This window comes from Alosa alosa, chromosome 20 (assembly GCF_017589495.1).
Source record: "Alosa alosa isolate M-15738 ecotype Scorff River chromosome 20, AALO_Geno_1.1, whole genome shotgun sequence".
NCBI lineage: Eukaryota > Metazoa > Chordata > Actinopteri > Clupeiformes > Clupeidae > Alosa > Alosa alosa.
Genome location: NC_063208.1, coordinates 12,848,344 through 12,992,522, shown reverse-complemented (window position 1 = coordinate 12,992,522; position 144,179 = coordinate 12,848,344). Strand labels below are relative to the sequence as shown.

Here is a 144,179-nt window from a genome sequence, read left to right as displayed (position 1 = left end):
TTTTAATGCTCAATGCCAAATATCCTGAGAGACATCCAGTTTCCATCTTGTTTATTCTCTGTTACACTGCAGAATGAATAAGCAATGTCATCATGTTCACAAAACATATTTCCAATCTAGTCTGCTACCCAATAAAATATTTTTTATTGAATACTTCAGATAGCATTTTGGTGTTTATAATCTTCCAATATATAGTATTTATGTTCTTTTATACCATGTGCATATTTTATCAGTTTGGAATGCAGAGGAGATCATATGTTTCATCAGGAACAAGGAAGTCATAACAGTAATGTATCAGCTCGTGCTCACTGTCCACTGAAATTATGTTGAGATTGGCCTTCAAATTGATGCTATTTCATCAATGCAACATACATTTATTTGCCTTAATTATTTTTGTTTTACTTACATTCTCATTGATTGTGCTGCAAATCCTCCACCACTAGCACCTGTGAAGTTAGCAACAGATATTAGGCCAGTGTCTTCACCTCTGCATGACCGGGATGGGCGTGTTCAGCATGATCATGTCAAACTCTTGCCGTGGCCCCGGGGCTGATGAAATGAACTCAGCAGGCAGAGAGACTCACTTTTGCCATCTCCCGCTCAGCTGCGCAGTCCGACAGCTTGCGGAGACAGCCATGCCCTTTCCTGCTGGAGGTGTCTGGGCGGAGAGGGGAGAGGACGTCCCCCATCGGTGGCTCACCAGCAGGGGAAGAGACTGGCTGGCATTAGCCCTGCAGCGCCAGGCGTCACCAAGCTGAAATGAATTCCAGCAGAGTGGCCTATCATGTCTGGAGCAATCTAGCCATCTGACGGCTTTATCGGGAAGAGCCTGTGTCTATCTCGACATTCAGCTGTGTGTGTGTGTGTGTGTGTGTGTGTGTGTGTGTGTGTGTGAGTGCGCACGCACATTCTACAGTAAATGTAGACACATCTCATTTTATGGCCCTGTTCAAAACTCATCAAAATGCCCTTGCTGTGGCAAAGATGTTTCCCATGTAGAGGAGGATTTGTTTTGGAACTCAAATCTTTTTATTTTAAACTATGGCCACTTGTATCCGATTTGTTTCTTTATGAGTTTAACCTATTAATTATCAATTATATATATGATACACAGTGACATCAAATAGTACACATTTTGTTGTCTTCTGGTTAGGTGACTTCTTCCACCTCATGGTCCTGTGTCCCTTATCACATAATTGATGTGTGTTTTGAGCTGCCTGCTAACATGCTGGTTGTTCCCTTAATCAAAGACCTGTGGTGGGAGATAACGCCGCGAGTGTCTGAGAGTTGATTCTTATCCTGGCGCACACCGCACCCGTCGCTGTGATATTCCGATAAACCAAATCCTCTTCAGCCGAGACGGGGCCACCGTGTAGGCTGTGGAAATAGAGTTATAGGTGTCATAACATCACAGTGAAACGGGCTGTCATCTTCCTTCTCCCGAATTGCGTGCCCAAATGGCTAGGCTAGTGCTAAGGTGACACAGAAGATGAGACACGGCTTCATGGTTATCGCTCTCCCTCTCAATTCCCCCTATCAGTCTTGGTCTGTACCTTTCCCACCCTGTTAGAGCTGAGGAGATTATGCCTATACTTCTTCAGCTGTGCTACTCGGCTCGGCACAAAATATTAATGTGATATATAACCCTTCCACGACTGTGTGTTATCCCCAGAGCCGGACAGTAACGGAGTACAGTACTTGAGTACAATTTTTAGGGATCTGTACTTTACTCGAGTATCATTTTTGGGGAGTACTCATGACTTTACTCAAGTACATTTGAGTGGCAAATATTGTACTCTTTACTCCACTACATTTCTATCCATAACCGTGAGTACCCGTTACTACTTATAAAAAAGAAGGAAAAAAGAAAAATCTGAGAAACCCTCAATTTCTTGTTTCCCTCTCAAACTTGATTGGATTGTGCAGGTGCCACTGATTGGGACAGCCTATCAGCAAACACCTTCAGCTTTCCGCCAAAGTCAACTCCATGGTCATATTTAGATAAGAGACGAAACCATGGACGAAACAATGGATGAAGACGAAACGAGCAAGTTAATGATAGTTTTCGCTTCAAGTGTTTTAATTGCAAAATAGTATTTTGTATTTGAAATACGTATTTTAAATACAAGTATTAGAAATAGGCTACTGCCCATCCCTGGCAACATGGTAAAAAGATGAAAATGACTTGATTTTACTTCCAATTCATTTTACATTCTCCAAGGTATTAACATTAACATTTTTCATAACTACATGTAGGATGTTTCTGTACATAAATATAAGCACTGTGGCAGTAGTAATGCAATATTTTGAAAATGTAGGCTACTCTTGTACTCTTGATACTCAAGTACTTTTAAAAACAAGTACTTCAGTACTTTTACTTAAGTAGACATCTGACTGTTGTACTTTTACTTGTACTTGAGTAAAATTTAGCAAAGGGTATCTGTACTTTTACTCAAGTAATGAAGCTGTGTACTCTGTCCGCCTCTGATTATCCCCCATAATGCATTGTGTCCTCTCCTGTCCAACCCAACAGAGCAGGCCATCCAGCTAAAGGAGGCTGCTGGGACGCTTGGGCAGCTGTACGGGCAGGTTATCAAGATTGATGCGGGTTCATGCAGTGGCCTCTGTGGATATTATGGGGGGAAATTGGTTTAGATAACCCACTTACATGAATGGATGTCAGTAGTATATGACACAAGTGTTGGATAGTTTGGATGAAAAGTGTAACACTTATGAAATCTCCTTTTGAATGAAATGCAGTTAACAAAGATTCATGGCATATTAACGTAAAGCCTCTTGAAAGGAAACGTCGTTATAGGATGGTCAATATTTCTGTAAAGGGTCGATATGCCAAATATCATCAGCCAATTTGAACAGTATAAGCTTCTCATATTTGCTGGTGGTCATTGTATTTTTTTCGCCACAGTATTACCAGCATGGAAGCAGTATTTGTTTTTTGTTCACAACTGGCCTCTGGTCCTTACTTTAATTCCACTCAAGTCACTCTTTGAGCTACAGAATGTGTCTCATTTGTGATAATCTCTCTCTCTCTCTCTCTCTCTCTCTCTCTCTCTCTCTCTCCACAGCTAGTCCTTCAGGACAACCAAAGGACCCCTTCAGGCTTGGCCTCATTGCCCCATTGTTGTTCACCTGGATCTCTCTCTCTCCCTGCGCTTCATGACGCGACACTTCCAGAGTGAGTGCTGTAAATGCACAGAGGTCGTTCCTTTTGAGGAGCCCCTTTCTGTCCCAAGGGTTTTTCACCATCAAATGGTATATATATCTGGTATAGATCCTTTACCTTTATTTGCCCATTCAAAAAAAAATCTGTTTGAAGTGGAGTATTTTTTTCCCTTTTGTGCCCTCTCTGGTCTCAGTGATGACCCTGATACTGGTAGCATCATGGTCTTCTATTTACAGGAGTTAGACGTTGCAGGAGCATGTGGGTTTGAAGACTCTCTCTCTCTCTGTCTCTCTCTCTTCTTTCTCTGTCTGTTTGTCCTTCTCTCTCTCCTGTTTTCTATCTATAAATCAGACCATTCTTTGTGTATGGGGCTGACTGGCTAGGGAATCAGACTTGTGACCGAAGGGTGTCAGTAGGAAAAGTGTGGACAGGGACAGTGGTTGAACATTGCTCTTCCATGTCCACATATACTGTACGGCTGAGGTGCTATTGAGCAAGGTGCCTAACCCCCCAGTTACTTCCCAGGAGCTGCAGCAGAGTGTGTGTGTGTGCGTGCGTGCGTGCGTGCGTGCGTGTGTGTGTATGTGTGTATGTGTTCACTAACCACGGATGGGTGAAACGCAGCGACAGCATTTCCCAAGGGGTCAATTATAGATGTTATCTCTGTACATAACTGAAATCCCACTATGAAGGAACTCATCTTCTGAGTGTACCGCTTCATTTGCCTAATGTACACAAGACCCCCTCCGTTATTGCCACACAGGCCCTATTGGCCAATCATGTGGCGCAGCACAAAACCACATTTACTGTGTCCTATGATTTGAGAGTGAAGAAGCAGAACCCAAGAGGGAGAGATGGGGGTGGGCACTCTAGTGGAAGGACTGACACTTGTCCACGTTTACCGCTTGATTGCTCTCAGCAGGGATCGGGGTGGGAGGCTTTTTGTTTCACATCGCTCAGTTTAGCATCTGGCTTTGATGGTGTCATGGAGGGCCCAAACACCCACTGCAGCACACAAGGAGTGATCAGTGGATCTAAATCTCAGCTAACGGCACTGTAACCTTATCTAAACAAAGTCATTATACAGTAAGATGTTGGTATGCACAGGCGATGCTTTAGAAATGTCAAGCAGAGCAAATGCAAATGTAAATGTCTCAAGGCTCTTTCGGGGAAATGTGTCGCGCTGATTTTTTGCTGAATGATCTCAGTAAAAAAAAAAAGGTTCTACTTAAATGTTTTGATTAATAATAGTGGTCTTACATGACTGCACATGACCTTAGAGTAGCCCATTATTGACATTTGTGGATGCCTTCTCATTTACCCTCAAAGTAGGCTCTTACTAAGGTCATCCAGTTCTACTCCCAAATTCAATTTCAAGTAAGAACCACATCTTGTATTTGTACAGTAGCAGGTATTTTCTCCGTGCCTCATGATAAGTCCTGGCCCTATACTGTTTGTAAATGACTGACAGTGAGATTGCTGTGAGATATTGACCTTGTGAGGGCTTGAGTGAGGACAATAAAGTCTCTTGCAAGAAGGTGGACTTAGTGTGTCCTTGGCTTTGTGCAAGCTGGGCATGAATTTGAATATTGTACAAGAAAGGAAAATTATGTTGTTAACTCCACATGGCTCTGTTAGTTCTGATGATGGCCCTGTGTTATCAGAGTTTCTTTTCTATAGTTCTGATACTGTATCCAGGTAGATTCATAGAACTTTAGCTGATGCTGCATTTTGTTTGTGCACAAATAATGTTTTTGGAGGAAACTTGTGACCACAACAAGAAGCCAATAACTGTAGTCTGTGTATTTATGTCTAAAGAATCCATCACTGCCGTATGTGTGTGTGTTTATTTGCAGAGGCAACCACTTTCATTGTGGTTGAAAGAAAGAAAGTGCATACTGAAAGCATAACATGATACCCCTGTGTGTGTGTGTGTGTGTGTGTGTGTGTGTGTGTGTGTGTGTGTGTGTGTGTGTGTGTGTGTGTGTGTGTGTGTGAAAGTGTAAGAGAGATGGTGAGTGTTGGAAGAAGAGTGAATGTAAGCAAAAGAAAAGAGAAAAGATTGCTGGGAGGAAGTGGACCTGAAGGGAGACTATAGCACCATGTGTCCTCACTCTTTAACAGAAGCCATAGGAAAGGAATAGCACGTCCCTTTCCATGTTACTTTAAATTCATAGTAATATGAACATATGAACAGGTGGTATTGATTTGCATATGTGTGTGTGTGTGTGTGTGTGTGTGTGTGTGTGTGTGTGTGTGTGTGTGTGTGTGTGTGTATGTACATAAACCATAAACTTTACACACGTCTGCTTACACAACTTGCCCAAGACAGCTGCTTTCATCTTTCACTTTCAATCTTTCATCTTTCAATCAAACCACAGCCTGACAGTGTAACGTAACACCTCTAAACCAATATCGCTCTCTCGTTTGGGTGCATGTGTGTGAGAGAGGGTTGCCTTAAAAGTTGATAGAAGATCTTTATGCTCCCCAAAAAGAGACTGCATGGTAAGCCTCAAACCTTTTTCACTTGTGTTGTATCAGTTTGTCTGGCTGAAGCATAACTGCTGGTAGGTATTACAGTTACTGGTCTCACTACATCAGAGCAGAACTTTCCATTAGGAAAACAATTCTCTATGTACAGAAAAGACAAGTGCAGACTAGAAACTGAACGCGATGCTAGAACAATTAGATAGAAAGATAAAAATAGAAAATATACACAGTCGTCTATTTAAAAAGGATTAATTATGATTAATAGTATAGGTAACAGACAGTATATTACAGTACGTGCCATAAAGCCATGTATCATATAATGCAGACATAACACGTTCAAGTGAAGAATTCGCTCCATATGTTAGCCGCTGCACTGGTGAGACAGACTCATCAGTCTTTGCATGAGTTCCCTCAGTGGTACCAACCCTTTCCTCATCACTCTTTAGTCCTTCTCCAACTCATTCTCCTCCACTCCTGGCCCTAATTAGCAGACCTGGCGCTTTCTGTGTCTGCTGCATACCATACAGCAAAGCTGAGTTGCTGTCAAGATCCTGGGGACAGAAAAGAAGAGCGTTTGAGTGTGTGTGTGTGTGTGTGCGTGTGCGTGTGTGTGTGTGGGTGTGCTGCAGGATGTGACATCATGCAGAGTCTCGTTGTAGCTGTGTTCATTATTTAGGCTCAAACCCCCGCTGTCTGTTTGAGTGCTCCTCACCAAGTCTCTTGTCTCTCTCTCTCCCCTCCCTGCTCTAACCCTTGTCTGCATGACATCTCTAGACCCCCTCCTCCTCTTCCATCTCTCTCTCTCTCTTCCTCTTTCTTGTGTCTATATTCAGCATGGATGCTCTAGGCATCATTTCTTCCTCCCTATCCTCTCCTGTCATCCTACCTTCCTTTATTTTTTTCCTCATGTTTTTCACTCCCTCCGTTTGTTCCAGGAGAAGCTGGCCCAGGAGTCCACCCCCCTGCTTCACTCTCCCCACCTGCCCCCTGCCCCGGCTCCTGTGGTCAGTCACTGTGATGGGCTGCACTAGTGGGCTTCGCTTTGAAGTCTTCTGGAGAGCCGTGGAGGTGCCGTCGCCGGCAGGCCGGCTCTGGAGCTACGGAGGACAGAGAGGCTGGGAGTTAATGACAGGATGTTCAATTTAGCTGAGCTAATGCACCACAAATACAGACAGACGCACAGAGATCCCAGTCAGTGGCCACGGCTTTCAGCTGGAGAGTTCCTGAAAAATGTCACTCTGAACCTCTCAATGAAGGGTGTTATATGATTATCTCTTTGGACGTACAGTACATAAGTCTTATTCACCCAAGTGGATAGATATAGATAGATATTATATAGAAGAGGTGTAAAGGAAAATATTCATAGGTTTGCCAAACAGCCATAAAACAACTTTGTAAATATTTATGAAACTGCTCATAAACTATTCAGGACAGTAAGATTCAATTGTTCTAACAATTGTTTAAAAATTCTTAAAAATGCCCAATTTCCAAATTTGCTGACGTATTCAGAATGTATTTATTCCACATTATGTTATTAATTTCCACTGACAGAAACAAAATATTTCAGCTTACCAAAACAATTGCTTTTCTGCATTTTGTTTGTGCTTGTGTGTGTGTGTTTGTGGTAAGGATAAGCAAAATGGGGATGTGTTTCATTGTCAACTTACCTCTAAGAAGAGCAATTTGTTATTGCTGTTTTTTTTATGAAATTGGAAATATTGTTATACACTGTTTTATGAAACAAGTCATGCATTCTCAATTCTTAACCGATAAAGTGTCTGAAAGAGCATATAGTTTATTCAGGATACTTACAACAGCAATGGCAGTGATACACCCAAACCACCACCCATTTCCTTTGATGTATTCTATAACACAAATGTTTCACAACCTTATGAATTTTCATTTAAATATGGTTTGGTCTTTATGTTATTAGTTTCAGTTTTTACATCACTGTGTTTCCCTGGCTTAGAAGCAAATTTAAAGTCAGATTTTCATTGGTTCTGTGGAGGTTAGCACAAGTGAATGAGTGCTATTCCTTTGCCCCTACACTCAACCGGAGACAGAAGGATAAAATATGGATCAATTTGGCCCTGATCACACAGAGGCCCAGTCAATTCAGATGGAGTTGGGAACTGCCCTCTGCCGCACCAGTGAAGTTAGATGATGTGAAGGAACTCATTATGACTAATCATTACATGGGTCATTGCTAACCATTTCAAATGTGCAATTTATAATATCGGCAAAAAACTGCTGACCGCTGTACATGCTTCTTTGACCGCCTCAGTTGGACAAGCTGTTGCTGAAGGGCATGTTCTCACTGTGAGTTTGCCATTATGTTCTTGTTCCACCCAACTCATCTATCTTTCCAGTGGCTGTGCGGGAAGAGGCGACACCTTCTCACTCCATTGTTCTACTTTTCCTCATCTCTTTATCACACCCTCCACTCCTCCCCTCCACTCCTTTCCTCCATCCTCCTCCTCTCCTCCTCTCCTCTCCTCCTCTCCCCCTCCTCTCCTCCTCCTCCTCTCCTCCTCCCTCCTCCTCCCTCCTCCCCTCTCCTCCTCATCCTCCCTCCTCCCTCCTCTCCCTCCACTCCTCCTCCTCCACATCACTCCTCCCTCCCTCTCCTCCCTCCTCCTCTCCTCCATCCTCTCCTCTCCTCCTTCTCCTCCCTCCACTCCTCCTCCACTCTCCTCTCCTCCTCCACCTCTCCTCCACCTCTCTCCACCCTCTCCTCTCCTCTCCTCCCTCCTCCTCTCCTCCCTCTCCTCCACTCTCTCTCCTCCACTCCTCTCCTCCACTCCACTCCTCTCCTCCACTCCTCTCCTCTCCTCCTCCCTCCTCCTCTCCTCCACTCCTCTCCTCCACTTCTCTCTCCACTCCACCTCTCCTCCACCTCTCCTCTCCTCCACCCACCTCTCCTCCACCTCCTCTCCTCCCTCCTCCTCTCCTCCCTCCCTCTCTCCCCTCCCTCCCTCCTCCTCCCTCCTCTCTCCTCTCTCCTCCCTCCTCTCCTCCTTCTCTCCTCCCTCCTCCCTCCTCTCCCTCTCCCTCCTCCTCTCCTCCACTCCTCTCCCTCTCCTCCTCCTCCTCCTCCACTCCTCCTCTCCTCCTCCTCTCCTCTCTCCTCCCTCCCTCCTCTCCTCCCCTCCTCCCTCCTCTCCTCTCCTCCACTCCTCTCCTCTCCTCCACCTCTTCTCCCTCCACTCCTCTCCTCCACTCCTCTCCTCCCTCCACTCCTCTCCTCCACTCTCTCCTCCACTCCACTCCTCTCCTCCACCTCCTCTCCTCCTCCACTCCTCCCCTCCCACTCCTCTCCTCCACTCCTCTCCTCCCTCCTCTCCTCTCCTCCACTTCTCTCCTCCTCCTCTCCTCCACTCCTCCTCCTCCCTCCCTCCCCTCTCCTCAACTCCTCTCCTCCTCCTCCTCTCCTCTCCTCCGCTCCTCTCCTCAACTCCTCTCCTCAACTCCCTCTCCTCCCACTCCTCTCCTCTCCTCCGCTCCTCTCCTCAACTCCTCTCCTCCACTCCTCTCCTCAACTCCTCTCCTCCACTCCTCTCCTCTCCTCTCTCCTCCTCTCCACTTCTCTCAGTCCCCACATATAATGGATGCCAGCGCTCATAAAAGAGGCCCAGTCCCAGTCAACGTTATGAAGGTGACATTTCATTTGAAAATAAAAAAATGGCAGGTGGCATAGAAGAAGCCACTGGGCACTGTTATTCAGAGGTGATACATCACACAGAAATGTTGAAATAAGCACACTGGATAAGATGGAAGGGATGATTATAATACAATTATGTCTTAATAACTGAGTTTTGTGTGGCCATATTGAACACCTCATCTTTGTGATGACCATAGTCATATATTTTGTATGAATTAAGGGTTGTTTGGAAACGGAAATGGTCATGACAGGAAAAAGTGCATTAATTGTATAGAGAATTCAGAGAAAGATCATGATTGTTTTGCATTAGAGGGACCAGCTCTCAGTAGTTTCATAATTTCCTCTCAATGGTTCCAAATGTGTAGACGTTACTAATGGCTCCAGACAATGCGCACTCTGTGAAAAACTATCATCCAACTTATGAGCAGCTTTGCATATAAGAGTTGTTATTAAAGTTGATTTTGTGCACATCTTGTGCACATTTATTGTGTAATATACAAGTGTTTGCACATGTGTGTGAATGCGGATGTTACATAATATTGTAATATTGTTTACAGTGTTGTTTTGTTTGTTTACACTAAGGCAAATTACGCATTCCTCTAGCAGGCTCCTTACACTTCAGACGCTGGGATCAAAGGGATGGGCTTGGGCCTTATTATCATCTGGTGCCTTTTATATTTGGGTCATCAGCAGCACCGATAATTGAACGCACGTCAAAAGATCACTGCCTTTTACTGTAGTTTGAAACGTTATATTCATATTAATGCATCCTTTTTCCGTTTCAACGACACACGTGTTTAGTTCAATGATTTCCTGTGGCATTGGAACTGTAACAGCATGTGTCTTGGAATTGTATTTATATTTGGTAAATGTCATCCATTACTGTGAGTGTGTGTGTGTGTGTGTGTGTGTGCATCTGAACTCTGACTGTCATGACAGAAACATGATAGAGAAACCTTGTTAAAGCCAGCATGATGCCTTACAATTGTGGCCAAGCCATGATGAAACCCTTAGCAGGGTAATGTCATATTACTGCTCCCCAGATGGTGGTGGAAGTCCCCTGGACAAATAACTCAATAAGAACTGATAGACCATATCCTCAATGGAGGAAAAACAGCAGAGATGTCTGCCAATGCCTCAGGGTTTGGAAACAGTCAATGTCTCATAGTCATTTGCATGAGAAACAATGATTTTCTTTGTCCACCTTCCAATTCGGGGCAGCCGTGGCCCACTGGTTAGCACTCTGGACTTGTAACCGGAGGGTTGCCGGCTCGAGCCCCGACCAGTGGGCCGCGGCTGAAGTGCCCTTGAGCAAGGCACCTAACCCCTCACTGCTCCCCCCGAGCCCGTTGAAGCAGGCAGCTCACTGCGCCGGGATTAGTGTGTGCTTCACCTCACTGTGTGTTCACTGTGTGCTGTTTGTGTTTCACTAATTCACCGATTGGGTTAAATGCAGAGACCAAATTTCCCTCACGGGATCAAAAAAGTATATATACTTATATTCAAAATGTTCCTTTACAGTAATTGAACTTTCATGAGAATCCAATATGCCTTCTTTCTTTTGAAGAATCATGTCACCATCATCTAGGTCTACTTTGTGACTATCTTTTGTCTGACACCCTAATCTGATATTGCTTAATTGAATGGAAATTTGCTTTACCAAGATCTTGTATGCAATGTAATTTAATAATCTGCAGTTGTGCAGACATGACTGTATTAATCCACTTTGCTAACTCGCTTTTCAAAGCAGCGTCTCGGGCTGTAACAGGATTTTCCGTGGATAGGCATTTGATCGCTCTTAATCAGGGGCCAGCAATCATCAGGCAGATCCGCGCAGCCGCGCTACTTTTCAAGCTCCCTGTTTGGCTCATTAACCCGTGATGTAAACCCAGAGAGAGAAAAGTAGATCAGAAGGTTGTAGACGACACGTCACAAATGCAAGCCCAAAGCAAAGGCAAAGATCCGGAAGCTGATGAATGGACTCTGATATGGATGGGGTTCCGCAGGCTGTCCATTCATTTGCTCGCTGTTTGTTTGTTAAGACTAAAAGGATGTCCGCTTGTGTGGAATTGATCCTGTGGAATCAATAGATCCTGTGGGTTGCAAACATCATTAGCTAGGTGAGAGCATTGGCCTGGCAGCCCTCAAGTGATTGGACACCCGCATTTGCTTAATTATTTTATACTTAAACGGTACAAACCTCTTTCATTTCTGTTTTCATGCGTCCAGTAATTATGTTTAGAGCAAAAAGAATACACAAATGAAACGGTCACATTAATGGGGATCGATGATATACATTTGCTCAGTATCCATCAGTTTTTTTGAGATACTTTCTGTTTGCTGTGTTTGCAAACATTTTCACTGTGTGGAGTCGAGAGAAAAGGAAGGTTCTGGAATTCTCTCTCTCACTCTCCCTACCTTAGTGTGTGTGTGTGTGTGTGTGTGTTTGTAGAGTAGTCAGACTTCCTAATGCTCCCGAGGGAGCACAGTGCAGCACAGTGGGTGCTCTGTAATTCTTCTTTGTCGGCAGCTTCGTTCTACTCTAGATTGTAACTCTTGTCAAGCTCTTGACACTTTTATTCATTCTTTCTGCCACAAAATATGAACCAGAGTCAGTATTTTGTGTGTGCTGACTTGTTTTCATATCAAACTTGTTCACGGTTATAACAGTTTCAAAATGCTACACAGACTCAGTTACTCTGTAAATTATAAAATGTGCTGACAAGAAAACCTATTTAGCATGTGTAGGAAACATTGCTTTGTACCAAGCCATGATGAATGAGAGCTAACGGAATGGAGACTCAAGTTCACTCAAGGCACTTTGTTACTGTTTTTTAGCAATATGCAGAAAATGGGTTTTCCAATTGCTTTTACACCTAGAACAGTGTGGGTGTGTTTCTCAATTAGAGGATATGAAAGGAGGATTAATAGAATGTATCAAAGATCTGTAACACAATGTTGATCCTACACTAGGCTGCTAACACTGTGCTCTGCCACCTGTTTCCTTCAATATGATGGGGGCAGGTGGGCAGAGGGGGTGGGGGTAAAAAAGAATGTCAATGAGATTTGCGAAGCGACTGTACAGGGAAGTTGACATTTAAGATTCAGTGTGTGTTCACTGAGAGACAGGAGGATAAGTCACAGCTGTGTGTGTGTGTGTGTGTGTGTGTGTGTGTGTGTGTGTGTGTGAGTGAGTGCGTGAGTGAGAGGGTGAGTGAGTGAGTGTGTGTGTATGTGACGGATGTGACTGAGCTGTTAAAGTATTCAGCTGTTATTATGCTGCATGTTCATAATTCTTTTCTCAGCTTTATGCACACACACACAGACACACATACATACACACACACACACACACACACACACACACACACACACACCCACACACACACACACACACACACACAGCGGTGTGATATCACACACACAATATGAATGACATCTCAGAGAGATGAGTCAGCCATGACTCTGTCACACAGCCATGCACACAAACGTGTGAACACACACACACACACACACACACACACACACACACACACACACCAGTCTGGGACAACAACAGAGCATTTTGCTCAGCAACTGAGCATGTATGTGTATGTGTGTGTGTATCTTTCCAGTGGCGCCCCAGCACCTCCCTCTAATACGTCTCTCTTGTCTGACACCAGTTCACCACTCAGCTCACGCTGGCTGTCAATCAACCCCACCCCTTCACGCTGGCAGCCAATAAACTACCCCTCTGAGTGTCTGACACTCACCATGTCACCACTCCCTTCCATCCATCCATGTTGTCTTCCCAGTTCAGCATGTCAAAGTGTGGATACAAATCTGTGCAGTGGCTACTGTTACATACATTACTGTTAAATACGTTTTTTCATAGAATTATGCAGCTGTGTGTGTGTGTCTCTCTCTCTCTCTCTCTCTCTTGCTCTCTCTCTCTCTCTCTCTCTCTGTGTGTGTGTGTGTGTGTGTATTTTGAAAGCATAAAATATGTGTGTGTGTGAGTGTGAAAATGTGACTGAATTTCACGCACCATGCCTTGTGTTCTGCTGTGTAATTGTTGTCGTTGGCATGTGGTACACAGCGTGTCCCAGCCTACATCACTCACTGAAAAAGGGGAAAAAACATAGACACACACACTCACACACACGCGCACGCACGCACGCACGAACGCACGCACGCACACACACACACACACACAGCTTTCCCATATACACATACGTACACACCTTTCCCTGTAGCTACATGCAGCTACATCTACGTCTGACTGTATCTCTCTGCAGGTCTGTGACACTCATCACACATGCAGAGCTCAAGACAAATAGCTCCCAGTAGCTCCTCATTCATATGGCCAGCGCTGTTTGTCTCACAGACACAGGCGCATCAATATGAGTGCTCCTTCCCTAAAGATTGTGTCTGCTTGGCCTGATTAATTGCATCTCCTCTCTCTAGTGTGCTATAAATGACTTTATCAATAGCCTGCCCAGGACCTCCTGCCCTGGACCACACCAGGCAGTCTGCTGGACAGAGGAACCTCTCCGATGTCTATATCTCATGGTGCGTCCAGAACAGTCTCATATTACATGTGAATGTAAGTTGTCTTCATCTCATTATATCCACACAACATGTATTTTTTGCTGTCCTTTGCTGTCCAATCTTTAAATTGTACTAATTTATATTAATCTTACATATTTTACGCAATCCCATATGATTCATGCCACCCCATGTGGTTCATGCCACGCCATGTAGTTCAAGGGAGATGCTTCGCTGTCTTGTTGTTTTATACAATGACAACAAAGATACCTTTACATGATCTCATGGTGTGCCCAGGAAGATCTCAGACCACATGCATCACTTAAGGATGTAAGCTAATGTTTAGTTTTGTGTCTGTTGCCATTTTGCTGTTCTTCGTCTTAAAAACTCCAATGCAGATATTTTAAATTACAAATATCCTCCGTCTAGAGAATGGATTCAGGCAATCTCCCTCATCTCAATTATAAACAAGGTCAAAGATCCCCTTTATGACAGTATGTGATATGAAAATGTAATCCCACTGTGTTAACTGTTATGAGCTTCAACACAATTTTATTCCACAGCCACAAATAACGGTAATCTTACCATACTTTTTTTGTCGCGTATACTTTCCATTTTGTTTATCGGAGGGGTAACAGCTGCCACATTTATAATTTCCTCCTAGGTCTACAGTAGCTTATTTGGTGTTTTTTTTTTTTTAATTATTATTTTAAGCCAAAACTTGGTGGAATGGAATCTAATGGAAACACTGACTTCAGTAAAAAAAAAAATTGTGCCCTGATAGATAACTAAAGCCCTACAGATGTAGGACAGTTGTTATAGGCCTATCCTTTAAGTAAACGGCAAAACTGATATGGCTAGTGACATCAAATATATAGAATTCTCGCCCAACAAATCAGTTGTGTCTCGTCCTGGAAAGCCTGAGATTTTCATAGCTGCTCATTTGCTGCTTATCTGATTCCAATCACAGACGGAGATCGGGATGCAGCTGAATTGCTGCTCCATCTCTCACCTCGAGCTCCACTTCTTTGTTGAGTATTTGATATGACCGCTAAAAAAGGTCTAGGCTCCCTCCAGCGGGAGGAAGAGCGGTGGTCGAATGATGCAAGGGGGTAAGTGTCAGACTGTGACTTGAGGCTTTTTGATGCAATGATTTTGGTCAGACAATGCGCTGAGGTTGATATTTCTGGAGATAAGGCATAGGCTACACACTAACTTCAGCATTCTGTGAGCATCGGTGTGTGTCAGTGAGCGAAAATAAAGAAATACACTATAGTCTACTGGCCAGTGGCCAACCGTCAGTTGTGAAATATTTGGCCTTACCAGGTTCCATTTAAGTTTTAGGGAGTTTTATTATAAATCAATATTTTAGGTCATCTCATTTTAATTTCCATTTCATTTTAATATCTAATTCTAGCTTTCGATACGAGATCCAAAATTTAGGTTAGAAAATTGACAAAATGTTAACAAAAATATGAATGCTTAAAACATTCAAAACGTGTGGCAGGTTTTAGATAAGCTGTTTTTCTCTGTAAGCCCTGTTCTTGAACGTTTTGTCAGACAGCACGCAACCTCTTCTTCACCAAACTGGCCCAACTAGTCCAATCAATTTGCGCAAACTGACAAACGAGGTGAAACTGGTGCGTGCGGCTCCGATGTGGAGGATGTGAGGGACGAAACCACTACACCCTTCTTCCAGCCAACTGTAAGAGCTGAGCGAATTCAGCCTGTTTATATCACTCTTTTCTGGTGGGATGTTATGCTGATTTTATGTAGCCTATTTCCTCCTTTTAAACATTTGCCAGCCAGCTTACGACGACTGTGGTCAAAACTCGTAACTTGAGGAAGGCGTGAAACTTGCTCTCCCTCCTTCGCCTCTCTCTGCGTCTGGATGGAAGAAACCTGCGGAGTAAAAGATCGGCTGTGCTTACCTGATTGGGGTGATGAGGATTCGTGAACGATATGTAGGATCGATGGAGTCGCCTCAGTTATCTTTTTCATTTTTTGCATGTTGAGCCCCGACATGCAAAGAAGTTTCTTCTCAATGGGTTTACGCCAGACACAGCGGGTGAGTTGCAGATATGAATATTCACCTTAAGTTTGAGAATAACATAATTTTTCGTTTGTGTGAGTCTCTTTACAAATTTAAATGAAAGACCATCACTGCTGCGTTCTTGTGTTATTCATAATATATGTAGGCTATATTTGATCAAGACCAACACCGTAGGCTACTGTAACATGAAATAAGAATGGGTTTAGCGTTTATTTGTATAGTTCAGCAACCTTTTTGCAAGGCAAGCACATTTACTCTACCGGCAGTCTTTTCTTTCATCATAAGCTACTAGCCTATATTGTGCACATTATAACTGCAAAATAAAATCAGACTAACATTTCCCATTAGTAATAGTAGGTTATTATCTAGAGCTAATTTCTGTGTTTTCCGAAGTTCAACATTTTGATCAGAGGCATGTTGCGCAGACAGATGTAGTCGACCAAGAAAGATGAAAAATGTTCACAGTTCTACAATAGATTGCTTCGCGCAAATAACATATTGTGTCTTGTGTCTTTCCACACGACCTGCTTTATGTAGGCTACTAACTTCAGACATGGTCCTCGAAAAAATGCAAATGTATTGGGGTTATGCATTACGGTTCTGGTTCAAAACAGAGAAGGTCCCATGAACGGTATATCAACGGTATATCTTTAAACTGGTTGACTGTTGGTTATTTCAAGTGCGATGAGGAGATTGTGATGCTAAATGCATGGTCTATTTTTCCTCAAGTTAGAAATGCAATGCAATGCAAACGTGCTAGTAAATAGACTTTGCCTGGTGGTAAATTGTGCACACAAAATATTGAGCATTGCACTCTGAGAGAAAAATCCAGACCACCTCAGAGTTGAAGCAACACCTTGGAGTGTAACCCCTAAGGGCGGTCTTCAGCAGTAGCCAATACACAGTACATGTGTGGAGGCTATTTGTAGTCTGGCCAGAGAGAAAACCATCTGTGCCCTGGGAAATTAGCTACAAGAGCATCCCACATGAGCCATTGCAGTGTCTAGTCAATCATTTGTGGAAGAATTGCAGCATATGTCTTTGATTATGTTTGCCAGATTATTGCTCTTGTGACCCCTTGTGTCAGTGTGTCCATGTTAACAAAATTACAGCTTACCCACGTTTAGGCCTTCAACCTGATGTAGCCTACCTGTCTACCATGCCTGAATTTTAATTATGCTGTTTGTATAGTCTTGACTGAGGTCCAGTCCTTTTGCATGTTGAACCATTAAGTCAAATTTTAAAATCCTTTATTCACTTGTTCCTTTTTCCATTTATTACCTTCAGCTTTTTATGCATGAGTTATTTCTGAAATGCAAGTTAGAGAGAGAGAGAGAGAGAGAGAGAGAGAGATTTCTCCTCGGGAACCTCCCCAACCAACTTAGTATCTTAGTGTTTATGAAGAACACAGACTCGAGTATGTCTCAGACTTGGTTTGCAGTTTCTTAACGTGCACAAGCATCCAATACACACACTGGCACTTCCTGATAGACTGGCATGGGTAGAACAGGGGGGTAAAGGGTAACACATACCCATACATCAGGTTTACAACAAAGGAAATTATAGTCCTCAATACAGCATGCTTGTAATCGCCACAGCTGACTCTTAGGAACACATGGTCATATTTGTAAACATAACACCTTTTCAATCACACAGTTCTGAACGCACTGCACCCTGGAAACATTTAATTCATAAACACGGAACTCTGCTTAGTTATCCCTTGACAATCCCCATGCATACAATATTCTAGTTATGATCTCAAGAAATAAACGCACTGAGCACATTCAGCACTATTCTGATTGCTGAATGATTTTACAGGAGAAATTATTTAGTTAATTAATCTGCAATTAGTTTGCTAGAGAAAATCGACCAGAAACGTTTGCACAGCAGCCGTACACAAGTTGCACAGGGTTTGATAAAGCAGTTTTCAAAACACCAAAATGTCAAAACAAGGCTCTGATGTGTCAGCAGCAAAGCACATCTTCCCACCGTGTCATGAAAAGTCAATCTGCTGAGTCACCACAGCATCACTTAAGTCATTAGACGTCTGCCATCACAGACACACAGAAAGGTCACTGAAACTGTTTGGTGGACACATCATAGCCAAGGTGGCCACAGATGTCGCCTTGTTTTTATTCCAACATGATGCTCCGGAGATAATCTCATTTCCATCCATCTTCACAGTGCCCATTGCTGTTTGTCTAGTGCAGTTCTCAGCCTGGCTCAAAACATCCCTGACCCCCCAGTGAACTGTTTGTAGTGTCCACTAACCAGCTTTGTTTTCTGATGTAGTCAAAACACTATTGTGTGGAATTGCTATCATCTTTATAATCATTGTTATTTTCTAGCATCTTTCCCGTTATTAATCCCAAATTGCTGGGATTATTGTCTGGCATGGCACCTACTGCCAGTGAGCTGTAGAGAGTAGTGGTGATGAGAGTAAGGAATGGGTCATCCTTCGATATCCACCGAAAACAATAAACAGCAGCTGCTGTCAGGGAGTCAGAGGAGACCTGTGGTACCAGTGGTGACAGAGTAATGGAAGCCTTTAGAGCAGGATGCCTTTAGGCCTTCCAGGGGGAAGGACGGTCAGACTGGTCTCTGTTTAGTTCAGTAAGTTAATTTACATTTCTCTGTCCTGACTCACTCTACGACGAGCAGTCACTTTTCATGTCATTCGGATTGATGACACAGCCCTAATCTTAATCAAATCTGATTGTACCGCATGTTTCCAGACTCTAATGAATGCAGAGACTCTCGTGAATGAATGAGACGATCATGATTCAGCAATAATTGTGGGGGAAATGGTGGTGACACAGCCGTCTGGTTTCATTATAACAAACTTCTGTGCATATGAAGTTTGTAACAGATGGTATTTTACTGTATGTCAGGAGTGCCCAGTCTTCATCCTGGGGATTCACCCTGCTGCATCCAAGAACTCAACACTTTTGGGTACTTGGTGTTCAGGTGCTCCTGAGAAGTCTCAGCAGCTGTGTTAGTGGCCTCACATTAGTCCCTTAATAAAAGGAGGTTTGGATCTGACAGAGAAGGGAATTGAGCGCACCTTCCCAAACTCCAGCATGTGTCTTTTTCTAGCACAGGCTCTGGTAGGCTCTGGTGTTTATGACTCCTGTGGTTAGTTGAGGTAATTTCTTTCTGAACGACATGCCTAATGGTTGATGATTATGCCTGGAAAAGAGCGAGTCTGGAGGAAGCCAATTTAAGCAGACGTGAGCCTCCATTCACTTTCGCTAGGCTGCCTTCCGGTTTCATTACCTGTAGACCCCTCCATCATAATCAGAGCATTAATTCAGGAATTAAAGTTTGTTAAATTGCCTCGGCACTTGGAAGTGTAAAAGTTTTGAAGAGTGATTTAAAGTTGTTATTTTTAAAAGGAGGTCACAATGCAAATATGAGAGTGGAATTCCATTAAGAGGCTGTGATGCATAAAATGCTTAGAACCTTCTGAACCTTGAGTAAAATCCAGCTAAATTGAATGACTTACATGGTAGTTCTGTTGGGCATCTTTGACATGGTTAGTTAGTAATGCTTGTAAACTTCCTCTTTAAGCCGTATAAAAGCCTAATAGCCCTATGGGGTTTTTAAAAACTGCCATGATCTTTTATGAGGTTGCTTTCTTATGCTGTTTCAATAATCTCGAATAGGCTTTTCTTTCAGCCAGTTCAGGACAACGTTCTGTTTAGTTTACATTGTCATATGTATCTTTCTGCATCGCCTATACAAGTATTTACAGAGTAACTGTTTACTCTTTGCAACATAACATCTGTCTCTCATCATCATTGTATTAACATTGGAGTCAGAGACCAATTGCTGCCATTAATCAATGTCATTCCTAGGTAGATGTGTACATTGTGGGGTCTTTCACATGTGCTTTTGTTCTGTAACCATCACATACTCAATACAACCACATAATTCACCTGAATGGGGTTCTACTGCAGGTGGAGGTGCAGGATTGAGCCAGCTGGTTTCCAGTTAGCTTTTATAATAAACACTTTGGAAGCTTTAAAGGGAAATACAGTAGATTGGTTGAGTCTTGGATATTACCATACTGTCATATCAAGCCTTTTCTGCCTGCATTTGAACAGGACTACAGTTCAGAGATATCTGACGAGCAGGCTGAGATAAAGATCCATGTCACATGATGCATTGATCTCGCAGCTCTGTCATTGCAAAACTGCACATGCTGTTGTAGCACAACGGATGGACGGCAGAGAGAGAGAGAGAGAGTGTGTGTGTGTGTGTGTGGGTGTGTGTGTGTGGCACATGTCCCTGTGGAACAGCATTGTGCAGCATCAGCGTCATTCTGATCTCATTTCTGCCATTCCAAAGCCTCTCATTATCCATGCTGTTCTTTGGAGGATCTTAGCATTCATTACTATAGCTACCCCACCCATTGTGTTTGAAGAACATACACTGTACATTACTGCCTCAGAAAAGAACAGTCTTCAAAAACCGTTAGCTAGTACTTCATATCAAGGGGCCGATTGCAGCTACTGATAGTCCTAGGGGATCTCTTAGTGCCTTTTTAAGCAGTGATCGGTCTCAATTTTGTGTCCCTCTCGGGTGAAAAGCTTAGTCGGATAAGCTGTGTGTCTCAGAGGCTGTGATAAGATGAGGCTTTGAGCCCCATGGACTTGGGTAGGATCCTCGAGACGGTCAGGAAGCAAGACAGACCTCACAGCTCACTGGCTGATACTCTAGTCTCTGTTTTGCTGTTCCCTTGCTGTGATCCTGATGCTTGGTGTCAGGTTAGATAGTGTGGGGTCGTGCAGGTGGTTTTTAAAAAATAACCTGTTTGTAGATTTCAGTTAAACTAGACGTCAGCTTAAGCTAAAAGTTGTTTTTCCTTCATGGACTCACTTAGTCATACAGTATGTGTAAGAGGAGGATGTTCAGTTACACACACTACTCTTGAAGGTACCTGCATAAGAGTGACATGACACTGTCATGAACGTGTCATAAACATTATGAAGAAGTCATAGATGTTTATGACATAACGCTTCTGTCACTCGCTTCTGTCAAGTGTCATTCGGTTTTTGTCATGACAAGTTAGGGTTAGGGTTAGGGTTAGGGTTAATGGTTATGATAGTGTCATGTCACTCTTATGCAGAAACCTAAGGTAAAGTCTGGATGTTCTTACTTTCCACATATTTGAGCTTACTGTAAGTGCTTGTGTGGTGAAACCTGTTTCTAATGTCAACTTGTTAAAAACCAACAAAAGCAGAGAGCAGCGCTGTGATTATAACCACTGTAAATATTAGCAAGTAATCAGTTGGTGAGAACATGATTTGGGTGGATTTACTCCTTTCGGCCACAGCAAAAATTAAACAATTACAATATTTCCTGCATATATAATGAGTTGTGTTCGGCTGTAAACATATATTAAACTCATATTTTCATACCGGTTAATATAATAACCCAAACGAGTGATTGTGCAAGTCTCTATTTATGCACAGATAATGATGCAATTCTGAAACCAAAACAGAAAGAGAATGAACAAATATCTCTACTATATTATCCAGCTCAGCTGAAAGAGTAAAATCAAACTATACTAATCAGTCAACCCAAAGCAAGGTTCGGGTCTAACTTCAAATAAGGCCTTAAGGTCTTGGAGACAAAGAATAATTAACTCCATCTCCTCTGCAGTAGCCAGTACATCAAATGGAACATGTATAATTTGTTTGACTGTCTGATCTCTCTCTCTCTCTCTCTCTCTCTCTCTCTCTCTCTCTTCTGGCTGCTGTGTCCCAGCAGTAAATTGCACTCAAGGCAAAATGATGTTCCCACATGCGAGGTCTTGGCTCTCATTCCTGTTGCTCTGTCATCTGTTGCCATTAGCGCTGGCTTTTTGGCTCTACCGCCGGCTGGCTCTCTAACTTCTGATGATGACTGTTAGCGCAAGCTTCTCACCAGTTGCTTCCCCATAATGGATTCGGAAACACTATCAATCAATATTTTATGAAAGAGAAAAAGGTTGGACTGACATGTCGGACAAGGACAGACCAAAAATTAAACACTGTAAAGTCATCAATATTCTCTCAGACTTTTAATGGCATGCCTAAATAGACATTTAGCATACTTTAAAATGCATTTGCAATGTTCAAATTGATCCCTTGGGACTGATTACATCATATGATTTCATCTTTTCATCAGCATAAATAAGTCTGCATCTGATTCGTATCCCTTTTCCCCACATCACATAGCTGTTTGTTAGGTCCCATCATCACAATGTCTCCCTCATGAGCAAAAGTCAGGAAGGTTCTTCGGTGATGGAGGGTACTCTTTGTTCCACAGAGACCCATCTCTGTAGCCTTCATACAAGCTCATTGAGTTTGCTGTGTGATCTCAATTGGGCTGTAAATTAATCATTTATGGGCAGGGAAAGCCAGATCGTGGTATTTCAGATCATTTTTGAATGTCTTTTGATTCCAGTTCACAATGTGCACTGGCATGTATTTTTAAAATCGCTCCAGATGTGACTGTAGTGCCAAGACTAGACTTCAGTCTCACTCTCTGAAAAATGGGGCTTTCTAGAAATTAACTGTTTGAGTTTACCATAAGGCACCGACCTGTATTTAAATTTATCTGAGTGAATTAGTCTTGCATGGGACTAAACCTCGGGCTTATAGTTGTATACATACAGCCACTGATGTCTCTGGACTCCTCGTCAGTGATGTTCCTGAAATCATCTGGTATTTCAGGTTTTTTTAACCTCAGGTCTTTGAGCTGGAGGATCCACCATCCTCCAAGTCACCCAGCTGGTGCTGATGCAGACTCCACCGGCAGCATTGAAGTGATATTGAGGTCACTGGGTATTCGCTGTTGATCTGAATTCATGTCTGACAAGTTACTGTCTGTTTCATGCCTGCATTTTAACCCACTGTTCTGTGGGTTGGCAGTAAACCAAGATATAATCAACAATATGCTAAAGACTAAAACCCTAAAACTGAATTTAACTTGGGATAGGGGATATTGACTTGTGCTGCCTCCTTGCAAACCTGGAAGTTAATATATTGTAGTCAAGAAAACAGCAAGAAAACAGCGAAGCATGACTTTTAGAAAGGGTCATAAAAATGTGCAGTGTTCCTTAAGTGTTTACACTCCAAGGCACAAGCTGATGAGCTTCAAAGAACCCTGGGGCCTATTGCACAAAACTAGGATAAGGGATTAAGCCAGAATATCTTGGTTATCCTGGCTCAATTTATCCGTGATCCAGTTGCACAAAAGCGGGATAGGGGGCAGCAGGATATGTTATGGTATAAGTTACCATGGCGATTTATTCAGTGGAGCTAGCCTGCTCCAGACCAGGCTAAGCTCCAGGATTTAATCTCATCCCTTATCTCAGTCAGCAGTCACCACAAACGGAAACTAATAGTTATTTCACTGCCCACTACTCATTGTCATCACATATAACTAGACCCACTGTCATTATGTAAATGTTTGTGATCATTAATTAACTTTTACATACTCGCGACCCGACCATGTGTGACAATGTGACATCACGGGAGTGCCTAACCATTTCGCGCGTGGTGGTCACGGCAACTAGTTGCAATATTCTTCTAAACAGAGGTGTTGCTGTTTGTTGCTGTTGTGAAAAGACTATCGCTACCTACTTCACACCGTAGAAGAAGCAATGAAGCCGCTCTAGTTGCCATGGTGAATCAGTGAATCTGTGATCGGTGGCGGGGTCTATTTGAGGGAGCTGTGAGCGCACACTTATCCAGGATAGGTTTCACCTGGCTTGATGAAGCCGTGTCTGCTCATCCTGGCTTGCTCGTTATGCAACCAATTAAGCCTGTACGCTCTTGTTTTGGATTCATTGAGCGCAGCTCAGTAACTTATCCCGGATGTCTTAATTCTGCTTTTGTGCAATAGGCCCCTGGATCATTCAGTGGCTTGGCTGCCATATTTGTTTGCCCAAATTGAGTCCAGTGGCCACTGAGTGATGAGCATCCTCTATCCTCTGCCCCCCCCCAGGGTGCAGTTTCTTCACCCCATGATCCTCCTACAAATGAGCTTCTACTGTGTTCACCACTTAAACTACTCTGTCTTTATTTTGGATCAGTGGGCCGTATGAAGCAATTGTTTTAAAGCAAAGTGTCTCATTTAGATATGCAGTGGTGTGTTCAGGAAAGAAACAACTTAATTAATTTTCTTTCTCCCTCTATTGCGGATTAGGCAGTGACTTTTTCTGTGGAAGTTTTCTGTGCTTTGAGATGCATGCTGCCAATATAGTTTGACATCTTCAAGATCCTTGACAACTTATTTTGACACGGGTCATTAAAAATTAAAATGTGGGCCTTGGTCTTTAGGTATCAGCACTTCTCATGTTTGATTTATGCATGCACAGATGTAGCAAACATCATAATGTCGTCACAAGCTCTGACATACACTGTTGGCTCAGAAAGAGGTGAGATCATTGCTCAACACCCACTGTGTCTCTGTGATGTGATTTTGATTCATTTTCTCTGAATAAATTTAACGTTCATATTCAGCTCTTTAGTAATTCTTCAGATGAACATGAGAAATGTTGTAATGCTTTGGGTTCATAATATACCATATTCAGCAGGAAATTGTCTGCTCTTCCAATCTTCCGATGTTTAAGGGTTACTTCATCATTGGTTTGGTTTTAGTTATCTATGTTTGGTGTATTCATTTATTAAAGCAACACCAAAGAGTTTTTTGTACCTTAAAATAATGTTTCCAAAATTGGTTCAGTGGTTCATCAACTTGGGTGAATCGCATTTCTGCATTCACTTCGCGACCCTCTATCGGCTATAACCGCACAATGCAAGTTTGGCAGGTCGGGTAGCGGATCTGTAGTTCGATGGAATGAGAAACTACAAATTTGACTTGCTTCTGATGTCGCAATACACCATACTTTCATGCAACATATTCTACTTTGTCTGTGGACATCGTTATTTGCAAAGCCGGTACTGGATAAACAAATAGTGTGTGTGCGACAGAGGAAAAGTGCTTTGCTGTTGCTTTAATTTTTTTGCTTGCTTTAAATTTAGAATCTATTTTTGATTTATTCATTTATTTATTTTTTTGGTTGCTTTGAATTTAGAATCTATTTTTGATTTATTCATTTATTTATTTTTTTGCTTGCTTTAAATTTAGAATCTATTTTTGATTTATTCATTTATTTATTTTTTTGGTTGCTTTGAATTTAACATGAATGTTTTCCTTTGCTCTTCCTCTTCCTCCTCTCTCCTAGGGAATATCTCTGCTTCTGGAAGGGTGACCTAGCTGTCCTCATTCCCCTTGACCTTTGACCCTCACAGGGCGGGGACCCTAACCCCCCCGCCCGGCCCAGCCAAGCTGCGGAGATGTACCAGGAAGTGGCCCTCCTGGCTGGCAGCTCTGAGCGCCAGTTCACCACCTTTCACTTCAACCCCGTGGAGAACCCCCAGGAGGTCACCGCCAGGAAGGGCATCTTCTACAAGCGCGTCCAGTTGCTCCGGCTTGACCACGAGTCCTCACTGCCCCCCCGGGTCGATAGCCTGGCCCCCAGCGCCGCCGTCACTCCACCAGCCACCACCGACGACACCCCGGCCATCATCAACGTGGGCGGCATCCGCTACCGCATCCCGTGGTCAACGCTGGACGAGTTCCCGTTGACCCGTCTGTGCAAGCTGCGTGGCTGCAGCAACGCCGAGGAGCTCCTGGACGTCTGCGACGACTACGACGTGAGCCGCAACGAGTTCTTCTTCGACCGCAGCCCCGCCGCCTTCCGCTCCATCGTGACGTTCCTGGCGGCGGGCAAGCTGCGCCTCCTGCGCGAGATGTGCGCGCTCTCCTTCCAGGAGGAGCTGCTCTACTGGGGCGTGGAGGAGCAGAGCCTGGAGTGGTGCTGCCTGCGCAAGCTGCGCCTCCGCCAGGAGGAGCACCGCGAGCAGCTGCGCCGCGACGAGGAGGAGGCCGAGCTCGCCTCCCCTCAGTCCTGCGACGAGGAGGGGCACCCGGGCAGCGGGGGAGGAGGAGGAGGAGGCGGCGGCAGCGGGAGCAGCAGGGGAGGTGCAGGAGGTGGGAGCGGGTCGGCGGCGCAGGAGGAGACGCGCATGGCCTGCTGCATGCGCAAGCTGAGGGACATGGTGGAGAACCCGCACTCGGGGCTGCCGGGGAAGATCTTTGCGTGCCTGTCGGTGGTGTTCGTGGCCATCACCGCCGTGACTCTCTGCGTCAGCACCATGCCGGACATGAGGGCCGAGGAGGAGCGGGTGAGTGAACGAGAGAGAGAGAGAGAGAGAGAGAGAAGGAGAGAGAAAGAAACGGAGGAAGGGAGGGAGGGAGGGAGGGATGGAGGTCCGGTGAGCAGATGGGGGAGAGAGATCAAGTGAATACTCGACTAACAAAGTGAATTAATGGGGATGTCAATGTCTGACGCAGAGGAGATAAAAAAAGCAAATGAATAAATCAGTAGACGAGGGACATAGTGAATGATCAGATGACATTTATGTAAATGTTATTTACATACTAGTGGTGTTCAGATTGAATATGCATCCCTGTGCACCAGTGAATGAGAGAGTCCAGCGGAACAATTGGGGGAATGATGGGAAAGCTACTGAGAACAATGCAATATTTTTAAATTATTTATTGAGGGCAGCCGTGGCCTACTGGTTAGCGCTTCGGACTTGTAACCGGACTGGCTGCTGGTTCGAACCCCGACCAGTTAGGCAAGGCAAGGCACTTGAGCAAGGCACCCAACCCCTCACTGCTCCCCGAGCTCCGCTGTTGTTGCAGGCAGCTCGCTGCGCCGGGATTAGTGTGTCTTCACTGTGCGCTGAGTGTGTTTCACTAATTCACGGATTGGGATAAATGCAGAGACCAAATTTCCCTCACAGGATCAAACGAGTATATATACTTATACTATATATACTTATACAAAAATATAAGTGGTGGCAGAGACGGTTCATCAACTGTTCTGTCAAACTGTTCTAGAGGATCTTTGGTGGTGGTGATAGTGGTTATCAAAAAAAAAAAAAAAAAAAGTAGAACAAAAGCAGGCTTGAGTTGTGACAGTGGAGTGTGCAGGGACAGCCACAGGCATCTGCAGTCGGGCGGCGTGCTCTTCCCTGGGGTGCAGTGCTGGGCAGGTGAACAGCCTCAGTTCCATTCACAGGTACACAGATTAGCATCGCTGAGATATTCACCATTACTGTGGTTGAAGTGAACCGGCGAAAACTTTGAAAACTTCCTGCATATCTGCAAATGAAGTGTGTGTGTGTGTGTGTGTGTGTGTGTGTGTTATATTCTGAATAGGAGTTATGATACTGTATGTACCATATGCTGTATCTATGCATGTTGATGAGGTTGGTGTCTGAGCGTGGCAGAGTGTGAACTGCATCCACTTTGGCAAAATATTCTCATCTAATATTCCCTGTGTTTCTATGTGTATGCACTTGTGTATTTGATTCACTGTGTGTGTGTGTGTGTGTGTGTGTGTGTGTGTGTGTGTGTGTGTGTGTGTGTGTGTGATAAAGTGACTGAGGGATTCTCTTTGCAGCTGGTCTGAGTTCTAGACAGGAGTGACATCCTCAGCCAAGGGACAGCCCTTAGCCAAGTCTATGAATACTAAAACACAGTTGCTCAGTACACACACACACACACACACACACACACACACACACAAACACACACACACACACACACACACACACACACACACACACACAGACACACACTTCTGCATATCAGCTCAGTTTACAATATGTTGCTTTCTGCTTGCTTCTCTGTTTTTGTCTCTTCTCTCTTAGCCCATGCCAAGAACTCTGTCGTTTCGAAAGTGTTAAATATGCAACTCATAAAAAATGAATGCATGAATGTGGAAAAAAGTATTTTAAAACAAGGCTGTACAGCTCCTGCGTATAACTTCAGAAACCAATTATTTCAAAAGCACACTGTTCCAACAGCTGTAGGGGGCCAAGTCCAACAATCCATAAATCTTACTGCGCTAAACACTGATTTGTGGAGCGTTTGTGTTTCACAGCAATACTTTTAATTTTTTCACAGCCATTACCCAAAGAATGACTGAATTAACAAATGAGCTCAATAACGCTGTGGGACATAGCTTTCTAAGGCTACCACACATTTTATTCACAATAAAAGAAATGATATGCCAAACTACCAAAAGTATTGTCCACATTGCTACTAAATGTCCAAGAAATGTCCATAAACTAAGTAACCTCTCTTAACGGTCAGCATGTCTGACATGTTGCAAACAGTCTTGTTGACATTTATGACTGTAGAGGGGCAGTGTATGTCCAAACCGGACCACAGGCCTTTGCCTTATGCTCTGACTCCTCTCCCCTTACTCCTGTCTCCCCATGTTAGCTCCTGGAGAGAGCCAAGAGAAGGGGCTGGCAGCAAATCTAACAGTCAAAGAGCTGCTTAGAGCCGGGAGGAGTAAAAGGGTGTAGGGAGAGAGAGGATGGGTGGAGGTGGTGGTGGTGGTGGTGGTGGTGGTGGTGGTGGGGAAGGGGGTGTGGAGGAAGCACCTGAACTTCAAAGTGTCAGGCTTTTTGGAGTGCAGCCGAGGGAAGGGAAGGGGAAGGTGCGGCTCTCCAGGGCTGGAGCCATTCATCTCCAATTAACCTGCAGCCCAGAGAGACAGGCCCTCTGAGGAAGCACAGCTCACAGGCTCTGGGTGATGAAGGTGCGTCTGTGTGTGTGTGTGTGTGTGTGTTCGTGCGTGCGTGCGTGCGTGCTGGGAGATGTCGGAGAGAGGCCTGGAGGCCAGAGGTGGGAAGCGAAGCAGTGGGAGTTTCACTGATCTTTACGCTTTCAGCAAGGTATTTAAAATTAGCTCTGTGAAATCTTTGAGTCTACCTGGAATTAACTGCTGATAAAATGTGGGATGATATTTATGTAAATCACAAAAATATGGAAGTGCAATCTAATTTAACTAATAACCTACAATCAATAATCCTCTTTATTATTCAGATCTGGAAAAGATTATTATGACTGCCGCAAGCGCCGGCGCAGAAATCAGTTCAACTTTACAACCATTGCACCAAAGATGACGCAATTTTTTGTGGTATGCTGGTCTCAAGGTGGCTGTCACTGTTTCTGTTGCTGCAGACTTGTCTTAGTGAAGCAGTACACATACATTTGTAGAGTCGCACACATACACACACATGTACATGCACACACATGGACACATGCACACACACTCTCACACACACATATGACACACACAGATGTTTAAACGCTTCAAGTAGTTCAGATGTTGCTGTATAGCATTGTTTAACTCTCATTGAATAACCAAGGGGAGAACATGTAACACTTTGTGACAGATGTTTGCAAAGAGTTACAGGAGTAGGGCAGAGAGTCATTGGACTTGGGATAGCATTATGCGGTACTTTAATTTAAAGTGACGGCGATTGGACATAAATGTCTTGCTATTGCAGGATTAGATTAAATTTTCAGTGACTGCTAGTTTGATTCAGGGGTGTTGGCCATACAGCCTCGCGTACCCCCACCATCCGACACATAAAACGTAACACATTCTATTGACGCATTCCAGCATGTTTACTGTAGGCTAATTAGCCGCACAACATAATAACAAATAACAAAATCAAAATGTGCAACTGGTCTATGAGCTCTCACACTAAAGAAACAGGGTGGAGAACCACATTATGAAACAAAGAGAACATACGCTTTGTCACAACCCGGTCCAGAAGCCTCATTTCCTAGCCTGTGACTTGAGATGCCTTTGCTGCTCCGGTCTGGGTTTTCCTTCTGCCTTGGCTTTTGATTGACTGACAAGGGAGGTGTCCAATCACCTGTGTTTGCTCTGCTACACCTGCTGCCACTCTCTTCGTCAGCCATGGCTTTTAAGCCATGCCATGTGGAACACTCTTTGCCAGATCGTCACGTCTTTCAGTGTGGATTCTTGCCTGGCCTCACCGGCCCTGACACGCTTAAGATTTTTAAAAAAAAAGAATTAATCAATAACATTGCCCTTTTCATCTTGGGTACCCCCTATGAAGCTCATACCACAGTTTGGGAATCCCTGAGCTAGAGATTCCTAAAGGATTCCCCCTGCCCCCCCAGCAGGAGGTGGTGTAGTTGGACAGTAAAGTGGGGTAATTTGACTCCCAATGAATACAATCCTATTTCCAAAAATGTTGGGATGCTGTGTTCATTTTGCTCATTTTGAGTTTATGCCGGCAACACATTTAGAAAAAGTTGGGATGGGGGCAACAAAACAAAAGGCTGGAAGAGTGGTGTAGCCTAACGCTAAAAAAGCACAAGGAGGAACATATCACAACTAATTAAGGTAATTGGCAGCATGATGTAACCTGCGTTGTGTTGAACCTGCGCGATTCAGCCCTGCACACGCCCGGACTCGGACCCGCGAACAGCAGCACCTTGGATCGGGAGGCGAGCGCACTAACAATTGAGCCAATAGCCCGGGCTACTGGCTCGCATGCCAGCAGCACTCTTGAGGCGTTGGGGAGTGAGGTTTACCAACATTCCACAAGCACAGCTAAGCTAGCTGGCATCATTACACTTTCTTATGCAGCCTTTGTCACTTAATCTACTAAACCCCTCTTCTACTGCACTTTTACACCCCCATAAATGCACAAATAGGCTGACACCAGACATAATTTCACTGCATTTCTTACTTCCAGCAACCAAAAACAATGGCATCTTCTCACTCCATCACTACTCTTTCCCCTCAAACCTCTTTGTTCTTTTCCATTTCTTTCTCTTCTTACTTGCGACAGAGTTTGTCATAGGCCTACATCTCCACTGTGTCCCACCTGTGTAGCCTGAAAGGGAGAGGGAGATTTGATGTTTGCAAAGAATTACAGGAGGGGAAGAGAGCGTTATATCTAGTTGTTAATAACCGCATGGGAAAATGCTGAATAGACACATTATGGTAACCTGGAAGTGATTTCAGGTGGTTTTGGTGTGTTCATTGACTGTAATACTTTAATGATTTGAAGCCACCATATACTGTGTTTGTCTGTTACAGTTTCCTCTTGATTAACTTTGAAAATGGATGCAATGGAGAAGTGATACACTACATCCACGGTAGATGATTGTGAGCTTTAACTGGATGGCTAGCTGCATTGGCTATGTTCCCTGTGAAGTCTGTTCTGAGCATTGACGTGGAGCCAGGCCTAGATAAATGACTGGATAAATGACTGGTTAGATTGGGTTGGACTCTGTATGTGCAATTCATTTTGCAGTGCAGTGCATGTGAGGATGTAGTATGTGCTTGTGTGCCTGATTGACAGAACACCCAGTCGCTGAAAGCTTCAGCCTACTAAGTTGCTGCTGAAAGTATGTCTTCGCTGCATATAGAGGTTTTTTTTAGATAATTAACTGACCGGACATTTGAAATGCAATACTGACCCAAGAGTGAAATGCAGCAATTAACTGGTCTGACATCCATTATAAGTACATTCAGAAGAGATGGTGTGATGGTGTCGTGGTATATTTTCCTTTTGTGGGAAGCTAAGAACGCCTCCATTCAGTCGAAGCTATTTGAACAGTGATTGCTACCCTTAAATCTTTGCCTGGTGGTATTAAAGTACCATTTCTGAAAAGAGTGGACTAAGCTTGCTTTCTCTGACTCATGAATAAAGCCTCCACATCAGTCTGACTCTGACACTGAATAGCCTTCGCTGCTATTGTAAATTTGCCGGTTCTCAACTAGTTCATTTTTCGCATGAGTGGGTCAGGCTGATTTTGTGTGTTTGGCCAAATGTGGTCAACCACACTGGCGTTGTGATTTAAATGAGAGGGGCAGGCAGAGTAATAACCACCGCGACCCTTGTGACCCCCATCTCATGAACGAGGCTTCAGTTTTGCCCAGAACACACCTGCGTCTTCATCACGACAAAGCTAGAGTAGGCTACCGAATGCAGGCTGGCGGTGTTCGGAGGGTGACATTCTGAGTAACTGCGTTAGATGAGACCTACCTGTCTGTCTTTTGGGCATATATTAGATCACGGGAGTGAACTGAAGCCATTTTTAACACAGTTTTGGATTTACAGACTGGTTCACCTTCTCTTCCTGGTCCTTTGTGCTTCCTCACCCTCACCACAGGCCTCCCTGGCGATTGAGCACATTAATCAGCTCTCCTCTTTATGCAATTTTTAGCATTTCAGGTTTCAGAACGGCGTCTCCTTTCTCTATAAATGTATGAGCTCTGTCTCTTTTAAAAAATATGAGATATGCCTCAACCGCTCATGAAATGTATGAGGTTGAGGAACTTTCAGGCTACACAGGTGGGACACAGTGGAGATGTAGGCCTATGACAAACTCTGTCGCAAGTAAGAAGAGAAAGAAATGGAAAAGAACAAAGAGGTTTGAGGGGAAAGAGTAGTGATGGAGTGAGAAGATGCCATTGTTTTTGGTTGGGAGCCCTGTTAGTGTTTAGAGTTAAATGCATGTTGTCCTCATAAATCTTAGGTCCTTATACTGTGTTGCTGTTTCTGACAGTGTGTATTTTGTACAGCAGTCCATGAGGTACCTGTTGGGGTGAATGAGACCCAAAGCACTGATGAACATGATTAACGTAATTATGTTACTCCAGATCCTCAGCCTCATCGTAATCAAATCACAGGCAGCTGTCTCTGACACGCCGTATTATTCTGTAGTGCTTTGAAACAAGCTTTTGTAAGAAGTGGATCGTCATTCTGGTCATACAAAACCTGCTATTCACGAGCAGCAAAACCTACAATTCATGCTGTAAGCCGTGTCTGTGGTTTTCTGTAGCACTTACTGTATTTCTCTGACTCAGCCTCTCTGACTCTTCTTGATTCTTCCCTCAGTTGAAACGCGGGACTGTGCTGTCCCGCGTTTCATCCCTCCTAGTTTCGATGTCGGGAAGGTGAAGTGAAGTGATAGCAGAGGCTCAGGTTCTCTCCCTGCCATATCAAGGCAGCAGCCAGCCACACTAGAATTGAGGGATTGTTAGCTGTTCCTGTACACACACACACACTCACATTTGTATGGGGAAATACTTTCTGGGCATAGAACAGGTGATTAGAAATGTACATTTGCTGAATTGGTCCTGCTGGGAACAACGTTTATTAGTTCACTGCACATTACACATCTCCTGCCTACATACATACACACATTTATGTATTGACGGTTGACAGTGACACAGCACATCGAAGAAAAAACTGAAAAGGTTGACAAGCTCTTGTCCTTGGGCGTGTGTGTGTGTGTGTGTGTGTGTGTGTGTGTGTGTGTGTGTGTGTGTGTGTGTGTGTGTGTGTGTACAAAGTCAAAGCTGCTGAGAGAAAATGGGGAGAAGAAAAAGGTCTGGATCCGATGCATATGGATAAAACACACAGAAGAAAATAAGTGTGTACAGACGGAGAGAGAGAGGAAAAGAGAGAACTGGTTTCTCTTTTTATCTAGTTCACCCAACCTTGCAGAGGGGGTGTAGAGATGAAAACTCAGGTCTTGTGCAAGCAGACGGAAACACACACACACACACACACACACACACACACACAGACATACCAACACATTTATTGTCCTCAGTGAATATCCCTCAAACATATTTATAGATCGCCATTTTTCCAGGGCCTTGTTTACTGCCATGCTGTGAAATATAATTTCTGGCTCTTTGGTGTCACAGTGGCGTGCGGTGAGGACAATGGAGAGCGAGCATTGACAACGCTAAGTGCGTATGCTAACAGCACCACCGCCGGCATTTCAAAAGTCTATTTCCCTCGTGCACCGCTCTGCCTCACACGGTGAATGGGCCCTGCAGAATGACTACTACTGTAGGCCTGGCAGCCCAGGAGGTGACAGACAGGCCGCTAATAAGGGCGTCTAACGAGTGGCATCGATTTCTCCACGCCTCCTCCTCCTCAGAGCAAAAGAGTTTGGACCCAGACCGCAACGTTGGTGCGGATTGTCGGGGGAGAGGAATCGATAGCCGTCATCGCTCCTGCGGAGCCGTGAGACGAGAAGACAAGACAGACTCACCTGAGCAACGGCCAAGTGAAAGGAACAAAACAAAACCAACCCAAACGGCCTCCCCTCTGTGCAATCCCAGTCTCTTTGGTTAGTCCATGTTCGGTCCGTTGGGTTCAGTGAGAGGTTTAAACTGTCAGTCGTTTTTTGAAGGGAAAGATCGGACTAATCTCAGTTGCACAACAAAATAGACGAGGGTAACGGAGCAGAAAGGATCAGACTTTTCAGGGCTGAACAGATTTAGGATGTGTGTGAAAAAGAGGTTCAATCTCCCACATGTTTGGTTGAAATGGATCCATCCCGTCCATAGACCTCCAAAATAGCCTAAGTGGGTCTGGGAGCCAGAGGGTGGAATAAAACCTCAGATGGAGTGGTGGGATGTTGCACCTGGGAGGCAGAGACAATGCCTGTATCTTTATCTCTTTCTCAAAAAGACAATCTTAGTCATTACAATCCATTGCTTGAAATGTTCTCTCTGGGATAACTGAGCTCACTGTACTATTTGAGAACATATCGTAATGCAGGTTCCATTCCGGTCTATTCAGTATGATGGTACAGGCATAGTTAGCCAATCCACTTATTGCAGATTATTAATTATTAAAAAGTTATAGGGACATTGGATAAGGCTGTTATTCTCTGTCAAATCAGGAGTCAGTAAACATTTTCACCTGACATTTCCTGTCTACAGATCTAGCATGCCACAAAGCAAGCATCAGTGCTACTACATCTGTAAAAGAAGTGGCATCTCAAATATCCCACAAGATTTATGCACAGTGCTTCTCCTTCCAGAAACAATAGCTTGGGGCTTAGCACTTTTATTGACTTTGGAATTTATTTATTTAAGACTATTATTTATTTATGTTTGGTGTTTTTAATGGTTAGTTAGGATAATGTCAAATGAATGGTTCAGTGATTTAATTATACGGATGTCAGATTCCAGAATAATCCATGACAGTCTGAAGACCACTTTGTTGTTCCTCTTCTCATCTGTTAGCTGACAGTAATTAAAACAATGTCAGGGCAAAGCATGAAGCCCAGATATTTATCATCCCAGCATCGCCGATTCTACAGTGGCTCATGCACTGCACAGTGCTGTCAATCATCCCTTCAAACATCACAACAAAAATGTTACAAAATCAAGCCGAGTAAATAGTAATCAGTGGATATAATATGTTAATAGAATAACAACAGGACACATGGAATTTGCCTCTGGCTCACTCATTGAAAATCAGTCCTGTCTGATTTTCTGCACAATGCATGTGGATGAGAATGTGGACACAGTGCTAAAATATGTCTCTCGCTCCGCTTACGCACACACACACACACACACAGAGAGAGAGAGAGAGAGGAAAACACAATGCAGTCAGTTAGGCTAGTCTGGGTAAATAAGTGGAATAAAATGAATAAGTAGTAATACCCTGAGCCTCTCTCCCTCATTCCCTTTCCCCCTCTCCATCTCTCCCTGTATGTTTTCCTTCTCCCTTTATCTCCCTTTGTGCCTCTCTCTCTCTCTCTCTCTCTCTCTCTCTGTGTGTGTGCGCATAGAAAAAGCTAGCTCAGCAGGGTTGGTGGTGGTGAGCTGATCCGTTTGTGGATCACGCCCACTCAAGCAGAGCTCCGAGATCAAAGGTCTCTCGTTTCAGTCTGCTGCTACTCGCTCCGAACGCCGCCGCCTTGTGTTGGGGAGAGGAGGAGGGTCGGAGGTGTCCGGCGCAGCAGGAGGGATAATTGCGTTTTTATTTTTTTTATTTGATGCGCAGTGTTTTTACACGCAGAGTCGGGGAAAGATAAACATGAGAGAGAGGGGGGGAGAGAGAAAGGAGAAAAAAAGAATGGGAAAGAGAGAGAAAAAGAGAGGGAGAGAGAGACAGACAGAGAGAGAAAGAGAGAAGGAATTGAATTGTCAGCCTCCTGTCAAAAGAGAGCAACACAGTGACATTTTGTAGGATGGAGCTAATGGCCGTCCATAAAAGATGTTCATGCATATCAGGCACAGGCACGCGCACACGCACACGCACACAGTAAAAGGAGTAAATCAAGTCCCTTGCTGTTTGTAAATACTGTGTGCTACAATTGTATAGGGCAAAGACATGATGTGTAGAATCTAAGATGCAGCTGCCAACTGTGTATCATCTAGTGCCCACATCATCACACACACCAATCCTAACTCCCATAGGTTTCGTTTGCTGAGCTAGAAAGAGAGACTTTTTGTGTGGTTCACACACTCAGATCCCAGATCAGAGGCTCATGGCTCCCACTGCACCGCTCCTTCTTTCTTGGAGTGAATTGGATTCAGAGGTCAGTGGTTTACTGTGTTTGCTTTCCCTTTCAAATCAAACTTCCTGCTGCACCCTTTTTAGGCCTAAGTGGACTCAAGTTCCAACAGCTTGACACTGGACACATCATCATGGTTACATCACCAACCCAGCGGTCTTCCCCTGGAGACCTCCAGGAACAATAAAATAAAGTCCTGCAAGCATCACACATATCAAATATTGATGGCGTCCATTTTCAGAGAGTATGCAACTCAGTAAATGGGTGCGGTGAACGTTAATGACTGAAATGATACATTAGGAGTCGTTTCCGTGTTCCCCATTGATTTTTTTCGGAAAATAAATGTGTTCCTCTAGCTGCAGCTCATTAGCAAGGCTCTTCAGTGGAGACCGAAAGCAGTATCTGATCGTTTCCTTTGGTCTAGCCCTTTGTGGAAATTAATGAATCTGGGAACTCATGCGACGCTGTTCAAACATCTTCATTAAGTTTCACTGCAGTAAAAGGAGGGCCTATGATAATTTCACTTCTGAATGCTGCTTCTTTTTTGTAGACCATCTAATCCGTTAAATGAATAGGTCCACAGCGTTTAGTTTTAGCAGAGCAAAATAAAGCACCAGCACATGCTAAGCCCCCATTAACAAGTGGAAATAGAGGGATGAAATGCCTGCATGGACTAAGGGACTGTGTGTGTGATGAGTAAATATTCCACAGCTATCATGTCTGTTACTGCTGTTCCAGAGATTTACCATGAGGGAGTTCTCTCATCTCTCGGCTCACTGTCTCACTATGATGTTCCACTCTTTTATCATGTATCTTCCCTCGTTCTTTCTCTTCCTTCGGCCTCTCTTCTCTCCTACTCTGTCTGTCTATGTATCTGTCTCTGCCTCTCTCTTTCTTTTTCTGTGCCTGCATCCCTTTGTTTTTTATCTCTCCATTGATCTCTCTTTTTTCTCTCTCTCTCCCTCCTTTTTTTTGTGTCTTTTCTCTCTCTCTCTCTCTCTCTCTCTCGTCCCCTCAGGGCGAGTGTTCGCAGCGCTGCTTTAACATCTTCGTGCTGGAGACGGTGTGCGTGGGCTGGTTCTCGCTGGAGTTCCTGCTGCGCTTCATCCAGACGCAGAGCAAGTGCGACTTCCTGCGCACGCCGCTCAACGTCATCGACGTGGTGGCCATCCTGCCCTACTACATCACGCTCATCGTGGACGCGCTGTCGCCCGAGGGCGAGAACGGCGAGCGGCCCGCCGGCTCGGGCAACAACTACCTGGAGAAGGTGGGCCTGGTGCTGCGCGTGCTGCGGGCGCTGCGCATCTTCTACGTGATGCGGCTGGCGCGCCACTCGCTCGGGCTGCAGACGCTGGGGCTGACGGTGCGGCGGTGCACGCGCGAGTTCGGCCTGCTGCTGCTCTTCCTCTGCGTTGCCATGGCGCTCTTCTCGCCGCTAGTCTTCCTCGCGGAGAGCGAGATGGGCGCCAAGCAGGAGTTCACCAGCATCCCGGGCAGCTACTGGTGGGCCGTCATCTCCATGACCACGGTGGGCTACGGCGACATGGTGCCGCGCTCCATCCCCGGCCAGGTGGTGGCGCTGTCCAGCATCCTGAGCGGCATCCTGCTCATGGCCTTCCCGGTGACGTCCATCTTCCACACGTTCTCGCGCTCCTACCTGGAGCTGAAGGAGGAGCAGATGCGCGCCTCACGCCAGCGGCCCGACGCGCACGACAGCACCAAATCGCAGAACAGCGAGGACTCGCAGGACACTGACAACTCCTACCACATGACCACCGCTGCCGCCGCCCAGGCCTCCGTAGCCGCGCTGCACCGGCGCTCCATCGCCGTCATGGCAACACAGAGACCAGAAGATGTAAAGAGGTCAGAGAAGACCTGAGGTTGGAGTAAAGAAATGGTGGGACTGTGGACTGTCTCCTTTTAAAGAAAAGAAAGAAAGAAAGAAAGAAAGAAAGAAAGAAAGAGAAGAAAAAACTGCAGTAATTTATGAGGGTGTGTGATCTTTCACTGAGCTGGAGTATAGCTTGGGAATAATCCAACACAGTAGCTGCAAGCAACTTTCAAAGCAGGGAATGCATTTTTAAACGGCTGGAATCGAGGACTACAGTAGTATTTTTCCTGGGCTAGTGACCGTGATCATTGATCAACAACACATCGACCCTGCTGCTAGCTTTTAACTAGTGTTTGGGGCAGACTCTTTTCACAGAAGTAATCACCAGGAAGCCGTTCCCTTTTCTCTTGTTTTGTTGGACCAATGAAAAAGGAGAAGCTGGATGCAGTACCACCTTGTGGCTTTTCATTTTTTTTTTTATTATTATTATTATTATTATTATTAACAGGAAATGAGACGAAATATTGCCTGTTTTCTGGTTTCTTTTTTTTTTTTTTTCCTTTTTTTACCAGAGTATTTCTAATCCTACTGCAAAAATCCTTTAAACTGATGAGGGCTCGTAGCAGGAGAGAGAGGCAACCAGTGCACTTAAATGTGGAGTTTGGCGGTCTGTTCGGTCCGTGATGTCCGTCTGTGTTTCTGCGCGTCTTGCATTGCCAGTGGAAGTCTGGAGTGGAGAGGAGTGCATTAGCGGAGGTGCATTTCTCTGTGTCTCTCTGCAGAGAAGATAAACGTGTAAACTATCTGCCTGTACCATTTTTGTGGAACCCATCCCAATAGCCAACTCCCCTTCCTGTTCACTTCATGCACAGCAGCCCTGTTTTGACATGGGCCTGAATCCTACCACTCTCTGTATGGCTTGCTTCTAGACTCCTTAGACTCAGGATTTGCTGGTTTCAATAAACACGATGAAGCATAAAAGTCACTCTCCCATTACTCCTCCATATCCAGTGAACACACATTGAAACATTTCCTAGTATTTGTTGGCCTGATTCAAATAATGGTTATTGTTCCATTTTTAGACACCTCATTAGGCACATTCCACAGTGGCTATGTCAGTGTTGTGGACGAGACCAAACATAGGCTATTTATGTATGCTGCCCCAAGGTCAGTAATGTTACATATTTAGCTTATGTGCATGCAATTTAAATATTCCTTGTGCATAAGAAGAAAGGGGTTATTGTATTCACTAGGCATGCCGAATCCTCAGCACCAGGCTCATTGTTGCAGTCACAAGCAGTCTGAATGAGAGAACTGTATTAATATTAATACATCAGAATTTTTAATATCATGAACAATTATTATGGATTACCGCTGAACAATGTTGGCGTGCATGACTCCTGACATCATTATTGGACTAGCACAATGGGTAAAATTCTACTTAAAAGGCCAATATCCATAATGAATGTGCTATGAATGAACAGCTGTAAATAGGAGCAAATGACCACCAGTTTGTCACGTTAAAAAAACGTCTGAAAACAGGATCTGCCAGTTTGGTCTGTTTAAAGCTTCATAAGCACAAAGGATAATGGAGAATAAAGCAGACGTGGCTGGTTTGGAGACCCTGGTAAACAAACAGACATACTCAATACACACACACACACACACACACACACTTACACATCGACTGCCTCTCTGTGCGTCATACACATTACTCATGATGCACTCATGAAGTTTTCTTGATTCACACCCATAATTATCTTGACATGTAATGCAAATCAAACATGCTTTTATAATTGTGTTCCTCAGAGGACACTGAAGATATTCCAACCGTGAATCATATTTCACTCTCTGCGACAGTGGCAATAACCTTTTAAAAAAGCCACTTAGTCAGTCATTTAAATAGCCATGATGAACATTTTAGAAGGAAAGTTCAGTAGTTGACCGAATAATGAACCTCAGCACCACTTCAAAAGTTCAGACACACTCAGCCTTCATAGAATATCAAGCTAGAGGACCGTTCCTGCTCTCACCTCACTGTGATGTAAGCATCAGAGATGAGGGTGCATTTGAATCCCCTGCTGTACTCTCCGCATTATAAAAGATGCCAGGACTTGCTAGTTTCCTCTGTTTTTCATTATAATGTGATGTCTTGATTGAGCAATACATGGAGAGGCTGAGTGCAATCTGATCGAAATGACCCCGCCACCATTTTTTGTCAATTTGTCTCTTGCTTTCTGGAGCAGTGCTTTTTTTTTGCAGGCAATCAGGAGTACGACAAAAGCTCCGAGACACCGAGATGGTCTTACTCATAATGGAGTCCATTCACAGTTTGCCAAACCCATCCAATGAAGGCATTAGTTAGCCTATATGAGACCTGACAGAACAGCATGACGTAAGCTTGTGCATCACTTTATAGCCTCTGAGAATTTTAGATTTTTGTCATTCTAGTATATCTAGCTAATTTACTTCATTTCAAAACATTTTCACCAACCATTTAAGATAATTTACATTTATAATAATGGTCATAAGACTACTGCACATTACTGATTAGGCCAACAATGCCGTAGAAATGCTAATTCTGTTCATTAAAAGGAAATTTATAAGAAGTAATTGTAAGCGAAGAGAAATGTCAGGGAACAAACATTAGATCAAAATGAAGCTTTGGTACATTTGTTTATGTTCTGAAAAGGGATTCATAATATTGCCTCATCTGAAACAACCTGAAAACCCAACGGCCTTGTTGCACATTCATTGCGAGCCAAACTAGAAGACAAGAGTAATTTCACCGACTTCTAAATACCACAAGACAACCAGTTCATAAATGCTTGCAACACTGGCTGTTGTATGAATGATGAAATTTGAGCAATTGTCCTGAACTTTATGATTACATTAACTGCAAGTAAAGAAGTCAGGCCTGCTGTTATAGCACCACTTATGGGCAATGGCATGTTTCTATTCATGTATCCAATTTACAAAACCACGATGGTGTTAGACCACCAGTGTATAGTAAAGGTAAAGTAATATGACCCAAACTGTAATGGATCAGAATAGTGGACTACCCCTTGAACAAGAACCTAAGAACACCTAAATTGTTCTGTTTATAGCCAGCTACCGAGTATGTCGTTTTGTAGTTTGAGGAAAATAGTTTTTGATGTAGTACACATTATTGTAAGTAAATGCAATTTTTCAATTTATCAGTGAACATCTTACGCACCATCTTCAAAGCAAACTTTTTTTTTAGAACACTACAGAAAACAAAAAACATTCACTGTGAGTACATTTCTGCCTACACCATAATGTCCCCATCAAGCTTCAGGTGCAAGATTGCATGTCATTCTATTGAAAGAAAAACACTGATTTGCATGTGATTTCTGCTGTGCAGGAAACAATCCCAAACATTACCTAATTAGCATCATCCTCTCCAAGCACCTGTTGTTCTAGCATGTCTCTCCGAAACCATCAAAGCCCTTTTTCTGTTTGAAGACTGAAGAAGGAAACTCGCACACACAACCTTATACAGAACCATTCTTTTTTTTAATGAGGGGATTCCATATCGCATTTCATAAATAGGCATAAAAGTCCCATATGGCAGATATTCACAAACCATTCTCAGGCAAAAGGAATGTATGTTTGGAAAGATTTGAACAACAAAACAAAAACCCTTAAAAAAACCCAAATTAAAACAGACACAGACTTTGGTAACCCATGTTTGATGTTCAGGTGTGTGAATAAATCATGGCATACCATCAATATATTTCTCTTTGAACATGTACATTTAAAGCAATATAAAGCAAACCCCATTGATTTTGTTTATACATTTCTGAGATCCATACCAGCATGTAAACGTTAAGGCCGCTTGTATGTCATTGAGTACATGAGATGAATAAAAACTGCAATGCCACAGTGCCCCCACTGCAAATCAGGGTCCATATTGACTGATCACTCACCATACAAGCCATTTAGTAGTTACATAATGTGTATCATTTATTGACAAACTTTTTTTTTCTGGCATAATGTCAAAAAGTAGAAGAACAGGAATGTCCAGTATGTGTGTTTGAGGGTTACCCCATAGTGATCATGTAAAGGAGCGATATGCAGCAGACCATTGAGTGCACCCACCAAGACATTTGGCAGCTAATTCGCCTGATTGATCTCTCTCCTCCCCTGACATTACCAAGGCAACGCCAGCATATTATGGCAAGAAATAAGCTCAAATAACAGGTCACTGAGCAAGTGACTTAACCGACACCCACTTCCTATACCTCTACTACAGCTAAGCAAATACTGACCCTATAAAAGCAAAGAGAGTTCTCCGCTTCTACAGATGAAAAGGAAACTGGGTTGTTTACTGATCATTCAACCTAAACTTCTCCTTATGTTTCTGGTTAACCTTTACACAGCTCAACCTGGCACCGCCCCTTCATTCTGACTGACGGTGGTCAGATGAACAGATGATCAACCCGATAGGCCGATCAACAAAGTCCCTTCAAGGGACTTGTTTTTGGCTCACTGCTCAGTCAAGTTTTCCTGTGAGTTCATTTGAGGGACCTTTAGTATGACACTACTACACATCTGATCAGCATACCATATTCAAAACTCTTGAGTGAGAACATCATTCGTCAAGAAGGTACAGTGTTCACTCCCATTAAAATCTGTGTTTTTGAACTCAACATTGGTTATAAAACTATGGCAAAGGGAAATGTGTCAAAATAGCCACGAAACACAAAGAAAGCACACAGTCAAAACAGGAATAAGTACAACTCAGTAATAACAATCTCAGTATTAACTTGACAGATACATGAAAAATAATAACAATAACAAAGGAAGTTCAAAAGGATAAAAAAAGGATAAAAAATTTAAAACAAAGAATATATAAAAAAGATATACACACACACCAGTATTCGTTCAACATACGTAACCAAGCAACCCTCAACTGCACTTCTATAACTTGGATACATAACCTTCATAACAGATGCATTAGAATGAACTGCTGGGCATTCTTCCACTATTACTTTGGGTCATCTTGGGCCTTATGCCCTGAACGGTTCAAGTGTCTCGAGTCTGAACGTGGATAAGAGGCAACAGCACTCATACTGGCGACCCCTGACAACCATTTTACATTGAACAAAAGAAAATCTTACAAAACTACAAATATGGCCAGAGAAGGGAATATAAAATGGACATGGAACAGAAACATGGCTGAGGCAAAAACACATGGGGGGAAAAATCAGTGATCCAACAGCAGGATAACAAGGGTGCTGTCACAACTTGACCTACATGAGTCCTGAAAGTGTCCAGCTTCCAGCAGAAAGCCCCCAACACACACACACAGAGAGAGAGAGAGAGAGAGAGAGAGAGAGAGAGAGAGAGAGAGAGAGAAAGAGACAGACAGACACATCTAACTTATGTCAATCCTTTGTACATCATTCCAAAAGAACATAACTGACTCCTTGATAACAACTCTAGAGAAGGCTTGCGGGTCCCTTTCCTCTCCTCAAAGGGCCCACCAGAGTTAGTGTGACTGAGTGAGAGTGAGAGACTTAGCAGCAGCTTCAACTTATATCACCATAGCAATCCCAAAGCAGCTCAGGGGTTGTGTGCTGGAGGGGTGGGGTGGGGGGGTCGGGGGTCATGCAGCATTGGCCGTCCAGACGAAACTCCACCTGATATATACGCAGGTGCAGCTCACCGAGACACACCCTCCCTTTGTGCCCAAGATTTCCAACTCAGACCAAAACACACTATGTGCACGAACATGGACATACATAAACATGTACATCTACAACACACACACTCATACAGAACCTCAGCAACAGATGTCTGACTTGTTCTTCTTTTACACATGTGGACTAAATAAGGGACAGTCCTGATACCCGTACGCACAAATAAGAGGTCAGTTCAGTTCCCTCTGATAAGGCCGACTCCTGCCATCTCCTGCTTCGTTGTCGGCCTTTGGGTGAGAGGGCATGTGCGGCAGCTGACCATGGAAACACTGGACCGTCTTGTCCTCGGCGGATATAAAACAATGCTAGCCTAAAAGCGACATCACAGCCATCTCCATACATTCATCAAGGCCAGGATGAGCTAGTGGGGGACATTACATTTCAGCCTCAGAGAAGGAGAAAAACAGCCCTTTTTTGTAAAGAAATGTCTGTAAGGCAACAGTGTCCATGCAACAATCATCAGTTGTGGGCTGTGTGTCCTCAGAGGACTTCCCAGAATGCAACACTCTTAAGTCCAGGTGTGCAGTGCATTTGTACAGACACAGATTGTATGCATGCACAAGAATATATAAATTCAGATAGATAGAGAAAAAAAAAAAGAGTATGCATACATTGCACAGTACACTAATGCAAACAGGTTTAGTGGCCAACTGTCTCACAACACGCAAACATTTCCAGAGCTCCATAAATACGATTGCGTTCCTTCACTAACAAAAAGAAAATATAAAAAAAGAACAGTAACAAGAGTTCAGGAGGTCATCTTTGTGTGGCAGTCTTCCTGACCTTTGTCTCAGTATACGAGTGAGTGAGCGAGTGAGTCTGTGTGTGTGTGTGTGTGTATGTGTGTGTGTGTGTGTGTGTGTGTGTGTGTGTGTGTGTGTGTGTGTGCTCATGCCTGCTGTGCACACTATGGGGTGTGTAACGAAGTTGCTGCCGTGTGTGTGTGTGTGTGCCTGTGTGCATGAGATGTATGCTGTTTTAGAGCGCCTTGGCGCTGGTGGTGTGTGTGTGTGTGTGTGTGCGTCGTGCATGAGATGCGTGCTGTTTTAGAGTGCCTTGATGCTGGCGGTGTGTGTATGTGTGTGTGTGTGTGTGTGGGTGTTGTTTTAGAGCGCCTTGATGCTGGCGGTGTGTGTATGTGTGTGTGTGTGTGTGGGTGTGTGTGTGCTGTTTTAGAGCGCCTTGGCGCTGGTGGTGTGCACGGTGTGGGACACGGGCTTCTGTGGGTAGCGGCTGTAGTAGTAGACCTGGAAGAGGATGGCCACGTCCACACACACCTGCAGCATGCCGCAGATCCAGAACTGCACCGGGGCCTCGGTCAGCAGGAAGTAGCCCGTCTTAAACGTGTCCCCACTTGTCCACATCAGCACCATCTTAATGCTGCACACAGACACACACACACACACACATTAGGGGGACATGCATGGCTCCATCTATAATATTGGTCAAGAGAGGGGACTCCAGTTTTCTTGAGTGGACAGCCCCTTTCTGTTGGACACAGCAGACCCAAGTCGTTCAGGCCAACAGGAGTCCTTGTTGGTAACCACTGCACAAACACATATGCACGGCTGATGCAGTTCCAACTTGCTTGGCAAAACAAAGGCTTACATGAAGAGTTTGGTTCCAAAACACTTGATCTCCATTTTTAAAAACATTAAAAAGTCATGTCATTTCAGGTAATAAAATTGCAATTGTGTTGTTTTGATTGCGTAAAGATAAATCAAACAACAATATCCAATTACAGTTTTACTAAAATTACTTGCAAAACAAAATGTAAAAAAAATATCTTTATTTTTCATTAAAATGGAATTAAAATTCATTTAAATGGAGGATATAGCGTTTTAGAACCATTTACATGTGTATGCAGTATGTACAAATGCAAAAAGCAAACATGTACAAAGTCAAATAATAATTTCCATAAAACATTTGGAAATGGATGGAAGGCCTTAATGGAAGGCCATTCCCCAAAGACAGGGTGCAAAGGCCGGCTGTTTGACTGGCTGATTTTCTTTTGACAGATGGAATGACCAAGAGACCAGCTTTGAGAGAGCAAAGAGGGCGTGCCGGTGTATTAGGGATAATAAGCTCAGTTAAATAAAAGGCTGCAAGTCCATTTAAGGCTTTGCAAATTAAAAGAAGAAATTTAAAATCAGTTCTGGCTTACCAGTGTGATATAGTAAAACAGCTATTTTAACGGTTATCAAAGTCTTCAAAACACTGTCTAAAACTGTTATATGTGGAGATATGGTCAAGAACCTATAAAAAAAAAAAACTATATAAAAATGTATAATACATTTTCACTACTTCAGGTATTTATTACCATATTGCATCTTACTTTTACAATGGTCATCCCCTGTCATGAAACAGCAACTTTCCTATGGGGTGACCAGCACAATCTCAGGGCTTGATGCAACTAACATGTCCACTGCAGAGTTAAATATGGACTCTAATGAGACACGTGGGGGACAAAATGGCAGCTTATCTCCTCCTACAGAAAAACAACCCCCCAAGAGACGGTGAGAAGAGTGGAGAGGCTCTTGATGTTGGCGCGGAGGGCAGGGGAGTACCTGCGCTTTGTCTGGCACAGGATGTGCCAGTCTGGGTGGCACTCAAAAAAAAGGGCCTGTGAAAGGCGCTAATGAGGAGCGCAATGTCAAGAGCCCTGACAGCAGAGAGAGAGAGAGGGAGAAAGAGATGGGAAGGTAAGATGAGAGGGAGAATGGGAAGGAGAGAAAGAGAGAGATGGGGAAGTAGAGAGAGAGAGAGAAGGGGAGGCAGGGAGAGACAGCCAGAGAGTAGGGGGACTGGATCGGAGAAATCCATTTGGAGACTGGAGTCTATTCAGCACCCGTCCCTGACCATAAAAACCCGGACTGACAGCTCGAACTCCAGCCCCAGACAGCTCTGCTGGAGTGTTTGCCAAGTGGATGAGCATGGCTCTATCTGGCTAATCAGTTAGCCATTGTGTCTCCAGGGCCTTTTTGGCAGGTGGGAGCTGGGTGACAGAACAGTCATCACAGAGAGCAGAGAGGTAACGGGGTGGGGGGGTACACAGTGCGAACAGCTTTGGATTGCTTTAAAAGTTATCTGATGCAGTTAGCTAAAGAGACCACATTGGAAAAGTGTGTGTGTGTGTGTGTGTGTGTGTGTGTGTATATATATATATATATATGTGTGTGTGTGTGTGTGTGTGTGTGTGTGTGAGAGAGAGAGAGAGAGTGGGTGTGTGTGAGAGTGAGTGAGTGAATGAAAGAGATAGAGAGAGAGCAAGAGAGAGAGAGAGAGAGAGAGAATGTGAGTAAGTAAGATTTCCACACATAATCACAACAATGAGAAAGAGAGAGATAAATAGGAGACAAACTGAAAGGAAGGAAAAAAGACAGTGAAATGGAGAGAGTCCAGAAAAGAGATGGAGAGAACAGATTCTGGGTTTGGCTGGTGATAGTGCTGACAGCAGCCTTATCTCTGTTCTGATTGGGTTGGGTGGCTCTCTGCACACAGAGGGCTGTATTTTGGGCACCAGCGCATGGCGTAAAACTCGTTATTCACCCGCGGAAAGTTTAATTCGGTATTTTGCACATTCATTTTTTAAGCATTGCGCCCAGGGGTGTGGCAATTAACAACCTTGGGAGGGGCCTGGCGCGTTGTCTAAAAATTGCTATCATACACCACCTAAACCTGGTCAGAAGTCACTGGCGAGTTGTTCATATGCTATTTTAAGAGCGCATGTCAACAGTCATATTGGCAGGTGCACGCACCATCCTTCTATCATTCATGAACGCACAACAGCGCACGTCCATGCAAAGCATTACAAATTGCACGATTACAATGGGAAACATAATTAGAATAAAGACATTACGAAATACTGTACATCTCATAATGAGTAGTTTATTCACCATCATTTGCAAATTGGTAATGACGGTTAAAAGTGATTAGGGGAGAGGCGAGAGACACGTATGGAGCACAGCTGAAGACGCACTGTCACGAGATATAAGCAACTCCTCTGCAGGATAAATGTTGTTTTATTCAGTCATTTGAGCAATATTAGGGTAAGTGTTGCTTTTTCCAGCCTATGTTTTCGGTGGTAACCCATTGTCAGTCAATAGTGAAAGTAACTGCATATAACTGTCTTGTCGTTGACTGACTCCTTGGTGAAGTTAGTTTCACTTTGCCAATGAGTTCAAATAATAGACGAGTGCAAATGCGTGAAGGCTATGCTAGGTTTTAGTAAAGCATGGTTTAAGAATGACTATTCCATACGGTCTCGCAAGCAGCCTCCTTCAAATGCGCCGTTGAATGCCAAAATACCGATGCATTTATTTGACATATCGCGTTAGCCGTTAAAGGAATGACAGATGTCATTCTCATTGGTTTAAAATGATGTTACGCCCCAAACACACCCATATGACTGATTGAAAAACCTAGGAACACCTTGTTGCGCCATGCGCTCCACGTTTGATAACGAAACCCCTCCCAATGTGAATTGGACATCCTACTAAATTTGAATAGACTTTTGACGAGTGACGATGCACTTTAGAATGTCATGATAGGGTCCAGAGGCAGGCCTGGAGGCTGCTTTCACGTCAGGGACAGAGTTAGCTTCATACACTCCTTCTGCTGCTGCCTTGAAGCAAATGTGCGATTTGCCCCTTATGATTGTGATTAGGGACTCTCTGCAGAGTCAGCAAGTCTCAAGAATCAAATGTTTCAGACGACATCAAGGTGTGCCCCAAGCTGGCACCTTCCTAGATTTTTTTTTGTCTGAATGACAAACACACTTTCTTTTCTAGTTTCTTCCTCTATCAGTTCTTTTATACATTTCTTTTTTTCCCTATCTCAGACCAGCCTTCAGGTATGGTCATGATTACTAACTAGAACTATTGATTTAAAAAGTAATCCTGGTGAAAATGACGGAAGCTCAGTGTAAAATGTGTGACCAATGTTGTACAATGTGCAGCAGCATTTGCCTGTGACTTAAAATTAAAAAAAATACTACAGGGTTCTACCAATGATGTCAGAATATGAAATGGAAGGCTGTCAAATTATGCAGAGATGTGACTGTACAGTGGACAGGTGTATTTACCCTCTATAACGTTGTTTAAATGACAGCTAAATTATTCACATCTGCCATCTGCCTATTGATATCCATGGGACCTTTTATCATTTTTCTATGTCAACAACTGAGCTCAGGTAACAATATACTATAGTATGCAGTCCAGCCTGTGGCACTAGAATAAATATTACATTGAGGTCATCCTGGAGGTGGAGGAGAAAGTGAGGGTCTGTTGTGTACCAGCAGGATGTTAAATTAACCATGGGGCCGAGAACAGTGGGAATCCCAAAGGAAGTCTGGGAAGAGGGCGCAGAATTGCAAAAAATCACATCCACCACCACTGCCACAATCATGGGTTAATTTATAACCGGCTTTATTAAAGTGGATTTAAATGAAGTATTAATTTGATGAGGGAATGGATGAGTCTACATTGCTGATGGAAAATTGGTTAACAGAGAGGCTGTACACTCCAGAGCGTAAGGAGGGCTTGCTGGACACGGCTGTTTCTATGGTGACAATTACACAGCATAGACAACAACAACAAAAATGCTCTCGCCCATCATGGCACCACGGTCGATGCTTCAAGACAGGCTGGCATTCGCCAGACACGCTGATAGTTGCTGAGGAGACCGCTGCACCATGACAACCGAGCCAAATTGCAAGCAACCAAGGACAAACGTGTTAAATCAAAAAGCTCTCACTACTGGCCTCAAGAAGACCACTAAACACATCTCATCCTGACAAAAACAAAGACAGTGGGCCATCTGAAGTACTTGTCATTGCAATTTACAGCTCAAGAAATGGAGCACAAGAATAAATCTCTTCACTACAGTATATGACTGACCTGTTGTCTAGTGGATGGTATGGCATAGTACAAAAGTTGCTTGCTCTTTGTCTCGCTGTATATGGTTTAAGCGGGCAGAGAGAGTAAAAGGGGTATTTTAAAGGTGAGGGCAGATTCTGATGGTGCAGACCCCTGCTTCACAGTACTAAGGGTCAAGGTTTAACAATGCCCCAACAATCTTTATCTCTCTACTCCTCTCTCTTTCACACACACACACACACACACACACACACACACACACACACGAGGGGAGACACCTCACCTTCACCCATTAACCTCGCACCCTCCCTCCACCACACACATGCACTACGACCATAAATGCATGTAAGCAGAGGGAGGTGGGCCACGCCTGCCACCTGCCCTGCTGCATACTTCATATGCTACCTTCACCTTTAACCCCATCAAGCTCAAAGCATTTCCAATGCACCTATAACACTCAAAGCATTTCCAATGCACCTACAACACTCAAAGCATTTCTAATGCAACACTCAAAGCATTTCCAATGCAACTCTCAAAGCATTTCCAATGCACCTACAACTCTCAAAGCATTTCCAATGCACCTACAACATTCAAAGCATTTCCAATGCACCTACAACACTCAAAGCATTTTCAATGCACCTACAACACTCAAAGCATTTCCAATGCAACTCTCAAAGCATTTCTAATGCAACTCTCAAAGCATTTTTCTAATGCAACACTCAAAGCATTTCCAATGCACCTACAACTCTCAAAGCATTTCCAATGCACCTACAACACACCAGACTCTCTTTTTCTCTTTTACATTATTTTATTCCTCTCTCTCTTAGTGAACACTGGGAGGACTTTGGCTTGGATGAGCTCAATCCCCTACACCCCCTCCAGCCCCCTCCCAGGCTGAGACTGAGAAAGCGAGACCAACAGGGAGACGGGGAGCCGCAGCACATGTCTCCGTCCGCAGCTGAGCTGCCCCTATATGGGGACGGAGGAGCTCGCCACACAAGAAACACAAAATGTAAGGCCAGCAGAGACCCCGCAGCTCGTGTTTCTACAAAGTTGGGACACTGAGTAAAATGTCAATAAAAATTTTTTTTTGATAATATCCATATCTCGCGAACTCATGGTTAGATACAATATGGACATAGACAACATATCAAAAATGGACTATTTCATGGAAAATATAAGCTCATTTTGAATTTGATGCCTGGCAGCAACACATCTCTAAAAAGTTGAGACGAGGCCAACAAAAGGCTGGAAAAGTTGTGTAATGCTAAAGAAAACACAAGGAGGAACATATCACAACTAAGTTAGGTTAACTGGCACCATGATTGGGTATAAAAAGTATCCCAGAGAGGCAGAGTCTCTCCGAACTAAACAAATGGAGGTATTCACTTTGAGAGAACCCGTGTGGACAAATAATGGCACAATATTTAAGGAGAACTATGCAGGTTTTTTTTAGCTTAATTAACCTTAACTTAACAGCTTCGGAGTCAATGGAATGGTTACATGACTTTTTTTCTGGGGTGAATGGTGGCCGTCTCGCTTCCCCCTAGCGCTTGTAATTGAAATTATGCCCCCATACTTATTTATAAAATGTATATATAATTTGTATGATAAACAAAAACAATAACCCTACTAATCCTAACCCTAACAATTTTACACAGCATCCCAATTGTTTTGGAAACAAGCTTGTACATACTGTTTGGACATTGGGAAAGGAGAAATACGTAGGCACACAGAATAAAAAGAAATAACAGTGAGCTTTGCCAATTCTCACCTCACCAATTCTTACATTGCTCTGTTATCGCTCTCTCTCTCTCACACCAAACACACACACACACACACAGACAAAGAAACACCTTCCCCCAGACATGAATCAATGTTTTTCTCTGCGTGTATGGAATAATGAGCAGGTGAGTAGCTGAGGACATAAGCGGCTCTTTGATCGATTGCTCTGGTCTGTTATGATTGCCAGGGCAGCTCAAGGGTCACGGCCAGAAGCTGCCGGATCATGCTCGCGCTCTTATCCGTCCAATCTAGTTCGCACTAGTCTCTCAGCCACAAACACGCTCACACCTCACAGTCACTCTGTCTGTCCCTCCCTCCACACACACAAACAAACATTTTTTAGACTCTAAATTAGACTACACTCCTTCACATTTAGACACACAGCCTTTTTCTCTCTCGTACACATAGGCAGACACAGACACAGACTTAGAAGCCATTGTAGCACACTGTCATCAAAGTAACTAGCAAAAAAGCACTAGATCTCTAGAACTGATCTCATAGTTCTTGTACATCACTCCTGTGATGAAAAGAACACAGTTATGTCTCAAAGGCAGCATTTGTCAGTAAGTAGACATTTCACACCAGCCTCACTAGACTTTCAATAGGCAGTCAGCTGAGTACAACGAAGCAAATACACCCGTTTGACTCCTAGCGTGTTAAGGACACTGTCGTTAAATTGAGGCCGCTTCAACTGGCAGCACTGTCTGGCCCTCACACCAACAGTAGATGGATGTCAGAGAGCTAGTTGAACGGAAACAAACAGCATTGTTTTACTACTCGTCCATACACACGTCTTCCTGCATGCAGATGTTGAGCAGATGTATAGGAAATAAATTGCGTAGCTTGCCGGCGGCGTAAATATGGCTGGACGACTGCAGCCTAAATAAGGCCTGAAGCTTTCGGCGGCGGCCGCATGTAGTCTGACCCAAAGTGCCTTTTAAGGACCGCGGCAGGAGTCGGGGGTGGCGAAGGGATTGGGATTTACAGGTGGTCCACAAGACCCTATCCCTTTCATCTGATGGCAACGTACTGGAGATAAAAAACACTCCACGTTGTTCCCAACTCCGTGACACTCGACTGACGCAACAAAGATGGAAAATTCTTCATCTTAAAAAGAATGAGATGCTATCTCACGGAAACAGACCTAACACACCCCAAGAGTCCTCTACCTGAGACACCTTCCTACGATGAGTAGATCATTAGGGGGTGGATAGGTAAGATAAGATCTCCTTTCTGAGGCATCAGTGATGTTTGCCTGATAGAAAAACAGCAGCGAGCGATGATATCTGCAGCAGTGTACTCTTTGATGAGCAGTGGGGAAAAGTGAACTTGTGAGTGAGTGTGTGTGTGTGTGTGTGTGTGTGTGTGTGTGTGTGTGTGTGTGTGTGCGCGCGCACGTGTGTGCGTGTCTGACTGAGTAAGGGAGTGAGAGAGAAAGAGAGAGAGAGTGTGTGTGTGTGTGTGTGTGTGTGTGTGTGTGTGTGCACGCATGTGTGTGCGTGTCTGACTGAGTAAGGGAGTGAGAGAGAAAGAGAGAGAGAGTCTGAGTGTGTGTGTGTGTGTGTGTGTGTGTAAGAGAGTGTGTGTCTGCGTGTATGTATGTATGTATGTATGTGTGTGTGTATGACACTTGTAAATTATTACAAACACAACCTTAAAGTCTGGCAGGGATGGGGCGAGGCAAGCTAATCTCCTGACCTTTCCACACGGCTCCTCCTGGACACACTGAGAGCCGTAACAAGACAAAAACACAGGCATTAGCATCTACCTTTCCTATCTGGTATTCCTAGGGCAGGTGATCATGCAGAGCCAGATGCAAACAATGCAAATAATTATTTTGAATGAGCCAATTTGGTATTACCTTTATTTTTCAATACAATTCTGAGAATGTAAATAAGGGAAAGACATAATTAAACTCCAAATTTATGAAACTTGAGTAAGAAAAAAAACATACAACAAATCCATAATTTAAGTCACTTTACCACCCGCCCAAATACACACTGACACACAACACTCAACATGACATTCCCAATACACACACACGCACACACACGCTCACTCCTTCTCACTCCCTGAAAACAGGCCTTGGCCCTTGAGAATAGTGTTCAGTTCTTACAGGTAAAATCACAAAGATTTGGTCCATAAACTACACAAACACACACACACACACACACACACACACAGCCAACACACGCTGAAAGAGACACACACCATTCCTCTGGCACAGACCAAGCACATACTGGCACCCAGCACTGGCAGAGTTCCTTATCTCTCATGGCTGCCATCACCACAGCAGTCCCTGTTAAAGTGTCATCCACGCAGCTGGGAGCGCACACACGCACACACACACACACACACACACACACAATGAAGTGAAATGACACCCTGCACACAAACCCACCTACACAGAGAGGTATTGACACACACATACACAGTATAGACCCGTGTACTGATTTGGGGAGCCAACCTCATGCTGAGCATTGTGTGTGTGTGTGTGTGTGTGTGGTGTTTCTGTTTGTGTGTCTCCAGCCCTCTGCGTGTAGGTGGGTGGGTATGAGTGTGTGAAGGAGAGAGGTAAATACACTTAACTCACTGTGACAGAGATCTCCTCCACTTGCACGCACACACAACCCAACTACCCAGAAACAAAAACCTCAGACTCTCACACATCTCGCACGTACACAAGCCCACACACGTACACAAATCCATACATCCACACACCCACACACACCCACACACAAACACACACAAACACACACACAAACACAGGCAGAAGAAATCCGCAGCCCTTCTGAAGCCCATCCGTGCCTACTCCCCCCTACTTTAGTTTTCCCCGCATGCCCATTCTTATTAGGCAGGGACACAAAATGAAGAGGTGGTTCAGACCTGATTCATCCTGACAAGCATCCATGCTGAGGGTCGAGCTCCCGCCCCAGTCGAGCATCTCGCCCCGCAAGGGGGGTACCATGCTTTGGAGCAATTACACGTAACCGTCACAGGGCCTCGTAGCCGTGGCAACGGCCCCATGGAAACGGGCTGAGTAGGAAGCCCCCGACAGCCAAACACGGGGGAGGACTCATCACTACAACAACAAAAAGCTTATTTTCTTCACGTTCTCCCGCCCTGTCCCAAACCCGACGCCCGAAGCAAACTTCCTCAGCCAAGAGAGAAAAAGGGAGGAAAGAGACCAGAGATGGTTAGAGGAAGAGAGAAGAGAGGGAAAAGAGAGCAGAAAGGAAACACAAAGAGAGTCAGAGAACGAGAGAGCAAGAGCAAGAGCAAGGTAGAGAAAAACGCAGAGCGGGCCAAGAACAGGGGAAAAGACGAGAAAGAAGGGACACACTGAGGGCCACTTGAGGGCAGTAAATGACCCGTGGCTGCCGCTGAGCAGCCGTCATATTGCTGAATATTAGAGTACACCACGGCTGCTTCATGTGCTGTAATTAGGACTGGTCTACTGCCAGCCAAAAGCACCAGTCACACTGAAATTTAATGGGGGGAAAAAAAATCTCTCACTGGATGAACGGTCTGTTTATTCAAATGAACACAACACAAAACAATTTGTTGGCATTTCACAGACAGAAATGGGGATTTATAACTTTAAATTCCGCAATTTTCTTAACATTCTTCATGATCACTGCACTGCACTTTCGAGACAAGATGAGACGCTGGGGGCATTCATTTGTACTTTCTCAAACCAAGACTCTATTTGGAGCTTGGAAAGTATCCAATGGTAATGGTGTATTGTTGTCTAGAGGAGGATTATTGCACATTTACCTGCAGTGAGGTTATATCATTGATTTACAGGCAATCACCAGATATGTCACACAAAGCAGGCATTACAGGAGAGGGGGAGAGAGAGAGAGAGAGAGAGAGAGAGAGAGAGAGAGAGAGAGAGAGAGAGAGAGGTGTTGATAGAGAGATGAAGAAGATGAAGATTAGGACATTTTTGAATGGAGAGCTGAGGGAGCAAAGTAGTACATTTACAGACGCGGAGTTTCCAGATAAACACAGATAATTCTGTGACAACTAGCTCTAGTGAAACCTCAGACGTGAAGCCAGTAAAAAACAATGACAAATTATTAGATGTAATGAATGAACAGAAGCAAGTTCTTTCTCAGTGAATATTCCCTTTCTACACTATCTACATCTCAAGGAGGTTATGGGAAATGTAGTTAATTGTGAAAGCCACTGGGGACCTCCTAACATGGCTCTCCGTGGCACTGAAGTGACCCTGTTTAATCATGTAGTAATGACCGATGTGATACGGTGCTGAACGCCTGTTGTGTGTGTGTGTGTGTGTGTGCTGCTCGCCAAGTCCCCTATGGCCTTTAGCACATTAAACTGCCCCCATTAGCCATAACACATGGAGCCATTATACCACAACTACAGCAATGCTAACATTTATTGTCCTCATTACCATACCAATCTACATAACATTTGTTATATTCACAAAACATTAGGGCATTTACTCATCAGATAATGTAGTTATAACTACTGCATCTAACTACTGCATCTTCAGGATGATTACTCTGCACTGACAATCATGCACTGTGGGTGAAAGGCTGAGAGCCATTTCAAATTATTAGCGTTATTTCAATGAGTGAAAAAGAGTTCCAGAATGAGTGAAACAGATTTCCATCTCTCTAGTCTTTCTCAAGCAATGAGTAAAACAAGGCAAATCAGCTACCGCCCAAACTATTTGGAAGGACAAGGACAGGCCACATGCGGCCTAATGAACACGTCAATATGATCTTTAACGCTGATAGATTGTTCCCGCACACTCCAGAAGACTCCCCCGAGGCACTCTGCCTCCGAGCGCCCTCGCTGCCCTCGACTGCTAAACGCGGAACACAAATCTTCTAAGGCCACTCCAGGGGGAGTCGGCACACGAGGCAAGTCCCAGAGACCTTTTCAAACACAGGTACGTCTGCTCTGATCTTCAGATGGAAGCATCGATAATTACAGCGTGCATGTGTGTGTGTGTGAGAGTGTGTGTGTGTGTGTGTGTGTGTGTGTGTGTGTTGTGGTGGTGGGGGGATTTGTGGGGTTGCTGGCACATGGCTTCCCCAAGGCAGAACTTTGTGAGTCTTCTTTAAATCAAAGGATAGAACAAGGAGAGCTTTGACAGAGAGAGAGAGAGATAGCGGGAGAAAATGTGTGTGTGTGTGTGTGTGTGTGTGTGTGTGTGTGTGATGGCACAGGTGTTTCATTAAAAAAGAAGAGGCAGGGGGCGTGGAGGTTTAGCGGAGAACCGAAAGAGCCTACAGACAGGAGTGAGGAAGAGCATTCTACTCTACTAAACTAGCACAGCCTCTTCAGAAGGGTGTGTGTGTGTGTGTGTGTGTGTGTGTGTGTGTGTGTGTGTGTGTGTGTGTGTGTGAGTGTGTTTAATGTTAGTCTTCCATATAAAGGCTGTTCTGTAACCTCTGCCTATAAATGTGCACATGCCTAACAATTCTTTTTATCAACAGGTTTCAAATCATTTCTGCAGCCTCGTCTGTGAAAAAGGTGTTCTGTTCAGGTACTTAATCTACAGGCCATGCTCAAACAGCATGCATTTCAGAGTGTGCATGCAGTGCACCAGTCCAGTATAGACCTTTTCAAGAGAGTTCCATTATCAGCATCATATTTGGCCCCACAAGACTTCCTTTTTAACATTTCATATGTTATCTTAATGCAGAGGAAGTAGATTGGGGCCCAAATAGAACATTCAAGCATTGTTTTTGTTTACCTTGTTGAAAGGGTCTATATCGTTTGCATTACCCACCTCATGCCCTCTGTAGACTTGTTCTGGTAGTTGCAGTAGAGCTGGGGTGTGCCCAGCATGGCCTCGGTGAACACGGCCAGGAAGCCCAGGCTCTCCACGAACACGTCCGAGTCCAGCAGCAGGTAGGTGACGTAGGCGGCCACGGCCGTGAAGGCCAGCACGCACTGCAGGTAGTCGGCGAAGCGGCTCCAAGACCAGAAGTGGCCCCAGTCGAAGTCTGAATGAGAGATTTGGCCACGCAGATCAGCTCATCATATACAGTACATACACATTTACCGATATACAGTATATAATGCAAACAATCTTATAGCACAGCGTGCTAAATGAATGTGTGTATGGGATGCACAGATGTAAATGTGAATGAAGACTGTAGCATCCAAACAGGTGTTAGACACGATTTAGTCCAACCCCACAATAACAATGAACTCTGTTACAAACCACTTCACAGACACCAAGATGTGAAAACCTCAGAGAAGAAGCACATTATGAAAGAAGCCAGAATATTTATACAATATTTAACAACAGGAAGGAACATCTCCATTATAACAGACAGGAAAGATAACTAGATGTACCGCATAGCGGTACAAAATATGACCGCCGCTCAGTCCTGTACATCCGTTCCGCGAAAATAAAGCACACTTCAATTTGTCTCCATATTTTACTCCATCCCCCACTCTTGAAACTTTTGTGTATGCTTGTTTGGCATGCCTGAGTGTGTGTGTGCGGCTGCACAGAAAGTAGCCTACTGGTGCTGAAAAGGTGAATAAATTGTAGAATAGCCAAAGAAGATGTAGCATTGTTATAAAACCTTTAAAATCTCTAAACAATCACAAGTAGGGCAGTTCATCACAGTTCATCCATTGCAACTGGATTGATGAAAGGTCACTTACACCTGTAGGCTACATTGTATTTGGGAAAAGCAAAAGGTATCAGCATAATGTTATTTATTTATTTATTTATTTATTTTTTATGTATTTTTAAACAAAAACATCTCTGTCAGTTCCATGCTGTTTTCAACAGCTATCAAAACAAAGGTCATTTTTGGATGGATGGATTTTTTTGAATGTTTCTTCTTCTACATAAGATTTTAGTCATCTTTAGTTCATGTAATACTTTATTGTCAATGCACAAATTAAGTAACAGTAGTCTGAAACGTTATTGTTAATGCACAAATTAAGTAACAGTAGCCTAGTCTGAAACGAAATGCTGTTTTACATCTAACCAGTGGTGCAAATAACTGACATGTCCAAATGGGCCTTGATGAAATGCGTCCGCTAGACTGTTCATACACATTTTAACGGGCCAAAGTTGAAGAGCTTTTGTCCGTTATTGTTAGTGCAAATATAGGCTGATTCATGTTCCCTTGCATTGTTTAACTGAGGTCCATGGCTAGTCTGGCTTTCATCAGACCAAGCTCAATCTTTTAAGAAATCAAAAAATAAAAAATAGCGGGCAGATCAGGCTGGGTTCACCCAGCCTAGTCCATAGGCACCCGATATTGTTTAATTTTCCGATTGAGATATACACGCTCTGGCTATTCTAAATGCAAAAATGCATCAGGGAGTTATGACAAAACGGTAACTAACAAACTAGATCCTAATAGAAAGCTGTTAGCTTCCCTAAGCTACAGGTAGGATTATAAGGTAGGCCTATTTACAACATAAATTGTCAATAGGCTATGCTGGCGACACAAATAAAATCTCCAATGGCTTACGCCTTACAGTATCAAGCGGACTTAAACTGTCATATCGTGGCGAAAAGTTGTAATAACATTCACGCAGCTCCATGAGTCAAGGAAAGCGCGAATGAAGTAGCCACTTCTAAATGGGACCCACTACACAGTAGCTTAAGGCGTTTTGCTAAAGCAGCCGTAATGAAATGAAGGTGTCATTGTTTGGATACTTCACACACACGTGCTTTTTAATTTCACAGACTACAACTATCAAGCTGTAATCAAAGCACATCGATTCCCCTCTCACACCCTGCACGCACTTAAAACAAAATAAACAGGCGTCTCAGTCTCACGCATGTATAGGCAAAACTGTATCAGACCGGTGTAACGTTGGTAAATCTTCCATTGCACAGAATGATTTTGTAGCACGTGCAATAAATGACAGTCGAAAGATACAAAAATTGCTGCTATACATTTGCTTGGTATAACCGCATTTATAGTTTTCTACAAATGCAATAAATCAAATGCCTCCATCACTCAACCAACGCTAACGGTAACATTACCTAGGTCTTTATTGATATTACAAGATTAAAGTACCTGCAGTAAAAACCAAGCATGTCCGATAAACATCCTCAGATTTATTTCGGCTTCAAGAAGAAATGGGAATTACACTTCATGTGAACATCGTCCTATCCTTATTAGATGTTCGCTGTGGTAAATTACAGTCCTTGTATGAAGCGTCCATTGTTTTTTCCAACCCACTTTTAACTTCCAACAAAATTACGTCTCACTGCAACGATCGCCATCTAGTGGACAAACGACTACTTCTATAATACTGAAAATGCAGCCATGATGATGATGATGAATATTTATTTTGGCTTTCTTTTAATCCTACTGATTTTCATTTTTTTTTTTACCGGGGCAATCACAAATGAGTGATTATGAGCCAGGTTGATGTGGGCCCTTGAGACCAACATACCATAAAAGATTCACAGAGAACTGTGTCTGCCCTACCCTCCTTTCGGGGTCCAGTCCAGCGGGGGCTACAGATCAAAACGAAGAATGACGGTTCCATGCTATCCATGTGGGGGTACATGCCCACCAAGTTTGTGTACCCCGGTCTTTCAGTGTCCCGAATCCTTGTTGGTGTATGCGTCACTAAATGTACACGTAAATTATTTTATTGTAAGGCCCCCATGAACGAAAATACACAAAACTTGGCATGCATTCGGAGGGTGTCATAATGATCCTACACTTTTAATTTCGTGCAGTTTTGACCTTGTCAGCCAGAGATGTTGTGATGAAAACACCTAATTTTTTGGCTTTTAATTTTTTAACTAGGTGGCTATACATTAAATAAGTGGTAATGGGATGGGTTGACATGCCCCTTAAGACCAACATACTTAAAAAGGTGGACCTCCTAGGCCCTACGGTTCTCGAGATATTCACAGAAAACGGTCTCCGGCCACCTACAGGCCAGTTGGTGTATAGTAACATAAATTAATTTATTGTGTGGCCCCCCCATGAACGGAATTCCACAAAACTTGGCGTGCATACAGAGGGTGTCATAATGATCCTACACTTCCAATTTAGTGCAGTTTTGACTATGTTAGGTCACAGATACCTTTAATTACAACACCTCATTTTTACTTTTTTTGTGTTTAACTAGGTGGCGCTATACATGAAATGAGTGGTTATGGAGTAGGTTGACATGGCCCCTTGAGATCAACATACAAAAAAAAAATGGTCCTCCTAAACCCTACGGTTTTGAGATATTCACAGAAAACTGTGTCTGCCCTACCTCCTTTCGGGGTCCAGTCCAGCGGGGGGCTACAGATCAAAACGAAAAACGATGGTTCCATGCTATCCATGTGGGGTTACATGCCCACCAAGTTTCGTGTACCCGGTCTTTCAGTGTCCTGGGAATCATTGACGGAAATTTGGGCATCGCGAAAAAAAAAAAAAAAAAAAAAAAAAAAAAAAAAATCTGACTAAACCTATATGACCGCCCGGCTAAAGCTGCTTGGCGGTCATAATTAAAGGGATAGCCTTCCCTACAGACAGCACTGAACGGCACTCTCTAACTACACGGTACTGTTAATTTCGTCAGGCGAGGCGAGAGGAAATATGTTCGATCAACGACCTTTTTTTTTTCATGACTAAGGCGAGGCGATGACGAGACGGCAGTAATGTCCTGAAACACTGACTAAGACTATCTTAAGATGCATTATTGTTGACCTAAAAAAAGACGAGACTAAAATGTTTTGCATGAAATAAAAACTAAGATAAAATCTCCCTTCATGTTCGCCTACAAAATGAGAAGACAGAATATCTAGCTGTTACGTTTTCAAAATATTCGAATGAGTTCATACGCAACAGCTCTCCTGTAGGCTAGTCTATTGTGCTGCTGCTGCAACCCTGTGGCTGCAACACGAAACTACATGGAACAAGAACACTGGAGATTTCTGCCAGAGTTAGCAAGCTAACTACCTAAGCTTTATGCCACAATGCTACATACCCAGAAGTTGAAGCTTCTCTCATACAAATTAACATCCCCCAGAATGTCCATATGAAAATGTTCAGCATGAAATGTCAACTATTCATCTAGTTAGACTGATGATGCAAAGTTTGCTAGCAAGTAAGCTAATATAGAAAGTTCGCTAGCAAGTTAGCTATGGCTAAGATGGAGAGTCTGTTTGGGGAATGTGTTGTGTTTAAGCATATAAGCCATCTAGCGGTATGGAGTAAAACATTAATAGTTTGGCTTACTTTACAGTGTTTCTCAAACTATTCCAGTTTCAGGACCACTTAACTAACCCTAGCTAAAAAAAAAAAAAAAAAGATTAGACCTACTTCAACAGTAGCCTACTCACTGAACCACCTTGCTTATTGTCTTTGCACTTTGCTTATTGTGTCAGAGGATTCATTCTGTATGATTTATCTTACATAGACAGTGTTGCAGAACTGTTTGGATTTAACTACAAGTTATTTGGCAAACAAATCATCTATATTATATTTTACCACGTCTGCTCGCAGACCACTTGGGATAGCTTATGGACCACCAGTGATCCCCTCGACCACACTTTGAGAAACACTGGTCTATGAATATGACAGTGGTCCAGTCAAATCTTTTACTGTCTATGGTCAAATCCCAGCCGAGCTATAACTGTAGCTCGACTTACCTGTGCATGTAAACATACTGACTGACAAAAAATCAGAATGAGTAATTATAACAGACGAGTAGCCCTGTGGACACACAATATTGTTGGAAAATTGAGATGTGTGAAACACTATTTGACTCAAATGGTAATCAGAAATAATTTGTTATAAAAAAAAAAGACTGAAATGTGTTGACTAAAACTGACTAAGACTAAGATACCTTTAGTTTTCTTTTGACTAAAACTAAAATGACGAGACTTTTAGTCGACTAAAACTTGACTAACAAAAATTATATTTGAATGACTAAATATGACAAAGACTAAAAAGGACATTTTGTCACAAGACTAAGACTAAGACTAAATTTAAAATAGGTGACAAAATTAACACTACTACACGGAAACACCAGGGCCCAAACTGTACAGATAGATTTCCCCCAGATACCTTTCACACAGACGTTACTTCCATTCTGTTAATCACGCTCATATTCTTCTGGTAGTACAAAAGCCAGACTTCCTACTCCTGCTCCTAGTCTAGATCCCAATGGTTTCCACTCCAGCTGAGAAACGTGGGAAATGAGACAATACTCACTTGGACACTGCTGGGATTTAAAATAATCCTTTATAAGATAGTCTGTTTTTTTGTGCCCTTCAACAGTGAAACTTGAAGGTCATATGCGGGAGACCCTGACCTGTACTGTAAGAGAGACCCTGGACCCCTCAGTAGGTTACTAAAGGGCAGAGCTGGTGAGTAAACAGACAACCGAACCATCAACACAGAGCTGAGGGTTGACACCCGGAGGGCTAATCCACACTGCCAATTAACCCACATGGGAACCAAAAAGATTCTGGTAGATTTCATTAGGATGGAACATCGACTTTTTGAAGTGATTCAACCATGTGTATACTCAAAAAGTTCTGATGGAAGATGTTTCTCCACCCTGCTCCGCCCCTTAATTATCTCGGACTGTCAGGAAGTGGGCTCTCTCCACCTGCACATCCAGGACCTCGTCAGGTCAGCGAGTTCTCAGCACGCGGGGGAAAAGAAGATCGGGGGCTTGAGCAGAACCAGAATAATCCACCGCGCCAATTAGCTGTGCCCCTGTGAGCCGAGGAGTTGACCGTGCAGGCCCCGGGCCCTGTCCCCCCACGCTGGGTCAAGGCTGACCGCCACCCCAGAACAGGGCACAGATCCTACACAACAGTGCACAATACCAAAACTAACACCTCACCACACCTCACCTCACCTCAACATAACTAGATCATTTATTTCATACAGGAGCTTAACAAACACAAAAATCAATGTTTCATTAGTTACAAATGACTGAAGCCTTATCTAGAAAAAAAATACGATTTTTATGCTGAAATCAATACTTGCAAAAAGCTACTCTGACATGACCCTATTGACATTGGGACTCTGGCACCCTCTAGGGCTTTTTAGCTTCACAATTCTCCTGTCATACTAAAAAAAAAAACAAGTTGTTTTTACTTAAACATTAGTGATGGCTGTTAAAAGGGTTACCAAAACAGTCTAAAAGCAGTGTGAATTGAACACACTGGAAGTTCAATCAAAGGTGAATCTCATTGGGGGACAGCCCTGAGGTCCTCATTTTAAGTGGAGTTGTACATCTTCAGTAGCCTGGAGATTCCAGACCCTGGTAATCTAGAAAGACTAAGGGTCTGGCCACAAATAATGTAATAGCCCAATTCGAGGGGCGGCACCAATCGTGCATTTGAAAATCTCACTGCACGCAATTGGATAAGACTATACGACCAACGTTTACTGACTGATTCCGGATTTCGAGCCTACGACTGTCATCTGTTTAGCTCGCCTTTGGCCTGCCTATATCAGATACACCGATGTGATTGGCTCCCCGCGATACAAGTGGCAAAAGTAACATGCATCATTACTCATTGCCAGAGTGTCTCGCAGGGACAATTTAAATTGTGCTCTTGCGAGAACTCTGGATTTTCCAGTGCACATCTTCATCTACAATTACTCTACACTAGGCTCAACATTCAGAGAACTGCCCCCAGGTAGGTTTTAACAAATCAGAAGGTTTCGATTTTGCCATCTCTTCAACAACAGGCCAATCTGGTTGCAGGGCAGGTGAACAAGAATTAACTGCTGACTCGGCAGGTCTCTGCATGAGAGAAAAAGAACTCAGAAGCGCTCGGGTAGAAAATAAGTTGTACATCGACTGCGAGGGATCCTTTAACTGATCCAAATTACTTTGTTTCATTGATATCTTTAAGCCTCACTGGTCTCATAAAAAAAAAAAAATCCCTCCATGAACTCAAAATGAAACAATGACAATGACAAAAAAAAATAAACAGAGCGAACATATTAAAGGATTTGGGGGGCTTGGATGAACAGAGAAAACCCCAGCACAGCAGGGAAGACCCCCACATAACAACAGCCACCCAAACCCATGTTAAATTAAGGGACTCGCTCTCCCATCACTGAATCTGCCACCCGCAGAGATCCCTGGCTACAGATCCCAGAACAGTGCTGAGGGCCAAAAAGTAGACAAGAATGCACCGGAAAGGGACGATAAGCAGTACAGAGGAATGCCTGGTTGTAGATGTCTTTTTTTTTTGTCGTTGTTTTTATTGCGGTTACTTAGTCTGTCATGTTTTATTATCTTCAATGATCTCTAAAAAGCCATTAGTGCTCCTGCGCTACTTGAAAGAGCATGTTCAATATCTATACCGGTATGAGAGGACAAAAACAAGAGAGAGAGAGAGGGGGTATTACAGAACAAACACAAAGGGGGGCGCCAAACTTCCCCAATTCTAAATGACATTACAGAAGAGGGGGAAAGTACACAGAGCAAATGCAATCAGCGCTAAGAGGGAAAAGACCTGACACGGCTGCTCTCAAATGAGATTCCAACGGCATCCCATTCCCCACGCTGCTCCATGCCCCTCTCCCTTTCAGCCACCCCAATTAGCTTACCCAGGATCAGATTTACTTTCCTCCACTGCAGGGGCAAAAGCGGATATAGTGTTTATTTTTCATTACCAAGATGCAATACCCATTATTGCAGTTAAAGGTCTCATCCCCACAAAGATAAAGGCTTGCAGCTTACACTGCCAAACAGGTGGAACTACCGGGACTAAGAAAAGCTGATGTGAGGTTTGAAGTGTCAGAGAAAGCTAAAGGGTCTTAACATGTCACTGTCAGTCCTTCACAATGTCTTAAACGGCCTAAAGGGGAAATATACAAAAGTTTATTTTGCCATTTCACAGAGATAATCAGTTCTGATTTCTGACTCAATTATCCTTTCACATATTGTTGTGGAAGTGAAGACTAATGCTCGCTCACCGACATTTCATAACAACGCAAAATTGCCATATTGATAGTGGAAACTACTGGTATTTCGCCTGACATTTCTGCCTCTGTTCAATTACGCCTTTTGTTCCTAAGGGTAGTCAAACAATCAAAAGCTCTTTCTCTCACACACTCTGTGTGAGTAGGTGAGTGTGAGTGTGCGTGCGTGTGCGTGTGCGTGTGCGTGCCTGCATCTGGATAGCACTTGAAAAAGCACAGCAACAGTTACCTCATCAAAGGTAACAAATGACAAGGAATTACTTTGGGAAAAAGCAAATCATAGTCACAACCACCATGACAAACATTTCTCCAACACCCCCCAAAAAAGAGCAGGTGTTATTTCACACTAAACCAACCAAACAGGTTTCCATGGGTTTGTATTCACTGTAGAGATGGGGATTTAGTCTCATTTGGCGTGATATGGTCACTGCACCCAATGTTCCAGTATCAAAGCCAGGACCAGTGCCACTAAACTGGCATCTCTCGCCAACTCAAAAGACAATCCTCGTCTCTCTCCAATATGCACACGTAGACACACACACACACACACACACACACACACACACACACACACACACACACACACACACAGTAAAACCACTGAACTGGGGCCTGTTAAACTCATCCTGGGATTAAGGTGGCAGCACTGCGGGTGTAGCCCTGAGTGATATGGCACGTCACTGGCTGCGCTAGCATCTGGACCTCACAGATAACAGCCAGAGCCTGGGGGACACCAGCCACCGCTGCCCACACCGAGTTGGGCACGGGGTAAACCCACAGCCCCCTCCTCTGGAAACCTTTGCTGGAGCTGGATTAACTTGCACTGCGAGGAGAGTCCGCCACAGAGGCACTGGCCAGACTGGCTGGCACTGGCACCTCCTGTCATATGGGTCCAAGTGCCACATGACCGAAGACACCGATGAATGTGTGTATTTGTACATGCATTTTGATGTGAAGTGAAGTGAGAGAAAACTGGTTTGAACTGACACTGACAAATAAATTGTCTACTGGAGGTAGTATATTTTAACTTCTACTGATTGCAGATTGCTGGAGGCAGCACTTCCACACCTCCACTACACTCCAGGGAATGAAGTGTTAGCTTCAAGCTAAAATTAAATACTAAACTCCTAGTGCCCTCTGTAACTATCTAGAATAAAATCAATTACCTGGACATTCCATCCTCTCCATTCAAAGAGGACATTAATATGTGATGGGAATTATTTTGGAGTTTCAAGACTGGTTTTGGTGGCCATTTGGGGCCTCTTGGCATTAAATAAAGACATCCTCCCCTCCCCCAATGAAATGCTAATGTACTGGTTCCAAGGGCTATCAGATCCACAAAACAAAGGATGTTACCTTGCTATAATGTATCCATGGGTCATGAAATGTAAATATATTAATGTTTGGTATCATTGTAATAGTCTCAGTACAAGGATTGTAATGATTTGATTGTGAGAATGTTTGGAACATTCTATAAGTGATATTTCTGATATATAAAAGATATCTCTCCTCATGTTCTTCAGATAGGTGTGAAGTAGGTGTGTGAGTAGGTGTGTCTGATGCCAACTGGAGAACAAATCATGTGGGCTTGTCTTGCCGCCAATTCTTCCTTTGTTTAACCCATACAAAAGTGATTAACTTGCATTGTTAGAAGAATGAGGATTAGAGGGATGGAGAACTGAGGAAGAGAGGGAGAGGTTGATCCAACAGAGGCCTATGTGCCATGGCCTACACAGACCATAGACCATTTTTACCCTCTCTGCTTGTAACAGAATAAACTTGATTCCTGAGTTTTCCTGAAGTTTGCCAGTCTAAGATTAATATTAAGTAATTATTCACCACAATTACTATCATATGTCAGGGTTGGGGAATGTTTACGATCACCCCATGAGAAAACCCAGAAGACCAGACACCTGTTCTAAATACCACCTGTTTTCCACCAGGACACGCAGCGCTGTCTGACACGACAGACTTCAGACTTCAGACTACCAGCCATGGCACGTGTGTGTGTGTGTGTGTGTGTGTGTGTGTGTGTGTGTGTGTGTGTGTGTGTGTGTGTGTGTGTGTGTGGGGGGGGGATGACAGAGATGTTTGTGGTCTTTGTGTGATTGCCAGCACAGAGCTCTCTCTTTTCTTTCTCTTTCCCCCTCTCTCTCGCTCTCTCTCTCTCTCTCTCTCTCGTGGTGTTCAATCCCTGGCGAGTGGGCATGGACCTGGCACTGCTTTCAAACAGGTCCTCCCCGCTGTGCCCTCCTCTCTCAGCAGGAGGCTGCGAAACTGGCAATGGCTACGGGCGAGTGTGTGGGCAAAGAGTGGACGCAGTGAGGTGCCCGCTCCCAGGCTCTAGAACACGGTCAGGTGACTCTCTCCCCCCCTTCTCCAGCCTAAAATCACACCACATTTAGACTGGGCGGCTACATCTGCACTTCTCACTCGACTGCAGTGTGTGTCTACACCACACACCACACACACACAGACTGGTATTGGGAAACTGTATTTAAGAGACTTTATCCTTGCACTGAACGTTTGTATAATCTCTCCTAATAAATATTGCACATTCCGTTTTTGAGGATTTACTGGGAAAACCATATATTGACAAAATGTATACAGGTATACAGCCAAGCCTTAAAGGCAAGGCATTAAATGCATGTTAAGGGAGAAGTCGATTGAACACAGCGATATCCTAGTGTGACTGCAGCTTGGAATAATTCCTTCTCTTTGCAGTCAGAGCACAGTCCTCATGAGAGCACATAAACACCTTACCTGATACAACAGGTCATAATCATTCCTAATCCCATAATAATCCTTTCAAACGTGTTAAAAAACACAACACTGTTTATCCAGTGGTAATAGCCCTAATCGGTTATCTCCTTAAAGATTTCATTGGACCCAGCTAAGCAATGCCTCAGCTTTGTGAATCATAAGATTAAGATACTAACAGAGACACAATACATATTTCACAGAAGTGGAGACACACACACACACACACACACACACACACACAGAGAGAGAGCGTGGCGCCTCTGCAGATGGCTGACGAGACAAAAGTCAATTGAAACACTCCCAGAACACTAAACCAAGGCAGAAACGCATTAGTTTCAATAAACACATTACGTTTCAGTCTCTTCCTCCCATCTCTCTCTCTCCCTACACAGCAATCAAATGGTAATTGTGGCTGGCACAGAGGACCTGCAGAGATAATGTGGCACAGGCTCCTGCGTACGTGGGAGGCCTGTGCTGTTTGTGCGTGCTATTGTGTTTGTCAGTGTGTGTGTGTGTGTGTGTGTGTGTGTAGGGGCTTACGAATTGTTTTCGGACGCACAAGCCCGCTGGGGCCATGCCTTCTGGCCAAAAATATCTGCTCCAGTCTGGAGCTTTAGCATGCATACATGGATACACACACAACACACACATACGCACATGCACATAGAACAAACAAACACATATTCAGACTGTGTTTTCTCGAGTCTGTGTCGCACGTTACGTACCTTTCCTGTGTGAAGTGAAAACCTGTGATTATACTGTGTCTGTACTTCAAAGTTGAAAGCTTGTGTGTAAAGATGTGTGCGTGGATGTTGGATGTTGTATCTTTGTGTGTGTGTGTGTGTGTGTGTGTGTGTGTGTGTGTGTGTGTGTGTGTGTGTGGGGCAGTCCAGGCTTTGGGCACATATGAGCAGAAGGTGGTCAGATTAGCAGTAGACGGCCACACATATACACATATACAAAAACACACACAGATACACACACACAAAGAGTTGCAATTAGGGGGACATGGCTCTCTGTCAAATCTAATGAGGTAAGGCAGGAAGATGGACAGCGATTGAAAGGCTGAACCAGTGAGCAGTGAACTCCCACGGGAGACAATGTGCGTCTATGTCTGTGTGTGTGTGTGTGTGTGTGTATGCCTGCCTGCCTGCCTGCCTGCCTGCCTGTGTGTGTGTGTGTGCCTGCCTGCCTGCCTGCCTGTGTGTGTGTGTGTGTCCGTGCGTATGTGTGTATTCACAAGTAAAAGAGGCATTCAATTTATTATTGACAGTATAGACCCTTTCAACAAGGTAAACAAAAACAATGCTTGAACGTTCTATTTTGGCCCCAATCTACTTCCTCTGCATTAAGATAACATATGGAATGTTAAAAAGGAAGCCTTGTGGGGCCAACTATGATGCTGATAATGGAACTCTCTTGAAAGGGTCCATATGCATTTCCCGAGCTCTTCACATCTTTTAATCCCAGCATGCAACATCCAAATGACCACTAGGGGGCTCACATGGGTAAGAGACAAGTCAGCACAGGGATTGGCCATGAGAGGCCTGGACTGAAAAGATGGAGAGACATGTAGCACAAGGATAAAGACACATATCTAGTTTCTTACTGAGCTATGTCTGCTTCTGGTGTGTATTATTTTTGTTATCAGCTTTCCGTCCACTTAGGGATTACGTGATCCCTGAACCCCTCCATCCCACCGTAAACTTTAGCAAAAGACTAAGACCATGTGAGCTTTGTGCCATCACACCAAGACAAAAACAAACAAAAAAAGCCATGGAGCATGATGGTGGGGAAAATGCAAAACAACAAAACACACACACACACACACACACACAATTCAAAGAGCAAATACTCCAAAATCCCCACAATAACACTGGTGCATTCTCCAACCTTAGACTTTCAGTGCCATCTAGTGTCCCATTCCATTTTAGTCCACATCAACATCCAGCACAATAACTGGTCTATCTCAACTCAGCCTAAATTCTCAGCACTCAATTTTCAGTGCAGTAACAGAACTGTAATTCTCTGAAACAGTGACTCCGGTGGATGAAGGTCCCACTTAAAGTATCTCGCATTTGACCCCTGAGTGAACCAGTAACACAGATGCAACCAGCACAACAGGCAAAACCAAGCAAAGAGGAGCAACCACTGTTCCCAGGCATCAGGAGAGAGTCCTCAGCAGACGGGTCAGACAGAGGCCCCTTTCAAGCATGCATGCATTGTGAGAGCTCCTACAAGCGGTGAATGACCCAAGTTAAGAGTGGCATCCGAGGCGGGTCAGCCAGCGTGCACATGACAAAGTGTTTTTCTGCTGTCCCAGTTAGCTTGTTTATATCGCATCCAAAGCAAAGCTTAAACAAGTTATTTTTCCTTCAAAGACAATGTCTCACTGCTTGCAACACATACGGTCATCAGTTATTGGTGCAAATAAGGCTTTCATATGTTAACCATTCACATGCAAACCACATATTTTTAAGATCCAACACAGACATAACAAGAGATCATGTACTGAGTACTGAGATTAAATGTCATTCAAGGTCATTAATGTCCATGCATACACATCTGTGCACTCACATATACTCTGTCTCTCTCTCTCTCTCTCACACTCACACACACAATTAATGTACATTATTCTTGCCAGCATGCAATAAGTGAACATCAGCAATTTCAAACTATGACTTAGAATCAGCTAAAGCTACCATGCATGCAAACAATGGCACATTATCATGCTCAGTAGAGTAGAGTGTATTTAAAACAGAAATTAATCAAGCTGGGATGATTCACAAGCTTCCGACTTGGAGGCACATGCAATGGGGACGGTTCCAACAGTGCCAAGCTGGCAGGTGGTGATCAGTCGTGAGTTAGTGAGGGTGACGCCGGTTAGTGTGTGACGGGGTGGCGGAGTGCCATCACTGGACCATGCGTGAGTTGGGTGACATAGCGGAACTGGAGACGAGGGCACAGTGTGGGGAGGGGGGTGGTGGGGTGAGGTGAGGTGAGGTGAGGGATGACCTTGGTGCCGTTTAGCGAAGCGGAAACGGTACATACCCAAAAAGAGCTTCTTGGGGAGTTTGATCTCCTCATCCTTAATTTCTGAAGCTACAGACACAGAACAAAAAATGAGAAAAAGAAAACAGAAAAAAAAAGAGAGGGAAGATGAGAGAAGAGAGGTTGGTCTTCACATGACCCCAGTAGGATGTGCGCATGTGTGAGTGCGTGTGTGTGAGTAAGTGACTGACTGAGAGATCTTATGTTTTAATGTGAGTGTTTTATTTCTGGTCAACGAGAACTGACTACACCTTCAAATCATGATTCATACGTGACATGGACTAACAAGTTTATCCACTGTAAAACACACCTTTTATAAGACTACTCTTTTACGATGTATACAACCTAACCTTTAAAGGGTTTGTTAAACTTTGAAATGGCCTTAGAGTCATTGACCCCCTCTTCAAAGGAACTGGTTTTAAGCAAAGATGAATCATCTTTCTACTAGTCTACTACTAATCTACTAGTCAAACTATTTTCCATTCCATGTGACAAATATTACATATGATTCTGTCTGCATGGCCACTATGCATCTGATACTCAGAATGCCATCTACTCAGAATGCCATCTGCCCACTCAGGTCATTGCAGGCATGTGACATAACAGAGAGCCCCCTTACACAACGCAGTTCCTCTGCTCGCCTAATCTCCTCATAGATCACCATTTAAGCCTGTCAAATCCCTGCTGATTATTGCAGCCAAACCCCCACCCTGGAGCATCTATCTATCTATCTATCTATCTATCTATCTCTCTCTCTCTCATCTACCCCCTGGGGTGACAGGAGACTGTACCCCCCTCTGTACTGTGGGAGTTAGATAGGGGCTGTGTGTATATAGGGGTTGTAGAGCCTACAGTACATGATGACAGATCTGGAGTGTGACCAAACGGGCACTGCACAGAGGTCCCAGATGGGACTGCAGTGCAGCCTTTTCAGACACCTGTGAAATCAACTGAAGTTTAAAAGGTTAACTTAACCCTGAAGTTTAAAAGGTTAACTTATCCCCCCTTCTCTCTCTCCCCCTCCCTCTACACTCATGTGTTCCTTTTCCTGATGTGTTCTTGTCTCATGATGTCCACGTGGCCCAGCCCAGGGGAGGGGTCTGGAGACGTTCTGACATGACCAGACCCCAGTAAGGCCGCAAACATGTGGACTCGCCAGTGTTGTACTTTCTGTCTGCGTTCTGATAGGCTACTGGAAATGGAACCTACTGCAAGGAAATCGCTTCCACTGACAATACCACCCAGTTTAGTGATCATTCCAACCTGGCTTGGCAGATTAAAATGTTAATCTTTTACATTTTGTTTTCATTCAACTGCAGGGTGTAGCTGTTGAACATGGTGGGTTCATAGCAGAGTGATGCTTACTTAGTAAACAGTTGTGTATAAATGAGCTGAAGCCTAAACAGAGCCTTACTCAAAGGGAATATGTGGCTTCCTGAGGCTATCGAATTACAGAGGTTATTTGATGTACCTTTACCACAGTTCTTTGCCAAGACCCATAACCCAAACAAATCCTGTCACGTGAACATTTGTCACATGGCAACATCGTGCCAGGAAGTAGTTACTCAAATACTAGTGTGTGTACATGGAAATATCTGTTGTACAACAAGCACACACTCACTCACTCACTCTCACACACACACACACACACACAAGACTGTATTTCTTCACACACCTATGACAGGCTGTAAAGCAATAAAGAGGGGTTGTTTGGCGAGGGGACTGACCTGTGAAAGAGCGGCGTTTTGTGTTCAGCTCGGCTGTCACACGGACATCAGTGCACAGGTTCAGCATGACCAGCATGGTGACAATCATGATGATGCTCTGCCACAACAGGGGGGTCTCAAAGTAGCGCCCAAACCTAGTGAGACACACATTTGCCTTGATGAGTAAGAGTCGATTTTTTTAGATCATTTGAACTTCCCTTTGAGGTGATGAAGCTTTTTCACTCTAACTCATTTGATATGTATTTAGTAAAGCAGAAGAACCAAATTTGACCATTCTAGAAAACTGAACCTCTTAACACAAAAAGATTACCTGAACAGTATTCTTAAAATATTGGCTACGAGGAGAACAAGGCAAACATAGGTGGAGAACCCCTCGGCATTCTGAGTCCGCTTGATCTCCCTGTATTGAGGAATGTATGGCACCACCCCACCAAATATGATGGCTGTGGCAGCTGTCCAGGTGACGAGCAGATTGACAATATGCATAGTCTGTTGAAAGACTTCATCTTCCATTGTAGTACTGTCGCTCAGGGCTCAGCTTGCGAAATTATTTCCTTTTCCCCAAAGAGTGTTGTTTGAATAACTTTCCTTTAGAAAACCAGGGTCAGTTGTATCATGCTTAGTGTAGCATGCAGATACACCAACAATTTATTAAAGAGTACCCAAATCAAATGCTTGAAACGAATCAATTTGTTAACGCGGAAATGTCAGCTACACCATTAAGAAGGTTACAATCCCAGAATGTACTTCGAGCTAACTTTGGTGTAAATACACAATTGTATGATGTAACCCGTGATTCAAATGGGGAAAATCTCAATCCAGAAAAAATGCTGGGTTTTCATAGATGATGGGCTAAGATGATTAACAAGGTAGGAAACTCATAACGTACCAAACTAAATTAGGCAATGAAGGCTAACATTACTGAATGTGGCTAGCTAGCAAGCTAGCCTAACGTTACTGTTATGGTATTTCTATCAAAAAACCTGCCCATACCCAACAGTTGGTAGATTTGAGTTAAGATAAGAAGCAGCTGTTACTGTTCATCAACGAGATTTGCAGTGAAGAAAAAAAATATATTTCCCTGTTGTACTTCCATGGACTGCTGCATCTCATCTCGTCGACATACACAATTCAAGTTATCATTTGATGAGCAGCGTTTGCCGTTGTTGTTCATCCGTCATTATATTTATATCCCAAAGGCGTTTTGTGGAGTGAGCTGATCGGTTACTGTCAAATCGTAACAAATTCCCGCTCCCATGCGTTAAATCACTGCTTAAAATGTCCCAGTGAAGTGATGAAGCCACTGAGACTTCTCATTCCAACAGCTGGCGCAGCAGTGCTGCTTCCTTATTGACGCCCGACACGTCATAACCCTTGACGATCCCATGGTCCTAATACTAGTTGTTTACAACCTCGAAGGCTACAAGTTAGGCTAGTGACAATGGCCCCACATTTTTGAGATACCCCTACCGGAGGTAGAACTAAACCCAACAATGTTTTTCCTCATCTCTAAGGTCTCCCATATATGAAATGGATTCTTGGCTAAAAATATTTTACTGCTAAGATTGTTAAATTAACAGATATTGTTATCCACCCCAAAACCAAAAAGGACTAAAATATAGCCTGTCCGTATGGGAGTTAAGGCATATAAACTAGTGCAGATCAATCATACAAGCTCTGATCAATCATACAAGCTCAGCGAAGCGGCGGTCATATAGGTTTAGTCAGATTTTTTTCGCAACCTTTTTCGCATGTCCAAATTTCCGTCAAGGATTCCCGGGACACTGAACGACCGGGGTAGACGAACATTTTTGTAGCCTATGTTGATCTCAAGGGGCCATGTCAACCCATTCCATAACCACTCATTTCATGTATAGCGCCACCTAGTTAAACACAAAAAAGTAAAAATGAGGTGTTGTAATCGCAGGTATCTGTGACCTAACATAGTCAAAACTGCACGAAATTGGAAGTGTAGGATCATTATGGCACCCTCTGAATGCACGCCAAGTTTCGTGGAATTCCGTTCATGGGGGGCCACACAATAAATTAATTTATGTTACTATACACCAACTGGCCTGTAGGTGGCCGGAGACAGTTTTCTGTGAATATCTCGAGAACCGTTGGGCCTAGGAGGTCCACTTTTTTAAGTATGTTGGTCTTAAGGGGGCATGTCAACCCATCCCATTACCACTTATTTCATGTATAGCGCCATCTAGTTAAAAATTAAAAAGCAAAAAATTAGGTGTTTTCATCACAATATCTCTGGCTGACATGGTCAAAACTGCACGAAATTGAAAGTGTAGGATCATTATGACACCCTCCGAATGCATGCCAAGTTTTGTGAACTTTTGTTCATGGGGGGCCTTACAATAAAATAATTTATGTATACATTTAGTGACCGTACACCAACAAGGATTCCCGGGACACTGAAAGACCAGGGTACACGAAACTTGGTGGGCATGTAACCCCACATGGATAGCATGGAACCATCGTTTTTTGTTTTGATCTGTAGCCCCCCCGCTGTACTGGACCCCCCGAATGGAGGGTAGGGCAGACACAGTTTTCTGTGAATATCTTGAGAACCGTAGGGCCTAGGATGACCAATTTTTTTTCGTATGTTTGCCTCCAGGGGTCATGTTAACCCATTCCATGTGCACACATGTGCATAAACAGATACACACGCACACACATACATTCACAGTAATCATACGTATGACACATACTCACACAGTAGACATATGTACGCATGCAAACACAGGCACATACGCAGGCACACACACAAGCACGCACACACACACACACACACACACACACACACACACCCACACACATAAACATAAACATGTACACGCACACATGCACACAATTCAAGAATTTCTCAGAATTATGAACAGGCAAGATGGGGGTGGGGTTGTATAAAATGAATTTTACATGTGAAATCTATGAACTAATCATGTTTTGGTACTTGTTGTCTAGCAGATACCAGTGATAATTGAGTGTGGATAATGCAATTTAGTGAGACAGTTAGAATCTTATAGGCCTTTCAGCGTGATTTATTTTTGTGGGAAAAATGTGCTGGACTGGGCGGCGGTCATATTTTGTACCACTCTGCGGTACATCTAGTTCAACTTGATTTGCATTTCAATGAAAATTCTGAAATTTTTCCTTTTCACTAGTCTCTTGAATTATAGAGTATGTCTTACAGACTTTAGATCCAAAGCTTGTGGGAAACATTTTGAAAAGGGCAAGAAAAAGATCTGTAAGTATGTCCAAAACCCTGATCTCTGCATGATACCAAATACCATAACATGCCTTGCACACTACATCTCTAAATGAAATATAGCAGAAGCCATAGAAAAGGATAAAAAAGCAGACCGATGTCTATAACAAAGCCTTTATTAAGCTCACTGAAGACATTGATAAAACAGTATTGTCCAAAGGTAGGAAAGTGAGGACTCTCAACTCTTTGACTGATAGCTATGAGAACATACTAAAGACCATTGCTGAGCATGAAGGTGTGTCAACACAAGAAATATAGATCAAGGACAGTGGTGTCTACATCCATGGAATTGTTGATGCAGCCATCGACAACTTTTGCCAAAATGAAGACACCCTGGATGGGAAGTGTACAACTCATGCTATGATGTCTGTTGTGTTCCGAAGAGGCCAAGTCTCCACAGCAGAGAAATGCCTAGCACAGGTTTCCTCAGGTTCAGAGGTCCCTCACCACCTTAAACACGATTGATATGAATGGATGGAGATAAACTTGTATACAGGTACATTTTGTCCATTCTTTTACGCTTCACATCCAGGGTGTCTTCATTTTGGTCAAAGTTGCTGATGGCTGCATCACAAATTCCATGTTCAGCAACTCCAGTGGGGCCAGTTGGGATGTAGACACCACTCTCTGTCCTTGATATCTAGTCTGCTGCAAAAGATGTGAGAAGTGCCTAACATCTGTATAGGAAACACTGTGTCCCATTGCACTGAGCTCATTGATGACTGTCTTACTACCAAACTTAAGATGTATCAAAATGGGAAGTCCCAGTGTGATTGGCGTATGGATGTGACAGCTCTGTTCAATGAGATCATGACAAATTGGGATAACACACAGATTCTCCTTTGAAGCTGGGTTATCATCACATGTTTGGTAATTTCTGTGGGCATGTTAATCAACACACCATGCTTTTCCTCAATATGTCTGCAGCCCTGTGTAATATTTGGATTTCAGAAAGACTCTGACTTGTCTGTGGAAGTGTAGTCTCAGTCTACTGTTATTTCTGTGAGTTTAGCAGCTTCCCTCAGTGCACAATATGGTCATACTATCTGAGCAGATCAAATCTGACTGTCTTGGACGTGGAACAAATGCAAGCCTGTCTTTGTAATGCTGTATCAGCTTTTCCTTTAGTTTCCAGGATCTATATTTCTTGTGTTGAACTATAGACACACCTTCTTGCTCAGCAATGGTCTTTAGTATGTTGTCATAGCTATTAGTCAAAGAATTGAGTCCTCACTTTTATATCTTTGGACAATACTGTTTTATCAATGTCTTCAGTGAGCTTAATAAAGGCTTTGTTATAGACATTGGTCTGCTTTTTTATTCTTTTCTAAGGCTGCTGTTATATTTCGTTAAGAGATGTAGTGTGCAAGGCACATTTCATGGTATTTGCCATCATATGCAAAGAGATCTGGGCATGAAAGAATTTGAATGTACATTCAGAAGCTGCCCGAAGGACCTTGTCTCTGGTACTGGGGACAGCCGTGGCCTACTGGTTAGGGGTTCGGGCTAACCGAAGAGTTACCGGTTCGATCCCCGACCCAGAAGGGAAAAAAGGCGGGGGAAGTGGTTCCCATGCCCACATCCATGGTGCCCTTGAGCAAGGCACCTAACCCCTCACTGCTCTCCCATGCCCACATCCATGGTGCCCTTGAGAAAGGCACCTAACCTCTCACTGCTTCCCGAGCGCCGCTGTAGTAAGGCAGCTCACTGCTCCGGGTTAGTGTGTGCTTCACCTAATTGTGTTCACTGTGTGCTCTGTGTGTTCACTAATTCACGGATGGGATAAATGCAGAGACCAAATTCCTTGTATATGCAAGTATACTTGGCCTATAATTTACATTGCCCCTGTACCAGTCGAATTGGCTGTCAGAGGTTCTGATCTAGAGCTGGCCTTCCCACAAATGAAATTCAATGAAATTAAATGAATGATCTCTGTATTTGAAATGCTGTTATTTCAATCCTACTCAGCCTTCTTGGTGCAGATGTGCTCTCACTCTCAACATTTGCAACTTGCTGCTGCTCACTGATTTTTGTCTTACTGCAGTAGTTCACTCTACATGATACATGATATAAAACTTTGATTTTGGAGGAATATCATCTGTATATGGAGCCAGAGTTTTATGGACATCACCATCTCTCTCTGCTGGGCAAGGGTAAGTATGCGTTGGAGGCCTTCTACTGTAGGGTTTTGGACATAGGGATCTTTTTTCTTGCCCTTTTCAAAATGTTTCCCACAAATGATACAAAGCTTTGGATCCAATGCCTGTAAGACATTCTACATAATTCAAAAGACTAGTGAAAAGGAAAAATTATATACATTTCAGAATTTTCATTGAAATGCAAATCATTGTGGTATCGTTGAATTACACATGCAACATTGGTCAGAGGGCTAAGTACTTTCTTAGCTAGGGAAAGTAGTTTCTACAACTAACTGTTTAGCTACTTAGGGGTGAAGTAAGCAGTGTAGGCTCTACTGTCCACTGCTGGTCTGCAACGTTCTGTTCCATTCCACAGTTAGCTAGCTAGCAAGCTAACCGTTTTGCATGGGATATTATGGTAAGTGTAGCAGCTACATGCTAAATTTGTATAATACATGGGGTATTGCAAACGAATAAGGTTGGTAATTGTGATATCCTAGGTTTTAGTGTCAGAATTATTTAGGAGTTGCCCAGGATTTGGCGCTCCAACATTAGTTATAGTGTTTGGGTACCGTTAAGCTAAGGTAGAAGAAGTGCGATTCTACATGAGTTAGAAGCATAGCAGAGTCCGATGTGGTCACCTGTGTAACCGTTAAAGATTAAAAATACTTAACAGTCTACAGTGAGACAGTTTGTTTGTACGAAGTTATTACATCTTTTTGGCGACGAGGATTTAACCGCTGAGGTGGAGGCTTGAAGATTGAAATGCAAATCAGACGTGAGTGCTGCAGTGTGGGATTGCTAACAAAGTGAGGGAGAAACAACGTGACTTGAACTGGTAAGAGAGAGAGAGAAATAACGGAGGAAGAATGGCTACTATTGGCACGCTAGCGGCGTTTGATGTAAAAAATCAGACATGGGAGGAATACTGTGAAATAATGGAGCAGTTCTTTGCGGCCAATCAGATTAGCGACCGAGATAGGCAAAGAGCCATACTCATAAGTGTCGTTGGGCCAACCACATACAGTTTGATGAGGAGCCTCGTAAGCCCAGATAAGCCAAAGGACAAAACTTACCAGCAACTGGTGGCATTGTTAAAAAATCACTTTCATCCAAAGCCTAGCGAAATTGTACAACGATACAAATTTGATTCACGCACTCGGAAACCAGAAGAATCTGTAATGGAATATGTAGCAGAGCTGCGCCGGCTAGCGCAGGATTGCAACTATGGTAACAAGTTACAGCAAATGTTGAGGGACAGGCTCGTGTGCGGGATCAATGATGAGCGCATTCAGAGACGTCTGCTGTCAGAAACAGAGTTAACTTTTGACAAAGCGTTGTCCATTGCGGTAGCAGTAGAGACTGCAAACAAAAATGCCCAGGATCTGAAAAATCCAAGTGCGTCCGTGAAATTCATTAAAACAAAGAAAGGTACACAGGAGTCTAGTGCTTTCAAAGAAGCAGGGAATGAGTGTTATCGGTGCAAGGGAACCAGACACAATGCGGCAAACTGTAAATTCAAACAAGAGAAATGTCATGCGTGTGGTAAAGTAGGACATATTGCAAGAGTGTGCCGTGGAAAAAACACACTGAATCAGGGAAGCAAAGAACATGGGGATGTAAAGAGCGAAAAGAAGCGGGGCTCATACCACCGTTCGCACAATGTGCATGAAAGGCAGGACACCAGTGAAAGTGATAGCTCAGACGAAGAGACACTCACACTGCATTGCATGAAGTTTCGATTAGGCCAAATGAGCGACGTACATTTAAGAAGAGTAGACCCCTACATGGTTGAGATGAAAATTAATGGGAAAGGTGTTTGTTTCGAAATAGACACCGGCTGCAGTCTCACTGTTATGAATGAGCAGACATTACAAAAGCTGTGGAAAGATACAAAATGCCCCAAAGTGAAGCCAGTGAAAATTCACTTGGAGACTTATACAGGCGACCCTGTTAAGGTGATAGGAGTTGCATCAGTCAGAGTTAAATACAAGAAGCAAAGCTGCACGCTGCCCCTTGTGGTGGTTGAAGGAAACGGCCCCAGCTTACTAGGGCGTAGCTGGTTGGAGAAAATCAAAATAAATTGGAAAAAAATAAAAGACAGCCGCAAAGCCTGTGATTTACAGCATATGAAAACAGAGACAAAAACACTACAGCAAGTGTTAAGCGAACATGAGAACGTGTTTAAAGAAGAATTGGGCACGCTGAAAGGCACCAAGGCCACTATTCACGCATAAGGCTAACGCGAGTTCCTCGTTTCTTCCGCCCTCGGTCAGTCCCATATGCCATGCGGGCCAAGGTTGAGGAAGAAATAGACAGGCTGTTGAAAGAGAAAATTATCACACCGGTGAAATGGGCAGAATGGGCTGCACCTGTCGTCCCCATCGTGAAACCGGATGGACATATAAGACTGTGTGGAGACTACAAGCTGACCGTAAATACGGTGTCGTCACTAGAACAATATCCAATACCCCGGGTGGAAGATCTATTCACAGCGCTGTCAGGCGGGAAACAATTCTCTAAATTAGATATGAGTCACGCATACCAACAAATACTCATGGATGAAGAGTCTAAGAAATACTTGGTAGTTAATACACACAGAGGGCTGTTTACATACAATAGACTCCCATTTGGAGTTGCTTCCGCTCCCGCCATTTTTCAAAGAACCATAGAAGGTCTCTTAAGAGGGATTCCACGAGTGGCAGTATACCTTGATGACATACTCCTGAGTGGAGTGGATGAGGCAGACCACCTGAGAAAGCTGGAGGAGGTTTTGACTAGGCTGGAAGAGGCAGGATTGCGTTTAAAAAGGAGCAAATGCACGTTCCTACAAGAGGAAGTGGAGTATCTGGGACATAGGGTGGATGCTCAGGGGCTTCATCCTGTGAAGAAAAAAGTGAAAGCCATCATGGAGGCGCCCCCTCCCTCGAATGTCACTGAACTTAAATCATATTTAGGTTTATTAAACTACTACAACAAATTTCTCCCCAATCTGGCAACCCTGTTGGCCCCTCTACATGAACTCTTACGGCACAATGTGCACTGGAAATGGCACAAAGAACAGGAAGAGGCCTTCCAAAAGTCTAAAGCCTTAATGAACTCAGCAGAAGTGTTAGTCCATTACTCGGCTGACCGAGATTTGATCATGTCATGTGATGCTTCACCTTACGGGGTAGGTGCTGTTTTATCACACCTGATGGAAGATGGCAGTGAACGTCCTTTGGGGTTCATGTCACGAACACTGTCGCCTGCTGAAAAGAGGTACTCACAATTAGACAAAGAGGGATTGGCAGTTATATTTGGTATTCAGAAATTTCACAAATACCTTTATGGACGAGCGTTTACAATCCACACAGATCATAAGCCATTGATCTCTCTCTTCAATGAAAAAAAACCCATACCACAGATGGGGTCCCCAAGAGTTCAAAGATGGGCTGTGCATTTGAGTGCCTATGAATATAATAGTAAGGAAAACAGAATGCAAATGCTGATGCATTAAGTAGGCTGTGTGTCAAACCAGGAAAAAAGAAAGTCAATGGATCTTCTGGATGATACACTCATAGACACGACTCAGATTAAGCGCTGGACAGCGAAAGACGTAATATTGTCCCAAGTACATTCTCACGTGCTGAAAGGGTGGCCGACAGAGGTAGATTCCAGTGTAAAGCCATTTTATCAGCGAAGGATGGAACTAAGTGTACGGGACGGATGCATACTTTGGGGCGCTAGAGTAATTATACCCACCAAAGTTAGAGAAAAAATTCTAAAGCTGCTGCATCAAACCCACTCTGGCATGTCAAGGATGAAAGGACTGGCTCGATCATATGTATGGTGGCCTGGAATGGATCAGGATGTTGAGAGGGAAGTGATGTCATGTGAGGAGTGTCAAAAACACCGCAAGTCACCACCCACCGCGCCGTTACATCCTTGGGAGTGGCCAGAGTCGCCATGGTCAAGGATCCATGTGGACTACGCAGGGCCCTTCCAAGGTGAGATGTTTCTGTTGATTGTGGATGCGTACTCTAAATGGCTAGACATCTACCCAGTGAAGACGTCCACTTCCCAGGTTACTATAGAAAAGCTAAGGCAGAGTTTCAGTGTTTTTGGATTACCGAAAATGTTGGTGTCTGACAATGGAACGTGTTTCACAAGTGCTGAATTTGAGTCCTTCATGAAACAAAATGGCATCAAGCATGTGAGGTCAGCACCATTCCACCCTTCTTCGAATGGGCTGGCAGAGAGGGCGGTCCAAACTTTCAAAGAGGGGATGAAAAAGATGAAAGGTGATTCGGTGCAAACCAGGTTGTCAAGATTTCTGTTCAGTTACCGTATCACGCCTCATGCGACAACAGGTCTCTCACCGGCAGAGTTGATGATGGCACGACGACTCCGATCTGTTTTTGACCTGCTGCTGCCAGACATGAAATCAAAAGTGCAGGAAAAGCAACTGAAACAAAAACAGGCCCATGACACAAGCAAAAGACTGAGAAGTTTCTCACCAGGGGATAAAGTGTTCATCAGAAACTACTCTTATGGTCCTAAATGGATCCCTGCTGTCATTCAGGATGCCTCTGGTCCAGTGTCATATACTGTCATCATTGGAAGTGGCCAAACAATGAAGAGGCATGTGGATCAAGTGAGAGCCAGATTATCTGACACTGTGCCAAATCAAGAGCCTGAGGGAGAATTGGAGCTGTTGTCAGGTCTGGATGGTGCTGTGGGCTCTGAGGCAACAGGGACGGCAGAGACAGAAGAACAACCTGTGAGTGAGCCGGATCAGCAGTCTACATTAGGGGTCGAAGTTCCACCAGGTCCACCAGTGGTCACAGAGGTGCGACGCTCAGAGCGGGGGAGACGGTCACCTCCGCATCTAAAAGACTTTGTTAGATAGAGTGAGATCTTTTCCAGGAATAGAGCAACAATGCGCTCTGATCTCACTGGAAGGACGTACCTTCCTAGTTAGGAACTTGTTTTAAAAAAAAAAAAAAAAGATGTTGAAATGTTGAGATGTTTATGACCTTTGTATTGTTGACACCTGTTTAAACTAGGAGAGCATGTGACACAGGCCTTAAGCATATAATGAGTTTTTCGCTTAAAGGTGGGGGAGATGTGATATCCTAGGTTTTAGTGTCAGAATTATTTAGGAGTTGCCCAGGAGATGGCGCTCCAACATTAGTTATAGTGTTTGGGTACCGTTAAGCTAAGGTAGAAGAAGTGCGATTCTACATGAGTTCGAAGCATAGCAGAGTCCGATGTGGTCACCTGTGTAACCGTTAAAGATTAAAAATACTTAACAGTCTAGACTACAGTGAGACAGTTTGTTTGTACGAAGTTATTACAGTAATGTACATCGTTTCGACATGAGTAAATTACATAAACACAATTCTTCATAACTGCCGTGTTAGTAAAATGATTGAATGTCCTGTGAATTAATAACTAGATGTAACGTCAACGTGTGATTACTAGCTGTCTTTCAATGATAATGTTAACATGTTTTCCGCTAAAATGCGGCGTGATGCAGATCAAATGTATCTTTATGATGATGCGCCGTTAGCTACGTAAAGGCATGCTGCACACACTGTTGGGCTAACGAGCCGGCCAAAGAGTCGTAGCCTAGGCTGACGCATTAGTTGTGTGCCGCCAAAGATTTTTTCACCGTCACTTGTTCTGTTATCAACATTCCTCTTTGGCTGCTACTATTTGCGATGCACTCTGCTTTCGACATTAATTTACATTAGATTCCATTCTTTTCAATACAACTCTGCACACCAGCATTGCACTTTGCAGCCGTGTAATCACGATTCAGTTATATTTGGTCGCTGCTCCATAAAATCGATTGTTCATCCATTGTTTGCCTGTTAAAAACGTCGGCGTTGATGTGTGTGGCAAGTGACAGTGCACCATAAACTGTAGGCCTATAAAATGACAATGCACACATGTTGAAAAGTTCCTTATTTTCAACGGAACTCAAAGATAATGAATATAGTATGAATATAATATTTTCTGTTTGTTATGCCCTTTATAATGTGTGTAGGCCTACATTTTGTGCATGCACTTCTGCAGTAGCATTTATTTCAGTTTATATCAGCTATATTTCTGAAGACGGTGGCGCAAAAAGTGGGTATGCGCTATATGCGGCGCATAGGGGCGCAGCACCGTGGGGGCATGTCAATAAGTGGATGGTGAAAAGCAACAGGTAGGATTTAAAGTATGATGTCTGTGCTTGGAGGCTTGCAAATATTCATGTTAACAGACTAGCGTTTGCTAAGCATATGCCGATTGAAACATTAACCTATTCCATTAAGATAGCTAGGTGGCTACCATGCTCATACTGAACTTTTAATGGAAACTTTTTAAAACAGAAATGTCACGCTAGCAACAACTCATTACATGTTTCCATTTCCTAACAATCCTACTGTAATATTAATAGCCTAATATTGTGCTGATAATGTGGCAAACAAAGGCCCGTGTTGGATCAGCCTTATCCTTTGTGAGCAACAGCTGGCAAAAGGACGTTATGAGAACCGTTTAGACTCTCTTAAAGTCTTAAAGTGACAATGCACCATTTGACAATACTTCAAGTTCAAATTGGCAGAATTTCTTAAAAAATAATAATTTACACTAATAAATTCTGTAAATTATTGGCCTTTTGTTTTACTTTAGTTGTTGTTGTTGTTTTTTTTTTTTTTTTGGGGCCAATTTGTTGTTGCATACCCCTCAAAAAATGGGTAGCTGCGCCCCTGTCTGAAGAATATGTGTTGCCTCAGGTCTGCTGCACATCTTTTAAAATTTGATTTGAAATAATCAAATAGACCTATGTCTTAAAGTTCAGTTAATAAAGTAACTTGCTTTGCTTTCATTTGAATCCCAATCAAGATAAACAATAATTGCTTTATTGTTAATATGGACTCTTGGAAAGTTCAGAAATGCAAAATAATAGAATTTTAATCATATGATAAAATATGTGATTAATTGTGATTAACTATAGGAATTCAGCGATTAATCGTGATTAAAAATTTTAATCGTTTGACAGCACTACCTAAAATGCATTAGGCTACACCACTGACCAAAAAAAAACCTGATCAGAAGTCCATTGTGAGTTGTTTATACTGTATGTTATTTTAAAGGTATGCAGGTTTAGGTATTTTTGGCGAGTGCAGAGCTCCCTTTAGAGTCGCAATGTACTTCTATGTTACTCTGATATTGTAAATAGCAAACTTCTTGTGACTTAGCCCTCCTGTACACAATGCAAATGCTTTTGCTGTGGAGGTGAAAGATTAACAACAGGCAAAAAACCGTCTCCAAAGAGCTATATCTACTGACAAAGGTAATGTTTCACGAGATTTAGTGGGGCGCCGCTCTTGGAAGTTGCAAGGCTGGTTTTCTCGGTAGGGACTCAAATTGGCTTCATAAAGGTGAAAATCTTGCATAGTGTGACTTTAAGAGCGCATTAATAGCCACAGTGATATGGGCGGGTGCAACACACCTTCTCATCCACGAACGTGCTTCCTCCTCCTCTGCAGGATAAAGGTTTTTTTATTCAGTCATTGGAACATTATTGGGGTAAGCTAATACTAATACTAGTTGTAGCCTACGAAAATACCGATGCGCTGTTTAAAGTTGCCCTGCTCGCTGTTAAAGGGAATGACAGATGTCATTCTCATTGGTTTAAATGATGTTACGCCCAAAACACATCCATGACTGATTTGAAGAAACCTAGGAACACCTGGTTGCGCCATCAGTCCGACGTTTGATAATGAAAACACACCTGTGGACTGGACATCCCGCTAAATTTAAATAAGCTTTTCGCCAGTGACCATGCGATTTAGACTGTCATGATAGGGCCCTTAATGTCATTATATTAAAGACAGAACAGCTTTGTCTTTATATATGCTAACAAGACCAGTGTTTTTACCCCGTGGCATGGAAGGATTATGAGCCACTGGGCCCCTGGGCACAGACATGGAAAGGGCCCCTGGGCCTTGCCCACCTCAACATTAGTAGCTCAACAATTGTAGGGGGGTCCGGGGGCATGAAAAATAAAATGATAGCATTAATGATTAAATGATGACTTCTGATGAGTTTGTGGAAAGAAATTGACAGATTGAGACTTACAAAGATGACATAACCATCAACAGATTTAAGGCATCTTGCTGTGAAAAAAGATGTTCATTACAAAGCATATTTATGTGACCTGTATTATTTGACTGAGGGGCTCCATTCGGATATCAGGGGTGAATAACATAATCCATAATTTGATTGAGGGGCCCTGTTAAGACATATTACATAACTTAACTCGTGTTATTTGACTGAGGGGCCCTATTCAAATATCAGGGGTGGAGAACATAGTAGTGACTTCACGCAAAATAGATAGATAAATAGATAGATACTTTATTGATCCCCATGGGGAAATTCAAGAAATGTGTGTGCGTGTGTGTATGAGTGTACGTATGTATCAGAGATGGAAATAAAATATGTTTTCCACTACCATTGTGGCTGGTGGATTCCAAAATCTATAAAATCTAAATAGCAGCGTGTTCCGTGAAGGTGTCGCGGAGCGGAAAAAATTGTCAGCGAATCAACAATCAGAGCAAACTGCGCCGAGAACGTTGTAGGCAGATATTAGATCTGCTGTTGGTCTAAAGACATATGTATGCCGTAAACTCGTCTCATGTCATTTAGAAACAATGCTGTGGTCTAATCTAGTCATCAACAGAAAATGAATGGATTGCAAAAAAAATTATTGAGATTGATGCTGAAAGCATGAGTGTCCCCCAAGATGTGTGAGAGTTGGCAACCCTGTGCTAAACGCCTGCCAAATCCCAAACAAAGACCTACAGTACAGATTCTTTGTAATGAATTTCAACAGCACATACATGCCTTTTTGCAGAACACCCTGTCAAGAAAGAAGAACCTATGGCCTACAATATGCTGGCTGGATATACTGTAGGCCCTATTGGCCTACAACACAACTAATGTTACATTCTACTAAGAGGTTTTTAATTTAGGCTATCAGAGAAAGAGAAAGGAACCACCTGAGGGATACATAGGCATGTATCATAATGTGGTTAAAAAATATTTGAGTGTGAAAAGCCTTGGCCTATGTGTTATAAAGATTTAAAATGCAATCCCTTAAATATATCAGTGTAAATTGAATACCAGACAATTAAATTGTAACTGTATTTACATGTATTCAGTTACTTCCCAACACTGGTAACCATATCAATAATGATTTGATGATCTAATTTCTGCATTACCAAAAAGACGAGCTGGCAATTTCAGGTAGGCTGTTTTACCACAGAGCAATAACACAGACTCATACAAAGGTAGAAAGGAACTTATTTATATTCCATGCCCCAGTAAAATAGGTTGAGCAATGTCCATGGTTGACAAAAGAAACCCAAAAAGAGTTACTTACAAACTAACTTTTAATCACGTATGTCTTTCAGTACCTAAGCCCTTTTATTCTTTAAAACAGTGTTTCTGGGAGAAGATGATGGGTTTCAGCAAAAATAGAACTGGAGAAATTGCTGGGTTCAAAACAAACATAGGCTACTTAAAATTCTCAACAATATTCAAATGTAAAAAAAAAAAAACACTTGACAGAGATGTGGGGAGTGGGGACATGTACTGTGCTAATCATCATGTCTGCTAATCATCGTGTCACCATGAAATAAGAGAATAAGAAAACTTAACAGGATGTTGAGTCTTACATCTCCTTTTAACAAAACAAAAAGCTGCTTGCGAATCAATGTGGAAATTCACAATACATAAATAAAAGAAAACAAATTCATCGAGTTAAGTGATTGACATCATGCTTTTTTGCTCTGTCCTTCCTTTGATGGAGTGACTGTGTAATTTGCTGCTAGGAGAGGGCATAGTTTCCTGTTGGAGACAAACAGAGGTAGGGTTTTTCACAGTTGCACAACTGAATTAACATCTGTGATTATTCAGGGAATGTAGCCTTTACAACACAAAGCTGCACCGTATTAGTCAGAATGAGCAGCAGGTGCACTGCAAAAAATGAAATCTAACCAAGTGTTATTGATTTTATAATAAGATCAAAAAATCTATTTGGTATTGTTTTTAGTATGAAAAGACTTACCTAGCGCTCTCTCGAAAGATCATTTTGACTTGATTTAAGAAGACTTCGACTTATTTTTATGGAGTATTTTTAAGTAGTCTTATCAAGACAAAATTACTTAACGCACTGGCAGACACATTTGCTTGTTTTTAGGACAAATTTGCTTAACGCACTGGCAGAAAAATGTGCTTGTTTTCAGAATGTAAATTAAGTCAAATGATTTCACGAGAAAGTCATTTTATACTGAAAACAATACAAACTAGTTTTTTTTTTTATCTTGATCTTGTTAGATTTTATTAGATTTGTTATCTTCTTATCTTGGTTAGATTTTATTAGATAAGCAGTTTTTGCAGTGTGAATGGTATGAGCTAGTTTCCCATCTACTCATAGATGAGGATAATTTAATTTATAATTTATATTACATGATTATGAAAAGCCCACATTTATCACATTAAAATATACATTGCTTTTTAAATATGCAGTCAAAAATACTGTAGTTTCATTTTGGCACAGACAGCCACAGTCTAGCAGACTGGGAAAAGCATTTGTCGAAGACCAGGATTGTTGCCTATTATTGTTAATAAAAGCGCTATTTGGTGTGCTCAGTTTACTTCCATGGCAAGAAAGGCTAGAATTGTTGGCTTTCCAATGGGCAAATTCTAAAGTTCCTAATACATTACGTGTTTGAGCATTTTTTGCTTTTTCTTTGTGCTCTATCTGAGACTGTCTGCATGGGAAAGTAAGAAACGAAATTTCAATTCTTTGTATGACCAGTGCATGTAAAGAAATTGACAATAAAAGCCGACTTGACTTGACTTGACTTGACTTGAAAGGAGAACACACCATAGGTCTACCCCCATTTCAGCTAACCACTGCTGTCTGTGCATGTGGCCAAAACATCAAAGTTCATCGTCACTCACGCTGACGCGGGTGTGTCCTTCTTCACATAGGCACACGCTGGGCTCGGCTGCTCCAGCTGTTGTTTGAGTTTGTTTATCTCATTACTCCATTCAGTCTTTGACACATTGAATTCCCCTGAGAGTGATTGGGTGAGAGTGTAATTGAAGAGAGAAAAGGGAGAGGAATGTGTATATAATGTAATGGATGAAAGGGGGAGGGAGGCAGAGAGAGAGAGAGAGAGAGAGAGAGAGAGAGAGTTGGTTAACTATAATTATGTGAACTGACAGTACTTGTCTTACTGTGTTTTTGACTTTTGCACTGTTACATTGAACCACAAGAGGGTGCAGAAGGCAAAGAAAAAGATACCATTCATATCCATTCATACTGTACATGTTGCATGCAAGAAATGTACCTTAGTACAAGCCTACACCTCTTACCTGATGAACAATAGTATTATTTATTTAACTGTGTGGTTGTGAATACAGGCAGTCTAACATGAGTGAAACTGTCAACAAAGTTAAAAAGACCAGGGTGAAGGAATATCACTGGATAGTTCCAAATAGTCAAGTCAACTTTATTTATATAAAGCATTTCATACACAGAGGTCTTTCAATAAGTAAGGGATAATTTATACGCCGATCATTATTGGGAAAATAAGTCCCGACAGGGCGAACCAGACCTGTTCCGCCCTGAAGGGACTTATAAATGTAAAGGACTTGTAAAGGTCAATAAGACATAATATATTTCATACCTGTGTTGCAGCATGTAGCCTAGCTGTCTAGCTAGGTTTACAATGCAATCCAATGTCCTAAAATACTAGCATTTCGCCTGTCAGCTAGCTAAAAAGATCGAGTGCTTAAACTAACATATTTGTATGTGCTCTGACTAAGTTCGTGTGGCATATAAACCACAATTCGTGTTGATACAAGTGCCAGTGCCATTCAACCTCAATGAGAGCGACGCGAAACGAATTGTGGTTTATATGCCACACGAACTTAGTCAGAGCACATACACCACTAAATATGTTAGTTTAAGCACTTTTTAACGCTATTTTTATACCTCTTCTACAGTTCCAAACAACATAACACTTACGTGGTAGTGAGTAGAGGGTCCCTAAAGCCAAACCGAAGTATCCCGAGGTCTTTATGTGGTCAGATAGCGAGTCCAGAATGAATTTCATCAAGCCAGTACCTTTCCGGAAATGTTGCCATCTTTGCTGCCATCTTTAGGGAACAGTCCGTAGGAGTCGATTGCTGAGTGTGTTGTAACACGCTCTGGAAATTCACAATTTTTTTTTTTTTTTTTTTTTTTTTTTTTAAAACATAGTCCAGTATTTCTTTCGAAATTGAAATGAAGTTATATGGACTGGACTATGTTTTTTTTTTTTTTTTAAACGGCGACGAAATTGTGAATTTCCAGAGCGTGTTACAACACCCTCTACTCACTACCACGTAAGTGTTATGTTGTTTGGAACTGTAGAAGAGGTATAAAAAAAGCATTTTGTAGTGGCGAAATTGATATGCCCTGCTCACTTCCAGGCTACGAGTTTTGACTGAAAACGGTACAATCGAACTTTCTCAAAACACATCCGAATGACATGATTTTGATGTCAACTCAACGTATGTACCCCCAATCATCCGTAAATCGATCTAAAGTGCATTTTACTCCGGATAATTCCTTTAAAGGAGAATTCCGGTGTGATATTGACCTAAAGTGTATCGAAACATGATACCGAGTGTGAACGTATGTCTCATAGCCCATCTCGGCTTGTCCCCTGCACTCCAAAATCTGGCGCTAGTTAGCCGATGCTACCAACATCTTTTTCAATAGTGGCATCGGGCTAGCCATGCAAATAAATCACTGTTTTACACCCGTTTACGAGGCTCAATGTATCTCCACACTTCATTGGTAGACTTCCGAGGGCCCTGACATTTAAAATGAGACATTGAGAACTTTGAAAAAGCACTGGTAGTTTACTTACAAGACGATTTATACAGACAGTATCTTCACGGTTTAGCGCTTTGCAGCCATCTTGAATTTAGTCAATGATAAGTCGAAAGCAACGAGTAAGAATGAACAGGTATGATAGTGATTAGATTCCAAAAATAATTCAGTGGAAATGCATGGATTCCAGTTGCTGCTACTGGAAGAAACTGGAATCCATGCATTTCCACTGAATTATTTTTGGAATATTTTTTTGAGACATTCGGTTGTTAATCTTGTCAATACACTGACAAAGAGATTCAAGGGGACCATAGTCGTTAGGCGAAAGAGCTAAGTAAAGTTGGGTGTCATCGGCATAGCTATGAAATCAAATTGTTTGTGATGGTTTGTCCAAGTGGGAGCATAGAGTGCTTAGAGAGCATACAAATAGTGGCTTAATGCCAAATAGATACCACAAATGAAACAAACCCTTAGCCATGGCAGAAATAGTTTCACACTTACAAAATTGCTAATTAAATATTTGGTAGGTAAGAAAAATTTGAGAAGTCGCATGTCCATACCTTCCAGTGTAGTCGTCTCCTTTTGCACTGCTTCCATTTCTACTGCTAATTTGCTCTGTGAAAGCACAGAACAGGAAAGGCTCAAGTCCCCTGACTGCATTACTCCAACATTAGCACCTCGTTGTTTTTAGCCCTAGTCAAACACAGTAGCAGTAATGCACACAAACTAGAAAAGATAAACAAAGAATGTCATGGTTTTTTTTTTAAACAGCTCATGTAACTGTAGTTGAGTTCTCTCTCACCTGTAATCTCTCACATGCTTCCCTCTCAGCTACCTTTTTGTGATAGTCAACAGCAAGCCCCTCCAGAGTGTTTTTGTCTTTATCCATCTTCATTTGGGCGATTTTTGCTTGTTCGTCATAGAGCTGTACTTTATGATTCTCCTGCTTGACGTCCCACAGGAGGGACTTAATTCTTTGCTCTGTGTCCTCCGTGTCCTTTATCAACCTGACTATCATTGTCCTCTGGCCAAAGACAATGATGGCCAGTGCCAGCATTAACAACACCGATAAAGACACTAAAACCTGACATGCTGATAATTTCATGGCAAAAAGGTTTGTTTAAAAAGAAAGTTTAAGGTGGAATACTATATGCTTCCTCCCAGATGCAGTCCACTTTTCAAGATTAATGGACCACCCAAAGCAGAACAGTCTAGCAAGATTTGCGTGTTTTTTTTGCTGACAGTTTGTCTCAGATGGGTAGTCAAAAGCAAACTGGCTTTTTGTTCTTCCCTGAAAGTGGCTTAGGAGTAGATAACACCACACTATGCCTCTGGCATCCTGCATGATCACCTGGTAAAACAGGTTATTCAAATTCTGAGAACAGCAGAAGTGGTTCATCTTGATCCCATTACACCGACATGGTTCATCAGCGTGCTGCTCCTAAAACTCTAAAGTTGGTCTTTTGAAAACAAGCAACAAAACATTGCCTATATGACAAACATGACCTGTAATTGCACACATGTTTGTGTGTGTGTATTAATGCAAACACATGCATCACTACACTCTAGTACAATGTTTTTCAACCACTGTGCCGGGGCACACTGCCGTGAGAGATCATCAGGTGTGCCGCAGAAAATTAACCCAATGTCACTCACTGGTCCAGAAAAGCAACTGTTGCATCAAAGAATTTATAACCACATGCTCTCATTGATTGTATGATTGCACTATTTGTAGAATGCAGGCATTGTACAACGGGGGTCCCATATCCAGAATTCACAGAATCATCACATATCCAGTTCAAAACAACAATTAAATTAGATATAGTCAACTACAAATGAAACAGAGGGCGCTTGTTTTATTGAGCAGGTCTTGCATAGAAGCCATAATAAGGCCATATCTGTGTATTATTTGAAATTTTAGGCTATGGTATGTTTATTTTTTCTTCACACAGGATGTTAGTGTGCCGTGGGACATTTTAAGTGTCAAAAGTGTGCCGTGGCACAAAAAAGGTTGAAAAACACTGCTCTAGTACATGAGTACTGATACCATTTTTAATGTGTGTGTGTGTGTGTGTGCGCGCGTGTGTGTGTGCGTGAGTGCACATGCGGGTGTGTTCAATCAAGCTTTTCAACACTTGACTGTTAATACCACACCAAAAACTATTACCAAACACAAAGGATCTCTTCATATCCGGATTGAATGGGCTCTTGAAAGCTGTGTATCTGTGCAATACCATATATATGGAATAGTTCTCAGCATTACAACATGAGACAGTGGAAAGACTAGGAAGCCTTCATATGCTTGAGAAAGCTGCCCATCCAGTCTGAAAACTGCTTCTGTTCCTCTGGTGTCGTTTGATATGAATGTCACTTCACTTGAATTCACTTGAATTTACTTAAAAGAGAAAGGTCGAGCAACAAAAACACCTCCAACAAAGAGAAACATTTAAAAATGTATCTGAAGATACACTCTTCACAAATGCTTGCAGCACTGGTATTTCTCATGCTGAAGAGGATTGACTCTGTCATCCACAATAAAGATGGACTTGGTGGACAAGTATTGAAAAAAAAAAAATAATTTCAGTAATGAAAAGTGTACTGACTTTTAAAGTAAACTGACAGTTTTAGTGTGCTACAAAAACTGCTTATCTGTGTTATGACCCTTTCAAGAGAGTTCGATTATCAGCATCATAGTTGGCCCCACAAGGCTTCCGTTTTAACATTCCATATGTTATCTTAATGCAGAGGAAGTAGATTGGGAACCAAATAGAATGTTCAAGCATTGTTTTTGTTTTTATTGTTGAAAGGGCATATGATACTCTTTTGATCCCATGAGGGAAATTTGGTCTCTGCATTTATCCCAATCTGGGGATTAGTGAAACACACTCAGCACACAGTGAACACAGAGTGAGGTGAAGCACACACTAATCCCGGCGCAGTGAGCTGCCTGCTACAACAGCGGCGCTCGGGGAGCAGGGAGGGGTTAGGTGCCTTGCTCAAGGGCACTTCAGCCGTTCCTGCTGGTCGGGGTTCGAACCGGCAACCCTCCGGTTACAAGTCGAAGCGCTAACCAGGCCACGGCTGCCCCCAAATTATTATTATTAATCTTATATTAAGATAAAAAAAGACAGTACAGTACAGTAGTATAAAGAGACGTACCTAGCACTTTCTCATCATTTTGACTTGTTTGACTTATTGTAAGATGTCTTATCACAACAAATTTGTTTAATGCACTGGCAGCCAAATTTGTTGTCTTTAAGACAAATTAGCTTAATGCACTGGTTGCCAAATTTGCTCTCTTTTATCTCAAAGGAACTGTATGTAAGAAATGTATTTCAATTAATCATAAAATGGCCCTGATATGTCACTAGACATTAAGAAATCATGTTCATTTCAAACACTGTACTTATATCACTGACAACAGTAGTCTGGCCAGGATATTGTCATTTCAAAATAATTTGTAATTTGAAAGTGATTGCAGTACCAGTTTTGGCCACAATCTTACATATGGTTCCTTTAATATAAGATTAATTACACTTTAATATAAGATTAATTACACTTGGTTAGACAGTTTTGCAATGTGTTATACTTACACTGTTAGTCCCTAAAATGAGGTCTCTCAGGTGTCCAGTTTTACAGCATTGGCTATTTCACGCATTTCCTGATGTTGTCATCCATTTGCTATCCTTATCCTTAATGAACAGTTTGAGTGTCTGCACTAATAGGTTTTCACAAAGGTTAACATTAAGTGACCCTTATAAACTGTTTGTTATATAAGAGTGCAATTCTAAGGTAAACCACTCCACTCTAATCCACAAGTATTTGCTTTCTTTTAAACATGCTTGGTCATATTAGACCTATTCAGCCGTTATCTGTTCTCAAATCCAATTGTTTAGTCCAAGTTCAACCCAGACAATGATACAATTGTTGATGATACAAATTTGGCTTGTTTTTCAAGAGAGAGGTGATTTGATGTCATGTGAAATGATACAATTGTTGGCATCTACACCCACAGTGCTTTTTCTTTTTCAGGGAGGTGTCTCATATACCTTTGACTAGAGTAAACAGTCTAATCTTTAAAGGAACACGCCACCCAACATTGGAGGAAAGGATACATATTGCACATCCTTCCCTGAAACAGGAAGAAAAATAAATATATATATTAATTTTGATTAATTAATTTGAGAAAAAATAACGGATTAAAAAAAATAACGCTGTTGATAAAAATAAAGTGATTAAAATAAAATCCTCTTCAATGTCTGCAGCAAAGAATTTGTATATCACCGGAGTTCATCAACTCTAAAGTCGCACAACATTGCAATGAAATAGTGTTGACATTGAGGGGAGTGATACTTTATTTTCATTGTGTCCCCTAGATTATATCTGTGGCCTGAAATACCATGTATGTGATAAAAAAAACTTCTTCCCGAAGCACTTTTGAATTTATTTCCTCAGCATATTAGGTCATATCATAGATTATTATGGCCATTATTAAAATAATAATAAAAGAGTTTTTGAACTTTAATGTTACAAATGCTGATTATTCAATGATTATTCAATTACATATTTTAAATATTTTTACAGCAAAAATCATATATGTGATTAATTTAGATTAATTAATCACAGAGTATGTAATTAATTAGATTATTTTTTTTAATCGATTGACAGCCCTAATTAATATATATATATATTTAATTAGGGCTGTCAATCAATAAAAAAAAAAATCGAATGAATTACATACTCTATATATATATATATATATATATATATATATATATATATATAATAATATATATTACATATATATTATATATATATATATATATATATATATATATATATTTTTTTTTTTTTTACAAAAAGGCATGACAATCCAAATTCTCATTCCTCATTAGGGAAGCGTCCCATTAGGATAACAATACATGTTTAACATTATACAATGTGAATCAGCTAAATTTGCAGCAAAGGTTTGCATATGCACAGTCACAGCACAAATTAAGAGTGTAAAAGATAGTTTGTGTGCAACGTTTCGAGCCCCTGGCTCCTGGCTAGCCCCTAGCTAGCCTGAGGAAGAGCCAGGGGCTTGAAATGCGGATCACTCTCTCTTGTTTTACTTTTGGAGTCCAGCACCCATCCAAAATTGTGAAAAGGGATGTGTGTTGTCACACGTCTACTGTAAAAGATAGTTTGCGCGACAACAAAGTTTTGTGTTACATTTGTGTTACAAGTGTTTTGAACCATGTGAGAGCATTACCTGAATATTGTCATTCTGTGCTCTTGAAAATACAAAGTTGTTTTGTTTACACCAGCTATCTACGAATGGACAGTGAATTGGACAATTTATCTGCCAATGGATTAAATAATTTTATCTAAATTTAAGATAAGATTTAAGACAATTAAGGTAAATTTCTATTGGCAGATAAATTTGTTTTATGTCTTAATTTAAGAAGATCTTGACTTATTTTAAGTCAAATAATCTTACAAGAAAGCTCAAAGTAAGTGTCTTTATGCTAAAAACAATACTAACTAGATTCTTTATCTTAATATAAGATTATAACACTTGGTAAGATATCACTTTTTTGCAGTGATTATGTTATGTGGATGTCTTTTCCTTCTTTCCTTTGGTGTCTGGTAAGACATCACGTGAGCATGTATATCAACTGGGTAAACAAAACAAATCTGTAAGCTTGCTGTTGATTGGCTGGTGACTCAACACCAAATGCAATTTAAGGCTTGATCACCTGTAGTCTTTGCACCAGCTGGCAGGTTAAGGTAAGACCATTTGTATGATACCTGAATGTTCTTTTATAGCTTACACATAGTGCTTCAGCCAATTTAATGCATGCTGATTCAGATTCTAATTCATTTTCTTATGTTGGCTGTGTAAATCCCAACATTCTAAGAGACATTAGAATCTAGCTTAGATTCTGTAACATTAATGCAAAGTAATTTAAAATGATTCCAATCTTTTAATGCACTTGGAAAATATCATGTTGCACAATGTGATTATTTTCATTTGCACTCTGCAAAGTCTCAGCTTATGACCACATGACTACACATTTTGTCAGGTGTTGGAAAACCAAATTGCATCTCCTGAGCGTAGACATGGAGCTGAGAGGAATATTGTTCTGCCTTGCAGCTCTTGTCCTCTGTGGTAAGTGCTAAAAGTCGTACTCTCTGGTCTCCTCATAATTGATCAGTGTTGGGTGATGCATTACAGCACTTACGAACAAGCGCCTGTTCCCTTATATATCATAATATATAAGAATTTTAATTACAACCCCAAATCAGAAAAAGTTGGGACGTTGTGTAAAATGCAAATAAAAACAGAGTCTGAAAATATACAAGTCTTGTAAACCCATATTTAGCAGCAAAAAGGACATAGACAACATATAAAATGTTGAAAATGAAATGCATATGAAAATGAAGATTTGGACTATTTCATGGAAAATATATGATCATTTTTAATTTGATGCCCGTAACATGGAAGTTTACTGGAACCAGCTGTTGCTGTATTTGCAATTACCGTCTGTGACTCCACCTAAGTTCTTTAAAAAGTGATAAGTAAGATAATGTTTGTTTCTGGAAATCAGACAAGAAATGGTTTCTATTGTACCTAACAGCCAGAATCCTTAATCATAATGGACAATTAAACAAAAGCTCTTAAAAATTAAAGGGCCGCTTTTGTAATTGGGTAGTCTTGAATACTGTGTCAAATGCCAAGTGTGCCACTCAGACTTTACCATCTGGGTCCTGACTGGGTGTCTGTGGGCTTTTGACCAGATACTTCAATGTCCTTTGGTTAAATGCTCTATTCAGATATTCTGTTTAGCTAAATGAACATATGCAATACACTCTTAAAATGAATGTGTTGAAAATAACACAACTTTTTGAAGACAGCTCTATGTCCAGATAGGGACAACACAATTTGTTTTTCTTATACTCTTACAACAAATGTGTTAAAACTTGTGTTGTTTTTAAACACATCTCTGTGTCCAGATAGGGACAACAGAGTTTGTGTTGTTTCTAACACATTTATTTTAAGAGTGTATCTGGACACAGAGATGTGTTAAAAAAACAATGCAAGTTGTGTTGTTTTCAACACATATTATGTAACAAATACAACACAAACTGTGTTGTCCCTATCTGGACACATTCGTTTTAAGAGTGCAGTATACAGGATCGCTTAATTCACTAAATGTACAGAGTACATAGAAATTTGACTTAGTAATGCAGCACTTGTAAGCACGTCACTGCCTAATATGCACAGCAAGCTTGGATGATCCCTATGCGTTCAGAGTTCAAGAGTTTTAATAGGTTCAACATTGAACAGTAGGCTATTTGTTGAATTATGTCGCTGTCTTTTCCAGGTCAAGCTTCTGTAGTTCCAGCCATTGCACCAGAAACAGGGGTCTGCTGGGCCATGGGGGACCCTCACTATCGCACTTTTGATGGCAGTTACTTCAGCTTTATGGGTAACTGCTCTTATATCCTGGCCAAGAACTGCTTTGTCGACAAGACCCACCCCACCTTTGAAGTGTCTGTGAAAAATGAGAAGAGTGGCAAATCACTCCTCACTGCAGTTGGCGACGTCACCATTAAAGTTTTTGACCAAGTGATTCAAATGGTCCGCAATGAGATCAGCATGGTCCGGGTGAGTACATGACGAGTCCTACAATTTACACACCGACACGGTTACTTTGGATGCCATTTAACAATGCTAGCAGGAAAATGATGTGCTTTGTTTAACTTACAGATCAACTATGAAGTATGGAGCCTTCCTGTCACCTTGAAAACACCCCAAGGAGAACTGAAGCTGGTGCAGAGTGGTCTGTCTGTGATCTTCTGGACAGACTTTGGGCTGACCGTACAGTATGACTGGGAGGAGTATGTGAAGGTGACCCTGCCCAGCAGCTTCATGAACAGCGTATGTGGCATGTGCGGTAACTTTGACGGCGACAAGAACAATGACCTCGTCAAACAAGATGGCACCAAGGCAGAAAGTGTTGAGGCAATGGGAAGGAGCTGGATGGTGCCAGACCAGAAAGGCGCGCAGTACTGCCAAAACCAGTGCATCGGGGAGTGTGAAGGCTGTAGCTTCTTAAAGGACATCGGAGCAAATTTGTTCTGTGGTATCATGACCCCAATTATAAATTTTCAGTTTAAGGCCTGCCATGCTGTCATTGAGCCTAAGGTTTTCTTTGACATGTGCAAGTTTGACCACTGTCGAGGTGGTGACATGAAGGACTACATCTGTGACATGTTGCAAGTCTACACAGATGCTTGCCAAAGAGCTGGGGTCAACGTCCCTGACTGGAGACACATTGCTCACTGTTGTAAGTAGCCATAAGATAGCTAAACTGCAGACTGACACAAACAGTGATTCTCACAACATCATATCAGTTCATCGAAGTTGCAATATGCAAGATCATCTCCTCTTGAAATGCACTTCAGATTGTACTACCACAACTAATCGTTAATCGCTAAATTAGGGGCAGCCGTGGCCTACTGGTTAGCGCTTCGGACTTGTAACCGGAGGGTTGCTGGTTCGAACCCTGACCAGTAGGCACGGCTGAAGTGCCCTTGAGCAAGGCACCTACTGTAACCTCTCACTGCTCCCCGAGCGCTGCTGTTGTTGCAGGCAGCTCACTGTGCCGGGATTAGTGTGTGCTTCACCTCACTGTGTGTTCACTGTGTGCTGAGTGTGTTTCACTAATTCACGGATTTAGACCAAATTTCCCTCACGGGATCAAAAGAGTATATATACTTACTTAAATGCACCTCAGATTGTACCATCACAACTAATTGTTAATTGCTAAACTGTCGCTAAACTGTTTCTTTCCCACAGCTCCTCCTGCATGCCCAGAGCACAGCCACTTTGAATACTGTGGAAATGCCTGTCCAGCAACGTGTGAAGATCCATCTGCCCCGTCCTCATGCAAAACCCCTTGTGTGCAAACATGCACTTGTGACGAAGGCTATCTCCGTAGTGGCAACAAATGCGTACGCAAGGAGGAGTGTGGCTGCCAGTTTAACGGATGCTATGTCCAGCCAGGAGAGGCCTTCTGGAGCGATGATATGTGCACTCAGAGATTATTCTGCTCTATGGGGGGTGAACTGAACACGGAGACAACTAGTTGCCCCGCGAGCCAGGCGTGTGGCGTGGTTAATGGTATCCGGGACTGCTACCCAGTGCATTACGGCATCTGTATGGTCTCTGGTGACCCTCACTATCTCACCTTTGATGGGGAGGCCTACGACTTTCAAGGCACCTGTGTGTATGAACTGGCTGGGCTCTGCTCCAAGCAGGCTGGCCTAGAGCCATTTGACATAATTGTGCAGAACGATGCCCGTAATAAGCAGATTGGTTCAAGCACGAAGCTGGTTGAGGTCACGGTGTACGGAAACACCATTGTGATCAGTCAAGACAGACCCGGCGTGGTCACGGTGAGTTTAGGTCCTCATCTCTGTATAATATTCCACACACTGGAAAAGGTCCTTCCAAGTAATTGAAATGATTTGCCTTCTTTCTTAAAGGCAAAATAGGCATCTTTGCCTCAGCTTAAAACTATATTTTGGGTAGGTTTTAAAACAGTGGGATTGATTGAATGCAGGGTAGTGAGAGTGGATGTGAGTGTTAGGAGTACAAATCTTACAAATCTAAACTCATTGTAATACAATTACATAGGCTGTCTTCAGTGTGGATCACTTGGTCATTAAATTGGTTTTTGTGTAAAGGCCCATTCACACCAAGAACGATAACGATAACTATAACTATAACCATAACGATAAAAGCGTTCACACTGAACAACGATAAACAAAGTCTCTCATTGTGTTAATAAATGTGAGGGCTAAAATTCGATGGGTTCTGATTGGCTATTAGCATTTTATCGTTGTGAAAATCGCTCTGAAGTGATCCCCAACGATATCGTTCTTCATGTCGTTATCGTTATAGTTTATGTGTGAACGTCGTCATTCATATTAACGAGAACGATATTTATTTATAGTTATCATTATCGTTATCGTTTTTGGTGTGAATGGGCCTTAATTTAGTATTATTTTTAATTCTGTTCACTCCAAAGGTTAATGGAGAAATACAGAACCTGCCTGTAAACCTGGATTCAAACAAGGTGCAGATCTCCAAGAGCGGTTTCTTTGCTGTGGTGGAGACAGACTTTAGGCTGACGCTGTCCTACGACTGGAACTCTGTGGTGATGGTGACACTGCCCAGCACCTACATGGGGGCCATGTGCGGCCTGTGCGGGAACTTCAACGGGAATGTGTCCGACGACCTGCTGATGAAGAACGGTCAGGTGGCAAACACCGGAGCGGAGATGGGTCAGAGCTGGCGTGTGGCTGAAATCCCCGGGTGTCTGGACAGCTGCAAGGGCCCCTGCCCCGACTGTGACATCACCCAGAAGATTCTGTATGAGACCAACGACTACTGTGGTCTGCTGAATGACCTCTCCGGTCCCTTCCGCGAATGCATGGCCGTCATTGACCCAAGCACATTCTATCAGGCCTGCCTTTACGATGTTTGTCTTCACCAGGGAAAAGGGAGCATGCAATGCAAGACCCTCACTGCCTACACTGCAGCCTGCCAGGCTAAGGGCATCACTGTCTACCCCTGGCGTACAGCAGCCCTCTGCAGTAAGAGCTTACTTATCTTTATTACCTTTCATTATTCATTACATTTCTCACTACAAGATTAGCCTGTATATTCAAGACAAAAGACCATGGTATCAGAAAATAAATCCCTTAAGTAGGTCATATTTATCATTTCATAATGAAGCCATTTCATGGGCCTCACAGTCACAGATTAAATGCCCTTATCATGATTTCTGCATTTAGATATTCAGTGCACTCCCAACAGCCATTATGAGGTTTGTGATAAGGGTTGCGGTTCCACCTGCCCGAGCAAGACTGCACCCAGTGTCTGTAAAGAGCAGTGCCAGGAGGGGTGTGTCTGCAATCGTGGCTACGTCCTCAGTGGTGCTCAGTGTGTTCCAGCGGACCAGTGTGGCTGCCAGTACAAAGGCATGTACTACAAACCGGGCAAGGCATTCTACCCTGATGGACTGTGTGCCGAGGAGTGTATGTGTAATGGAACAGGGGTAAGAGGCTGCAATGTGAAACACATTAAAGACGAACAGTACAATACAAATGTGCTTGTTATTAAAGTGTAGTCAGTTTTCAGTGGATAATGTTTTTCAGTCATATCTGACTGAAAAACATTGCATTGGCTGCATTGGCTAAGTTGAAGGTTATTATAATTTTTTTTTTTTTTAACAATATTTGTATTCATTTTCTCCCAAAGTGACATGGTAATACCCAAAAAAACAAACAAAGCAAAAAAAAATACACAAATAAAAATAAAGACCAAACAGGGTGTACATCACAGGGCAGTAAATTATACTGTTGCATTGCTAGTGCTTTAAATTGAAGTACAAATGCACAAAAAAGGTGTGAGTGGCCTCTTTGTGGACCTTATTACTGGGCAGGGTCTCCATCCAGCTGAGCCAGATGATTAAAAAATGGCTGCCATGTACTGTAAAATTTGTTAAGCTTGTCTATCATGCCATATTGGATTTTCTCCATGTGTAGTACATCTTGAAATGAAGCACAGTGTACAATTTCAATAACTTTAAAATCAGTCTCTTAGCGATTATCATGATAGTACCAAACTATTTCTTTTTTTTTCTCTTGGAACTCCAGGTGTCATGCAAGGTGTTTTCCTGTGGTCCAAATGAAAAGTGTGATGTGAAGAATGGGGTCAGGTCCTGCCAAGCCATCGGACAGGGGGTTTGCTCAGTCTCGGGTGACCCTCATTATAACACTTTTGACAATGCAACTTACAACTTCATGGGAACCTGCACCTACACAGTCGCTGAGGGCTGCCATCTTAATGGTACCCAACTCACCAACTTTGCCGTTGTGGTGGAGAATGAGAAATGGTATGACATGTCAAATGATCCCAAAGTGTCTGTGGCCAAGCTGGTGGCTGTGACTGTTTATGGTAACACCATAATCTTACGCCGGGGTCAGATTGGATTGGCCATGGTAAGTGACCGCTGGTTTTACTGTTACCATGTATTGTTTTGAAAGGTCCATTTTGAGCATTAATCTCATGTACTTTCACAGTTGACACAAAAAAATGTTGAAGGAGCCTTTTGAATCTCTTCATTAATTACAGGTAAAATAAGTACGCTGATGATTTTGTCAGATTTCAATCATAGTTCCTTTGTTCCTCACCAGGTTAATGGAGCTATAATGAATATCCCTTTGAGCATAGATGATGGACTAATTTCTCTTAAACCGATCGGTAACAATTATGTAATCTCAACTGATTTTGGGTTGAAAGTGACCTATGACCTGGTGTACCATGTCACTGTCACTGTTCCTGGTAACTACCGTGACAAGACATGTGGGCTCTGTGGCAATTTCAATGGCAACAAGAACGATGAGTTCCAGCTTCCTGACGGTAAATTGACAAAAGATGTGACAACTTTTGGAGCGGCATGGAAAGTTGGTGTGGAAGGGGTGGTGTGTGACGATGGCTGCGTTGGTGACAACTGTCCCACATGTCCAGCAAGTGAGACCAAAATCATTGAATCTGACTGTTCCATCATCACCAACCCCAAGGGACCCTTCGCAGCATGTCAAGCTGTTCTTGACTCTGAACCATACTACAGAGACTGTATCTATGATGTTTGTGTAGCTGGCTCCACGGGGCATACAAAGATGCTCTGCCACAGCATTAATGCCTATGTCCTTGACTGCCAAGACATTGGAATCAAAATCTTGAATTGGAGGACATCCAGCTTCTGTCGTAAGTTGGCCTTGTTTGTTTTGAACTGCTGATAGCTCCTAAAGACCCCCTCAGGCAAAATCAACATTGTTAGCTGTTTGATACTGTTGTCAAATTGAGTTCATATTAGCCACACTCATCAGAAGCAGAGGCTGTAGAAATACATACCATCGGAGGCAGAGGGTGTAGAGATTCATACAAGCTGTTTTAAGGCCATGAAGGTTTTTTTAATTATGAAAATACGTATCTTTGAGGAACTAAGATTAGTTATAGGGGTTGATCAATGGCTGGAGTGGGCCTTTAAACCCTTACAAATAACTGCAGAAGTTAGTCAGCCATACAGTAGGTGCATTATCTTAATGACACAGAGGTCATACATTTACATGCCTTTTTACCTAGCTGTCTGTTAATGAAGAATTTGTCTCTCTCCTTGTCTCCTCTTTGTATCCCCAGCCATGATCTGTCCATCAAACAGCCACTATGAGGACTGTGCATTGCCCTGTCAGACCCCGTGTCCTGGTCTTACCAGTATCACCTGTGCTGACACCTGTGCTGAAGGCTGTGCTTGCAACACCGGCTACTACTTCAATGGAACAGGCTGTGTCTTACAGGACGAGTGCAGTTGCTACATCAACGGGCAGACCATCAAGGTAATCCCAGACTCAATTCACTGATATGCCATGTTTTTTTTTACAATGAAGCAGAAACACATTGTTGAATCTTTTTACATATGTGTGATGGTGTGATTGAAGAGTCTGACCAGGCTAACCTCTGTTTTGCTCAGATCGGAGAGACAATAGTGACACAGAACTGCGAGGAAAGGTACATTTGCCAAAAATCAGGGGTGGTCCTGACTGAGCACATATCCTGTAACATCGATGAGAACTGTGAAGTTCAAAACGGTGTTCGCGGATGCTATCCCAAACAGTGTGTCATGGGAAGCAATGGGGATCTCACCACCTTTAATGGTATAAAGGGTGAAGCCACCGCCAGTGGAACATATGATCTGGTTAAAGTGTGCGACGACACCCAAACAGATGGATGGTTCCGTGTTGTGATGGACCTGCAGGCCTGTGGTAACAGTAGTCAGATGACTGCTGTAGGTATCTTTGCCTTCTTTGATAGTGCTTTCATCATTGTCAACAGCAAGTTTGAAACCATGGTAAGTCTGTTGAATAAGAAGGTTAGCTGGTCCAACGCTAATCACTGACTTAAATTCTGTGGGTTATTTGCTATAAGTTTTTAATGCATTATCTAAATGGAAATCAATTAATAACAGATAAAGAGCTGGAGAGAACAAATCTTTTAATCACCTTTGGAACAAACCTGGAGTTTTAAACCATTCTGACAACCAGAGCCTGACAAACTGCTTAATGCATCTTTTAATAGGTTAACGGAAAGATGGCAACTCTGCCCATCAAGATGAGTAACGGCGTTTCCATTCAAATAACAAACGACCTGCTGGTGATCGAGAAGATGTCTGCAGTTGTTGTGTCTTACAGTCGTTCACAGCAGATCACAGTGACTGTCAGTGACAGTGTGGCCGGCAATGTGTGCGGCGCATGTGGAAAACTCACAGAAGATGCCACCTTCGCTAAATCCTCTATACAAAACTATCTCAATGGCTATAGATCAGCGATCTTTAATTTCTGGTAAGTTATGATGTCCTTAGTGTTATGTCAAAGACTCTACAGTAACTTGGGTGTCTTTCCACTTACTTAAGAGACAAGCATTTAACCCGATGTTTAACTAGATTTCTCTGATAGGGATGTACATACCATAGCTTATCAATGTTGGAATTATATGAAGTATAAGGTCGCTGTTGGACTTTCATAGTAAATCACAGTATTAAAATATTTTAATTCCATCTCATTCCAGATAGTCACCTCTGCTACTCATACATAACACACATAATACAAAATGCCATTATGTATGACATGCCCATTTTCATTAGAAGTTAATGTTTCATTTCTGTTTTTGTTCTTTTATTCTAGCAACTGATCTGAAGACGATCTAGTGAACCCATCTGAAGACGATCCTGTGAACCAAAATGTACTGCACATACTATGATTTATTTCCTATAAACACACATTATTCCTGTTAGCATAATTATGAGCATATTTGTAAAACACTTCTCAATCAAATAATGCCTCAGAAATATACTTCTTCCTTTATTATCAATACATTTCCTCTGTCATATATACTGCATGACATTATTAAAACATCAGAACTAATTTTTGACTGAGAGAAAGTAATCTATTGTTAATATGAAAAATACTACATACACTTCAGTTGTGTTTATGCTCAAGAATATGTTGTATGTATGTACTAATATTTATTTTTTAACAAATAAAACAATAAATCTGCATCACCAACAGCATTGCAGAAATCAGCTGACATCATGTGACTGTCCAAACAAAAGCTACATTTGATGCAAATGGCTCTGTGTTTATATTTCTTCATATTTCAATCAGTAATAGATAGCGACAGACCGCCACAATTATTGTTTCACTGAGATACGAAAGTGAGACGCAGAGGCCAAGTCATTCTTCAACATGGGAAAAACAAGAGGTTACACAATTCCAAAAGTGAGGGAATGGCTATGAATAAAGGTACTCTGATTCACCTGAAAGTACACCTGATAATGCCCATATATTGCAGTAACAATGTGATATTTAAATGAATAGCATCTTGGAGTCACCAAGACTCAAAAAACATCAAATGCAACATCCATGGTAATAGATTATACAGCAAGTCAGGAAAAAGCATGTCCACTGATTTAAATGGCCTAAGGTCAGACAGCGGCGTGGCAATGTTTGGGACAACTTGTAGCTGACCAATAACCCTCTCGCCGTCACACTCCCTCACATAATGACCTGGTTGTTGACATCGTCTGTGTTACGGCCAGCTCGTTTACTGACCGCAACATAAAGGAAAACGGACAACAAAGTTCCAATTTAGAATTTATTAAGATTAAGCAACAATAGTAATACCAACCATAATGTGTCTAGGGGGAAGATGAGTGTTGGCGTGCATGTATGTATGAATGCAATGTCAGCATCAGTATGTAAGATGACTAAATGGTAGACAAAAGAAGACAGAAAGATAAGAGAGAGAGGAGAGAAAGAGTAAAGTGCCAGTGCAGAGAGAAAGTCAAAATGGTGCCTGCAAGAGAGAAGAAAAGTGCCTAAGGGGAAGAGAGGAGAACTCCTTATATATAACCACACCCTGATGCAGGTGTACACAATTCCTAATTGACCTAATCAGGCCCTACCTGCCCGTGCACTGACAAGGAGAGGCCTGAAGGGGCACAGGGGGTCATGACAGTCTGCAAACGACAGCTCCATCACGGGGGTAGCGGTTACGCCTGAGAGGCTCCTGTAATGCCGCCATACTACGAGTAAGCTGGTTTATTTGACTCTGTTGTTGTTTTAACATATCCTTCAGCTCCTCTAACTCAGACCTTGTTGACCTCCCACTCCTAATGTCACTAGTTACTGCACAAGACGCGCCTGAAAGCCCAAATGACCCTTCACCACCAGATGGGAGTGAGAAACTACGAGCCCTTGGTGCTTCTGTTGCTCCCTCCCGTTCCCACCTGGTGGCCTCTTTACGGACATCAATCAGGGTAGCAGTTGGTTGGGCTACGAAGCATTTGTTTTAGCTCTCGACGAAGAACCCCGTCACAAACATGCTCCACAAACTGGTCACGTAGTAAGACTTCTGCATTAAAAATACCTTGGGCTCATGGGCGGATTATGAACAGATGTATTAAGGGCCCCCCACTAACTGTTATATATGTGGGAGGGGGGGTTTGGGGGTCCTCCCCCAGAAAAATAATAATTTGTTTGATGTGATTTCCTGTATTCTGGTGCATTTTAGGGATGGCCAATACTAAATTCAATCAGATTCATAGCCTACATCCTGATTTGTTGATACTGAGGCAATGATTCCATGCAAAGGCTTGGGCTTCAGGGCACCCTGACCACTTGGGCCCCTGGGAGTAATCCATCCCTGCTTGGGGTGCACGGCTTTTCACTTTCTCCATAGAATTCATCAAGGCAATAGAAAACTCTAGAAGAGATTCCCCCTCCTGCTGCTTTCTTGAGAAAAAGGCCTCTTGTAGGGCTACGTAAGACTGTGGGCAACCATATAACTCCTGCAATATTTTGACAATTTTATCTGGATCCTCCTTTTCTGCCCTAGGTCGATACCTGATCCCTTCTTTGGTTTCACCCTCCAAGTGATCAAACAGAAACAATGCCTGATCTGCAGGGGACAAGTGACGAGCCTGCATGCAAGCCTGAGCCTCCTCTATCCATTCGCCTATGCCTATGCCCAAGCTACCTCGAAACATTGGACACTTTTTCTCTCGTGGAATGAACACCAATCGCTCAGTCTGTATATTAGGTTGAACAGATCTAAGGGGTTCCCCTGGGGGATTAGTTATATTCTTATCTCTTTGGAGACGCTCATTGTCAGATCTTAGCTGAGCTACCATGTCCCTAAGCTGTTGCATTTCCTCATCCATTGTAGCTACTCACCACGAATCTAGTACCAATTAAGAGCAAATTGATCAAACACACACACACACCCAACTCACAGCAGGTGATCGGAGACCAAATGTTTGACTGGGACCACAGTTCCTTGTGGGTTTTTCCTGATACTGGATGCTGTTTTGTCTCTGAAAACCAATTATTCAGTTATGAACACACATACATACAAAAAACTGGACCGACAAGATTTACAGCAAAACAAACACAAAAATAGAATACCCGTCTCTGTTCTTATGCAAATCCTGCCGACACTACGTCAAAATGTAGTGGGGCGGGGGTAGAGTTTGAGGTTTTACTTGTCGACTATGCCACCTGGAGGAGTTATGGTGCATTCAGAGCACCTCGGAATGACAAGGACCGCCCCCATGGCTACTTTGTTTTTCCGACAGCAAGTGTTCATGTGCTTTGCCATCGGAATGTGTGACAAACACGGATGCCACAACAAAGGTTAAAACATACACTCACTAATCCTAAACAAACAACTGTATCTGCTTAAAATATAGTGTAAGATGCTCGTGAAAGAAAGATATGCAGCTTTCAAGTGATAAAAAGGGCAAATTCCCAAGTTCACATTAAAACTGTTGGACATGAAAGGCCACATGGACTACAAACAAACTACAACGTGACGACAAAAGTGATGACGAGCCCCTAACTGGGCAACTCTGTTAGCAAAATCTAGCCCCAGTTTCCGACCTCTGACTCACACATTAAGTGACGTGAATGACGCGGAATGATGATGTTTTCACTCGGAGAAAGGTTTTTCCGAAGCCCATGAACGCTAGGTTAGGGTCCCCCAAGAATTAAATAGTAAGGTGGTGTGCTCAAATGCAGCCTGGGAACACACTTCCTAGTTATCAGATTTACAGACACACAGGTTCGTTGCAATTATGAGACAGAGATGCAATTCTATAAATCAATAAATAATTGTCTTTATTGTATTTCAACGACACATCAACCCAAAGAGAATGGCATTTAGAAAATACTGTAGCGCGGTGGATGTACATGTCTAACGTTGAATGAGTGTCTTCCAGAATGCAGTGCGAGTGAATGCTATGAGGTGTAATGTCGATTATAATAGTTGTAGTTGCGTATACCATGTTGTGTATTTGTTAGCGTGTTAGTCTCTTTGGTTGTACCTCATGTGCTTATCCCCGTGTTGATGTGTGTGGTAAACCCTTATTGTGTGTTGCATGTGCGGCTGAGACTACCCCGTTGTTGCTCTGTCCTAGTTGTCTGTGAACGTATGAGACTTCCTGTTCCAATAAATGGCCGTCCTGTCCTGGCTAAAGTTGATTCTTGTCTGAGGGTGAGATCGCTACAATACAATACGCAATATGGTCATTTTATTTTGACAATGAAGAACATTTCATATTATGGATAATCCCATGAACAGGACAGAACAAAAAATTAAATACATGGAGTGGGGCTTACCCAGGCAGGTTATCTGGACTGGGGTCAGCAGGACCACACGTTGAACTCTGGATACACCACAACCACCCAGGTGAACGCTACACTGGGAATACACACAGTGAAACACACATGCAAAATAGGACACCCACCACCAGGTGACAAGCCTCCCTGTGGAAAGACCCCAACTTCTGTAACAAAAGGAAACAATGAAACACAGACACAATATCACACCAATGGTTCAAGAAACAGGTCTAGGTCGTAAGGAGCCAACAGACGCCTTCCCGTCTGAGGGGCAGTGAAACAAAGATGTAAATAGAAAAGTGTATAGGGCAATTCCACGGAAAATTGACTTTTTGTCACATCCATAACGCCAGTGAAATGCCTTGGCATTTGTATGATGTGAATGATAACATTCATTTATTTGTGCATTTTATCTCATGTACATTCTTCAGCCAAAAATAGCAAATGCTCAAATTTCATGTAATCATTCACATCATACCATACCATCACATTTTATTGGCGTTATGGATGTTACAAAAAACATAATTTTCCATGGAATTGCCCTATAGTACACACCATGCACAACTGGAACAGAAACAAAAAACCCAACAGGGGCACCACAAAAGCGCCTTAACCACTCACAGCAGATTTTGTGACAAATACAGACACATGCCCATGCAACTAGACGAGACTTGCCACTGGTAAGACATAATGGACAAAATAACAAAGAAATAAACAACAAACTAAACACAACGCCAATTACACCAATACAAACTAGATGTACCGCAGAGCGGTACAAAATATGACCGGCGCCCAGTCCAGCACATTTTTTCCACAAAAATAAATCACGCTGAAAGGCCTATATGATTCTAACTGTCTCACTGAATTGCATTATGCACACTCAATTCTCACTGGTATCTGCTAGACAACAAGTACCAAAACATGATTAGTTCATAGATTTCACATGTAAAATTCATTTTATACAACCCCACCCCCATCTTGCCTGTTCATAATTCTGAGAAATTCTTGAATTGTGTGCATGTTTGCGTGTACATGTTTATGTGTGTGGGTGTGGGTGTGTGTGTGTGTGTGTGTGTGTGTGTGTGTGCTTGTGTGTTTGCCTGCATATGTGTGTTTGTGCATGTGCATGCATGCGTCCATATGTCTACTGTGTGAGTATGTGTCATACGTATGATTACTGTGAATGTATGTGTGTGCGTGTGTATCTGTTTATGCACATGTGTGCACATGGAATGGGTTAACATGACCCCTGGAGGCAAACATCATACGAAAAAATTGGTCATCCTAGGCCCTACGGTTCTCAAGATATTCACAGAAAACTGTGTCTGCCCTACCCTCCTTTCGGGGGGTCCAGTACAGCGGGGGGGCTACAGATCAAAACAAAAAACGATGGTTCCATGCTATGTGGGGTTACATGCCCACCAAGTTTCGTGGTACCCCCGGTTTTTCAGTGTCCCGAATCCTTGTTGGTGTACGGTCACTAAATGTACACATAAATTATTTTATTGTAAGGCCCCCCATGAACGAAAGTTCACAAAACTTAGCATGCATTCGGAGGGTGTCATAATGATCCTACACTTTCAATTTCATGCAGTTTTGACCATGTCAGCCAGAGATATTGTGATGAAAACACTTAATTTTTTGCTTTTTAATTTTTAACTAGGTGGCGCTATACATGAAATAAGTGGTAATGGGATGGGTTGACATGCCCCCTTAAGACCAACATACCAAAAAAAGGTGGACCTCCTAGGCCCTACAGTTCTCGAGATATTCACAGAAAACTGTCTCCGGCCACCTACAGGCCAGTTGGTGTATAGTAACATAAATTAATTTATTGTGTGGCCCCCCATGAACGGAAATCCACAAAACTTGGCGTGCATTCAGAGGGTGTCATAATGATCCTACACTTCCAATTGTGTGCAGTTTTGACTATGTTAGGTCACAGATACCTGCGATTACAACACCTCATTTTTACTTTTTTGTGTTTAACTAGGTGGCGCTATACATGTAATGAGTGGTTATGGAATGGGTTGACATGGCCCCTTGAGATCAACATTAAAAAAAAATGGTCCTCCTAAACCTTACGGTTATCGAGATATTCACAGAAAACTGTGTCTGCCCTACCCTCCTTTCGGGGGGGGGTGCAGTCCAGCAGGGGGGGGCTACAGATCAAAACGAAAAACGATGGTTCCATGCTATCCATATGGTGTTACATGCCCACCAAGTTTCGTCTACCCCGGTCTTTCAGTGTCCCGGGAATCCTTGACAGAAATTTGGAAAAAGAAAAAAAAAAAAATCTGACTAAACCTATGATCGCCAGCCAAGGTCATAATAACACATACACAGGCCGGCATGCACACACAAGCAGTGGGTTACGTAAAAGGACTATGCCAGCACGCACGGTAGGCTCGCCTAGACTAGGCCTACTGCTAATGGCATCAAGTCGTGGACAGGCGGCATGCGAAATAAAACAAAACAAAATCAGAGAGACAGCATGGGTTTTTGTTCACAATTTGGTTCCCCTCACTTTGAAAATATCTCTGTCACCCCTATGTAGGTCAGATGTCTTTCTCCCACAATTCTTTAAAACCTGATTATTCTGAGTGACTTCAAATGAAAGTGGAAAGTTGTGTAATAAGTTGATTAGGTTTGACTATTGTTAGGTTAGTAACTTTAATTTAATCATATTTTTTGCGCCCGTCTCCCTACCCATTCATCTTGGTGGAATACTTTGCGAACTTTCCCTCAACACATGACAAACCATCTATCAGAATAAACAGCAGACCTTACCAAGCATAAAGGTGTAAAGCATCCCCCTGCACAGTTAGCCATTCCAGAGTAATCCGGTTTTAAATTTGCAGCAATGTCTTTATGCATGTCTCCAACTTTGCGGTTCCTAATGTGTTTAAATTGTTCAATAAGTCTACATGATTTTATAACAGGCCAAATACAAAATAAATGTTACAAATATCAGTGTTGTAATGTAACAGAGTACAAATACTTTCGTTATTGTACTTGTATTGTATTGTACTTAAGTAGAAATTTCATGTATCTGTACTTTACTTCGCTATTTAAATTTATGTCAACTTTCACTTTTACTCCACTACATTTCCTAGATAAAATTTATACTTTTACTCCGTTATATTTCCACTAAGCATCTTCGTTACTCATTACTAAAACATAAAATTAGAAGAAATGTGTGCGACTGCAATAAGGGAGGTTTGGCGAATCACTGCTCCTAGATTGCATTACGACGCTCCAAGACGCTTTGCGCTTATTTCAGCTTGTTTCTTGCTAAAGGAGGAGGACGCACAACTGAAACCGCCATGAGCACGAGCATCTACTGGAGGACCTCCCGTTATCATAGACGACCACCCCGACGATAGTGGTGAACTCGGTGAACAGGGTAGTGGTGAAGATAAAGTCATACACTTGTGGCCGTATTTGCAAGAAATGTGAAGCCCCTGTGAAAGGCTATTTAGCATCGCAGGACTTGTCTTCAGTCCAAGAAGAGTAAGACTGAATCAGGCCCGGGGTGGGTAATCGGGAGAATCGGGAGAATTCCCGCTTCACTTTTGGGCCGGTCGAGGAAACAAATATTATCATTTGTCATGTTAGTCTATCTTTTTTCTTAAAGTAGGACACGTTCAGCATTCTGTGCATGACACCAATGCAATGCCTCTGCATGAGTTGTAGCCTATGTGAGGGAGTTCTCCCCTCCCAAAAAGAGTTGGTTGGGTATAGCCCGTCTTTTCCAAAAAGTTTTCTCAGATACAGATAGCCGAGCCGGCCCTACAGTAGACACAAGCGTCAGAAAGGATGGAAAGAGGCCAGGAGAGACTGAGCAGCAGATCAACCAGTCGACCACTGAAAATGATGAGCCCGAAATTAGTGATGAGGAGGCCATGACTACAGGGACAAGTAGAGAGGATAAATTAAAGTTATTTAATGTAAGAAAGAGCAATTACCACATGATAAACCTATATTGTTTGCTCAGAAGAGGGTGTAGTAAAGGAGTAGGCTAAATCACCAAACAACAATATAGCCTACCCATGCAAAAAACATGTAGCCTAAACATTTTGTGAAAGCGTGGGATAGGCTACATTTCAAAGGTTTTCTTTCTTTCTTTCTGTTTTTGTTAACTTGTGGAATAGTGGAATATTTTTTGTTAACTTCTCAGTTGAAGTGAATTATTATATAACCTTTACACATTTGTTGAACCATGGTACTAATAAAAACTACAGGATAGTAAGAGCTGAATTTATCCAATTTCTACCACTATGAAAAACGTGGGCCGGTCTTGGGCCTGAAACTCCCGGGCACTGAATTCTGGCAACTTTGAAAACCAGCTTCTTTTGAAGAAGAACAGACACCTTTTCAGTTTCAACTAATGACTGGCATTTATTAGTAGCTGCTGGACATAGGTGGCCTGTGTGTGTGTGTGTGTGTGTGTGTGTGAGTGAGATGGCGACCTGGGGAGTAAGCCCTAGAAATGCTCATACCACATGACCAAAATGTTCTCCCTACCAGCAGGTCATTTTTTTTTTTTTTTAGAAATAAGTTATTTATTTTTCATTTTTACCTGAAGTTTATACAAAAGTGACATTTCTATTTCTGTTTTTTTCTTTGATGTCAACTCTAAACATATGCTGTTTGTTCTTTGAACTTAAGAGAATTGTGCCTGAAAAGTCCTAGAAAAGAATGTGATTTTGATTTGATGAGTGAGATTAAGAAGATATGGGAACCCTGAATAGGCTATACTTTATGCTTTACTATAAGAAAGCCAAAATAAAGTTCACAATAAAAGTTCAAAATAAAACCGCTTGCTTTTTACTTTTTACTTTTTCTTCAAATACTTAAGTACATTAAATATCAGAAAATTACTTTTGATACTTAAGAACAGTATATATCAGATACTTTAAGACTTTTACTTAAGTAATATTCTAAAAGGTAACTTTCACTTCTACCAAAGTCTTTTTCTAGTACGATACTTGTACTTTTACTCAAGTATTGCTTTCTAGTACTTTATACAACACTGACAAATATCGCCTAGATATCTGTAAGCATTACAATCAGAGTATATCCATATAGGGCAGACAGACGCTCATGAGTTCATGCAATTGTTTTATCGCTGGATTTTAGGATAACCTATTATGGATTGCATTCCAAGCTACAGTCAACTCTAGCAGACATTGAATGACAGGAGACTTTGTGATTTAGATTGACATAATGTGCTGTCTCTGCTATTGCTGCTTTTGATCAGTTAGATTTATTTGCAATCTCCTGTGGTGGGCTGGACATAGCATTGAAATGCCCGCCCAGATTTCCGCCTTGACCCATTCACACTGGTGGCAGAATGAAAAAACTCGGCAAAATGTCTAGGGGGCTTGGTAGTAAATTTGGCGAGACACTTTGTCCCGCCGTTCCACCTCGGTCTATGTGAAAGGGACAGTCGTTCCGCGATTCTGGTACATAAAATCGATTTATGTACCAGAATCGTACGAAAATCGATCGATTTTTTTTTGCCAGTGTGAAAGGGCCTTATGCCACTCCAACTCAGGGAATCTTGTCAATGTGGACAGCTTGTGTGCATGTGAGTGTGTGTATGTGTGTGTGTCAGTGTCCAAGCTTTGGTGTCCGTCCCTAATACACATATTGTTGACGACCCCTGTTGGTTGCTCCATCTCTTTTTCCTCTGGCCTAATTACAGGTGAGTCACACCTGAGCTAGGCCTACCTGTGAAATAAATGGATTCTGGGGCCGCTCCTGTGGGAGCACACACAGAGATGGAGAGATTTGTAAGAAGAAGCACAGCCATGCTTTCCATGCCTTGAGAGACCTGACCTGCGGGCCTATAGCTGTCCACCCGGCAGTAGAATCCATTCCACTTCGTATTCCTTTGTGGACAATAAACTTTACTTTTGCCCATTCTGTTAAATAAACATAGAGCCAAACTGTGTTCGTCTCCCCTTCATCCCCTTTATGCTATGGCTGGTGTCCGACCGCCCGTAACAGTGTGTGTGTGTGTGTGTGCGCGCATGTGTGTGTGTATGTGTGTGTGTGTGTGTGTGTGTGTGTGTGTGTGTGTGTGTGTGTGTAGGGGGTGAAAGATTGTAAGGCCGCTTTGTATGAGCTACTGAGAGCACTTTAAGAGCAAGGCTAACATAGCCAATATGGGGGCTAAATGGGACAATGCCTGGAAGGGAGATTGTTAAATGCCCAAAAGGGTGACTAATTATGCCAACACTTCAAAATCCCTCAGTTATAGCCCGCTGCCAGTCAATAAAAAGTTTAAATAGTACTGAAATGGAATGGAAAATACAGTGTAGATTTCCATCATGGTGTTCAGATGTCCCCTAGTGACTGTACGATAGTACTATTTCTACTGTAGCTATGTGGCCTACGTGTCTCCATGATAGCAGATCCACAAGTCCTAATGCTGACATTTGGGCACTTCTCCAATAGTGTCTTCTAGCAGAGCCTTGTCCCTGCAGATGAGGAACAGAACAGGGTATGAGGGCTGACTGCCCTTTCAACAAGAAAAACAAAAACAATGCTTGAACGTTCTATTTTGTTCCCAATCTACTTCCGCTTCATTGAGATAACATATGGAATGTTAAAACGGAAGCCTTGTGAGAACTATGCAACTCTCTTGAAACGGTTAATATCAAAGATCATCCGCTCCGCTTCAACCCTCTCTGTCCTGCTGCTCTGGAACTTATGGTGTAACGATGGTTTCTTTTTCATTATAGAAAGTTGTCAGTTTGGACGGATAAACAAAAGTACCTGACAGATCGAGGCTGATTAGTAATTAGCAATCAGTAATAATAATCAATGTTATAGGACAAAACTAAGAGATATTTTGTGTGCAAAACTCAACTCAACTTTACCATTAGAGGTCAGGGCACTGTATAATTGTGGGGGGTGCTGTATCAGTACCAATGTAGTGAAAATGCTGACACTATAATCATGAAAAGTGAAAAATTGTTCTGGGGCAGTTAGGCCAAACCCCTATTCTAGAATACACAGTGAATATTATTTATTCAGGTAACTGGACATTCATCTAATGAGCTAAGGTGTCTGTGGGCCCAGGGTCAGATGTGTTTTCTCCCACATTCTCTGATTCTGCGAGACCTGGTCACTCTGAGTGCCAATAACCAATTCATAGTAAACTCTGTCTTAAAATAAAATCAGACCCACCTTCACATTTCTGCCAGGATAATAATAATAACAACTTGGACTTATATAGCACCTTTCATGGTATCCAAGGTCGCTTAACAAATTAGGGGTTGGGGGTTAGGAGTCAAAGGACTTAGTGAAAAGAAATGTTTTGAGGTGCTTTTTGAACATGGGCAGGGATGGGGCAGAGCGGACGTGGAGTCTGGTGCGGGGGGTGGCCAGCAGGTCCTTGCAGGGAATGGGAGTGTAGGGGTGGAGGAGATCTGTGAGATATTGTGGTGAGAGTCCATGGAGAGATTTGTAGGAGGAGGAGGAGGATCTAGTAGGTGATGCGTGACTGGCAACCAGTGGAGCTGTTGGAGGATGGGAGTGATATGCTGCCAGGGCTTTGTGTGGGTTAGATCCCTGGCAGCTGAGTTCTACTGGAGTCTGCTAAGGGCCTTGGTGGGCAGTCCAGACAGGACACCATTGCAGTAGTCCAGACGGGAGGTGATGAAGGCATGATTGAGGAAACTATATTAAAAGCTGCAGAAAGGTCGAGAGGATGAGGATGGTGATGAGACCATTGTCAGCAGCAAGCAGGAGGTCATTAGTGATTTTGATGAAGTGGGTCTCAGTGCTGAGGAGGATGGGAAGACAGGCCTTGACCAGGGTGGGGCGCATTTGGTCAAGACTGCTGGTTAAAGTCTTTGCTGAGGTGAACAGTTTTTTTACTTGGTCTGCATCCAGTGGAGAGAAGGCGGATAGGCAGCACTGAGGTGAGCAGGCAGCTGAATGGTGAGAATCCTTTTGGGGCAGTTTGGGGCAGGGGGAGAGCCCAGGAGACTGTAGCTACCGGTAGATAGTGTCCACTTTCTGCTGGAAGAAATCCAGGGTCCTGGAGCAGAGGTGTGAAAAAGGAGTCCTCTCCTTTTCCCCTACGACAAACATTTGAAAAACTGCCTTGTGCCACACCTTCATGGACTGCAGCCAAACACACTCACCTGCACTCAGTTTGTTTTATTGCTGTTTATGTCTTGTGTATGTAGGTGTACAGTATGTATGTGTCTTTACTGGGAAATTTTAACTGTGATTGGGTTAATGGTACAGACCACCACCACCCCCGCATTCCCTATGTATGTTTAGCCCAGACCTGGGTTTAGCCCAGACCTAATTGGGTAATTGCCTAGCCTATTTAATGGCAGGCTTATTTCACACGGGAGAGACACACAAAACACTGGAGACTAGAGATGCGCAGATGGGCTATTATTTCAACCGTAACCGCATAGCAAAACTTATCATCCATCCGCTTGGGTAGCAATGAGGGGTCGGGGTTCGAATCTGCAACCCTCCGGTTACAAGTCCGAAGCGTTAACCAGTAGCCTAGGCCACGGCTGCCGAATTGAAAGCTCTGTCAGTTAAATTCAATATCAAAATGTTTTACTTTGGCCTTTTATGGGGTATGTATTGGCAGACAGCCCTGGTAACTTACCGTTGTCGTTGACACACCTGCTCGCTTGACTGCCACTGCAAAGTAGCCTGTGCATTGGCATTCTCCATGCAACCCTGACGTTTCTTGTATTGTCGTGCTGACTGTCGGAATGATCAGCAGTACAAATAAGTTCGCTAAAATATTGGTGGGGACAATTTTGTCATCTTAAAATTTTGATTAGGACTAGTCCTTAGCATCCCACCCTAAATCTACTCCCGTGGTTCCTGGCGCCTAGTTTAATGGCACGGTACATGTTTGTTTGTCTACTGAAGATCCCTGGATTTCATGTTTGGACTTTTAATTGTGCTTCCTGGTTCTGCCTGCTTGTTTATGGACTAAATAAATTATATTTTTGTATGGAACTGCTGTCTCCTGTCTTGCCTCGACACCACCTAATCCAGTGGCGCACCTCCCTAAACGTGGGGTGGTCGTCTCGGTCCCTCACAAGAGGTCAGCTGCATCTGAGTGTTTAACGGCATCAGGAGGGTGAAGAAGATGGTTGATGTATCCTTTATCATCTCTCGAGCCTACGTCCTGTGGTCTTCATCCTGTAGAGCTCGGGGCTGAATCAGGATGAGAGAAAGACACGTATCGCGTGGTGAGAGGAGCTACAAAGTCCAGGCTAAAGAGAGGGCACAGTTGTAGTGTTCCACCATAGCATCAACTGTTTGGTTGGGGTGGTGGGTGGCGAGGTGGGTCGCTAGTGAGTCAGATAGCGTGGAAGTACACACCCGTTTGATGTTCCTGAACGTGATGGGCTGTTTGGTGCACTGCTTTGGGAGAGGCACAGTGTGTGTGTGTGTGTGTGTGTGTGTCTTTATCTCATTCTAAGTTTCAGAACAACACATTCGGTGTCCTTATGTTTGTTTTGTAAATGTATGTATTGTTCTCGTCATGGCAGGGCTTGTGAAACTGTCTCCACCCCTATCAGTATCTCATTAGTTATCATATCGATTAGCTTTGTTCTTTTCATTTGTCATGTTTTTGAAGATAATCTTTTCCCCCTTTGTGTTTCTCCTTTGTATTTACACCTGGTGTTTGGCTTGTTCTTGGTCTGTCATTTTTCTTGAGCATATTGTGTTTCTGCTTCATGTTGTGTGCACCCTTGTTTCTTGACCGCGGTCCCTGGCTGTTCTCTTCTGTTTTGCCTATTTTCCAAGTAAATACTTCTCTTTCATAAAGATGTTTCATTCTGGTTGTTTTGTGTTTGCATCCAACCTCTAGTCAGCAGTTCTCAACTCTTTCCAATGTCTTAAGTTGTCTTAAGATGGGAAAAGTTAATGTCTGAAGTTAACCTTTCCATAAGAATAAATGTGTTTAAAGGATTCCCTAATGTTCTTATGTCCTAAACCTAAATCTAAATCTAAACAATGAGTAAAATGCAAACAGCTGAAGTCAAAAAAATCTCTACATCCATGCTGATACAAAAATGCATTACAGGCTGGGATGTGTAAAACATCACACCACCATACATTGTCAAGCCTAAAATAGGAAGTCAAGTTGGTCAGTTATGTGTTTAAAACACATAAACATATAAAGCATTCAAATTCTAGCAGCACTTAGTCGTGGTCTAAAAGTGGTCTAAAAATGTAATTTAGCAAGTGACTATAGAACTTTAAAGCGTCATAAACCACTTTTTTTTTTTTTTTTTTTTCTTTCACTTCCAAAATAGAATAATGAATGAACACAAAAGTACACGGACCAAATTCTATTCTATAGACCCTTTCAAGAGAGTTCCATTATCAGCATCATAGTTGTTCCCACAAGGCTTCCGTTTTAACATTCCATATGTTATCTTAATGCAGAGGAAGTCGATTGGGAACCAAATAGAACGTTCAAGCATTGTTTTTATTGCTGAAAGGGTCTATTAGCAGTTAGTCGTGGTAGAAAAGTGGTCTAAAAAAGACAAATTCCAACATACTGTTAGTGAAGTATTAATAAATATGTCAATCTACAAAAGGAAAAAGAGTAGCCAAATGTTTGTACAGAAAGTGTAGACTAGCCTATTCCTCTTCATCCTATGTAATCTTGCTTTACAGGTGATAAATGTATAAACATTTACATGATTCGGGAAACTGACTTACATAAAAATTATGTCATGTGACTGTTCATCCAGTCATGTAACATCAAGGTGAAAATCAAAATTTACCTTTTTTTTTTATTTTGGTGGACACCAACACTTGTTGTCCACCTGAAACTTTGGTTGCATATTCACAACGAAAATAAATCTACACTAGCAAAACCTGACACAAATGTATTTGAAACGTTTTTGTGTATTTGAAAAGCGATGTAAAAAGTAGGCCTATGTGATGTATTAAAATAGATAGTGATGGAGTAATGGTAATGTAGTAGTAGTAATAGAGTACAATAGTTCCATTGTTGACTGCATTCAGTCAGATACAAAGTAATGTGTCAATCAAACACAATACGCAGGGTTCTTATTGCTATAAAATCTTTTCATTTACTATGTCTCAATGCACTAGGCAAGGGAACAATCAACAGTAATGTTGCATAAGTATGTTGTCCACGTGTTGGTAATTTCTCCTTTTGTGTACAGTCTGATATCATGTGAAGTACCTGACAGATTAGAAAAAATTTATAGTAGACAGAATTCAGGCCTGACGGTGCCAACCATTAAACAATGAAAAACTAAGAGCTTGCTGCTGATTGGCTAATGACTTGATGCCAAATGCAATTTAAGGCCAGGTGAACTGTAGTCTTTGTCTCAGCTGCCACGTCCAGGTAAGACCATCTATGTGATACTTCAATACTCATAAAGCTTTCAGATGGTTCTGAAGCTATGCAAAGTTTCAGTTTTCTTCAGACTGATTGACTGAATGCACAATCTTGTTTTGTTGATGTGAAATCATTTAGACAAAGTGTGTGTCTGAGGTCTGTGATTATTTTTTCAGACATCCAGAGGAGAAAAAACATTTATCTTCTGTAGCCATGGAGATGAAAGGGATACTATGTTGCTTTGCCACTCTGCTCATTGCTGGTATGTCTAACCTTAGTTGTCTTCATGAATTGCTCCCAAATACTTACTTTCTGGATACTTCCAAGACTGTGGAAGTATGTTTTAAGTATGCTTTATAAGCCTATATATATAATGCCACAGTAATATGGCTTTTCTGATATATATATATATATATATATATATCGCACTGCATATTACTGTTTTGATTTTGCCACTGCTTTCAATGTAAAAAAAGAGAGGGTAGGTTATTTGTTATTTGTTATTTATTTATTTGTACTGCAACATATTAAGTAGCATTGTTTGAAATGTTAAGGACACATTTTAGCGTGGTTGAAGAGGAAGGTTAAGGAAACTGCCATGTTAAATGTGCAGTCGTATCTAAGAACTCAAAGGACTCATAGCTTTAGATTCCTACACTCTTAAAATAAATGTGTTAAAAATAAAACAAGTTGTCAAGTCAAGTCAAGTCAGATTTATTTGTATAGCGCATTTAACATGCACAGAGTGCAACCCAAAGCGCTCCACCTTTGTGTTGGGTTGTGTTGTCTTTAACACCTCTCTATGTCCAGATAGGGACAACACAGTTTGCGTTGTTTCTAACACATTGCTTTTGTTATTCGTTATTCGAGTGTACACAGTATGTGTTGAAAATAGTACAACTTTTGCTGTTTTTAACACATTTGTTTTAAGAGTGTACAGTGCTGGCCAAAAGTATTGGCACCCATGCTAAAGTTGACTGAAAAGAGGAATATAAAATCATCTTTTGGAAATTGATCTTAATGCCTTAAGTGAAAAATGAGGAAATATCTAACCTTTAAGGACACCAATTTTCTTAGTGAATGAATAATGTATCATAAATAAATAAATGTTCTTCCTTAAAATACAGTTAGTTAGTTAGTTAGTTAGTTAGTTAGTTAGTTTATTTGTCCTTACATAGGAAATTTCTTTTCACATACCATACAATACAAGCCTCACAGACATGAAATACATAGATACACACAGTTACAGTTCTTCACCCACCACCCTGTTACCACATACCCCACCCACATAGATGTTAACAGCACATATACAGCACATATATCACAACAGCACATATACAGCACATATACATCACATTACACCGATACAAACAGGAAAACCATCACCAGTTGGCATTACAGAGGAATGAGGGCGGCACAGTGATCCATCACCGCTGTGTGTTGATCAGTGCTGCTATTGCAGAGGGCACAAAGCTTTTTCCCAAAGCGTGCACTTCCTTCCACCCCATAGCCCTGTATCTGCGTCTTGATGGAAGCAGAATGAAGAAGGGATTGAGGGGGTGGGTGGGGTCATGAGCGATGGTCTGTGCTCTGTTCTTGGTGAATTTACTGTTGAGATCTAATAGATTAGGGGTGGGGAGGCCTACAGGGGTCATAAGTATTGGCACCCCTATGTTAAATTCCCATAGAGACAGGCAGATTTGTATTTTTAAAGGCCAGTTATTTCATGGATCCAGAATACTGTGCATCCTGATAAAGTTACCTTGGCCTTTGGAATTAAAATAGCCCCACATCATCACATACCCTTCACCATACCTAGAGATTGGCATGGGTGTTATTTCAGTTAGCCTATTAGCTGGTTTGATGCTCATATGCTATCAGCAATTTTAGTCATTACTGCTAATGCAATATTTTAAATGTGTATCTAATAGTCTTGATGGAGGCCACAAGAAGGTCAAAAAATGGGATGGACAGCTAGAGGAATGTGAGGAATGTCTGACAAAAAGTGTTATTCATTAGAATCACAGACTGTACCTTTAATTAACCTTACTTGACAAGATAAGGTGAACAATATTATTGAGCAGAAAGTTAAAATACTGTAAATCAAGTCAAAGGGATTTTGACATTTATTCTCTTGGTACAATTGTCTCCATACCCCTCATCCTCCATAACCTTCTCCTAATCCTTGTATTATGTCCATATCTATATAGACTTCTGCCACATCACTGTGGCAGTATAGGTTTAAAAAGTCACATTATGACTCACATTTATTTAACTATTTGGGAACTTTATATGCATTGTGAGTCATGAACTGCCTGATTACAATGGGATAAATGAATAGATGATAAGTCAGTAGTTAATGGTTAGATAACTTTCACAGAATGGTGGGAGAGGAATAATACCCTGGGAGTGGCAAATATGACAACGGTATTAAAAAAAGTCGTTACCATGATATAATGCCAATAAGATATGAATACAATGGTGGTGATAGCAAGCAAAGGCTTCACTAATAAGAGCATATTTTCCAGGCCATGTCTTTGCGGGACCAGCAGTTGCTCCCACAGACACAGGGGTCTGCTGGGCCATGGGGGACCCTCACTATCGCACGTTCGATGGCAATTTCTACAACTTCATGGGCAGTTGCTCATACGTCCTGGCCAAGAACATGGATGTGGATGCCACCCACCCAGCTTTTGAGGTCACTGCGAAGAACACAAAAAGCGCAGGCTCCCTTCTCACGTCTGTCGGTGAGGTGACCATTAATGTCTATGGCAACGTGATCAAAATATTCCGCAATGAACTCAGCACGGTTTGGGTGAGTTGACCATTTTTGTGACCTTAAAGGTGAGATTTGTAGGATTGTTACCGAACGCTCTGTAGGCCAAAATCAAAACACTGGTGAATGTTCTCAAGACTACCAGACGCGAGCCTCTTCTGGGTTGCCAGATGTAATGAAGACTTAGCTAACGTTAGTTGACCTGCAGCCGCTTTAACGTTTCTCCAACCATGACCCAGCTACACATTACGGAAATAGTGAAAACAAAAAATACCTCTCTAACCAACGTAACATATTTAGCTGAAGTTAGCAATGCAGATTAAGTTTAGCCTAGGCTACCTGTTGTGGAGAAATATGGCCAGCTCTGCGTCACACTTGATATTCTTCGTTTGACGAAGACGTCACCATCTCAGGAAGCTCCTCCGATGTCCACTTAATTTGTTTCTTGTTTTAATTTTGCCTGCCTCTCGTAGGCGTTCATGACTACAACTGACAGCTGTTGACAGTTGGCCTTTGCTAAGTTGGCAACCCAAATAGGAGGACGCGCTAGCCCATTATTAATACGCTATAGAATTAATCGTTCAAAACATAAACGAAAATTCCAAGAGATTCCGCCCCGTAACTCATTTTTTTCATGGGTTTTACGGGTTAGAGTAATGTTGTCAAATAAGCCATTCCTTCAATTCATCGTGTTTCCTTACTCTCTGACAACATATGGTGATAATTTTTGGAATGGTTACAGTTTATTTTCCATTATTTCCTACATACTGGACCTTTAATTGTGAACTTTGGCTGGAACAGAGTAATGTTAGTGCTAAAGCCATTTATTTGTGTTATTCGCAGGTCAATGATAAAGTATGGAACCTGCCTGTCACTCTAGCATTAACACAAGAAGAGATCATGCTCCGACAAAGTGGTCTGTCTGTGATTTTGTGGACAGACTTTGGGCTGACCGTGGAGTATGACTGGAAGCAGTACGTGAAAGTAACCGTGCCCAGCAGTTTCATGGGCAGAGTAGGCGGCCTGTGTGGTAACTTCGACAATAACAAAAACAACGATCTTATCAACCCAGACGGCTCTGTGGCAAAAAGCATTGAGGCCCTGGGAAAGAGCTGGAGGGTACCAAACCAAAAGGATGAACAGGATTGCAAAGATGAGTGCACCGGCGACTGTGGGGGCTGCAGCTGGTGGAGGCGTGGAAAGGCTGATGTGTTCTGTGGTGTCATGACCCCAATACTAAACTTCCAGTTCAGGGACTGCCATGCAGTCATTGAGCCACACATCTTCTTTGACATGTGCAAGTTTGATTACTGTCGAGGTGGTGATATGAAGAACTACATCTGTGACATGCTGGGAGTTTACACGGATGCCTGCCAAAGAGCAGGGGTCAAGGTCTATGACTGGAGAAGGCTTTCCCACTGTCGTAAGTAGCCAAAAGATAACTAAAACTAGGCTGACCTGAGCAATAATTCTCAATATATGTTTTGTTGATGATTAGTTCATCAGAGTTGTATTTATTAATGTGATGTCTACATGAAATGCACTTGAGATGCCGGTGTCTGAGCAGATGGTTCAAAAGCACTTATCTTCTCTGCAGCATCTCCTGCATGTCCAGAGCACAGCCACTTTGAGTACTGTGGGAATGCCTGTCCAGCAACTTGTGAGGATCCATCTGCTCCTTCCTCATGCAAAACCCCTTGTGTCCAAACCTGCACTTGTGACGAAGGCTACTTCCGTAGTGGCAACAAATGCATACGCAAGGAGGAGTGTGGCTGCCAGTATAATGAGCTCTATCTCCAACCTAGACAAAGCATCTGGGCTGATGAATGCACACAAAAAATAACTTGCAACTCAGGAAAAATTACATCAGAGAAGAAAACTTGTGGTCTTGGTGAGGAGTGTAAGGTGAAGAATGGTGTTAGTTCCTGCCAAGCTGTTAAATCTGCTGTCTGCACTATCTCGGGTGACCCTCACTACAACACCTTTGACCATGTAAAGTACGACTTCATGGGAACCTGCACCTACACAGCCGCTGAGGGCTGCCATCTAGACGGCACCGACCTCACCCCCTTTACTGTTGTGGTGGAGAATGAGAAATGGTACGCCATGTCAAATGATCCCAAAGTGTCTGTGGCTAAGCTGGTAGCTGTGACAGTTTATGGTAACACCATAATCCTGCGCAGGAATCAGGTTGGACTGGTCTGGGTGAGTAGTTTTCTGATTATGCTCATGTACTGTACTTCAGTTTCTTGAACGAGAAGCCAACAAGTTTTACAACCTGTTTCATGCTGTCAGATTGATCTAACCCCACACCCCAAGAATTCTGATCACAACTACTTCTCAGCTTTTTATGAAAAATACCGCACTCCTTCTAGACACTTGTCATGTATTTCACAGCTCAATTCTATTTCTAAAATGAAGTCTGGTTTTCTAAATAGGTCAATGGAGCCATTATGAACCTCCCTGTGAACCTCAATGAAGGACAGGTTGTCGTCCAGCAAATTGGTACCAATGATGTAATCTCAACTGACTTTGGGTTGAAAGTGACTTATGACTTGGTGTACCACGTCACTGTCACAGTTCCTGATACTTATGCTGACAAGACCTGCGGTCTCTGTGGCAACTTCAACGGCAAAACAGACGATGAGTTTCAGCTCCCTGATGGCAAAATAACCAAAGATGTGACAGCTTTTGGGTCCTCATGGAAAGTTGGTGTGCCTGGTGTAGTGTGTGAGAATGGCTGCGAAGGTGACAATTGTCCCAAATGTCCAGCAAGCGAGAGGCCCAAGATTGAATCTGAGTGTTCCATCATCACTGACCCCAAGGGACCCTTTGCAGCATGTCACGCTGTTATTGACCCTGCATCCTACTACCGAGATTGTGTCTATGATGTTTGTGTGGCAGAGGGAATCCAGATGCTTTGTCACAGCATTAATGCCTATGTCATTGACTGCCAAGATATGGGAGTTAAGGTCTTGAACTGGAGGACACCCAACTTGTGTCGTATGTATTCTTTATTTTCATGTAGGATTCTACCCCCTCTCTCCATTCAGTTTAAGTGTGTAGTTGTCTAATTTGTTAGTTCCAAATCTGTCTCATTCTATCTCTTCCTTTCCTTCTCATCTTAAGCCATGACCTGCCCAACAAACAGCCATTACAGCATCTGTGCTTCACCCTGTAAGACCCCATGTCCTGGGCTTACCAGCGTTACCTGTGCTGATGTCTGCGCTGAGGGATGTGCCTGCAACACCGGCTACTACTTCAATGGAACAGGTTGTGTACCACAGGACGAGTGCAGTTGCTACATCAACGGAAAGACCCTCAAGGTATGAGACCATTAAAAAGCCATCAATGCCATCGATGAGTGGTGTTACTACAACAAAATGCGTTTTTAGTTACAGTTTTTTTATTCATGCGTTGCATATGACTAAAAACCTATGTATCTATTATTTTTTCCCTCAGATTGGAGAGACAGTGGTAGCTGATGACTGTACCTTCAAATATATTTGTCCTAAATCTGGACACGGCCATATGGAGTCCACGTCTTGTACCTTTGTTGAGGAATGCGGAATTCAGAATGGTATCCGTGGATGCTATCCCAAGCAGTGCATTATGGGAAATAATGGGGTTTTCACCACCTTTAATGGCAGAGTAGGAGATGTACAAGACAGTGGGATGTATGATCTGGTGAAAATCTGTGACGACACCATAGCAGAGGGATGGTTCCGGATCGTGATGGACCTGCAGACCTGTCTGCAGACTGGTCAGATGACTGCTGTGGGCATCATTGCCTTCTTTGATGATGTATCAGTTGTTGTTAACAGCAACTTTGAGACCTTGGTGAGTCTATGGGAAATACCATAAATCCTGGAGTTGATTTGAGAAACTGTGCAGTAGAAATGATGTCAGCTGTATCACAAACATTAGCTGTAACAAAGGCATTACAGAGTTTGTTAAAGGTGCAGTCAGCAATCGTACAGTATGTAATTTCAAGCCCAAAACATTTTTGTTGCTCAACCCCACTTCTGACCTTTTAGTGATCTTAAGGACTACAGTCCATTAACTTATCACACATTTTTGCTTTCAACAGGTTAACGGAAAGAAGGCAACTCTGCCCTTCCAGCAAGACAGCATTTCCATTCAAATAACAAACGACCTGCTGGTGATCGAGAAGATGTCTGCAATTGTTGTGTCTTACAGTCGTTCACAGCAGATCACAGTGACTGTCAGTGACACTGTGGCCGGCAATGTGTGCGGTGCATGTGGAAAACTCATAGAAGATGCAACCTTCGCTAAATCCTCTATACAAAACTATCTCAATGGCTATAGATCAGGAATCTTTAATTTCTGGTAAGTAAAGTTATGGTGTCCTTAGTGTTATGTCAAAGACTCTAACTGGGGTGTCTTTTCACTTAGTCGTTAAGAGGCATTAATTTACCTGAAGTTTAACTAGATTTCTCTAATAGCCGAATTTACAAACCTTATTGATGTTGGAATTATATGAAGTGTTGGACGTTAATAGTAAATCACAATATTACATTGTTTTAATTTCATCTCATTCCAGATAGTCACTTCTCCTACTCATAGATAACCCACACATAACAAATAATGACAATTACAATGACATAATCATGTATGACATGCCCGTTTTGATAAACATATTAGAAGCCATTAGTTAATGTTTCATTTCTGTTTTTGTTCTTTTATTCTAGCAACTGATGAAAACATTGATATGAGTGAACCCATCTGAAGACGATCCTGTGATCCTGTTTTTTGCACATGCTGTAATTAATTTCCTATAAACACACATATTTCCTGTTAGCATAATTATGAGCATATTTGTAAAACATTTCTCAATAGAATAATGCCTCATAAACATACTGCTTCTCTATTATCAATACATTTCCTCTGTCATATAAACTCTATGACATTATTAAAACATCATCAGAACTATTTTTTGACTGAGAGAAAGTAATCTATTGTTAATATGAAAAATACTGCATACACTTCAGTTGTGTTTATGCTCAAGAATATGTTGTATGTATGTACTAATATTTATTTCATAACAAATATAACAGTAAATCTGAAATGAACCGGTCATTATATCGATTTACTTGTTGTGAATCGGTGCACAACCTTTTCTGCTCACCGTTTTGAAACTATACGTGGCACGGAATTGTGGGTAATGCAGTTCGTTTTTGGTTACATTCATTGCCCAAAGTTGTCAAATGACCTCATTACCCATACATCTATTGCAACTTAACCATGTGACAACTTGCACTCGGTCGGCTTTTGTTTTTCAAAATCCAGCGCGAAATTAAGCACTTATAGCATTCCTAAACAGCAACGGTAGTCTGTAGAGTAGCCTTACCTTTGATGAAGGGATTTCCTTAATGTTCCTTAATAATTTGGCCCTTGCTGCTAAAATGATGCATAAATTATTAGCCAATGATTTTGTTCATATTCACTCAGACTTGTGGCATTTTAGGTTTCTGCATTAGGTCTACTGTTGGAACAAAATAAGCCCAGAGAGTTCATTGATTTGTAGGCCTATTTTATTCTTGTAGGGTAGGCTAGGCCTATATGAGAAAAGGCCAAGAGTGTCTTAAGCACTGTTTTATTTTATTTCAGTATTGTCTTACCTCAACAAGGCTACAGCTCCATGAAAACAATCAGATATAACTCTATAAAATCTGTAAAGTCTATAAAAATGTATTTTTATGTTGTATTTGGCTGCTGTGTTTGACTGAAATGTAGACTATTCTTTTTTTATTTCAATACAGTATATGAAACGAACTTCAGTTTAGATAATCATATTCACACATTTTGTTGCCTAATTGACAACCATGACCATGATAATTGATAATATAAAATTAATGTGCACCTTGAGCAAATTATAAAAAATCTTTCAGAATGCTTTCCACTCTTGAACTGCATCGAATTGCATCGAATCGCATCGCATGGAATCGTACTGAATCGTTTTTTATAAACATGTATCTTTTCTTGTATCGAATCGTGCCCATGTATAGATGCGAATCGTATCGTCTTTTACATGAGAGATTCACACCCCTAGTGTTTATATTTCTTCATATTTCAATCAGTAAGCGACCTCCTCAGTTGTTTCACTGAGATGAAAATTAGACACAGAGGTCAAATAGTCATTCTTCAACATGGGAAAAAAAACAGAGAATACACAATTCTGAAAGTGAGGGAATGTTATGAAAAAGGTACTCTGGTTCACCTGAAGATACACCTGAAAATGCCCATATCTTAATAATTAAGGGGTTAAAATGTCCTGGAATTGTGACAAAGTTATTATACCTCCCGGTAAGATTTCCCTCACTGTTTTCAGTGTACGGTAAGAGTAACACAAATACCTCTTTTTACTCAATTTTACCATTAGAGTGCACTGTAGGCTATCAGTAGGGGAGACGGTATGGTTGTAACACATTTTTCTTCAGCACCTAAAACTACCATTTCTTTTAAAGCTACAGTTCTGGAACTTTTTGGCAAAGTACCCACATTTGTCTACTACAAGTGGCAACCATTTAAATCTCTTCAACTATATTACAGAATTTGTGAGATTATGACAAATACAGTGTGTACCTTTGTTACAACCTACCCCACTACTGGGGTAGATTGTAACACCTATTGGGGATCATATTAACGTTTTAAACTAAATATAAAAACCACGTTTACACTTTTGTGTGTGTATGTATTTGTGTCTCTCATGGAAAGAGAGAGAGGGCTGAACAGTCATACACACGAAGATGAAATTAAACAGACATTAGGTCTACTAGCCCCATTCCACAGGCTGTAACATTTTCAAAAAATGTGTTACAACCTACCCTATGTGAAAAACACCCAAAACTAATACATTTCTATAGCTATTCTCCACTTTGGGGGTGGTGTTTTGGTGGTTGAAATTTTCACCCCATCCCAAAATTGATCACTTAGTCATCATGGATGTGATCATGGATCACTATTTTCCAAACATGCACAACTCATCTTAACCTTTATAAGGGCACACCTGGACAATGAATTTAGCTTTCGCTGGATTTTTTTGACCCAGGGACATGGCCTGAGATTGAATGACACCATGTTCATTTCAATTGTGGGGGTGAGAAAATTATTCCTTTGGGATGTTGGAAATTCATTCCTTCATTCATAAGATAATGTACTTTAATTTAAGATGAGATTTAAGATTTAAGACAAATTGTCTTAAACCTTAAATTTTAAGATATATTTTCTTAATCCATTGGCAGATCAATTTACTTGTTTTTTATGTCTTAATTTAAGAAGATTTTGACTTATTTTAAGTAAAATAATCTTACAAGAAAGCTCCTTATACTCTAAGTGTCCTTATACTAAAAACAATACTAACTAGATTTTGTATCTTAATATAAGATTATAACACTTAGTAAGATATCACTTTTTCACTCATCTTCACATTTTTAACTCTTCAAGACTCGCTGAAGCCACTTGACAGAGTTATACCACATCGACTAGATTCGAGTTGTTTCCGCTATCCCGGCTTAACTGTTTCATAGGGGAAGAGGTTCTCAACCCCGCGAAGCGTCGAGATATTCGGATTCTTACAAAAAAAAAAAAAAAGATTTTTAGTGAGGACTCCGCGCCGCTTTGCTTGCAAGGAGCTAGCCTCACATATGGACGGTTCTGGAACTTGGCCGCTTCGGCTAGCCTCATCTCCGAACTTTTCCTATTAGCCTGCCTTGTTGGGGTAAGCCGCACCTGCTCGCTGCCCTCACATCGGGTTTTGACTACCTTACTCTACCTCGTGTCTTTAGCCTTTTTTTGGAAACTTGCCAACGCGCAGCCCAGCGTCTCGGCGTCGAGTGGCCACAGCCGCCACCAGCACGAGTTAGCAATAGGCTCGACAGTAATTTCCTCCCGCCCCCAGCGCCAGCAACTAGACCCTCGGTGCCCCCCTTCCAGGACTGTTTGGACGATGTGGTGAAAACGTGGAACAAGCCCTACTCCAACAGGGTTGTTATCGCTGGTTTCAGGGCTCTGACTGAGATGGAGGGCGCAGCAGAAAGGGGCCTATCAGACTGCCCCAGAGCCGAGCAGTCGTTGACATCTTACTTAGCCCCTGACGCTAACATGGGCCTGACTGCATCCTCAGAGTTACCGCACAAACAGCCAAAGTTTACCTCCCAACAACTGGAGAAAACTTTCAAAGTCCTCGGACAGGCTGCCCGTGCTCAGAATACAATGTCACTGCTTCTTCGCCCTACGGCGCCGAGCTGCAGGCAGAGGTTGGAGCAGCAATCGACGAGGGCAAGCCCATAAAGGACCTGTGGGCCGAGATTCGCACGGCAATGGACTTCGTCATGAGATCCACTCGCTGCTCGAACCAGGCCATAGGGCGGGCAATGGGTTTGACGGTGGTAGCCCAGAGGCATTTTTTGGCTCAACCTGTCGAAAATTCCGGATAAGGACCGAAAGGCTATTTCATAGCCGTGGTTCTCTGAGGGAGATAAGTGAGACACAGACTGTGACTCTATGGGATATAGCACCCTCGCGCGACCGCTCTTGAAGCCCTTTAAAAACGCCTATTGGCTGAGTGAGCTGTCAATCATAGGCGCCCCGCCCGCCTATAAATTACCGTGACCGCTCACTCATCTTCACATTGACCAGCTCTGAAAGACGAGCAAGCAGAAGGGGCGACGCAAGTCTGTGTCTCACTTATCTCCCTCAGAGAACCGCGCTATGAAATAGCCTTTCGTTCTCTTTCTGTCTGTACTCTATAGGAGTTTTAACAACGCCCCTGATGCTCAGAGCCTAATCAATATAACTGAAGGTCAAAGCCACGCCGAAAGATGCTATGAAGCAGTTTCCGCGGGCCTAGACGCTCCAGTCTCAAACACAGCGTGCGCCACAGTAGACGCCGTAACATCGAGGCGATAGTGCTTCACAAACGTATGCGGTGAGGCCCAGCCCGCGGCCGCACAAATAGCCTGGAGAGGCACACCCCGAAACGCGGCCCAGGACGCGGCCATACCTCTGGTAGAATGAGCCCTGACAACAGGAGGGTCGTTCCCTGAGGCCCGGTAGGCCAGTGCAATAGCCTCAACAATCCAATGAGATAGCCTCTGTATCGACAGTGCGCCGCCCCTTAGACCCCGTCGCAAAGCACACAAACAGTTGGTCACTATGCCTGAAAGATGCAGTCTTGGCCAAATACAAGCGTAATGCACGAACCGGGCAGAGAGAATGCAATCTCTCCTGCTCCTCGAGGAAAATGGAGGGGGACAGCTGCAACGCTGAGCAGCCGTAAGACATAGGCACTTTAGGCACAAACGCTATATTGGGCCGCAAAGTCATCATATTGCCGTTCGCACCGAACTCCAAACAAGAAGGGTGCATAGAAAAAGCATGAATCTCACTCACTCTCTTCGCTGAGGCGAGTGCCAGCAAGAGAGCCGTCTTATAAGATAGAATTTTAATATTCGCATCCTGCAGGGGTTCGAAAGGCGCTCCACAGAGAGCGTTCAGAACCAGGGACAGATCCCAGGACGGGAGTGTTGGTCGAACCGCCGGTCGGAGGCGACGACGCCCTTTAAAAATCTACATGCGAGAGGATGCGCCCCGGGAGAGACGCCATCGTAACCTACATGACAGGCCGAAATTGCTGACAGATAGACTTTAATAGTAGAAAAGGCCAAGCCCTGTTCAAACAGGTCTTGAAGAAACATGAGCACATAAGAGATTAAGCATTGAAAGGGAATGACGCCCTTTCGATCGCACCACCTCTTAAACGCTTTCCATTTCAGATCGTACAGAGACCTTGTAGAAGGGGCTCTGGCACTCTGAATAGTGGCAATAACGTTAGGTGGTAAACCTACAGCACTTAGCGCTGCCCTTTCACGAGGAAGGCATGTAAATTCCACCGTGTCGGGTCTGGGTGCAGCAACTCTCCCCCCATCTGAGACAGGAGATCCTTGCAATGGGGGAGCCGCCACGGCTCCTCGGCCAGTAGCTGGAAAATTTCCGCCAGCCAGGGTCTGTTCGCCCACCACGGAGCGATCAGCACCAATGCAAGACCTCTCTCTCTCACTCTCGTCAGTACGTGGGGGATAAGGTAAACGGGGGAAAACGCATACAGCAGAACGTTCGGCCACGGATGTCCCAAGGCATCTGTGCCCAGCGGAGCATCCTTGTCCCGAATGGAGAAGAACAGTTCGCAGTGTGTGTTCTCTCTCGATGCAAATAAATTGACACTCCGCTCGGCCGAAGCGTTCCCATACAAACTCTATTATCCGAGGATGTACCCTCCATTCCTGATTGGAGAGAGATGCCCTCGATAATCTGTCCGCACTGACGTTCAGAACACCCGGAACGTGAGATGACCATGCGCCCATAGTAACATGTTGCGGGCTATGCGGTGAAGACGAAGTGACCGCAACCCCCCCTGACGATTTATGTAAGAAACCACCGTCGTATTGTCTGTGCGGACTAAAACGTGTTGGTGTTGAAGCAGTGGCAAAAAGTGTTTCAATGCCAAGAACACCGCTACCAGCTCCAAAACGTTTATGTGAAGCTGACGTTGCTGCGCTGACCAAGAGCCGCTCACCGCCTGATTCTCGAGCGTGGCGCCCCAACCGCTCAGCGACGCGTCTGTTGTCACAACGCGACGCATCAAGACGAGCCCCATCGTTACTCCCTGTGTCAGCAGTGTGGGATCTCGCCACACAAGCAGTGCTCGAAGGCACGACGCGGAGACCAGCACCAGTTTGTTCATGTGCGCTCTCCGCTCCGCGCACAGGCGTAGCGAGAACACCCATCTCTGGAAGTCTCTCATGAACAGTTGTCCCAGACGCACCACTGCTATCATAGACGCCATCAGGCCAAGCAGGCGAAGGCAAGTGCGAAACCTGACCCTCTCCCCTAGTTGAAAAGCTGAGAGGCATCTGTGGAACGACTCCACTCGTTGTAATGTCAGCTTGGCCCGGAATGACGTGGAGTCCAGAGTGAGGCCCAGGAAATCTACTGATTGTGCTGGGGTTAATACACTTTTCTGGTAATTTATCACGAAACCCAGAGACTCCAGGTGCCTGAGGAACACCAGCGTGTGCTCCGCTGCTTGTTGCGCCGATGGGGCGCAAAGCAGGTAATCGTCTAGGTAGCCATATATTCTCATACCCAGTTCCCTGAGGGGGGATATGACAGCATCCATTATTTTTGAGAACAGGCGGGGCGCGGTAGCTAACCCGAATGGTAGAACCTGAAATTCTAGAGCTCTGCCCTCGAAATAAAACCTCAGGAACTGTCTGTGGTGTTTGTGAATCCTGACGTGAAAATACACCTGCTTTAGGTCCAACTTTGTGAACCAATCTCCCGGTCTCATGGACGTGAGAAGTTGCTTGTGTGTCAGCATTTTGAAAGTGTATGTCCGTATGTAACGGTTCAGTACTCTCAGGTCCAAGATGGGGCGTATTTCATCACACGTCAAAACACACATACACACACACACACACACACATATCTGACTTTCTCCAACTTTTGCACATCTCCATAGAACTTATTATTTATTATTTTTGATTTCTCCTCCATCTACCCATGTCCTTGATTGCCTAGCCTTTCTGCAGGGTATGAGGGCAGACTACTATTGTTCATCAGTCAGTTGGGCAAACCTATGCTGCTTGCATCAATGTCTGGAACTTATGGTGTACCGACTTATTTCATTAGTAGCCTTTTTATAAACTTGTCAGTTTGGATGGATGAACAAAAGTACCTGAGAGATTGAAGCTGATTAACCCTTGTAATGTGTTTGGGTCTGTGGGACCCGTTTTCAATGTTTGCTAAAATGTATATTTATTATTTTTCCTAACTCAAACTCATTGACCTTGCTTGGCCCATTTTCTGTGAAGAACATAAAAAATAACTTATTTTCAATGACTGCACACACCCCCCCTACACATACTGTAACTATTACAAAGAAGGTGTTTGGGCAGGGGCGTACGTAGATTTGCGCGGGGACCGAAGGACGTGTCCACACAATGTCAAATTACGACTGAAATGTCCCCACCAATATTCAGGTTGAAATGGGGGAAAAAGCGCTCACATGCGCTACACAAAGAGTTAAATCATGTCTCACTTCAGTGCTGCGGATCATCTCGTACAGATCTTGTAATGTCCAGTAGCCTATAAGGGTAAATCGCGCTGATTTGAAGTTACCTATAATAACTACCAGTGAGCCACAGTCTCCTGCGCAGTATGCAGCACTTCAGCTTTACTTCACTACAAGCATGAAGTGCGTCCAAATTCACCCATTCTTCTCTGTTGAACTCCTCGAGAAGTAGGCTACTCATCACCATGGGCGGATTATGAACTTTCGGGCCCCTGGGCCCAGATGTATTAAGGGCCCCCCACTTATTTTCATATATGTGGGAGGGGGGGTTTGGGGGTCCTCCCCCAGAAAATGTTTAATTTGTTTGATGTGATTTCCTGTATTCTGGTGCATTTTGGGGATGGCCAATACTAAATTCAATCAGATTCATAGCCTACATCCTGATTTGTTGATATTGAGGCAATGATTTCATGCAAAGGCTTGGGCTTCAGGGCCCGGTAGGCCCGTGCAGTAATCCATCCCTGCTCATCACACATGTGTCACATGAAAGAGCCTTTTCTCAGCTTTTAAACGGTGCTAGCTAGCCACTGTTTGCTGTGATAAACAGTTCGCGAGAAAAATAACTTCAAGAGATTTAATAATTATTTTCTGCGCCCATCTCCACATCCATTGGTCTCGGTGGAATATCGTAGGCCTACACACTCTTCACGCAACACATGACAAACCATAAATCAGAATAAACAGCAGACCTTACCGAACACAAAGGTGTAATGCATTCCCGTGTATAGTTAGCTGTTCCAGAGTAATCCGGTTTTTAAATAAATTATAGCAAAATTCGGCTGCATTTCTTAAAACTGAGTTGTGCTTACATCGCCTAGATATCTGTAAATATTACAATCAGAGAATACACAGGCAGCTCACGGTTAAGAGTTTGTCAATGTAGCCTTAATGATTTCTTTTCACAAAATGCTAAGCATGCATGTATTTAAGTTAGTTTCTTAAAACTGAGCTGTGCTTATATGGGCATGATTTCATAACAGACCAAATAGAAAATAAATGTTAAATATAGCCTACATATCTGTAGCCTACATATTAAAATCATATTATGTAGGCTACATAGTGTAGTTAGATCAAGTTGGAGAGTAGCACATTTTAATCATCATGGATAGTAGTTGGACAGTAGCACCCAGTGGACCCGAGTGTAATAAGTCCTATGTACCTTCACTGTGTCCTCCTCCTAACTGGGCCTGCTGTGTGTGTGTGTCTGTGTCTGCGCGTTTCTGTGTGTGTCTGTGCGTCTGTATGTGTACGTGTGTAAGTGTAGGTGTCTGTTTGCGGAAATGTTGTCTTTCTGCACCTGCTATTCACACACAAAGTTACAAAATTGTTCCATTTCAAGCACTTTCACCTGTTCTGATTAAGTTCTAAGAAATAAGCACCAATAATGATTAATAACAAAAATCTTGTTTATTTTTTTACTTTTTTTAATAATGGAATTTCCTCATTTTCTCACAAAAACGAAACTGATCATACAGTATGATCATAAATGTGATGTCAAAGGGGTAAATGGAAAATATGAACCATAAATGATGTCTATATCATTGGTAATTGAGCTAAAGTAAACATCTGTTTAGTCAAGTAATCAAGTATTTTTGCATAAATTGTTATGGCTGTATTGATTTAAAAGCCTGATAATCTGGTGGGTCCACCAGACCCGGGAACATTGGCTGTGTAACAAAAATTTGAACACTTTACAAGGGTTAAAAATGAAGGTTGAAGTTGTGTTAGGTTGATAATGTCACTCACTCCAACTCAGGGAGTCTGGCAATGTGCAACACTTTGTTTGTTTTGTAAATGTATGTATTGTTCCACGGTTGGGCTTGTGACTTTGTCTCCACCCCTATCAGTCTCTCATTAGTTATCATATTGATTAGCTTTGTTCTTTTCACTTGTCGTGTGGTTTGCCAATAATCTGTTTCCTCTGTGTGGTTCTTTGTATTTACACCCGGTGTTTGGCTTGTTCTTGGTCTGTCATTTTTCTTGAGCATATTGTGTTTCTGCTTCATGTTGTGTGCACCCTTGTTTCTTGACCGCGGCCCCTGGCTGTTCTCTTCTGTTTTGCCTGTTTACGAAGTAAATACTTCTCTTTCATAAAGATGATTCATTCTGGATGTTTTGTGTTTGCATCCAACTTCTAGTCAGCAGTTCTCAACGCTTTCCAATGTCTTAAGTTGTACTGAGATGGAAAAGTTAATGTCTGAACCTTTCCATCTTAAGTATAAATGTGTTTAAAGGATTACCTACTGTTCTTATGTCCTAAACCTAAATAAATATAAACAATAAGTGAAATGCAAGCAGCTGAAGTCATGAAAATCTCTATATCCATGCAGATACAAAAATGCATTCCAAGCTGGGATGTGTAAAACATCATACCACCATACATTGCCAAGCCTAAATAATCAAGTGACGTTATGTGTTTAAAACACATAAACACATAAAGCATTCAAATTCTAGCAGCATTTAGTCGTGGCCTAAAAGTGGTCTAAAAAAGACAAATTCCTATGCTGTTAGTCAAGTATTAATAAGTCAACCTACAAAGTAGCCAAATGTGTGTATGAAAGTGTTGAGCATTCCTCTTTATCCTCTGTAATCTTGCTTTACGGGGATAAAGGTATTAACATTTACATGATTACGGGAAAACTAACTTTCATAAAAACTATGAGTCAACATGTAACTGTTCGTCCAGTCATGGAACATCAAGGTGAAAATGAAATTTACCTTTATTTAAGCACTTTTTGTCCGCCTGAAACTTTGGTTGCATATTCTCAACAAAGATAGAAAAATAAATCTATACTAGCAAAATCTGACACAAATGTATAATTGGAAAAGCGATGAAAAATATGTGATGTATTAAAATATAACACACATAGAGATGGAGTGTAGTAATAGACAATAGTAGACAATAGACAATGGTAGTGTAGTAATAGACAATAGTTCCATTGTTGACTGCATTCAGTCAGATCCAAAGTAATGTGTCAACTCAACACAATAAGTTTCTTATTGCTACAAAATCTTTTAATTTACTATTTCTCAAATGAGTTTGGACAGACAGACAAAAGAAAACAGATTGAGGCTGAATAATCACATTAGAACTGCCTTTTGTTCGTCTTTTTGCCTAGAAACAGTACAGTACACAGAGCTCAGGCCTGACGGTGCCAACCATTATATAATGAAAATCTAATAGCTTGCAGCTGATTGGCTAATGACTCAATGCCAAATGCATTATAAGGCCAGGTGAACTGTAGAGTCTTTGTATCTGCTGCCAGGTCCAGGTAAGACCATCTCACTTGAATCGACTCAGAAAGCTTTCAGATGGTTCTGTAGCCATGCAAAGTCTCAGTCTTCTTCAGACTATGATTGACTGAATGCACAATCTGTTTTGTTGATGTGAAATCATTAAGACAATGTGCACTGTACTATGTCTGAGGTCTGTGCTCATGGCTGTGATTATTTTTCAGACATCCAGAGAAAAAAATATTTATCTTCTGTAGCCATGAAGATGAGAGGGATACTACGTTGCTTTGCCACTCTGCTTATTGCTGGTATGTCTCACAGTTGTCTTCATAAATTGCTCCGAAATAATGGACTGTGGCACAAAATGGAAGTATTTTACTGTATGTACATAATACCACAGTAATACTGCTCTTCAATGTAGATATATAGAGGCAAAGTTCCCTTGGCCTTTGGAATTAAAATAGCCCCTCATCATCACATACCCTATTTTAATTCCAAAGACCAAGGGAACTTTATCAGGATGCATAGTAGCCTATCCTGGATCTATGAACTTTTTCGCCACAACAGGTCATTTAACCATCACAATAATTTCTAAACTGTTTTATTAACTTGTAAATGTTGCAAAGGGGGCCTTTAAACTTTAAAGACACATTTTACCGTGGTTGAGGAGGAAGGTTAAGGAAATTTCCATGTTAAATGTGCAATCGTATCCGAGAACTCAAAGGATTCATAGATTCCTAGCTTTCCCCTCAAAGGTTGCCCATGCCAGTCACTCTCTAAAATTAATAATTTTAACATGATAGTGGTGATGGTAGTAATGTAGTGGTTAAGAGCTGGGCTAGCATGCAGTAGCCTGAAAAGTTTGAGGTTCAAATCCCAGCATCCACCGTTGTGCCCTTGAGCAAAGCACTTAACCCCAAGTTCCTCTGTGTACAATTTCCCTTGTGATAGAATTGACATAATAAGTAGGCTAAGTCAATTTGGATGAAAAGTGTCTGCTAAATGTAAATGTGTGCCTCTGATACACCGTGGCAGGTTTAAAATGTTGCGTTAGGACTCATTTACCTTGATTGATTTATTTACCTATTCGTGAACTTTATTTGTATTCTGAGTAATTAACAGCCTTATTAATATGGGATAAATGAATAGATGATAACGCAGTCAGTAGTTAATAATAATATTGATTTTTAATATTATTATTATTACTGTAATTAATTGGGAGTGGCAAATATATGACAACGGTATTTAAAAAGTTGTCACCATGATATAATACCAATAAGATTACATTTAAATGGTGGTGATAGCAATCAAGGTCTACACTAATAAGAGCTTATTTTTTTTCCATATTTTTTTCCAAGGTCTACACTAATAAAGAGCTTATTTTCCAGGAAATGTCTTTGCGGGACCAGCAGTTGCTGCAACGGACACAGGGGTCTGCTGGGCCATGGGGGACCCTCACTATCGCACGTTCGATGGCAATTTCTACAACTTCATGGGCAGTTGCTCATACGTCCTGGCCAAGAACATGGATGTGGACGCCACCCACCCAGCTTTTGAGGTCACTGCGAAGAACACAAAAAGCGCAGGCTCACTGCTTACATCTGTCGGTGAGGTGACCATTAATGTCTATGACAACGTGATCAAAATATTCCGTCATGAACTCAGCATGGTTTGGGTGAGTTGACCATTTTTGTGACCTTGATTGTACCTTTTGTGACCTTGATTGAGTAATGTTAGTGCTAAAGCCATTTATTTGTGTTATTCGCAGGTCAATGATAAAGTATGGAACCTGCCTGTCACTCTAATATTTTCACAAGAAGAGATCACGCTCCGACAAAGTGGTCTGTCTGTGATCTTGTGGACAGACTTTGGGCTGACCGTGGAGTATGACTGGAAGCAGTACGTGAAAGTAACCGTGCCCAGCAGTTTCATGGGCAGAGTTGGTGGCCTGTGTGGTAACTTTGACAAAAACAAAAACAACGATCTTATCAACCCAGACGGCTCTGTGGCAAACAGTATTGAGGCCCTGGGAAAGAGCTGGAGGGTACCAAACCAAAAGGATGAACAGGATTGCAAAGATGAGTGCACCGGTGACTGTGGGGGCTGCAGCTGGTGGAGGCGAGGAAAGGCTGATGTGTTCTGTGGTGTCATGACCCCAATACTAAACTTCCAGTTCAGGGACTGCCATGCAGTCATTGAGCCACACATCTTCTTTGACATGTGTAAGTTTGATTACTGTCGAGGTGGTGAGATGAAGAACTACATCTGTGACATGCTGGGAGTTTACACGGATGCCTGCCAAAGAGCAGGGGTCAAGGTCTATGACTGGAGAAGGCTTGCCCACTGTCGTAAGTAGCCATAAGATAACTAAAATTAGGCTAACCTGAGCAATAATTCTCAATATATGTTTTATTAGTTCATCAGAGTTGTATTTATAAATGTGATGTCTACATGAAATGCACTTGAGATGCCGGTGTCTGAGCAGATGGTTCAAAAGCACTTATCTTCCCTGCAGCATCTCCTGCATGTCCAGAGCACAGCCACTTTGAGTACTGTGGGAATGCCTGTCCAGCAACTTGTGAGGATCCATCTGCTCCTTCCTCATGCAAAACCCCTTGTGTCCAAACCTGCACTTGTGACGAAGGCTACTTCCGTAGTGGCAACAGATGCATACGCAAGGAGGAGTGTGGCTGCCAGTATAATGAGCTCTATCTACAACCTAGACAAAGCATCTGGGCTGATGAATGCACACAAAAAATAACTTGCAACTCAGGAAGAATTACATCAGAGAAGAAAACTTGTGGTCTTGGTGAGGAGTGTAAGGTGAAGAATGGCATTAATTCCTGCCAAGCAGTTAAATCTGCTGTCTGCACTATCTCGGGTGACCCTCACTACAATACCTTTGACCATGTAAAGTACGACTTCATGGGAACCTGCACCTACACAGCCGCTGAGGGCTGCCATCTAGACGGTACCGACCTCACCCCCTTTACTGTTGTGGTGGAGAATGAGAAATGGTATGCAATGTCAAATGATCCCAAAGTGTCTGTGGCCAAGCTGGTGGCTGTGACCGTTTATGGTAACACCATAATCCTGCGAAAGAATCAGAAGGGACTGGTCTGGGTGAGTACGGTTTTCTGATTATGCTTATGTACTTCAGTTTCCTGAATGGGGAGCCAGCAAGTTTTACAACGTCCTTCATGCTGTCAGATTTATCTAAAACACATTCCAATAATTCTGAACACAACTACTTCTCATCTGAGTTTAGAAACCAGTTATTTTTTTGGAAAATATCACACTCCATCTAGACACTTTCTGTCATGTATAACACAACTCAATTCTGTTTTTTAAAATGAATTCTGGTTTTCTAAATAGGTCAATGGAGCCATTATGAACCTCCCTGTGAACCTCAATGAAGGACAGGTTGTTGTCCAGCAAATTGGTTCAAATGATGTAATCTCAATTGACTTTGGGTTGAAAGTGACTTATGACTTGGTGTACCACGTCACTGTCACAGTTCCTGGTACTTATGCTGACAAGACCTGCGGTCTCTGTGGCAACTTCAACAACAAAACAGACGATGAGTTTCAGCTCCCTGATGGCAAAATAACCAAAGATGTGACAGCTTTTGGGTCCTCATGGAAAGTTGGTGTGCCTGGTGTAGTTTGTGAGAATGGCTGCGAAGGTGACAATTGTCCCAAATGTCCAGCAAGCGAGAGGCTCAAGATTGAATCTGAGTGTTCCATCATCACTGAACCCAACGGACCCTTTGCAGCATGTCACGCTGTTATTGACCCTGCATCCTACTACCGAGATTGTGTCTATGATGTTTGTGTGGCAGAGGGAATCCAGATGCTTTGTCACAGCATTAATGCCTATGTCATTGACTGCCAAGATATGGGAGTTAAGGTCTTGAACTGGAGGACACCCAGCTTGTGTCGTATGTATCCTCTATTTTCATGTAGTATTCTACCCCCTTGCTCCATTCAGTTTAACACAATGACATTGTGAAGTGTGTTGTTGTCTAATTTGTTAGTTCCATTTGAGACCAATTTAAATCCAAATCTGTCTCATTCTATCTCTTCTCTTCTCTCCTTATTCTCATCTTAAGCCCTGACCTGCCCAACAAACAGCCATTACAGCATCTGTGCTTCAGCCTGTAAGACCCCATGTCCTGGGCTTACCAGCGTCACCTGTGCTGATGTCTGCGCTGAGGGATGTGCCTGCAACACTGGCTATTTCTTCAATGGAACAGGTTGTGTGCCAGAGGACGAGTGCAGTTGCTACATCAACGGAAAGACCCTCAAGGTATGAGACAATTAAAAAACTCTCTATGAGACAATTAAAAAGCACTCCATCGATGACCAATGTTACTACTGTACAACAACTTGCTTTTTTTGGTGACTAACAGTGAATATATTCATGCGTTAGTATGACTAAAAATCTATAAATCTATTGATTTTTTATACAGATTGGAGAGACAGTGGTGGCCGATGACTGTACAGTCAAATATTTTTGTCCTAAATCTGGACACGGCCATATGAAGTCCATGTCTTGTACCTTTGATGAGATGTGCGGAGTTCAGAACGGGATCCGTGGATGCTATCCCAAGCAGTGCATTATGGGAAATAATGGG

The 144,179-nt window shown here is 42.6% G+C and overlaps 3 protein-coding genes and 1 pseudogene across 5 annotated transcripts; 2 read left to right on the top strand and 2 right to left on the bottom strand.

Annotated features, from left to right (window-relative positions):
- Positions 1-14,740: 14,740 nt before the first annotated feature.
- Positions 14,741-38,974, top strand: kcng2 (potassium voltage-gated channel, subfamily G, member 2). Of its 2 annotated transcripts, XM_048229048.1 has the most exons (4): positions 14,741-14,974; positions 15,423-15,930; positions 25,157-26,159; positions 37,181-38,974. In XM_048229048.1, exons 3-4 carry the CDS (start codon positions 25,269-25,271, stop codon positions 38,039-38,041), a joined length of 1,752 nt encoding a protein of 583 aa, XP_048085005.1. In that variant the 5' UTR covers positions 14,741-14,974; positions 15,423-15,930; positions 25,157-25,268; the 3' UTR covers positions 38,042-38,974. The 2 variants fall into 2 exon arrangements, with proteins under 2 accessions (XP_048085005.1, XP_048085006.1); XM_048229049.1 differs by lacking the exons at positions 14,741-14,974; positions 15,423-15,930 and adding an exon at positions 18,473-18,528.
- A 2,534-nt stretch (positions 38,975-41,508) lies between these two features.
- LOC125284897 (solute carrier family 66 member 2) lies at positions 41,509-74,201 on the bottom strand. 2 transcript variants are annotated; one of them, XM_048229051.1, is made up of 5 exons: positions 73,163-74,201; positions 72,853-72,986; positions 71,126-71,176; positions 57,151-57,367; positions 41,509-45,099 (listed from the first exon to the last, which is right to left on the bottom strand). In XM_048229051.1, exons 1-5 carry the CDS (start codon positions 73,363-73,365, stop codon positions 44,892-44,894), a joined length of 813 nt encoding a protein of 270 aa, XP_048085008.1. In that variant the 5' UTR covers positions 73,366-74,201; the 3' UTR covers positions 41,509-44,891. The 2 variants fall into 2 exon arrangements, with proteins under 2 accessions (XP_048085008.1, XP_048085009.1); XM_048229052.1 differs by lacking the exon at positions 71,126-71,176.
- Positions 74,202-79,909: 5,708 nt separating this feature from the next.
- On the top strand, positions 79,910-83,517 carry LOC125284894 (annotated as a pseudogene).
- Positions 83,518-87,597: 4,080 nt separating this feature from the next.
- On the bottom strand, positions 87,598-92,607 carry si:ch73-347e22.8. The gene is made up of 4 exons (XM_048229054.1): positions 92,001-92,607; positions 91,759-91,813; positions 89,275-89,389; positions 87,598-88,155 (listed from the first exon to the last, which is right to left on the bottom strand). Exons 1-4 carry the CDS (start codon positions 92,301-92,303, stop codon positions 88,083-88,085), a joined length of 546 nt encoding a protein of 181 aa, XP_048085011.1. The 5' UTR covers positions 92,304-92,607; the 3' UTR covers positions 87,598-88,082.
- Between the last annotated feature and the right edge of the window lie 51,572 nt (positions 92,608-144,179).

What these genes read in the sequence shown, in the direction of transcription:
- kcng2 (XM_048229048.1), top strand. Translation starts at nt 25,269, where the DNA reads ATGTACCAGGAAGTGGCCCTCCTGGCTGGCAGCTCTGAGCGCCAGTTC. An exon ending in TGAGGGCCGAGGAGGAGCGG is followed by an intron (nt 26,160 to 37,180) that starts GTGAGTGAACGA and finishes TCGTCCCCTCAG; the next exon opens with GGCGAGTGTTCGCAGCGCTG.
- LOC125284897 (XM_048229051.1), bottom strand. Translation starts at nt 73,365, where the DNA reads ATGGAAGATGAAGTCTTTCAACAGACTATGCATATTGTCAATCTGCTC. An exon ending in AAAACGCCGCTCTTTCACAG is followed by an intron (nt 71,177 to 72,852) that starts GTCAGTCCCCTC and finishes CTGTGTCTGTAG; the next exon opens with CTTCAGAAATTAAGGATGAG. An exon ending in CCCCAAGAAGCTCTTTTTGG is followed by an intron (nt 57,368 to 71,125) that starts GTATGTACCGTT and finishes TCTCTCATTCAG; the next exon opens with ACTTCGACTGGGGCCACTTC.
- si:ch73-347e22.8 (XM_048229054.1), bottom strand. Translation starts at nt 92,303, where the DNA reads ATGAAATTATCAGCATGTCAGGTTTTAGTGTCTTTATCGGTGTTGTTA. An exon ending in GGAGACGACTACACTGGAAG is followed by an intron (nt 89,390 to 91,758) that starts GTATGGACATGC and finishes AATCACTCTCAG; the next exon opens with GGGAATTCAATGTGTCAAAG. An exon ending in AAGGACACACCCGCGTCAGC is followed by an intron (nt 88,156 to 89,274) that starts GTGAGTGACGAT and finishes TGTCTCCAACAG; the next exon opens with GAAACTATGCCCTCTCCTAG.